The 124,655-nt window shown below is 38.7% G+C and overlaps 2 protein-coding genes across 11 annotated transcripts; both read right to left on the bottom strand.

Annotated features, from left to right (window-relative positions):
* Positions 1 to 29,653: 29,653 nt before the first annotated feature.
* On the bottom strand, positions 29,654 to 123,623 carry TAB2 (TGF-beta activated kinase 1 (MAP3K7) binding protein 2). 10 transcript variants are annotated; one of them, XM_054556920.2, is made up of 10 exons: positions 123,142 to 123,262; positions 98,248 to 98,396; positions 93,727 to 93,813; positions 89,298 to 89,378; positions 70,873 to 71,063; positions 61,931 to 63,431; positions 43,438 to 43,598; positions 43,140 to 43,233; positions 42,008 to 42,088; positions 29,654 to 31,694 (listed from the first exon to the last, which is right to left on the bottom strand). In XM_054556920.2, exons 5-10 carry the CDS (start codon positions 70,972 to 70,974, stop codon positions 31,552 to 31,554), a joined length of 2,082 nt encoding a protein of 693 aa, XP_054412895.1. In that variant the 5' UTR covers positions 70,975 to 71,063; positions 89,298 to 89,378; positions 93,727 to 93,813; positions 98,248 to 98,396; positions 123,142 to 123,262; the 3' UTR covers positions 29,654 to 31,551.
* SUMO4 (small ubiquitin like modifier 4) lies at positions 33,461 to 42,001 on the bottom strand. Its single transcript, XM_054558286.2, is given in 2 exon segments — positions 33,461 to 40,796; positions 40,799 to 42,001. Coding segments are annotated over 2 exon segments (288 nt in total). The 5' UTR covers positions 40,817 to 42,001; the 3' UTR covers positions 33,461 to 40,526.
* Positions 123,624 to 124,655: the final 1,032 nt, after the last annotated feature.

Genomic DNA, 124,655 nt, shown 5'->3' with positions numbered 1-124,655 from the left:
AGGCGGGCGGATCACCTGAGGTCAGGAGTTCGAGACCAGCATGACCAACATGGAGAAACCACATCTCTACTAAAAATACAAAATTAGCTGGGCGTGGTGGCACATACCTGTAATCCCAGCTACTGCAGAGTCTGAGGCAGGAGAATCGCTTGAACCGGGGAGGCAGAGGTTGCAGTGAGCCAAGGTCGTGCCATTGCACTCCAGCCTGGGCAACAAGATCAAAACTATGTCTCAAAACAACAACAACAACAAAAAAACAAAAACAAAAAAACAAAACCAAACAAAACCTAGGAATATACTTAACCAAGGAGATGAAAGTTCTCTACAAAGAGACCTATGAAAGAAGGTAGATGAAAGAAATCATAGATGACATAATCAAATGGAAAAACATCCCATGCTCATGGATTAGAAGAATCAATATTGTGAAAATGATCATACTGCCCAAAGCAATCTCTAGATTCAGTGCAATTCCTATCAAAATACTAAGGTCATTTTCCACAGAATTAGAAAAGCCCTCAACCCAAAATTCACACGGAACCAAAAAGAGCCCATATAGCCAAAGCAATCCTAAGCAAAAAGAACAAATCTGGAACAAAAGAGCAATCCTAAGCAAAAAGAACAAATCTGGAACAAAAGAGCAATCCTAAGCAAAAGGAACAAATCATTACCCAAGTTCAAATTATATATTACAAGACTATAGTAGCTAAAACAGCATGGTACTGATACAGAAACAGACACATAGACCAATGCAACAGAATAGAGAACCCAGAAATAAAGCCAAATACTTACATCCAACTAATCTTCAAAAAGCACAGAAAAACACACACTGGGGAAAGGATATTCTATTCAATAAATGCTGCTGGGAAAATTGGATTGCTACCTGTAGAAGAATGAAACTGGATCCCCATCTCTCACTGTAACAGAAATCAACTCAAGATAGATAAAATACTTAAATCTAAAACCTGCAACCATAAAAATTCTAGAAGAAAACCTAGGAAAAACTCTTCTGGACAGGCCTAGGCAAATAATTTATGACTAAGACCCCAAAAGCAAATGCAGCAACAACAACAAAAATAAATGGGACATAATTAAACTAAAAAGCTGCACAACAAAAGAAATTATCAACAGAGTAAACAGACAACCTACAGAATGGGAGAAAATGTTTGCAAACTATGCCTCTGATAAAGCACTAATATCCAGAATCTACAAGGAACTAAAATAAATCAGCAAGAAAAAAACCCAAATAATCACATTACAAAAGTAGGCAAATGGCATGAACAGACATTTCTCAAAAAAGATCTGCAAATGACCAACAAATGTATGAAAAAAATGTTCAATATCACTAATCATCAGGGAAATGCAAATTAAAACCACAATGTAATACCACTTTACCCCAGCCAGAATAGCCACTACCAAAAAGTCAAAAAACGATAGATGTTGGCACTAATGTGGTAGAAAAAGAATACCCATACACTGCTGGTGGGAATGTAAATTAACACAACCTCTAAGGAAAGCAGTATAGAGATTTCTCAAAGAACTAAAAGAAAATCTACCATTCAATCCAGCAATTCCACTCCTGGGTATCTACCCAAAGGAAATTCAGTCATTAAACACTAATAAAAAGAAGACATCTGCACGCATATGTTTATTGCAGCACAATTTACAATTGCAGACATATGGAGTCAACCTAAGTGCACATCAACTGATGAGTGGACAAAAAAAATGTGGTGTCTGGCCAGAAGTGGTAGCTCAGCGGTGGCTCACACCTGTAATCCCAGCACTTTGGGAGGCTGAGGTGGGTGGATCACTTGTAGAGGCCTTGTAGAGGTCAGAAGTTCAAGATTAGCCTGGGCAACATGGTGAAATCCCGTCTCTACTAAAAATGCAAAAATTAGCTGGGCATGGTAGTACTGGGCATGATGTGATAACAGCACTGTCCTTGGCTATGGGAGCTCTGTGACCCCGGGCCCCAGCACCTCAGGGCTGTGATTAAGCTCCTCGCAGAGTGAGTCGAGGGGGCACAGTTGTCCCACCTACAGAGGGCACTTCGCTGGCACTAATCTCAGTGTGGCTGTGAGTCCAGGCAGGCTTGTGGCTCTTTTCAGCCCATGCTGGGGGTTGTGGCCCACGACAGTGCTGTTATCACCTCAAAGGCTGTGACAGTGGCTGCCAAACACCCATCGCTCTTGCCCCATGGAGAAAATATCAGGGATCCAAAGTTGCAGCTGACCCAGCCACAAAGCCACTGGGCCATGAGGCCACTGAACACCTTTGTGGGTACAGGACGGACACGGTCTCCAAATGGAGGGAGACAAAGAGCCCGGAGCCACTTGCAATCCTGGGGATCCTTGGTGACCCGTTACCTCAGCTTGCCCAGGACCATCCCAGTGTTAGCACTGAAAGTCCTGCATCCTGGGGGACCCCTCAGTCCCAGGCAAACTGGATGAGGGTCACCCTGATTCCTCACAAGCCCATGACCCCTGAAGGCAAATGGCTGGGCAGCTCTGAGCACTGGCTCTCACCCTTCTCTGCTCAAGCGTCTGCAGAGACAGGAACATCTGGAGGAGCGGGGAGGACGGTCTTGCTGTGAGCCTCAGAATAGAAATCACAAGAAGCCAGATGGCAGAGCTTTGGGCCTGGGATGGCGCAGCTAGCTGCACCAAGGTCTTGGGAAGAGTCCACAGCACAGGCCAGCCGCTGGCCCAGCCGCCACCGGTCTCCCTGACCCCTGTTGTCACCCTCTCGGGGGTTGACTGTCACTGCTGAATCTATGGTCTCCCTGCTCTAGTCACGTTACGAACTTCAGAATCAGGTAAGTTGTCAATAAGTTACCACTAGCCCAGGGTAAGAGACTGATATGGGACAATCACTTAGGGCCCTTGGTTGACCCCATTCTCTCTCCACCGTCCTCCTTCATGTCCTTGTCAAATCCTACTCTCAATAAAGACAGCGTAGGAGGCATGATCTGGGCGGAAGAAGACCTTCTCTGGGCCCACACCCGGGAGTGAGGAGGCAGCTCTGTCTTCTCTGTCTCCATTTCCTGGGGCTAAAATCGGAGTGCCTCGTGGGCTTCCCATCCTGCGTCACGGGACCTTCTCCCACGTCCAGAGAACCCTCAGCAGCCCCAGTCATAATGACAACAAGAGGCTGGGCATGGTGGCTCACGCCTGTAATCCCTGCACTTTGGGAGGCCAAGGTGGGTGGATCACCTGAGGTCAGGAGTTCGACACCAGCCTGGCCAACATGGTGAAACCCTGTCTCTACCAAAAATACAAAAAAAAAAAAAAAAAAAAAAAAATTAGCCGGGCATGGTGGCAGCTGTAGTCTCAGCTACTCGGCAGGCTGAGGCAGGAGAATCACTTGAACCTAGGAGGTGGAGGTTGCAGTGAGCCGAGATTGCACCACTGCCCTCCAGCCTTGGTAACAGAGTGAGACTCCATCTCAAAACAAACAAAAACCAAAAAAACAAAAATCACACAAGAATACATGTCTTGCTTTTATTTTATACTATGTCAGTTACAAAAATTATATCTGTTATTTCATCTGCCAGATATTTCATCTGTCAGTTTCCTCACACCTCACTTTCCATACTCACATCCTCTTAGTGGACCAATATCATCATTTTATTCATTAATGGATCTACTTAATTTTTTCTTAAAATTTTACAAAAAAAGACTATTGAATGTTAATGGGAAAAATAGGAAATAAACACCCAAATCTTTTCCATTAATTCCCACATCTTAATCTAGCTCCACATCATGGCACCCATTCAAAATGGCTCATAAAATTGAGAGTTAGGACACATCTTTTTTTTTTTAACATTATGTTTGGTAAAAATGAGTTAAGAATGACTTTTTTTTTTTTTTGAGACGGAGTTTCACTCTTGTTGCCCAGGCTGGAGTGCAATGGTGCGATCTCGGCTCACTACAACCTCCACCTCCCAGGTTCAAGTGATTCTCCTGCCTCAGCCTCCCAAGTAGCTGGGATTACAGGCACGTGCCACCACGCCTGGCTAATTTTGTATTTTTCGTAGAGGTGGGTTTCTCCATGTTGGTCAGGCTGGTCTTGAACTCCTGACCTCAGGCGATCCACCCGCCTCAGTCTCCCAAAGTGCTAGGATTACAGGCATAAGCTGCATTTTTTATTTTTATTTTTTGTAGAAATAGGGTCTCACTATGTTGCCCAGGCTGGTCTCAAACTCCTGGACTGAAGCCGTCCTCCTACCTCGGCTTCCCAAAGTGCTGGGATTACAGGTGTGAGCTACTGCGCCCAGCCTATTGTTTACATCATTACGTCTATGTATACCTATGGTTTCACTCCCACTTGTAAGTGGTTTTCTGTTTCTGTGATAATTCACTTAGGATAATGGTCTGCAGCTGCATCCATATTGCCAAAGGGAAGCCCCATTTTCTTTATCCAGTCCTCCACTGATGGGCACCTAGGTGGAGTCCATGGCTTTGCTGTTGTGGACAGTGCTGCAATAAACATGCGAATGCAGGTGTCTTTTTGGTAGAACAATGTATTTTCCTTTGGGTACATACCCAGGAATGGGATTGCTGGGGTGAATGGTAGTTGTATTTTTAGTTCTTTGAGAAATCTCCAAACTGCTTTCCACAGGGGCTGAATAATTTACATTCCCACCAACAGTGTATGAGCATTCTCTTTTCTCTGCAACATTGCCAACATCTTTTATTTTTTGACTTTTAAATAGTAGCCAAGAATGACTGACTGGTTAGATGATCACACAGTGTGCACACAAACATTTCATAAGATCATAAATAAGGAACATTTCAGAAGCTTTGCTGAGTAAGGATAGTCATTGCAAAAAACAAGCTTCCAAAAATGGTTAACTAAAACTAGGAGGGAAATATACTGTAATACAGACAACTTACATTTGTGTGACATGTTGGCATTCATCAAGCAAATTTCCATGTACTGTATTATGTACTTTTCATATTAATTCATGACGCTGTGAGGTAGGTTATAAGTCCCATTTTATGGATAAACTGAGGCTCACGGGGTGACTTGTCTGAAATCCTTCAGCTGATAAGTATTGGGTTCCAACTATGAAGGACAGGGACCAATCCAGGGATCCGTTACACCTGTGAGCAGTGGTGGGACAGGGCTTCTTTGCTACCTGCTGCTTTGTGGCTAAGAAAGCCCGCCTTGGCCTCAGGCAGCCTAGCTGCTGATCTCAGCTCTACCTCCTACCACCTGCTGTGTGTCCTTAGGAAAGCATCTTAGCTTCTCTGAACCTCAATTTTTTCATCAGTAAAAAGGGTGCAAAGAGTATATGACATATTGGATCATCAAGAAGACTAAATGAGCTACTGTAAATACAGCCCCAAGTGCAGTGCTTGACAGAATTACTGCACAAAATGCTGGCAATTTTCATTACATTGTTATCCAAGTACATCATAAAACTAATTGAAGGAAGTGACTAGGGGATGCTCTGCTGCCTCTGCGACACAACTGTTGCTCCATGAAGATACAGATTTTCAGTAATTTATTTTAATGTTTATTATTTTATTATTTATTTTATTTTATTTTGAGACAGAATCTCACTCTGTCGCCCAGGCTGGAGTGCAGTGGCATCATCTTGGCTCACTGCAACCTCTGTCTTCCAGGTTCAAGTGATTCTCCTGCCTCAGCCTCCCGAGTATCTGAGATTACAAGCATGCGCCACCACGCCTGGCTAATTTTTGTATTTTTAGTAGAGATGAGGTTTCGCCATGTTGCCCAGGCTTGTCTCAAACTCCTGACCTCAGGTGATCCTCCCACCTCGGCCTCCCAAAGTGCTGGCATAATAGGTTGGAGCCACTGTGCCTGTTCTGATTTTCAGTAATTTTGAAGCACAAAGTACTCAGGCTGTTGATGATTTCACTGTCAATACAAGTAAGCAGTCAGCTTCGTTAGTGGTCTGTTGTTGTGCAGATGTAGAGAATTGATAAACGGCGTGGAAGGAGAAAGGTGCGCCTCATCGCATGGTGTGGGAACACGTGTGTGTAGTGCTAGAAATACTAGTATTTAGCATTTTAGTATATTTAGTAAAATTTAGTAATTTTAGTATATAGTATTATTGGGTCAATTTTGTTCTTAGTTTCACACGTACATTCTTGGACATTTCGACATTCAAATGCCTTGTGGGGAATTAGTAACATATCTCTAAAGTCTTGTCCAGCCCTAACATTCCATGATTTCTAAAAACCACCCCAACACATTTATATAGCATCACTGACCAACTTGCTTTGAAATGGAAAAAAGTATGTTCCCATTCCATGCGGTTTTTTCCTATCCGACTACAGAAATAGTTCTCCCCCTCAAATCTCACTTCAAATGTGGGTTTGAGGCATGATTTTTAAAGGGCTTCAAACATTGCGATAGTGTTGGCAAGGATGCCGGGAGGGAGCCCTCCAGAACATAGGACTCCACTCCCTTAACTTCTGGAAGGCGGAGGGGAAAAGCCCAATCGAAATTCTCTGGAGGGGAAGGCGTTGGTCTGCTTCAGCTAACTGAGAAAGGAGCTGATCAACTGTAATCTGCACCAGTCCTGAATCCTTTATTCTCTTTACACAGAGTGGCTAGAAACACGCTGCCCAACACAACTGGTGGTGTCCCTTCAGACCGAAGGACGCATGTCAGAACCAGCACCGACCATTAGGTGGCGCCATTGTAGCACAACAAGCATTGACCTGGGTTGGCGACAAATCTGACCTCGCTCCCGGTGGAACTGCTACTGGTTCTCTCCCCTGTCATGGGGTTCCCACAAGCCTAGCAGCTCGGAGCCCCAGGCCAGTAACCAGTGAACAGCTGAGGATGATGATGATAAAACACAGGAAAAAACACCTGCACTTGCACCGTGGCAGTTACAGCTCTTTGTGATGGAAGATGTAACAGCTAAGGCAAATTAAATATATTTTCATTTAAAATTCATAATAAACTATTTTGAACATACATAAAATTATGTGTATGTATGACTATTGTAACAAATGCCTGATTTTTTTTTTGTTTTTTTTTTTGAGACGGAGTCTTACTCTGCTGCCCAGGCTGGAGTGCTGTGGCACAATCTTGGCTCACTGCAGCCTCCGTTTTCTAGGTTCAAGTGATTCTCCTGCTCAGCTTCCCGAGTAGCTGGGACCACAGGTGCGCACCACCACACCTGGCTATTTTTTTTGTATTTTTGGCCATGTTGCCCAGGACTGTCTCAAACTCCTGAGCTCAAGTGATCCTCCTGCCTCGGCCTCCCAAAGTGGCTGCCTGACTTGAATTTTAACACCTTGCCATGTTTGCATTAATGTTTTATTTCTTTTAATAATGATTTGTAATTTTCTCTACAAATGTATGGGTGCATACTTTATTAAAATTATTTCTGAGTACCATGTAGATTTCTACCACTATTGTTATTATGAATGGGTTCTTTTTTCTTCACAGTCTGTTATTGGTGTATTTTTTTGTGTGTGAATAAACTTTGAATTCCCTGAATGCTTTATCTACATCTATTGAGATCATTACATTTTTCTCTTTCATCTTTGCATATGGGATAAACCAGTTAATTTTCTCCTTTAGCACTGACGAAAAAAATTCTGTTTTTAAAAATAATATTATGGCCGGGCGTGGTGGCTCACCCCTGTAATCCAGCACTTTGGGAGGCTGAGGCGGGTGGATCACTTGAGGTCAGGAGTTCGACCCCAGCCTAGGCAACATGGCAAAACCCCCTCTCTACTAAAAATACAAAAATTAGCTGGGCATGGTGGTGGGGGCCTATAATCCCAGGTACTTGGGAGGCTGAGGCAGGAGAATCACTTGAACTCGGTGGGGGGCGGAGGTTGCAGTGAGCCGAGATCGCACCACTTCACTCCAGCCTGGGCAAAAGAGTGAAACTCTGTCTCTTTACAATAACATGAGCACTTCCTCATCTTATTATAAACTCTGTAAGGATGATCTGTGGGAACTACATTTTCCCCAGTGGAGAGACTAAACTTATTGCACATTATGTCTCTTTTTTTTGCTATTATAAATAAAAATACTTTTGGCATAAATTGACCCAATTAGATGCAAGCAAAGTATGTGATATTTTAAGGCCTCTGATGCCTGTTCCCAAGCTGCTTTCTTGAAAGCCGTGCAATTGTATACCATCACCATCACCATCACCAGCAATGCAAGTCATCACTTCTTCACCAGCAAGACCATTAAAAACAATCCCCCAAACCACTGTCATCAGCACCACACCAGCAACATGATAGGTGAAAAGCTTCAAGTTCATTTCTTTAACTTTTTTTCCCCCAGAGGATTGTTAACACGTTTAATTCCTCTTTGGTGAATCATCTATTCAAGTATTTTACCTACTTGGTGATCAGAATCTTGGTGTTTTTAATTTATTCATGGTAAGAACACTGTACCTATTCAGAACAGCAGTCTTTCATCTGTTTTATTTGTTGTGAACGTTTTCCTCTGTTTGCTTTTCAAAATTCGGCTGTTTTGATGTAGCGATGCTTCCAATTCTTCCTTTTCCAGCGCTTTCTCCTGCTCTGCCTGGCTGTGAGTGCTGGTGCGGCTCTTCTTGTCTCGCTCCCTCCCATTGGCCATTTTACTCTGTGCTTGAACCATCATTGACAGGTGGTCGCCTCTCCCTGGGAACACACCTCAGGGGCCCGCTGCCCCCGATGGCTCTAATGGATGTCCCCCTGGCATCGCGCTGCTCCCGTGTATCCGCTGCTCTCTGTGTTCTCTAAATCCACGAATGCCACAGCCATCCACCTGGCCACCCTCACCAGTCGCGGGCAACACCCCCAATGCCCCCCTGTCCACTTTCTCACCAAATCTCCTGGTCGTTCTGCCCTCACCTGCCCGTGGCTTTGTCCCCACCATGAGTTCTCCTGTGAAATTCCCTCTGGATTATGTAAATTGTCTTTTTGCCCCCCAAACTTTCTTTAAAAAAGTTTTTAAGTGTATAAAATTGCAGAAAATGTCATAACATATACCTATGCATCTACTACTCAGATTTTATAAATGCTACCATTAGCCATTACATGCTTCGAATTTTTAAAAGAATGAGACTCCTATAGATGTCACCGAAGCCCTCTTTACAGCTTTCTGGATCCTGACAAGAAGAGTGAGGATGATGGAAAATCAGGAAGAGGGTTTCTTAGCAAACGCGTGATATGGTAATGAGCAGTGAGGCCGAGGCTTGTTTGCATTAGGGAGGATGAGGAGGGAGGAGCCCAGAGCCAACTCCCTCTCTGCTGCTGTTTGAGTGCTCCCCCATCACAGTCACTGTGCTGGTGACTTCCATATATTACCATTTCATCCTCGCAGCCAATCAGAAAGTGGGGTTTAAGATGAGAACACGAAGGCGGGCAGGGGTAAATGGCTTGCCCAAAACTCTCTTCTTTTCAGACATCACGGCTGCTCTTACAGCTTGCTCTGGCTCCGGAACATTCCTAGGAATAGCCATCCAGCCAATGCTATCCTGTGCCCTTATGAAGCCCTCTCTTCCTACTGCCAGGCAGAATACAGTTTGGGCCATGCTCAGGCTATGGAGATATCCGAAAGACATGGGGGGCTCAGCGGCTGCAGGGAGAGTGGAGTTGCTGTGACTGTTGAGCTGTATTGAGCCCTTGGGAGGGGTAATAGAGCAATTGAGCAGTTTGAGGCTGGGTATGAGAGCCACGGGGCCTCTCTGTAGCTTCCGAGGAGGCTTTTGTCTCCTGCAGTGGAAGAGCTGACATAGCTGACCAGTGGATTGAAGATCTGATAGTCACAGGACTTTGGGGATGTTTAAATACTCAGTCAAGGCAGCTCTGTTGTGCTGAGGTCATTCATCTGGCTGGGAAAACACAGCCTACAAGCATGGGATGGGAGCGTATACATGGATGCCTCCAAGGACGTGGGCTCTGCAGACCCCCAGAGCGCTTGGAGCTTGCAGAGTTGGCCCACTCTTCCCTAGTGAGAGGTGCCCTGTGCTGGGAGAGACTGCAGAGGCCTCTGCCCAGCCACAGGTGCCTGTTCAGGAGCTGCAGTCACCTCCTCTCCTGGCTGCCAAGCTGCAGACAGGCTTCAATCCCAGCACACACCCGCACCTGCCCAGGGAGGACAGCAATTGTCCTCTAAAGGATCTGAAGGTTGGCCAGCATGTGCCTGCAGGAGCCAGGAGAGCACCTCTGAGATTGCATTTTGAGGGGGCTTGATCAAGGAGGCCAGAATATAAGATTGGATAAGCAAGAATCCATCAATTTGGGGATGTATTTGGGGGACACAGGATTTAACACCCTGGCAAGGACTCCAGAGGATGGGGAAAACTCCTGCTATGTGCTGTTGGAAGCCTGGAAGTGTGACAGCCAACACAGAGCAAAGTGACAATGCCCACGGGCTCTAACAGATGGACGCGAAGGAATAAAGAGCCTGAGCAGGGGCTCACACCTGTAATCCCAGCACTTAGGGAGGCTGAGGAGGGAGGATTGCTTGAGCCTGGGAATTTGAGGCTGCAGTGAGCTATGATTGCGCCATGGGACTACAGCCTGGGTGATAGAGTGAGGCAGAATTAAAAAAAAAGAGCCTTAGGGGAGTGGTCATGCGGGAAATCATCTCACTGAGGCCAGAAGACCCTTAGTTGTGTTCCAGAGAGGGCCCTGGGGCACACGGAGGGCGTCAGGAATGCCCCGATGAGAGGGACACTGACGTCACTGGGGTGATCTGTAGTGGCTTCCTCTGCAGCCCAGGGTTGGTGGTGGAAGGGATGGTTGCAGAGCTGTGCGCATTCACGGTCCTGCCCCACTCCACGGTGTAAAGGAGCTGTGGCGGCCCAACACCAGGTTGCAGTGACCCTGGTGAGCAGCAAGACGGGAGTGGTGGAGGTGGTTATCAGAGCATGGCGACTCTAGAGGCCACATGGACGGGTGGCCAGTGGGATGCTACTTAACACCTACAACCAGAAAAAGGCAAGAGTGGAAGAGCAGAAAGCCCAGAGCAGCTGCAGCTGCCCATATAAAGTCATGAGCCTTTCCTTGGTCATGGACCAGTGTCTATTTTCGGATCTGCGACCAGTTAACTGAGGAGGTGGCCACATTCCTAGGAAGGAGGATCTCATAACACTGTGTCACATGTAACCCGTACTGACCCCCCCAGTCCTCCCACAAAGGGACCCGTGGCCATTGACTCAGGTGGCTGGACGCTGGGAAGGAGCAATGCCCAGACATTTTGAGGACTGGTGGACACAGGGTCTGCACTGACGCTGACATGCATGGCCCTGAGTATCTCTGGGACCCCACTGTTGGAGGGGTGACTTACTGGGGTTGGGGTAATAGATGGAATCCCAGCTACAGTTTGGCTCTCAGTAGTCCGCTGAGTCCGCGGTCCCACCTGTGACCATTTCTGCAGGTCCTGCCCCACACTGTGCAGGGCAGTGTGGGACAGGATCTGCGACACTTCCGTGAGTGCGCATTTGGAATTGATGTATTTGGCAGCTGGTGTCGCCACTACCTGGGGTCCTCGGCCTGTGGGACTCTCTATCCCCACTCTCCCCAACCCCCACCCCCTGCCAAAAACATCCATCAAAAACACCATTGCACCCCAGGAGAAATGGTGGAGATTAGTAACCCCAGGAAAGATGTAAAGGGTAAAGAGGTGGTGGCCCCATCCTATCTCCCTCCATTTCACTGACCGGCCTGGCCCCTGTGGAAACTGGACAGATCCCGGAGAGGCAGCATGGACTACTGCAGGCTCAACCCAATAAAAGCTCTGATGTCAACTGCAGCGTCAGGTACTGGATTGTTAAAGCAAAATAAGAAGGTCTGAGGGACATGGTATGTAGCCTTTGAGTTGGCAAATGTATCCTTTCCTATTCTAACTGGAAGAGAGGATCAGAAAGTTTGCATTCATGTGGGTGGACAACAATATTCATTTACAGTTTACCTCAGGGCTATGTCAATTCTCCTGCCCTCCCTCATAATCTAAGCCAGCGCAGTCTGAACTGCCTGGCTTTCCCACAGAACAGCGTAGGGCCCAGTGCATTGATGACTTCACGCGTGCCCATCAGGTAGGAAGAGCTAAAGGTGGTGGGTGAGCAAAGCCCAGGTAAGACGCAGGCCCACTAGCAGGTGGGAGGCAAACCCTGTGAAGATTCAAGGACCTGCCACTTGAGTGAGCTGTTCGGAGGTCCAGCAGTCAGGGGCATGCCCACATATCTGCTCCCCAAATTTAAAGACAAATTGCTGTATCTTGCACCAATGATCACACAGAAGAAAACAAAGTGCCTGGTAGGCCTCTTTGGGTTCTGGAGGCAACATATTCCACACCTAGGAACACTTCTGCAGCCGCACATACCAGGTGACATGAAAAGCTGTCAGCTTCTCGTGGGCTTAGGAGCAGAAGGGGGCTCCTTCGCAGGTCCAGGCTCCCACTAAGCAGCCCTGCTGCTTGGACTGTAAGGCCCAGCCAACCTCATGGTGCTGAAGGTGCAGGTGGTAGAAAGAGATGCTGGGTAGAGCTTACAGCAAGCTCAGTGGGAGAATCCCAGCACAGATCTCGGAACTTTGGAGAAGGCGGTGCTATCCACAGCCAAGAATTAGCCTGCTTTTGAAAAGTAGCTCCTGGCCTGTCACGGGCCGTTGATCACAGGGTACCAAGTGGCCAGGCATCCAGAAGTGTCTACTATGAGCTGGGTTCTGCCAGATTCACAAGTCGTAAAGTTGAATGGCCCCACCATCAGTCCATTTCAGGGGGGGCATGGTACAGGCAGGATCAGGCTCAGCAGAATCAGATCACACAAGGCTGCATGAGCGAGGGGGCCCCGACCCCCTGTCACTCCCAGCATCCCTTCCTCAGCTCACACTTATGGCCGTCAGGAGGGTCCTATAGAACCAGTTAAGGAGGGGGACAGAGCCCAAACTTGGTTTAAGGGTGGGTCAGCTCAGCATGGGTGTGCAAGCTGAAAATGCATGGTGACTACCTTCCAGTGACATGGGGTGGCCGTGAGTGTCAGTGGAGGGAAAACCTTCTCTCTGGGTGGAACAATGAGCAGTGTCTCTGGCCATCCACTTTGAGTGGAAAGAGAAGTGGCTCAAGGCAAGACTATATATGGATCCCTGGGCAGATGGCTTGGCTGTCTGGTCAGGGGTCGGAAATAAATGGCCTGGCAGATGGAAGACGAGGAGGTGTCGGGTAGGGGCATGTCATGGGCACATGGGAGTGGGCACGAATATGCCTATCAGAAAGCGTCCAGCATGGAAAGCACAGAACAGCCAAGCTGGCAAAATGCCTTGGCCACTTGACATTTGTCACACTATGCTACTGACCCCCTGGAACTGGCATGAAGGATGGTGTGGCCCTGGGGGCAATGATGGAGGTGACATCTATGCCCAGCATGGACCCTCACCAAGGCCAAAAGAGCTGCTCCTGCCTCTGACTTCCCAGCCTGCCAGCACCAATGCCAAGCCTCTTGGTGGGATGGCTCTGCGAGGACAGCCACCCACGACTCCATTCAGTCCAGTCTACTTATGCACCACCTCCTGCGACTGCTAAGCTGGGCAAACTGTGCCCGTAGAAGCCCCTTCTGTACTCGATCTCTGCTGCTGGGCAGTGAGGGTGTCTGTGCCTGTGGGTAGGGCACACAGCGCCATGTCTGTGCCCAGAATTCCTGCAGGCTGCTTCCAGCCACGGACCAGCACAGTGGGTGCTGATGCAGGTCACCCACGAAGATGCTGGTCTCCTCTGACAGACAGCTGCGGTTCGAGGGCTCCCATAGCCCTTTCTCAGCCTGGCACAGCAGCCAGGAGTCTGTCCGTCTAGTCTTTCCTTCTCCCACTCCCCATGTACCCCTTCTCTCTGTGTCTCTAACCAGGCCTCACTGGCTGCTGCAGCTGAGCTGTTTTTCGGATGTAAAAGATCCATTGCCGGCCCATTTCTCAAGGGGTGTGGGTCTATAACAAAATTTGAAAATGTTCAAATAAAAGGCAGCCTTAAAAAATCAATTTAGCTGGCTGGGCGTGGTGGCTCATGCCTGCAATCCCAGTATTTTGGGAGGCTCAGGCGGGCGGATTACCTGAGATCAGGAGTTCGAGACCAGCCTGGCCAACATGGCAAAACCCTGTCTCTACTAAAAAAAAAAAAATTAGCCTGGTGTGGTAGCACATGCCTGTAATCCCAGCTACTCAGGAGGCTGAGGCAGGAGACTCGCTTGAACCTGGGAGGCGGAGGTTGCAGTGAGCTGAGATTGTGCCACTGCACTCCAGTCTGGGTGACAAAAGTGAAACTCCACCTCGAAAAAAAAAAAAAAAAAAAAGAAAAAAGAAAATCAATTTAGCTTTGTGAGGATTCAGTATATTTTTCTTTTTTTAATTATTATTTTTGCTACAAATCACTGAAAAAAAAAATCAGTTCTGGATTGGGGATGATTTGAAGTCTGGCCTCTGAGAACTGCAGGTATAAAATGCCCTGGGCACTCGTGGTTTCCCCAGCACAGATGGAAATTTGCACTTTTATGGTGGTAGTTGATGCATATTTTTCCATGTCTGCTTTGTAGATGGGCACACTTAAGTGTAAATGCCCTAACGCAGCAAATGGAGGTGGTGGGGAGGTGCCTATTGTAGGCAGAACTTCTTTCTCATGCAGCAAATGTGATGGCTTCACTCTGATTTTCAAACAGCCTCTTCTGAGACAGCGTTGGGAGAGGACAGCAGGAGGGCTTGGACTCCGACTGCTCCCTGCAGCCCAGAAGCCCCCACAGTGAAGCTGTTGCTTCCTCTGCTTGGCGCTCATGTCCTATGATCAACAATCAGGTGCTTTGAAGTTGGCTGGACCTCGTTTGTGCTGTCTTTTGGAATTAATTGAAACCTTAATCCTCTGCTCTAATAGTTTCTTTTGAACTATGGAAATAGCAGCCCTGTAAGAAAATATTTCTGAAGGGAATGCTGAAAATAGCTTAAACTTTGCTCTGTAAAGTTTTTCCCGGTGAGCAATGTTTTCAACTGAAAATGTTCCCTTGTAATTATGCCTCTGTCTGTATTTGTGCTTTTCTTTTGCTTGACTTCCATTCTGTTTATTCAGCAGTTAAGGGCCATGCCACAGTGATCAGCTGACCGAAGGACAGCCTCGTGATGTGCTTAGAAAGCAAGAAAGTGGAGCCCAAATAAAGAAACCAGACGCGCGGCTTCCCTCCCAACACAGCAGTTAACGTGGAGAGGAATGATCTTTTTGAGATGCCCTCCACTCTCCCTTGCCTGTTAAAGATGGGAGAGAGGGAGAGAGAGAGAGAGAGATCAGATGATCAGATTTAGTAATCCATCCAACCTAAAAAAAAGAAAAAAGAAATCATCAGATGCGGCTGAGGTACCACAATTGCAAGACGCTGCTAGTGCAGTATCTGGAGCAGAAGCCACCGGCCTTCAGGGAGTCGTGGCCCAAAGCTGTTACTTCCCATTTCCCTTTCCACCCCACCTCAACAACAGTGGCAACATCACAGGCAAAATCAGTACTGAGTGCTTAAAAGCTAATTTTTTTTTTTTTTTTTTTTTTTTTTTTTAGCATTTAGCAACATCCCTTGACTAATGAGTTTATTATATCACAAAAAGCAGAAGCCAGGAAACCATTAAGGTTTTAGGTTTATAGTTTTTTAGTAACGTTCCCTTGCATTTATTATTCGTTTGTTATTGAGACAGGGTCTCAGTCTATCACTCAGGCTGGAGTGCAGTGGCAAGATCATGGCTCACTGCAGCCTCAAACTCCCAGGCTCAAGGGATCGTCCCACGTTCGGCCTCCTGAGCAGCTGGGATGACAGGTGCACCACCACACCTGGCTAATTAAAATTTTTTTTTTTTTTTGTACAGATGGGATGCTGCCCACGCTGGTCTCAAACTCCTGGCCTCAAGCGATCCTCCCTCCTTGGCCTCTCAGTGTTGCGGTTATAGGCATGAGCCAACACACCTGCCTCCCTCTCATTTCAGAATTTTATTTATTCTTCTGGATTTGAGCACATGCTACTAAAGAGGGAATCTACAATGAAAATAAAGCAAGACCACTCTCAAAGCACATGGCAGCATATGGAGCAGGGTCTTCAGTGCACAGAGGGCCTCACAGCTAGTCCAGGCCCGGGGAGCCAGGACGGTAGGTGAACACATGGGTCTTTGTGTCTTGTTCACTGCGGTATCCCCAGAAACCAGGCCATGCTTGGCACATGGGACAGCGCTCTGAGTGAAGCAAATAAAAATAAGATTTCTAAATCAAGGCTGAACTCTGGAAAGCAGAGGTGTTTGATAGTTGTCTGGGATTTGTTAGGCAGCATAAGATGCTACATAGTGAATGTGACCAGAGTTAGTTTTATATGAAAGAGAATCACTGGACATACAGTCAGTCATCCCTCTGGATCTGCGGGTTCTGCATCTGTGGATCAAACATATTAGGAAAAAAATACAATAATAGAAAAAAAGCCGGGTGTGGTGACTCATGCCTGTAATTCCAGCACTTTGCGAGAGGCTGAGGTGGGAGGATTGCTTGAGGCCAGGAGTTCGAGATCAGCCAGGGCAGCACAGGGAGACTGCACCACTGCAAAAAATAAAAAAAATTAGCTCGTGTGGTAGCGTGCACCTGTGGTCCCAGCTACTTGGGAGGCTGAGGTGGGAGGATCACTTGAGCTGGGGAAATGGAAGCTGCAGGGAGCCATGATCATGCTACTGCACTGCAGCCCGGGTGACGGAGCAAGACCCCATCTCACAAAACAAAACAAATAAAGACCAATACAGTATAACAACTATTTACAGAGCATTTCCATTGTATTAGGTATTCTAGATAGTCTAGAGCTGATTTAAAGCGCAGGGGAGGATGGACATAGGTTATATGCAAATACACCACCATTTATATCAGGAACTTGAGCATCTGAGGGTTTGGTATCCATGGAGGTCCTGGAGTAAAACCTCTGTGGATTCCGAGGGATGAGTGAATCTTTTAATGGAAAACATACTTGAAAATAGAACTAGAGGTGGGCAGCTCCCTGGAGAACATCTCTTTAATCCAAGCTGTGAGGAGGCCAGAGGCCATGCCTGCAGGATGTCCATCCCTGACGCTGGTGTCCCTTTATTGACCATCAAATGGTGGTTGCATGGGAGTGTGGGCACCGTTAGGACAAGGCAGCTCTTTCCTACCTCAAAAGAGTGATCCTCAGCAAGGACCGGAAGACCAAAGTACCAGGATAGCATGGATCTTGGTGTACATATGGCAACATTCACTTGGACACTGTCAGTGGGTCACACTGAGCGCCCTGAAAGAAAATGATGACAGCACAATGCTCCTAACACAGGGTGACCACAAGCAGTTATCTTTCTTAGCATTAATTCAGTAGTGTTATGGTTGGAGAAGAAAACCATGCAGATACGTGGTGATATATTATAGAGGAATTGGCATATATATTACTAGTATGAAGTGAGTTTTAAATAAAATCGAAGTTAGTAACAGTATGGGTAATGGAAACTATCACACAGGAGGGCGTCTCGTAGCTTTGGCTTTAGATATGACATGGTTCTGTTTCACATCTGATCATTACTAAGGGAGTACCTCGTGGGTAGCTTGTTTTGTGTTCTGCTTTTCCCCTTGTTTGTCTTTCTCATGGATGTAAACACAGTAAATGTTTCTTCTAAATATTTTTAAAAACATTATTTTTATTAATTTTTTTGAGACAGGGTCTCACTCTGTCACCCAGACTGGAGTGCAAAGGTGCAATCTCAGCTCACTGCAGCCTTGACCTCCCCGTTCTTAAGCAATCCTCCTGCCTAAGCCTCCTGAGTAGCTGGGACTACCGGTGTACAGGTACACCATGCCTGGCTAATTTTTTTTTCTTTTTTTTTGTAGAGATGAGGTCCCACTGTATGGCCCCGGCTGGTATTTGTTCCTTTTTACTGCTGCGTAGTATTCCAGTCTGTAGACACACCAGCATCTGTTTCTCCATCCACTATTGATGAACATTCGGGTGGTTTCCAGTTTTTGGCCACTATGAATAAAGCTTCTCTCAATATTTAAGTCTTTATATGGACTTATTTCTTCATTCCTCTTGGGGAGATTATCCCCAAACTTTTCATGGCTAATTTTTGCCCATTTCATTAAGTACACTCTTACTTGTCCTCCACAGAATGTATGTTTTCCATCTTATCTTCTCCAGCTTTTAGCCAAACAAGGTTACCTGCAGATCCCTATACCACCCCTAGAGTTTCTAAACTCCAGCATGGCTCACACTGTTTCTGTGTCTGGAATGTTTCCCCCTCTGTCAGAGTCTCACCCACCATTTCAGTCTCATCTCAAAAGCCACCTTTTCATTAATTGTCCCTGACTCAACCATGGAAGTTGTCTCTCTTCACTGAACTTTGTAGCTTTTTGTACAGCACCTGTCCACAGTTAATCTCATTATTAATAAGTGGTAGTTACATTCTATAAAGTCTCCACAAACACTGATTTAGCAAAGAGTGAACAGTGACTTGCTCCTAGGGGAAATGCAGGGTTAGGTTCCCATGAGCCTCTGCCCACGATATTTTCACCAGCCCATCAATACATGAGCTTGTTTTACGTGTTTCTGTTTAAAGACACTTTATTCATGAACATTGAACTCATAACCAACAGGGCTACAACTTGTGCATGAACAAAGCTCTCTAACACATGCATTTTCTCGCTAAGGCCCATCCTGGCATTCTTGGGCTTAGAACACTCGACAGCATTTCAGCACAATGTTGAGGGCATTTTAAACGGCAAAATCACCAATACAAATGCAAAATACATATCCCTAAATAGACTGCAGAAAGGACACTTGGTTCACAGTACAGGAGCTGACACAAGAGGCAGACCATTGTGTGGCTTGACCTGAGATGGGAATATGAGCATTGGGTGACTCAAGTTTGTCACTGTTCTACCCATATGTGCAAAGGACTATGAAAGTGCCATGACCATTTTTAGTGAATAGGGAAATTCACAAACGAATCCACAGATAATGATTGACTGTACTTGCATGCTTATTTCTCCTTTATAAGCTCTAAGGTGGTGACTGTCTCTCATGTCATCGAACACACTGCCTGACCTATGGCAGGAATGTGATACTGAAAAGCATTTGGGGAAAATCATAGAAAAATTAAGCTAGACCCTGTCATCAAATTTATAATGTAACATAAAATTTGTTGCCCACCTACTATGTGCCAGACCTAAGCTGGAAGCAGAGTATAGAGCAGTGAAGAAAATGAGAGAATGTGGCTAAGATTAGAATGACTAGCAAAAGGAGGAAGTAGCAAAGTCAAAATGTGAGATTTTTGAAATATAAAGATGATTCTGCAGATTGAGAACTGATAAATTACTATCGCTACCTTAGAACAAACTGGAATCAAAAGGACAAAATGACAGTTGGCCTAAGGTTTTCAGTGAGTACTACTTATTCTTTACTTGTTTCCAAATTTGGGAGCCCCTTGTTTCTTGTAATGTGAAGCCAGTAGTTACCCGTTAACTGTTAGCATATTAATAATAAACAGTAGAGGTCGGGCGCAGTGGCTCACGCCTGTAATCCCAGCACTTTGGGAGGCCGAGGCGGGCGGATCCCTTAAGGTCGGGTGTCCAAGATCAGCCTGGCCAACATGGTGAAACCCCGTCTCTACTAAAATACAAAAATTAGCTGGGCATGACGGCAGGTGCCTGTAATCCCAGCTACTCGAGAGGCTGAGACGGGAGAATCGCTTGAACCTAGAAGACAGTGGTTGCAGTGAGCTGAGATTGTGCCACTGCACTCCAGTCTGGGTGGCTGAGCTAGACCCTGTCTCAAAACAAAACATAATAAACAGTAGAAAAGAAAGAGGTCCTTCATGTCCCTTGTAAGTTGGATTCCTAAGTATTTTATTCTCTTTGAAGCAATTGTGAATGGGAGTTCACTCATGATTTGGGTCTCTGTTTGTCTGTTATTGGTGAATAAGAATGCTTGTGATTTTTGTACATTGATTTTGTATCCTGAGACTTTGCTGAAGTTGCTTATCAGCTTAAGGAGATTTTGGGCTGAGACAATGGGGTTTTCTAGATATACAATCATGTCGTCTGCAAACAGGGACAATTTGACTTCCTGTTTTCCTAATTGAATACCCTTTATTTCCTTCTCCTGCCTAATTGCCCTGGCCAGAACTTCCAACACTATGTTGAATAGGAGTGGTGAGAGAGGGCATCCCTGTCTCGTGCCAGTTTTCAAAGGGAATGCTTCCAGATTTTGCCCATTCATTATGATATTGGCTGTGGGTTTGTCATAGATAGCTCTTATTATTTTGAGATACGTCCCATCAATACCTAATTTATTGAGAGTTTTTAGCATGAAGTGTTGCTGAATTTTGTCAAAAGCCTTTTCTGCATCTATTGAGATAATCATGTGGTTTTTGTCATTGGTTCTGTTTATATGCTAGATTACATTTATTGATTTGCGTATATTGAACCAGCCTTGCATCCCAGGGATGAAGCCCACTTGATCATGGTGGATAAGCTTTTTGATGTGCTGCTGGATTCAGTTTGCCAGTATTTTATTGAGGATTTTTGCATCAATGTTCATCAAGGATATTGGTCTAAAATTCTCTTTTTTGGTTGTGTCTCTGCCCGGCTTTGGTATCAGGATGATGCTGGCCTCATAAAATGAGTTAGGGAGGATTCCCTTAACCACTGCTCAATGAAATAAAAGAGGATACAAACAAATGGAAGAACATTCCATGCTCATGGGTAGGAAGAATCAATATCGTGAAAATGGCCATACTGCCCAAGGTAATTTATAGATTCAATGCCATCTCCATCAAGCTACCAGTGACTTTCTTCACAGAATTGGAAAAAACTACTTTAAAGTTCATATGGAACCAAAAAAGAGCCTGCATCGCCAAGTCAATCCTAAGCCAAAAGAACAAAGCTGGAGGCATCACACTACCTGACTTCAAACTATACTACAAGGCTACAGTAACCAAAATAGTATGGTACTGGTACCAAAACAGAGATATAGATCAATGGAACAGAACAGAGCCCTCAGAAATAATGCCGCATATCTACACCTATCTGATCTTTGACAAACCTGACAAAAACAAGCAATGGGGAAAGGATTCCCTATTTAATAAATGGTGCTGGGAAAACTGGCTAGCCATATGTAGAAAGCTGAAACTGGGTCCCTTCCTTACACCTTATAAAAAATTAATTCAAGATGGATTAAAGACTTAAATGTTAGACCTAAAACCATAAAAACCCTAGAAGAAAACCTAGGCATTACCATTCAGGACATAGGCATGGGCAAGGACTTCATGTCTAAAACACCAAAAGCAATGGCAACAAGCCAAAATTGACAAATGGGATCTAATTAAACTAAAGAGCTTCTGCACAGCAAAAGAAACTACTATCAGAGTGAACAGGCAACCTACAAAGTGGGAGAAAATTTTCGCAACTTACTCATCTGACAAAGCGCTAATATCCAGAATCTACAATGAACTCCAACAAATTTACAAGAAAAAAACAAACAACCCCATCAAAAAGTGGGCAAAGGATATGAACAGACACTTCTCAAAAGAAGACATTTATGCAGCCAAAAGACACATGAAAAAATGCTCATCATCACTGGCCATCAGAGAAATGCAAATCAAAACCACAATGAGATAGCATCTCACACCAGTTAGAAGGGCAATCATTAAAAAGTCAGGAAACAAGAGGTGCTGGAGAGGATGTGGAGAAATAGGAACACTTTTACACTGTTGGTGGGACTGTAAACTAGTTCAACCATTGTGGAAGTCAGTGTGGCGATTCCTCAGAGATCTAGAACTAGAAATACCATTTGACCCAGCCATCCCATTACTGGGTATATACCCAAAGGACTATAAATCATGCTGCTATAAAGACACATGCACACATATGTTTATTGCAGCACTATTCACAATAGCAAAGACTTGGAACCAACCCAAATGTCCAACAATGATAGACTGGATTAAGAAAACGTGGCACATATACACCATGGAATACTATGCAGCCATAAAAAATGATGAGTTCATGTCCTTTGTAGGGACATGGATGAAATTGGAAATCATCATTCTCAGTAAACTATCGCAAGGACAAAAAAACAAACACCGCATGTTCTCACTCATAGATGGGAATTGAACAATGAGAACACATGGACACAGGAAGGGGAACGTCACACTCTGGGGACTGCTGTGGGATGGGGGGAGGGGGGAGGGATAGCATTAGGAGATATACCTAATGCTAAATGACGAGTTAATGGGTGCAGCACACAAGTATCCACATGTATACATATGTAACTAACCTGCACATTGTGCACATGTACCCTAAAACTTAAAGTATAATAATAATAATAAAAAAAAAAGAAAAAGAGATTGTGGTTAATAGAGAGAGCAAATACAGGTGGAAGTTTAAAAATCTTTGCTGTGTGTTTTTATCATTCGATATTGAATATAATCATGTTTTGAGATACTTCATAACAAAAATCACCTATTATCACTCACTGGAATGGAAATTGTATATATTGCTTCTCATTCATTACCTTAGCAGAGCTTGGTTGTCTGGGTTAGCAAATTGGTGTTCTAAGATGTGTATGCTGTTTTATTACAAAAAGAATTTGGCAGTTCAGCAAAAGGGCATGTGAAAGACTTCTGTTAAAAACCAAAAGGTAGTAGTTAAGACTTCAATTCAGATTAATAAAATGTGGGCTTGTTTCATGTCACTCTCTCAGGCAATGTGTTGGCTATCAGACCCAATGGAGTTTAACCAGTGAGAGTCCCTGCTCTCCACTGCTCATCCTTTAGTCAGAAGCCTGTCTCTTCACCTTTCTTGGGAAAGAAGACAGGATTTTTACATACTTTGCATTTAATTTTCTTCTTACTTTCCTTTTCTCTTGACCAGTGTTCTCCAGAAAAATATTCTCCCGTGTCCCTCTGCTTCAATTTTGAAGAAAAAAAAAAGGACATTCATTATGTCTAAGAAGAAGCCACTCAAACACTTAGGTCCATGAAAAAGCAAACTTTAAAATTTGAAGTAAAGTTAGACGTAACAGAGGCCTCAAGTTGAAATGCCAATTTCTGAATTTTCCAGAATATCCACAAAGATCTCTACTTCTTTCTCCCCCTCTGGCACCACACAGAAGATACCAGAAACATTATTTTTGAGTTTCATTGTTACATTTATCTATCCCAATAGTATGACTGTGCCTTATTTCAGTTTTCCAAATGCAAAGCATTCCAGCTAATTAGTGGGCTGGCTTGGGAACCTACTGCTTCTAATACTAGTTCTAGGGGAAAATACATACGACATTCAAAATGGCTGTACCCATTCGTTAACTTGAATAAATATTAGAAATTAACTTGGCCTTCATGTTAAGAGTTGTTATCATCAAGTCCGGGTGCGGTGGGGCACGTCTGTAGTCCCAGCTACTTGGGAGGCTGAGGTGGGAGAATAGCTTGAGCCTAGGAGTTCAAGTCCAGGATGGGCAACATAGTGATACCCTATCTTAAATAAAAAAAGAATCATCAACTACTGACCTTTTGCCATGTATGAAGGTATTTGCTACGGGGACACAAAGACACACCTGTCCTGACAGTCATACCTTGGAGATATTGCAGGTTTGGTTCCAGAGCACCATAATAAGGTGAGTATCACAATACAGTCAGTCACATGAATTTTTTGGTTTCCCAGTGCACATAAAATTGTTTACACTATTCTGCAGCCTATTAAGTGTGCAATAGCATTATGTCTAAAACCAAAATGTACATTCCTTAATTAAAAATACTTTATTGCTAAGAAATGTTAACAATCATCTGAGCCTTCAGCAAGTCATAATCTTCTTGCTGTGGAGGGTCTTGATGGCTGCTGACCGATCAGGGTGGTGGCTGCTGAACGATGGGGTGACTGGGGCAATTTCTTAAAATAAGACAACAATGAAGCTTGCTGCATCGACTGTTTCTTTCATGAAAGATTTCTCTAGAATGTGACGCTGTTTGGTAGCATTTTACCCATAGTAACGTGGAGTCAATCCTCTCAAACCCTGTGGCTGCTTATCAACTAAGTTTATGTAATATCCTATATCCTTTGTTGTCATTTCAATAATGTTCACAGCATCTTCGCCAGGAAGAGATTCCATCTCAAGATACCACTTTTTCTCGTCCATAAACAGCAACTCCTTATTTGTTCCAGTTTGATCATGAGAGTGCAGCAATTCAGTCCCATCTTCATGCTCCACTGTTAACTCTAGTTCTCTTGCTATTTCCACATCTGTGGTGACTTCCTCCACTGAAGTCTTGAACCCCTCAAAGTCATCCACGAGGGTTGAAATCAACTTCTTTCAAACTCCTATTAATCATGAATGTTCTTAATGTCATCTAAAATGGTGAATTCTTCCCAGGTTTTCAGTTTACTCTACCCAGATCCATTAGAGGAATCACCATCAATGGCAGCTATAGCCTTATGAAATGTATTTCTTAAGTGATAAGACTTCAAAGTCTAAATTATTCCTTCATCTACAGGCTGCAAAGTGGATATATTAGCAGGCATGAAAACAGAAATCTCCTTGTACAACTCCATCAGAGCTCTTGGGTGACCAAGTGCATTGTCAATGAACACTAATATTTTGAAAGAAATCTTTTTTTTTTTTTTTTTCTGAGCAGTAAATCTCAACAGTGGGCTTAAAATATTCAGTAAACCAGGCTATAAACAGATGTGCTGCCATCCAGGCTCTGTTGTTCCATTTCTAGAGCACAGACAGCGTATATTTAGCATAACTCTTAAGAGCCCTAGGATTTTTGGAATGGTCAATGTGCATTGGCTTCAACTTCAAGTCACCAGCTGCATTAGCCCCTAACAAGAGAGTCAGCCTGTCCTTTGAAGCCAGGCATTGATCTCTCTTCTCTATCTATGAAAGTCCTAGAGGGCATCTCGACACCTTCTTCCACTTGAAGGCTGTTTCATCTACATAGAAAATCTGTTTCATGTAGCCACATTATCTTAGTTTGATCTTCTGGATAACTTGATGCAGCTTCTATATTGGCAGTTACTGCTTCACCTGGCACTTTTATGTTATGAAGATGGCTTCTGTCTGTAAATTTCATGAACCAACTTCTGTTATTGTCAAACTTTTCTTCTGCACCTTCCTCACTTCTCTCACAGAATTGAAGAGAGTTAGGGCCTTCCTCTGGATTAAGCCTTGGCCTAAGGGAATGTTGTGGCTGGTTTGACTTTCTTTTCAGATGATTAAAACTCTTCGTATCAGCAATAGGCTGCTTCACTTTCTTATCACTTGTGTTCACTGAAGTAGCACTACTAATTTCCTTTGAGAACTTTTCCTTTGTATTCACAACATGGCTGTTCGGTGTAAGAGGCCTAGCTTTCAGGCTATCTTGGCTTTCAACATGCCTTCCTCACTAAGCTTAACCATTTCTGGTTTTTGATTTAATGTGAGAAATGTGTGACTTTTCCTTTCACTTAAGGTTAGAAGCCATTGTAGGGTTATTAATTGACCTAATTTCAATATTGTTGTGTCTCAGGGAATACGAGGCCCAAGAAGAGGGAGAAAGACAGGGGAATGACTGGTTGGTGAACAGTCAGAACACACACATTGGCTGGGTGCGGTGGCTCACACCTGTAATCCCAGCACTTTGGGAGGCTGAGGCAGGCAGATCATGAGGTCAGGAGATCGAGACCATCCTGGCTAACACGGTGAAACTCTGTCTCTACTAAAAATACAAAAACTTAGCTGGGCGTAGTGGCACATGCTCGTAATCCCAGCTATTTGGGAGGCCAAGGCAGGAGAGTCACTTGAACTCAGGAGGCTGAGGTTGCAGTGCTCCGAGATTGCACCACTGCACTCCAGCCTGGCAACAGAGTGAGACTCCATCCCAAAAACAAACAAACAAAACCACACACACACACACACACACACACCAAAAAAACCACATATTATCAAGTATCGGTTAAGTCTCACACAGACATGGTTCAAACATCACTTAAGCCTTAGATGGATATGCTTCATGGTGCCCCAAAACAATTACAATATCAAAGATCACGGATCATAAATCATAACGAATATAACAGTAATGAGAGTTTGAAATATTGTGAGACTCATCAAAACATAATACAAAAGACACAGAGGTAAATGCTGTTGAAAAAATGGCACCAATACATTTGCTCAATGCAGGGTTACCACAAACCTTCAATCTGTAAAAAACACATCTGTGAGGTGCAATAAAGTGACACACAATAAAACAATGTATGTCTGTATTTAAGTGGAGAAGTCAAAGTAGCAATGAATGCCAAGTAGGCAGAAAATATAGCAAGTGCTATGAGAAAAGGTGCAGTTTGGAAAGGTCTCACGATGGTGATCCTTGATCAGATCGCTGGAAAGTTAAATTTAAGTACAGAGACAAGGCAAATGGCATGGACAAAAGTACACTGGTGGGGATGTGCAAAGCCTATTAAGGGAAGTGATTAGACCAATTTAGTTGTAAGAGGACTCTGTTGGAAAGTAATGATCCTGAAGAGATGGGTAAGGAACAAACAAGTCTTACAAGTAAGCCCAATGAACAATGGGGAAATAATAAAGATTTCTGAACAGGACTGTGTGGGCATAGTGTTATTTCTGTAATATACTGTAATCTAGCTGCAGTGTGCAAGGAAAGAGTAAGAACTTGGAATCAATTAGGTCACAGTGTGAAAGGGACGAAACCTATCAACAATCCGTGGATAAGTTCAAAGGTGAAAATAAAAAAATATATATATCTATCTGGAGCCAGGTGCAGTGGCATGCATCTGTAGTCCCAGCTACTCGGAAGGCCAAGGTGGGAGGATAGCTTGAACTCAGGAAGAGGCCAGCCCAGGTAACACAGCAAGACCTTGTCTCTAAAGAACAAAACCAAAAACCACTGGAAAGGATTTCCATGGTGAAGATATCGCAGTCTTTGTTCATGGCTATGAGGCTCAATAAACACTTCTGGAATAAGATCAGTAAGCTGTATTGGTTCTGCATCACGTCAGAGGAAGGCTGCCCTCAGAAGAGGAAGAACGGAGTAAAGAAGGGAATCCGTAAAGAGGGAGGCACTAGAGAGAAGTGTACTTTGGGTCCATTTTAGGCCTAAACAAATATGCAGACATGCAAACACTAGAGTAAGTTCTTTAAGTGTTTTTCCTGGAGAAATAATTTGTTATACTCCATCATAAAATGTACATTCTTTAGACAGCTGAACATATAATAGAAATATAAACATACCTGATCTTCAGGTCAGCCTTCCAAAGTTTTATAATCTTTGCAAAGCTACCAACCTTTGACATTAAGAGGGAAAAATTCAATCTCAGTGATTGAAACATCAAATTCTGATCCATTGAGATGTCCCTAGACCGATTCAGATAAATAGCAAACTTACCTGTTAATACCGTTGAGAGAAAAATACTTCAAAACCCATTTATGTAAAAACATGACCCACTTTTAGGACAATGCAGTTCCTAGTCAGAGAGAAGGGGTTGGCTCAGATAATAGTTTCACATTAATCCTTACAACACCCCTGTGAGGTGGGTTTAGCATTAATCTAATTACCTTCGTTCGACAAGGAGAGGCAATACAAGCAAGGAACTGTTCCAGGATTACTGAGTAAATCTAATGAAGACATCTGAAGTCACAGCATTTTGGGAGGCTGTGAGCCGATCACTTGAGGTTGGGAGTTCGAGGCCAGCCTGGCCAACATGGTGAAACCCTGTCTCTATTAAAAATACAAAAAAAATTAGCCAGGCGTGATGGCATGTGCCCATAAACTCAGCTACTGGGGAGGCTGAGGCAGGAGAATCACTTGAACCTGGGAGGTGGAGGTTGCAGTGAGCTGAGATTGCTCCACTGGACTACAGCCTGGGTGATAAGAGTGAGACTCTGTCTCACATACACACACCAAAAAAAAAAAAAAAAAAAAAAAAGAGTTGAGAGGTCATAACAAATACAAAAACTACACTACAAAATGGTTTTCTTAGGCCTTTTCTCTCGGTTGTCTAATTTATTTTCAGATGGAAGCAATACAAATTAAAACGCAGCTGAGCCATTTCAAGTAAAATGGATATAAATTGTGGCACCAAAAAAGCTGAAGCCAAAAATATATTCATTTGCCATACAAGAATAGAAGTACTTTGTGATGTTATATGGGAAGCTATGCCGATATCCAGCATATAGATATTAAATCTGGAGTAGTCTCTGGCACCACTACATTATTTTCTAGGGCAATATGGCCAACTTCCATTACTCATGGGCTGAATATTTTATCTTTTGTTTTTTTTTTTGAGACGAGAGTCATGCTCTGTTGCCCAGGTTGGAGTGCAGTGGTGCGATCTTGGCTCACTGCAACCTCTACCTCCTGGGTTCAAGTGATTCTCATGGCTCAGCCTCCGGAGGATCTGGGACTACAGGCATGTGCTGCCATGCCCGGCTAATTTTTGTATTTTTAGTTGATGGGGTTTCCCCATGTTGGCCAGGCTGGTCTCAAACTCCTGGCCTCAAGCGATCCACCCATCTTGGCCTCCCAAAGTGCTGGGATTACAGGTGTGAGCCACTGTGCCCAGTCTGAATATTTTATCTTATACTGTTTACCTCTTAAATCTATCCCTGCTCACTAGAATTGCCTGTCAACATTACATTGGGATAGAGAAAACTGGTGACACGTCAGCTAGTTTTGCTATTTATAGCTGCTTTGATTAAATAGGTTTAAAGCTAACAATTAGTTTTGGACTACCTGTGGAGCTGATTTTCTGCATAATTTCCCCAATATAAAGTTAATTAATATTAGACCAAAGATGACACAGGTTAAACAAGATTTTAAAAGAAAAATAAAATTTCAATTTTTTTTCCCACAAATGTCTGCAATGTAACACACATCTTTGTCTAATGTATTAGTTGTCACAGGAGACATTTGGCTGACAATTTGTTAATATAAAAATTTTCCTGAGAAGTCTAGTTTACATGAACTGCCAATTCCTCTACCCCCGAACCCCTTTAAACATACAGATAAAGGATAATTTGTGTCAAAAAATACTTAGAAGTCCATCTTTCGATTGGAGGTTCTTACCCTTGTAATTCTGTTTCAGGGCAATAAAGTTCCCAAAAGTGGTCTCCAGATGCCCAACATGTCCAGTCCTCATATTCACTGGCAGAGTATTTCCTTTCTACTAAGTTTAAAAGACCATTCAAGGCAGACCTTTCTACAACTGCATCATGGGGAGATCAGCAAATACTACTTTGTTCTTTTCAGGCTGAGAAAAACAGACCTGAGTTTTCATAATTTTTTGAACACTGTAAATATAAAAGTTCTCTTCAAGAGAAGCACCACCATCCTCATGACCTGCATTACACATCAAGGGACAGAACAAATATTAACTAAATGTTTACTTCAGGTTAAATGGTCCAATAAATCACGTTTGTCTTTGACAATGGGGTAAATTTTGAAAAATCCAAAGGAAAAAAAGGGAAAACTATCACAAACTATGAAAAAAGAAGTCTAGGGAAATTGATAAAAACAGTCCAAGAAATGCAGCTGAATGTCATAATGTCACAAGGAGACTCTAGAGAAGAAGTTTTCCCTGATTTCCATTAATGCTTAAATGATCTGCTGATGTATAAATTATCTCCTGTCCCACAAACTGAAAACAAGTCACAAAATCCACATTAGAATATAAGTTTTTTAATTTTTATAAATAACTTATCTGTTACAAAGATAGTTTACCCAGCTAAATCACAAAACCATCAACTCAAGATATCCAAATTACGTTTTATTAATAAAACAAGTAAAAACTGATTTACCAATCTTCACATAGAACTGCAGATGAAGCCGAAAAACAAGGCCTATTTTAAAAATAAATTGCATCAAACGTAAGGGCTTTGGGTTTATGGTTTAATTACCTAGGATTGTCATACTTCTTCCCATATACAAAATGCAAAGCCTGAAAGTTAAGGCTCTGACATTCATAGAGATCAACTGTAATAATCCCATTTAAAACACAGCCACTTGCAAACATTTACAGTGGGTGATAGTCTACATTATCTTCCATCCTTTGCTCTATTTCAGCACTTCCCTTAGCCCCATTCTAAGCACTCATATAATTTCATAATTCTCTTTTTAAATGCACACTGTTATTTCTTTTTCTTGATTTCATTTAGTTATATACATTCCTGAACATCTGAATACTTATTTTCCTTACAAAAATATATCATCAAAATAAAGAGATGCTTGAGGTTGCTTCAGTGTTCAAGTTTGCTTGTTTTTCTTTTTTTCCAGCTTTTCTTCAGTTGTCCTAAATATGGCTAGCCTTGTTTTATAAATACACATGATACTGTCACCAAGTCAGGATTAGAAATGGACTGCCCCAACAGTAAAGCATTTAAACTTCTGTCCAAAAAAAGGGCTGTAGGTACTGCTGCTGTTGCTGGTTTTGAGACTGTACTTTCCCCATAACAATTGCTTGTGCAAGTTCTGTGGGACACCAAGCAGATGACGCTTAACCTTGTTGTTCTGTCAGTGGGTTAAAAATATCTTTTGTTTTAAGCTTCCCTGTGGAAGACAAAACACTGTGTTGTGTCACCCACTGCTCAAGTCAGTATTTAATGTGACCTACAGACATCACTTCTGTAATATCATCTGCAATTCACTGTGCAGCATCTGCCTGTCTTCACACAACATTGGAACTCATGAGGGCAAAGTACAGAATAAGTAGAGGAAAGTTATTCTGTGCATAGTTTTATCTCATTAATGCTTTTTTATTTTAAGGCATTGTTCCTCTCAGGTAAGGCTTAAAAAGGGACATGATCGTGCTTAATTACTAAAAGGAAAAAGAAAATTAGTTAACAAAAGGCTATTACACTATACATATAGAAATATAAGAAAATAATCAAGAAGAAATCACTTAAAGCAGACTCGAGAGATCTGTACAGTAGGAAAAGCTTTGGGGTATTTCACTGCACATTTGTACAGACAATGCATGCTGCTTTCCTTTGCATCTTTAGCCCCTAGATGCTGGCTTCACAGAGTGGAGACATGTTCAGGGAAGACAAAGACAAGGCCAAGAGTACCACAGATTTCTGAAGTTCTTCCCCTATCCAATGGCACTATGCGGCAGCAAACAGTTCTTAAATAGTTAAACCTTGTTCCTTTTCTTTGTGTATGTAGTGTTTCACTGAAAGCTTTACAAATAAAACAAGCTATCATTCTGTTCCTTCCTCCTGTCAAAATTCAGTAGTGACATGAGAGGAAAAAGGTATTGGGAACACCTAGGTGTTAACATATTGAGAATTATCCATAATGGGACACTGGTAACACTGTACACAGTTAGGCAGTGGGCAACCAAGTCTTTCAGCAGATTACTTTTCATGTGATGAATTTCAACTGCTCATGACATTATACTGAGGTATTATTAGCTCTGTGGGCTGACATTTAACATTAGCACAACACCATCTTGTCACACCTTCAATTTGACAAAATCCTATGTAGCAGTGAAACTTTTTCCCGATGACAGACTAGTTTCTTGAACTTTAGATGTGGTTTTAGAGAAGATACAGGGCCATTTGGCTCAGAAATGCCTTGGCATCTCACACTGTTCACAGCGAATTAAGGCTGGATGGTTCAAAAAAGTACAGGCAGTACAATTCCACTGAGCTCCCTCATCATCTTCTGTGTCTTGAGTCTTTGGTGTTTTGATGATGGACCTTTGATCTGTAAGAAAGAAAAAAAATTATTTTATAAGTAAAAAATCACAAAGTCTAAAAATTACAGGCAACTTTAAACACCATTTGTAGTGCACAGCCTGAAGCAGCTTGCTCCCCAAATGCAGCATCTAGTTGAGACTGACACACGTTTGATCACTACCAACCTCTATCTAGCTGGCACTTCTCCCTCTGGGAAATACAACATGAACATGATGTAATTACCTCCAATCTCCTTAAAGGAGAAAACAGCATCATTACCTACAATTTATAGTAGAATAAAGGATATCTAATAGCAAAGATTCCCATAATACCACTCAAGATTGTAAAAAGCTGTCCCACTGCAAAACAATACTGTCAGTGTACGTTAAGTCTCATTAAAGTTAGAGTTTCATGGGAACACTGCAGTAGTATTTATATTTGTTTTCTACCAGAAAGGGCAGTTTTTTTGTTAATTCATGTTCTCTATCTGCCAAAAATGTTAGCCTTGGATGACACAAATAAAATATAAACTAGTATCTAACGTCTTATCCACAGACTCTGGAGAAGTAAATCTATGTGAAAATTTTACCATACTTTATTTTTAAAAATCACATTTGGTATGGTAGAGTAGAAAGAACACTAGAATTGAGAGTTGTGAGAATGGAGTTCTGTTCCAGGCTCTGCTACTAATTCCTGAATATTTTGCTCTGTGATCTCAGATAAATCATATACATTCTAGGTCTCTTTGTTTCTTATAAAATAAAGGTCACTGGAACTCTAAGAGACCAATGTTCTAGAATGTTTATATGGATAGTGGTATCTTAAATACAGAGAATAATTATATTCTTCAAACGTTATCTCTAACAAGCGATTACATTTATAAAACTACTTTAAAAAATTTGGGTCCCATAATGAAATTAGAACAGTATTCCTACAAATTAATTTTGGGAGGTTTAAAGTAAAAGGAGCATGCATTGTTGAATTTTTCCTGTCAAAGTTATTAATTTGAAGAATCAAACCTATGCTAAAACAATGTATATTAATATGCAAATTCCACCTACCCTACTGATAACTTTTCTATTTTAAAAGAGAGACTATTGTAACAAGTAAATAAAAATATGGAAGTCAAATATTATGACAAATTTTAAATAATTAAGTGATATTTGGTATTTTGTACCCCTTTAGCAGCACCTTTCTTACTCATTATACAGAAATTTTCTTGCTAAGTCCTCAACTTTAGGTGTTGGCTTTCCATTGTCACAATTTTTGCCACATGCACAACCAACTTGAATGGTGTTTATACCGTATTTTCCCCAAACTGAATAATTTTAAAACAAACATCCAATTAAGTCTTATCCTAAGTAAAAATATCTAAAAAAATCAAGGGTCTGACAATACCAGTTACTGTGCCCTGAAACAACTGAAAAGAAATACAGTTTAAAAAACTTTGACTTTTTACCACGTAAAATCATTTCACATTCCACATCTGGGAAACATTTTATAGAATAATTGTTTTAATCTGGGGATCCATCCTACTTACTAGAATTTTGGTCTCAGGCATTAGAAAACATTTTCACCTGACACGTTTTTAGTAAAACCTTGTTGATTCTGTTTAACTGCAAAGGTTAAAATTTTAGGAAGAGTGACCATAAGAAAGTACCTTTTTACACTTCAATGTATTATTAAATGCCAGCATCTTTTTGATTATTTAAGTAATATCTAAGGCAATCAATAAGGGATCTATAAAATTTTTTTTTTTAATGAAAAATCTCCAGTGGTTTTCTTATAATCTCACTTGGTACTTAGAATTATGATTTTTTTTTTTTTTAATTAGAGGTGTTCGGAAACTAAATAACCAAAATAGGAAAAAAGAGGAAATTAGATCACAAAGAATGGTCTAAACACATTTAATTTTAGCTGTTAAAAAAATCTCTACATTGTGAAGCAGAACTGACTTCAAGGACTAAATTTCTATTCATGAAGTTAATGTGTATTTTAGCCTTATTGCAAAAAATTATTTATTCCTTATTTCTCCCAAAACAGCCGGCATACAAACTTCTATCTTTCATGTAAAAACTTCTAAGTAATGGATGTTTTTATTGGACCTTTCTTACTTATTATGGAAAATTTCAAACATATATAAAAGTAGAGAGGACAGCAAAATGAACATTCATGTACTCATCCCGCTTCAACAACTGTCAAGACCAATTTTATTTCACTTATGTAAAATAACAGATTATTATTATTCTGAAGTTAAATTATGTTGAAGCAAAAGAGGAACCTTTTCATAAGAAAAAATTCTTATTTTTCAAGAGTAGGAAGATTATATTAAGGAAACTCATTCAGTGTCTGAAAAACACATCTTGCATATTTTAAAGAGTTAGTGCTTATACCGCTGTCATCTCTATTGCTTTATTCAATTAACATCCAAATAGCATCTAGTCTCTGAACATTTGCTTACTGTGTCAAATGCCCTAATCTCACTCTGATCCTCTGTAATAACTTTTCATTGTATTCCAGCTATATTTAAAAACATTTAAATAAAATATGAGGACAGAGCTACGCCTAATTATATATAAAAATGGAGGCTGGGCGCGGTGGCTCACGCCTGTAATCCCAGCACTTTGGGAGGCCGAGGCGGGTGGATCACCTTAGGTCAGGAGTTTGAGATCAGCTTGACCAACATGGAGAAACCCCGTCTGCACTAAAAATACAAAATTAGCTGGGCATGGTGGCGCATGCCTGTAATCCATCTAACTCAGGAAGCTGAGGCAGGAGAATGGCTTGAACCTGGGAGGCAGAGGTTGCGGTGAGCCGAGATCGCGCCATTGCACTCCAGCCTGGGCAACAACAGCAAAACTCTGTCTCAAAAAAAAAAAAAAAAAAAATAAACAAACAAACAAACAAAAATGAAGTAGAGCACAAAAATTAGAATGTGAAAGGAGAATGTGAAAAATTCTTGTAACAAACTAAAGACCAGTAATACACTAGTTCTTCCTTGTTCCCATTTCTTTTTCTTTTCCTGCAATAAAACTTTATTGACAAAAACAGATGGCAGGCTGGATTTGGTCCATGGGTCACTGTTTGCCAGCCACTTGTCTAAAACCCAATTTAACATGGTATTCCTACCAGTATGTAAACATGTGAACAACTGCCTGATTCATAACATGTTTTAATTTTTTCTCAACGTCTCCTTTTCCTCCCCTACGTAAGACACTGAATTTCTCAATGACAGTAACCATACATTTTTTTAGGGTGTCCTGTTCAGCTTCACAGGAAAAACGTACATTTTCCTATCCATAATTCATACTTTCCTAGTCCTACAAACCTTAATGTTTCTTATGAAGGAAGAAGTAACACAAATAATTTTTATCTCTGAAGACATTTGAAAATACAAACATATAGGGAACAAATTGTAAGTCTGGAGTATTTGTTGCAGCACACTAGTGAGGATGATGTAACACTATGAGTGCTGACCTGATTCACCACGTGTTTGCTGACTTCCAGAATTTGTGTGAATGAAAACTTGTTTTGCTGTCTTTGTTTCCCCCACAACTTTACTGATGTATAGTTGACAGTTAAAAGTTATAAGCTGTACAACTTGATGATTTATGTATATACTGTGAAAAACATTACAATCAAGTTAATTAACATATTCAGCACCTCATATAGCTTATCTCCCCACCCCCCACCGTGGTGAGAACACTTAAGATCTCCTTTAGCAAATTTCAGTTATATAATAAACTACTGTTAACTACAGTCACATTGTTGTACACTAGATCTCCAGAGTTTATTTATCTTATATAGCTGAAACTCTGTAACCCTTCGACCACAACCTTCCCATACCCTCTTCTCCCAGCCCCTGGTAACCACCGTTCAGCTCTCTGTTTCCAGGAGTTTGACATTTTTGAATTCTACATATAGGTGAGATCACGCAGTATTTGTCTTTCTCTGGCTTATGTCACTTAGCATGACATCCTCCAGGTTCACCCATGTTATCACAAATGACAGGATTTCCTTCTTTCTTAAGGCTGAATAATATTCCACTGTCTGTGTGTACCTCTTACGTTTTCTTTATCCATATACAGACATTTATGTTGTTTTCATATTTTGGCTATTGTGAATATTACTGAAAGGAAAATGAGTGCAGATACCTCTTTGAGATACTTACTGCATTTCCTTTGGATATATGCTCAGTAGTGGGATTGCAAAATAATACAATTTTAAAGTTTTTGAACCTGCACACCGTTTTTCATAATAGCTGCACCAACTTACATTCCCATGAAAGTGTACAAGGGTTCTCTTTTCTCTATGTCCTCATCAATGCTTGTAATCTTTCACCTTTCTCACAGTAACCATTCCAATAAGTTTGTAAGGTAGTATCTCACTGGGTTTTAATTTGCATTTCCCTGATGATTAGTGAGGTTGAGTACCTTTCAATATACCTGTTGGCTATCTGTATACTTTCTTTTGAGAAATATCTATTCTGGTCCTTTGCCCATTTTAAAATCTGGTTATTGGTTTCTATTACTATTGATTTGCATGAGTTCCTTATACATTTTGAATATAAACCCTTTAGGAGTTATATAGTTTGTAAATATTTTCTCCCTTTCTGAAGGTTGCCTTTTCACTGCTGCTGATTTCCTTTGCCGTGTAGATGCATTTTAGTTTAATGTAATCCCACTTGCCTATTTTTGATTTTGTTACCTGTGCTGTTGGTGTCATATCCAAACTATCACTGCCCAGACCAGGTCAAGAAGCTTTTCACCTATTTTTTCTTCTAGGAGTTTTATGGTTTCAGGTCTTATGTTTATATTTTTAATCCATTTTGAGTTTATTTTTGTATACAGTGTGAGGTAATGGTTCAATTTCATTCATCTGCATGTGAATATCCATTTACTGAAGAGACTATCCTTTCCCCATTGTGTTCTTGGCACCCTTGTCAAAGATAAGTTGACCATAGATGCACAGATTTATTTCTGGGCTCTCTATTCTGTTCCATTGGTCAATATGTCTGTTTTTATGTCAGTACCACACTGTTTTACTATAACTTTGTAATATTTTTAAAAATCAGGGAATGTGATGTCTCCAGCTCTGTTGTTCTTACTCAAGATTGCTTTGGCTATTCAGGGTCTTTTCTGGTTCCGTATAATTTTAGGATTTTTTTCTGTTTCTGTAAAGAACGTCACTGGTATTTTGATAGGGATTACATTGAATCTGTAGACTAATTTGGGTAGTAAGGATGTTTTAATATTAATTCTTCCAATCCATAAACACAGGCTATGTTTCCATTTATCTGTGTCTTCTTTAATTTCCTTCATCAATCTTTTATAATTTTCAGTGTATTCCTAAGTATTCTTCTTGCTATTGTGAATGGGACTGTTTTCTTGATCTCCTTTTTTGATAGTTCCTTGTGTATAGAAACACAATTGACTTTTGTACATTGTTTTTGTGTCTTGCAATTTTACTAAATTCATTTATCACTTTTAACAGTTTTTGGTGGAGTCTTCAGGGTTTTCAACATGTATGATCATGTCACCTGCAAACAGAGATAATTTTACTTCCTCCTTTCTGATTTGGATATCTTTATTTTTCTTGTCTAATTGCTCTGGCTAGGTGATATAGTTTGGATGTTTGTCCTCTCCAAATCTTATATTGAAATGTAATCCCCAGTGTTAGAAGTGGGGCTTGGTGGGAGGTGTTTGGGTCCTGGGGGTGGATCCTTCATGAATACCTTGGTGCAGGTTTCTCAATAATGAGTGAGATATTGCTCTGAGTTCATGCAAGATCTGGCTGTTTAAAAGGTGTGGCACCTCCCACCGTCTCGCTCACCATGTGACATGCCTCTGTTTGCTTGCTTCACTTTCTACCATGAATAAAAGTTCCCTGAAGCCTCTCCAGAAACTGAGCAGATGTCAGTGACATGCCTCCTGTACAGAAAGCATGTGGATATCGGTGACATGCTTTCTGCAGAACTGTGAGCCAATTAAACCTTTTTTCTTTGTAAATTACCAAGCCTCAGGTATTCCTTTACAGCAACACAAAAATGGATACTACATTAGAACTTCCTGTACTACGTTGAAAATAAGTGGCAAGAATGGTACCCTTGCTTGTGCCAGATCTTAGTGGGAAAGCTTTCGGTTTTCTCCGTTGATTATATTACCTATGGGGTTTTTATATATGGCCTTTATTGTGTTAAGTTCCTTCTATATGTGTATGTGTGTGTATACATACATACATATATATATATATTTTTTTTTTCTAAGACAAGAGTTTCACTCCTGTTGCCCAGGCTGGAGTGCAATGGCGTGATCTTGGCTTACCGCAACCTCTGCCTCCCGGATTCAAGCGATTCTCCTGCCTCAGCCTCCTGAGTACCTGAGATTACAGGCATGGACTGCCAAGCCAGGCTAATTTTGTATTTTTGGTGGAGATGGGGTTTCTCCATGTTGGTCAGGCTGGTCTCAAACTCCCAACCTCAGGTGATCCACCCGCCTCAGCCTCTCAAAGTGCTAGGATTACAGGTGTGAGCCAGTGTGCCCAGCCTGAGAGTTTTAATTATGAATAAATGCTGAACTTTTTCAAATGCTTTTTAGCATCTATTAAGATGACTACATGGTTATTCCTTTCATTTTACTTCAATGTGTGTGCTGTATCACATTAACTGATTTGTGTATGTTGAACCATCCTCAAGTCCCAGAGATAAACCCCACTTGGTCATGGTGTATGGTCCTTTTAATGTGCTCAGTTTGGTTTGCCAGTATTTTACTGAGGACTTTTTGTGTCTATGTTCATCAGTAATATTGGTCTGTAGTTTTCTTTAGTTGTAGTGTCTTTGTCTGGTTTTGGTACCAGGGTGAGGCTGGCCTCAGAATGAGTTTGGAAGTGTTCCCCCTTCTCATTTTTGGAAGAGCTTAATAAGGGCTGGTATTAATTCTTGTTTGAGTGTTTGACAGAATTCACTCATGAAGCCATCCAGTTCTGGACTTTTCTTTGTTGGGAATTTTTTTTTAAATTTCTAAATCCATGCTGGATATTTGTTGGGAGATTTTTGATTACTGATTCAATCTCCTTATTTGTTATTGGCCTATTCAGGCTTTCTAATTCTTCTTGATTCAGCTTTAATAGGTGGTATCAATTTTTTTTGGATAGGAATGTATCTATTTTTTTCTAGGTTATCTAGTCTGTTGGCATAAAATTGTTCCTAATATTCCCTTATGATCCTTTTATTTCTGAGGCATCTGTTGTCTTCATTTTCATTTCTGACTGTGTCTTCTTTTTTTCTCAATTTATCTAGCTAAGGGTTTGTCAATCTTGTTGATTTTTAAAAAAACCTCTTAGTTTTACTATTTCTTTTTCTGTTGTTTTTAAATTCTCTATTTTTGCTCTAATCCTTATTATTTTCTTCATTATGCTAACATTAGGCTTAGCTTGTTGTTCTTCTACTGGTTCCCTGAGGTATAATTGAGATCTTTCTCTTTTTTAATGTACGTATTGTTTATCTCTAGAAACTTACTTCTTAGTACTGCTTTTGCTTCATCCCATAGGTTCTAGTATGCTATGTTTTCATTTTTGTCTGAAGATACTGTTAAGATTCCCTTTTGATTTCCTTCTTGACTCAATGACTATTCAAGAATGTGTTTAATTTTCCACAAATTTTATGGTTTTTTTGCTGTTACTGACTTCTAGTTTTATTCCACTGTGGTTAGAAAAAATACATGGAATGATTCCTATCTTAGGTTTGCTTAAACTCGTTTTGTGAACTAACATATGATCTACCCTACAGAATGTTCCGTGTGTGCCTGGGAAGAATGTATATTTTTTTGCTGTTGACAGAGAGTTCTGTGTTTGCTATATCCACTTGGTTTAACATTTTGTTCAAATCAGCTGTTTCTTTATTCATTTTCTGCCTGGATATTCTATTATTGTAAGGGGGGTATTGAAGTCTCCTACTATTGCTGTCAATTTCTGTCTTCAGATCTGTCAATATTTGCTTTACATACTAATGTAATCTGATGTGGGGTGTGTATATATTTATAATTTTTATATTTTTCTGTGGAATTGATCCTTTTACCATCCAAAAAATCTATTGTTTCTGATATAATTATAGCCACTTTTGATTTCTTTTAGCTACCATTTATATAAAATCTTTTTCCATCCCTTCACTTTCTGCCTATGTGTGTCTTTAAATATGAGTCTCTTGTAGATAGTATATTATTGGATCCTGTTTTTATTTTTCTTATTTCATTTTAAACAAAAAGTTTATTTAAATAAGAAGCCTGACTTGAAGGGAAAACTTTCTAGGATTCTTTCTTTTTTTGAGTAATTTATTTAAAGATTTTCTTTATTTTAGAGTAATTTACTTAAAGACAGATTGCCCTACATGTAACAGCTATGTACACAAAAGTTATAAAATTGTCCTTGGTTTTACAATGATAAATGAAAAACATGAAAATCCTCCAACGGAACAAGGTATGTGAGAATTTTTTTTTTTTGTTAAAACAGTGAGAGCAAAATAACTTACTAGAATATGAAGATAAGAGCTGAATGAGCATGCCACTAATGGAGAAAGGGGGTATTTTCACAGAATCAGTATTTTTTCCCATCCTGTCTCCACTTGATGTCAATCAAAACACACCATTGGCTGTTTGGTTTGAAGAAAAAAGCAATATGCTTGTGCACATATACCAGTTACTTCATGTATAATAAAGGAATGTGGAAGGGCGAAACAAAAGAATAGAGAAAACTATACTGTAGTAGTCAGAATGTGGTGGAACCAAATTGCAGTTTTCTAATTGAGAATGTAATAATCTTGGTCTTTAAAGAACAGCGTTCTGGAGTAAAGAAGCAGGTTCCCTTTTCAGTAGACACCTCCGGTAGGCTGTTGAAACACATCAATTGTATCTTCATCTTCCATTTCCAACTGTGCAGGTGTGTCTGTTCCACTGATTGGTTCCCCATCAAATCAGAATCTGATCTGCTTCACTGACAATCCCCGTCATTCACAATAGGCTTTCATTAGTTTACTAAGTGGTGTCTGCCTCTTAATCTTAAACTGCACCACAGAATCATCCTGTCCTGCCACCTTCAAATTAATATGATTCTTGTTCTCAGTCTTGACTCCTTCTGTGTGGGCTTTTCGTCGGCCATGGCAAGCACCAGAGTCTCCTCAGCTGCTGCTTCACAAAAGAGGTGGCGGGTCCGCACCTAACGAACGAGTACACAAGCAGAAGGAGGAGCAGCAGGAGGTGACGGCGGATGAGGGAGAGGGTGCGTGCACAGCATGGGCTCCCTACCCTCCCGCTGTGTGCACCAGCACGAGCTGTTGGGGCCTCCCATTGGCTGCTGCCAGATCCTGTTTTTAAAATCCATTCATACAACTCCTTGTGAGTGGTGAGTTTAATCCACTTACAGTTAAGGTAATTACTAATAAGTGAGGACTTACTATTGCCAGTTTGTTGCTTCCTGTCTATTTGACAACTGTTTTGCTCCTCTTTTCCTCTTATTGTCTTTCTTTGTTATTCGATGACGTTTAATCATAATTTACTTTGATTATATTTGGTTATACTCTTCTATTTTAAGGTGATAACAACTTAACTTCATTTGCATACAAAAATACTACTGCATCTTTACAACCTCCACCCTCCCACACTTTTGTGCTCTTGCAGTTTTCTTCTTTTAATATTATGTATCCATTAACACATTTTTACCTTTTAACTTTCTTATTAGAGTTGAAAGTAAATTATATACCACGCTTAAGTGTTAATCTGTAAATATGTCTATATTTTTACCTTCAGCAGTGATATTTATGTACCTGTTTCCATTTCTACACACATTTTAATGCCTGGATCAAAACACACAGATATACTTTGACATGTCTTAGTTTGGTGTGCATATATTCTGAGAATATCAATGATGTAAAATGATAGAAGGTAGAAAACTACTCATCTGGAATTTTGATTAAAGTTATATATAAATTAAACTAAATATTCATGGAAGGGGAACTTCCCTAAGGTATCTTCCTTATCATTTTGTCTAAAGTTTTAAATGATACAAATTTTTCTACTTAGTAATTGTTTTTTAACCAAGACTTGCTATTACTGGTTGGGAATAGTGATTCCTAAGCTTGTGCATATTACTTTTAAAAAGCTAAGAATATTACATCTTTGCATCCTTCCCAACCCCAAGCATGTAAATGAAAACAAACATCTTCTTAATGAATTCATTTAAGAATGCCAAAGTTTGAAGCAATTCTAGAGAGGAAGGTTGCTGAACAGGAAAAATTTTCTAAAATTTTGCTTTTCAAAAGTAACAGTTTTCACATTTAATGGATACACTAACCTTTGGGTTTTGGTGGCACAGGACCTACAAATCCAATATTGTCATAAAAGTTATGAATAGCGCTGGGATTAAAATGTGGTCCTGAAATATATAAAAAGTAAATATATCAATGCTTATAGCTCAAAAACAACTTTACTTTTTAAAACAAGTCTTTCTTAAAAAAAAAAAAAAAAACGCTATAAGAAATGCTTTTCATTTGTTTTGTCCCTCTAATCTCGAATTATATGTAAGATTTCAAAACATATTTCAAATATATTATCTTAGGTATAATGTAGTACTCATAAACACGGGTAAGTGGTAAATTGTGAAAGAAGTCAAATTAATGCTGGTAAGACATTAACAGAAGTAGAAGTAGACCCCTGTTCTATGTGGCAAGTTAAAATAACTTAAAATTTCACAATTTAAAACGTAATTTTAAATGATCAAACATGGACTTAAGCAACTAAACAGCTTTACCTCAAGTAAATATAAAAACCTTGCACTAATGTAATAGAATGGTTAAAATTTTACACAAAAAGAGTAAGTTCAAGGATTGTAGTTTCTAGAACAGCACCAACTTTTTCTCTTTAGAGTTAAATTATGGTATTTTTCTATGAATGTTTAAAGATAAATAGCTTAATCAACATTTAAAAAGAATAAAAATAAAAATAATCATCTTCCAGTTGAACAGATTCTAGAACACAGTCCCAAGTGTGATTAAAGACTTCTCTTTTGGTTAGATTCCTTCCCCTTCCTGTCTTTTCCATTTTATATCTTTTTATTATTTATCCAACTTCAGAATTAGGTTTAAGTGATAACATTTCCTTTTAAGTTCTCTATGGAACTGAATTAAATTGTAAACATTATTTACTATAAGAAATCATTGCTTGTCATTAATAGCTCAAGTATAAGAAACTGTCATTGTCTAAAGAATGTATAAACCTTATTTTTATTATCTTCTATATTTTATCAGTTAAGATAGTGCCATTGAGATGGGGTGACTTTTTAAATATATTCTTAAAAGTCTATCTGGCTCCAAAGCCACATGTTCTGAGACAGTAAGATTATGATTGACAAGTCTGTTTTTAGCCACAGGAAAACTGCTGGTGAATTAAATATGATGAGTTTCAGCTACAAATACACTGAACTTTACCTCGGGCTTGAAAAAGATCAATTTCTTTGGTTAAGCAGTCAATGTCAATCTGGAGTTGTCTATTACAACTTCTCAACTGCTGCATTTCTTCAAGCTGAAAAATAATTCTATGTAAGTAAGATTTGCACTGAATTCTTAGTCATTAGTTAATAAAGAATGGAGTTTGGCAGGAGAAAGTAAGGACAGAAAAACAAGCGTTAAGAACATCTGAAGAAAACTAGGTAGAGATATTATGCTTATGTTAGATGGCCTACTCTCATGTTCAAGCACAGAGATCACAAGTTACATAAAGACTTACGGAAGGTATCTGGGATATAGAATTTGATCTTTTCAGGCGCCTTCGAGTCAGATTATTTTCCATTTCATTAACCTCAGATTTTAATTTATCCAGCTTTTTCTTTTGAATCTCAAGTTCTCTTTGAAGTCGTTCCATTCTGGCCTTCTGGTGTACCAAAAGAGCTGCAACACATATTAGGAAACATGAGGACCCACCCAACTTTAATCAATTAACCTCTAAGCAGACTTAGAAAAACAAACAACAATTTGTCAAAAATCCCAAAGCTACATTAAAACAAAATATTGTAAGTTTAGGCATTTAAAATTTCAATTTTTTTTTTTTTTTGACACGGAGTTTTATTCTTGTTGCCCAGGCTGGAGTGCAATGGCGCGATCTCGGCTCATTGCAACCTCTGCTTCCTGGGTTCAAGTGATTCTCCTGCCTCAGCCTCCCAAGTAGCTGGGATTATGGGCAACTGCCACCACACCCCACTAATTTTGTATTTTTAGTAGAGACGAGGTTTCACCATGTTGGTCAGGCTGGTCTCGAACTCTCGACCCCAGGTGATCCGCCTGCCTTGGCCTACCAAAGTGCTGGGATTAGAGGCTTGTGCCACTGTGCCTGGCCAAATTCCAAAAATTTTAACAGCAAAATTGTTTTAGTTATTTAAACAAATGCCACTTTTTAAATGTTTTCTAGGATTTGGAGAAATTCACTTTATGAATGAAGACAACATTTTTAGGTTACAGCTTCTCTAAAGGTTTTCGTCTTTTTAATTAACCTACTTACTGTATCTAATTCACATCTACCCTTGGAAAGGACAAGCTCTCTTACTTCAGAGTTTGTCATGTTTGGTCTATGAATGAAGCATTCTAATATGAAAATGTTATAGATATTTTAGAAGGGAATGTAGAATGGGTTGAATCCATTTTGATGTATGCAACAAATAAAACAGGCAGATTGATTTCACTCCACATAAATGTTAACATTAAATTATCCCAATTGCCACTTATATTTTTGTATATTCAGATTATATTTTGTGAAAACATCTTCCAAGATCTTTAAAGAAACAAAATAAGCAATCAATCCTGCAGCATGAATGAACTACTTGGGAAACCATAATAAACTACAAATACTGGTGTATGTTTTTGTGATCTATCTCTGGACGTGAATCTCATCCTTTAGGATACTGGACTGGAAGTGAAGATACTTGAATCTACTTTTTATAAAGAAACAACACGGGATGATTCTATCTTGAGAAAAATAAGGCAGATTTGGAAAAGAACTTTAAACAACCTCTAGAAATAAAAGTCACTGAAATGAAAAAGCCAAACAGATTACAGTAGATTACATACAAAGACAGTTGGTGACCTGTCAGATAGATGTAAGAATGTTACCCAGAATGCACAGATAATGTGACAGAAAACATGAAAGAAGAGTTGAAAGGTCTCACATACATCTAAGAAAAAAATTCCAGGCTGGGTGCGGTGGCTCACACCTGTAACCCCAGCTTTGGGGAGGCCAAGAAGGGTGGATCACCTGAGGTCAGGAGTTCGAGACCAGACTGGCCAACATGGTGAAACCTTGTTTCTACTAAAAATACAAAAAGTAGCCAGGCCTGGTGGTGGATGCCTGTAATCCCAGCTACTTGGGAGGCTGAGGCAGAAGAATTGCTTGAACTTGGGAGGCAGAGGTTGCGGTAAGCCGAGATCACACCACTGCACTCCAGCCTGGATGACAGAGTGAGACTCCATCTCGGGGGCGGGTAGGCGGAGACAGAGAGAGAAAAGAATTCCAGAAGGAGACAATAGAGAGAATAGACAAGCGGCAAGATGTGAAGAGATATTGGCTGAAAATGTTTCAAAATTGAAGGGAAAAAAGTAACAAATTTTAGAAGATAAAATAATTTGTTCACCTAATTAAATTATCCAAGAATACAAATGAATAAAGGTATTTCCAGAAAGTCTGGGGAAATTCAACAATCACAGATAGCTGCTGAAATAACTGCTAAATATATGTTTTGATAAGAAGGAAATTAAATACAAAAGAATGGAATAAGATGAGTAAATCTAAAAAAAAAAACTCTGACAATAAAACAAAGGAAAAGACTATGGCAGGGCTGGGGAGCAGCAGACATTGTCTAAAACAAAGTGAAAATAAAATATTGGAAAAGAATAACAAGACACTGGAAGTGCAAAAATCAGAGGTGAAATATTCTAAGGTCTTGAAGGTATTTAAGAAGAATACACTTAAATGTTGCTAAGCCAAATATACATGTTCAGTATTTAGGGATCTGTACTAAAGGAAGTTAAAACAGAATGTGCAGTTTCTAAGTTAAAAGACAGAACCTAAGGAGAAATGAGGGAAATTTAATTAAACCTAGATAGCAGGAAAGGAGGGGATAAAGGAAAGAAATACAAAACAAAAACCCGACAGGGATAATTCCAAATATACTAGAAATCACAATGAATGCAACCTAATTAAACATATCTGTTGAGATGAGATCAGTAGACTGAATTGTAAAACCTCACCTATATGCTGCTTATAAAAAACACTCAAAACATAATTAACTTATCTATTATTTTAATAAGTTGAGGGTCTATGTGTCAGATGTTGTTGTAGGCATTTTGGAAGTCCATGAACAAAATAGGAAAAAATCCTTGCCCTTGCAGAACTCACATTACCATGGTAGCAGAGATTGGGGCCAGCGAGCAGGGCAAGAGAAAGACTCTAAACAAAGGGTAAACAGGTAGGCAAACTATGGCCATGGGCCAAATCTAGCCCACTGCCTGTTTCACCATTAAAGTTTTACTGGATACAGCCTTGCTCATTTGTTTACCTGTTGTCTATGGCTGTTTCCATTTTACAACAGCAGAATCAAATAGTTGTGACAGAGATTATGTGGCCTACAAAATCCTAAATGATTTACTATGTGGCCCTCTACCAGATCATGTAGAGCCTTGCTGACCATATTAAGAACTCTGAATAAAATGCAGATCTATCATAGCACAGACGGGTTCAAAATAAAAGGACTCAAGTAAAATAAATATCTTGCACTTCAGGCACTACTCTAAGAAGCATAAAGTAATAGCAGTCAATTGCTGGAAGTATCTGAAGACTGTGGTGCACTGAAGGCAACAACAAAACCCAAACCCAGCTCCACTCCTGACTAAACTGATGCAATGCCTCATAATAACCTGAAAGAAAAAGAGATGTCCTCATTTCTGGGTGCAAATACCATTTACTTTAGTCTCCTCTGTTCCTTTACACACAGTGTGTGGCATTCAATAAAAAATTATGAGACAAGCAGGAGAAAAATGGAATTCATCATCAAGAGATAAAGTGATGAATAGAACTATACTCAAAGATGATGCAGCTGGAATTACCTGACAGAAAACTTAAAGATTTAACTATGATTAATATGTTAAAGGATCTAGTTTAAAAGGTGGACAGCATGCAAAAAAAAAGATTCACAATTTGAGGAGAGAGGTGGAAACCATGAAAGGGTCAAATGCTAGAAATAAAAAATATGGCTAGAAATAAAAAATTCTTATCAGAGATAAAGAATTCCTTGGACAGACTTAGTACACTGGACACAGAAGAATCAGTGAACTTGACGACAGAAATTACCCAAACTGAACACACCAAGAAACAAGTGAAAAAAAGAACAAAAAAACCTTAAGAGTTGCAGAATAGTATCAAACAGTCTATGTGTAATTGGCAAAAGAGGAGAAAAAAAGGCAGGAGAAATATCTGAGGTGATAAAGACCAAAAATTTTCCAACATTAATGAAATACAACAAATCACAGATCTAAGAAGCCCATAGATCACCAAATAATGCTAAAACACCTAGACACATCACAGTCAAAGTGCTGAAAACCAAAGAAAGAAAATTTTGAGGGCAGCTAGAAAAATTTCATATAATTATTTCAGAAAAAAATCTGACTTTAGGGCAAAACATATGAGATAAAGATGTTCTTTACTTAATGATAAAAGGAAAAAATGCTAGTATACAACTCTGCATGGAAAATCATAAAAATAATCTAATTTATTTTCCAACGAATACATCATAAAGTATACATTCCAGGATAAGGTTGAGCATTCTCAGTCACAGCTCCACCAGCAATCCCCAATCCCATATTCCTAATGTTTCTATCAAAACAAGAAAGTAAATCATAGAGTTTAAGAGATACACAGAAGGCCAATATTAGTAGGAGACAGACTTTAACAGCAGGCAGAAATCTGAATCAATGATGATTTAGGAGACTTGAAAGAGCCACAGTTGCTACACATGGTTGTGAGGTGTTTTGAGGTTAAAGAGTAAATTCTTCAGTATATTTCTGTATAAGTATTGCATCCTTAGAAATTCACAAAGGGGTTTTTGCAATGGCTGAGGATGTGGCTTACCTTTGGGAGTAAAGGCAAAGTATCTCTTATGATCAGTCTGAAACTCTAAAGTAAAATATTGCAAATCCATTTACAATTACTTACAACTTATTTATGAGGCATTTCTTTCCACTTTAAACAAAATTTTAGTTATAATGACTATATTACTTAGAAATGACATACCTAGTTGGTTGTCTAGGTATGGCTGTTATAAACAAGCTAAAAATGCTATGAATGTACTAGGAAAGTGGTTCTCTATTTCTTAGCAATTTTTTCTTCTAAGTGGCTGAATTTTTATGTTTAGTTCACTTTTCATTTGTGGTTTGAGATTTTTAGACAGGAATCTGAGAAAGATGAATTACAGGGAAAAAAAGGGGTCAAAGTGAATTTCTAAAAATCATTGTAAAAATTCAGCTAAAGTCGAAACTCTTCTCTAGCTGTGAGTTTTGTCTGCAAGTTTAACCTTGAGTATACAAAATAATACCCAATATTTGTCCATTATGAAACAATGTGATTAGACTCATTATGAAACAATGTTAGTAGATAATTAAACAGCAGAGACACTTTTGCTCTAATTAGCCTCCACTAAATGAAAAAATCTTCTATCTCCTGAAACCCCATAAAAATGAGGTATGAATGAAAAAGGTACAATCCACCAACAATTAAGAAAAAGAAGGCAATTAATTCACAACAGAAGTCAATAAGTTTCTGGAAGGCTAGAAGCAGATGAAATGACAGCCGAATGAAGGAGTGGAGAAAGCTGAAGTCTCATGGACAAGGAGGGTGCTGTAGACAAAATGGCACCTCATCTGCCCTGCAGAAACCTTGACTTCGGAAAATGTAGGTAACAACAGAAGGCAGGAGTTAGGAAAGGGCCAGAACACAGAGGCTTAATTAGCTATCTGTATACGGAATAGTCAACCTCTCCCCATCCTAAAGGGAAGGTAGCTGTAGGTTTAAGGATTACCTCATAGTTAAAGAAAATCTGATATGAAGGCAGGTGGATCATTTGAGGTCAGGAGTTCAAGACCAGCCTGGCCAACATGGTGAAACCCCATCTCTACTAAAAATACAAAAATCAGCCAGGTGGTAGTGGCGTGTGCCTGTAATCTCAGCTACTCAGAAGGCTGAGGCAGGAGAATTGTTTGAACCTGGGAGGCGGATGGAGCAGTGAGCTGACATTGCGCCACTGCACTCTAGTCTGGGCGACAAAGTGAGACCCTGTCCACCCCCGCACCCCCCTGTCAAAAAAAAAGAAAATCTGATATGAATGTGAAAGGTCTGCATAAACAAAGAAAAAAACTAAATCCAGATTAAGTGAAGACAACATAGCAGAGAGACAAGAACTTAAATTCTGATTAATATCATTAAGAGATTTAAGACACTATTTTACCCATAAAACAACAATCTTCCTCGAAAAGGAATCAGAGAACTAGCTCTCGGAAATTAAAAACATCACTGCCAAAATGAAAATTTCATATGTGAGTTGGAAAAAAATTTAAGGAAATCTCCTAAAATACAGAATGGAAAGACAAGGAGGGGCCGGGTATGATGGCTCAAGCCTGTAATCCCAGCACTTTCGGAGGCCTAGGAGGGACAGTCATTTCAGCCAAGGAGTTTCACCAGCCTGGGCAACAAATGGAGATGCTGTTTCTACAAAAAAATTAAAAAATTAGCCAGGCATGGTGGCGCACGCCTGTAGTCTCGGCTACTCGAGACGCTGAGGCGGGAGGATCACTTGAGCCTGGGAGGTCGAGGCTACAGTGAGCTGAGATAGCACCACTGTACTCCACAGCCTGGGCAACCGTGACACCCTGCCCCTGACACTGACACCCCCAAGAAAGACAAAGACGTGAAATATACTGAAGATGTAACGAGAAACAGATAGAAAGCTCGTTCCGGACATTAAATAGCTGAACAAGAGGAGGTCTAGAGACAATGGAGAAACCATAGTGGGGATCAGAAAAGAATTTCCCAGGGCTGAAGGGACACACTAGCCTCTAAAATGGAGGAGTCCACTAAATGTGGGACAGGATGATTAAAAAAAAAACCCTATACACCATTGTAAAATTTCAGACTACTAAAGACAAAGAAAGATCTTAAAAATTTCCAGAAAGAAAAAAAGTAGATTACATACAAAGGTACAAGAATCATACTGACATCAGATTTCCTCAGTGATAAGGAAATCACTATATTTTTCTCTGCAGAAATGATATTCAACCAAGAATTCTATGTCCAGCTAAAAATATGAGGGGATTTCCAGATATTTAAGGACTTAAGAGAATTTACCTCCCAAGTCTCATTAGGAAAATACTTAAAGACATGTTCTAGCAAATTGAAGGCATAAACCAAGAAGGAAGATAATATAAGATCCAAGAATGGTGACTAATTTATAACAGGGAAGAGAAGACTCCAGGAAAAATGAACTGATGGTATCTTGGAGATGCTGAAAGGATATGATAAAGGCAGAGAACAACAGCAACAACAATTAAAAATTCCAAGGAAAACAGATAAATGACTGGGCTTTGCAGTGAACAGATGATGAAGGAATTACAGGTAAAGAAAAAAATATTCAGTATCTTTTAAATCCTCTTTCAAAGTTAAATTTTAATGGATAAAGGTAATTTAAGCATGCAACTCTCTCTTGTGGTTGTTGTTAAAAACAAGTGAGTACTAAGTGAATTCAAGCACCAGGGCTCTTAAACCACTGCTATAAGCATTCTAAATGATTTATACAGAAAGCTCAGTACTTACCCAACTTTTGTCAGCTCATGAACAATGGAGAAAATTTCTTCGTTACTCAATTTTATTTGAAATTTAAAAAACACACTTGAAGTTCCAGATAGTGTTAGTTTTATTAATTTTAGTTATTTTTTTACTGTAAATAATGTCAAATTTCTCCAGAAGTTTAAAAACAAAAACACGAGAGTTTGCTTACTGAAAAAAGACATATGTCATTGGAAAATATACTAGGGACTTGCAGATACAAAGATTTTAGGCTTGTTTAAACGAAAAAAGAAAAATTTTGCTATTGAAAAACCTAATAGGTACTTACTTCTGGTATCTTTTTGTTTTTTGTCTGTAATGACAATTTTACATGTCTAAATCAGGAACAAGCCTAAGTCATACTTAAGTCATTGTACCTAGGAAAGTACAATGTCAGCTTCTAGAATAAATCAAGATTTTTCTAGGCTGTAACTTTGTTGACAACAGGAATCACATCTGTTTTATACATCACTGTATTACCATAGTCACTTATTTGGTGACTGAGTCATAAAAGATTCAAAGATGGCAATTATAACTTTAAAGCAAACTTTTAATCTATTTTGTCATTTTTAAAGGCAATTTGAAATCAGATCTTGTAACAGTGCTGCAATTGGGCCCATAATTTGGGCAATAGATGTAAAACAAAAGTATGAGGAATGATGCTTAATCTCTATAATTATTTTTAAGAACTTACTAAGAGATGAATTTTAGTCATTTTAACATAACTGGTGAGACATCTTGCTAGATAATAATTTGCTGGCCTTTATTTTACATAATTAAGATTCTGCATGTAATGTTACAGCACTAAGATATAATCTAAAACTTTTATTTTAGACAGAATGAAAACAGGCCTAGAGGCACCAAAAGAGCCTCAAAACAATATAACTGGATGAATCATTATGCGACGCGGGAGCGTTTATGGCTTAGAAAGGTTTATACCTTTTTTTTTTTTTTTTTGACACAGAGTTTCACTCTCGTTGCCCAGGCTGGAGTGCAATGGCGTGATCTTGGCTCACCGCAACCTCCGCCTCCCAGGTTCAAGCGATTCTCCTGCCTCAGCCTCCCCAGTAGCTGGGATTACAGGTATGTGCCACCACGCCCAGCTAATTTTGTATTTTTAGTACAGACGGGGTTTCTCCATGTTGGTCAGGCTGGTCTCTAACTCCCAACCTCAGGTGATCTACCCGCCTCGGGCTCCCAAAGTGCTGGGATTACAGGCATGAGCCACCATGCCTGGCCAGGTTTACACTTTAAAAGAGGATATGTTCAAGTTTTGAAGGGATGCCATGAGACCAGTTCAATATGGTTTCAAGGTAATACTAAAGAGAAAATATACCATAAGATTTCTGGGGCTGAGTGCAGTGGCTCACAGCTGTAATCCTAGCACTTTGGGAGGCTGAGGCAGGTGGATTACGAGGTCAAGAGATTGAGACCATCCTGGCCAACGTGATGAAACCCCGTCTCTACTAAAAATACAAAAATTAGCTGGCCGTGGTGGCGCATGCCTGTAGTCCCAGCTATTGGGGAGGCCGAGGAGGCAGGGGAATTGTTTGAACCTGGGAGGCAGAGGTTGCAGTGAGCCGAGATTGCACCACTGCACTCCAGCCTGGGTGACAGAGCGAGACTCGATCTCAAAAAAAAAAAAAAAAAAAAGATTTCCGTTATTCTTTTTTCAAAATCTTGGAATACAGAAAGGCTTTCTAAATAAGACACAAAACCCAGAAGCCATAAGAGTAAATTCTGAGAAGTCTGAATATGTAAAAGTAAAAAATTAATAAGGCAGAAAAATTTTATTGACTAAGTAAAAGGTAGTAACAAAGTAGAAAGAATAGACTAGGCATTTTACAGAAATAGGCAAGTTCATAAGATGAGAAATACAAATGGCTGGAAAAAGAACACATGAAAAGATGTTCAACCTCAATCGCATTTAAATATGCAAATTAAGCTCCCAAGAAAAAGATGAAAATTTAAATAACCCAAAGCAACAATATATTTTTACCTATTAAACTGACTAGATATAGTTTTTTCAACCACCTACAAAATATGATGAGTGGGGAAGGGAAGGAGGAAAGAATATTCTTATAAATGTTACCAAAAATGTTCCCCATTTATAAGTATGGGAGTATAAACTGGTAAAATCTCTTTAGAGAGAGCCTCAAAATTGAAATTGGCAACATTTATTGGCAGTCATTAGTGTCCTTCCCCACATTCTTCTGGCTCTCTGTCTCCCAGGTATGTGGTAGAACTGTGCCTCCCTGTTCCTGCTGAATTAGGTGTGGCTGTGTGCTTTGTTTCAGCTACAGAGTAACATGTGTTGAGGCAGAGGCTTAAGGAGCCACTGCTCACTCACTATGTTTCCTTGGTCACAGAAGCACAGAGATGGAGCTTCCCTTAACCTGGGTCCCTTGGTGAGGGTGATGGAGAACAGAGGCCACCAGCTAATCTATATGGGACAGGAAATGTGAGCTAGAAATAAATCTTTGTTGTTTTTAAGACATGGTTTGTTACTGCAACATAACCAAGCCTACATGATACATCTATCAAAATTAAAAACACATATATCCTTGGACACAGCAGTTTCACTCCTAGTAATCTCACAGTCTGCCAAGATACTTGGACATGGGTACAACTATGTGAACACAAGGATTTTTATTGCAGCACTGTTCATAAAAACAAGATTAGCAACCACTTAAGGTCTATCAAGAATGGACTGGTTAGATAGCATGGTACGCAATACTATGCAGCCATTTCTTAAAAAGCAGACCCTGCTGACATGGAATTCTCTCAAAGAGATAAAGACAAAAAAAAAGAGACATAATTCTAGAAGAATACAAAATGAACTGTTTGAGAAACTAGTTATCTCTAGTGAGGGGAATTTTTCATTATATACCCTTTAGTTCTGTTTTCAGTTTTTTAAAAAATCAAGTGTGTAGGAAAATATTTTAATGCAATTCCTATCAGAATTCCAGTTGACTTCTATGTAGAAATTGACAAACTGATTCTAAAATTTACTTAGAATTTCAAGAGACTCTAAATAGTGAAGCCTATCTTGAAAAAGAACCAAGCAGGAGAACTCACATGTCCCAATTTAATAATAAAATAATTATAGTAATTAAGACCATATGGTATTGGCATAAAGAACATATAGAACAATGGAAAAGAATTGAGAGTCCAGAAATGAACCCACACGTTTATGGTCAACTGTTTTTTTTTTTTGAGATGGAGTCTGGCTCTGTCGCCCAGGCTGGAGTGCAATGGCACGATCTCGGCTCACTGCAAGCTCCGCCTCCTGGGTTGACGCCATTCTCCTGCCTCAGCCTCCCAAGTAGGTGGGACTACAGGAGCCCACCACGATGCCCAGCTAATTTTTTTATGTTTTTAGTAGAGATGGGGTTTCACCGTGTTAGCCAGATTGTCTCGATCTCCTGACCTGGTGATCCACCCGCCTCAGCCTCCCAAAGTGCTGGGATTACAGGCGTGAGCCACCGCGCCCGGCCGGTCAACTGGTTTTTTACAGGGGTGCCAAAATCACTCAGTGAGGAGAAAAAGTCTTTTCAACAAATGGTGCTGGGATACTTGGATAGCCACATGCAAAAGAATGAAGTTGGATCCTTACTTCATGCCATGATATAGAAATTGCATCAGAATGGATGAAAGATCAAAGACTAGAATATAAGAACTAATATTATATAACTCTTAGGAGAAAAAATAGGGGTAAATCTTCATGACCTCACCTCAGAGTTAGAAACTGTTTCTTAGGACACCAAAAGCAAGAGCAATAAAAGAAAAAATACATAGAGTTTGGACTTCAGCCAAATAAAAAACTTGTGCTTAAAAGACACCATCAAGAAAGTGAAAAGACAATACACAGAATGGGAGAAAATTGCAAATCATGGAAGGGACTTATTTCTACAATATACAGAGAACTCATACAACTTAACAATAAAGATGAATAACCTAATTTAAAAGTAGGCAAAGGATATGAATAGGCATTTCTCCAAAGAAAATATGCAAATGGCCAGCAAGCACATGAAATGATGCTTGACATCATTAGCCAATAGGGAAATGCAAATTAAAATCACAATGAAATACTTCGCAGCCACTAGGATGGCAAGTAACACAAAGTCAGATAAAAGCGTTGTTGAAAATGGGGAGAAATGAAAACCCTCACACACAGCTGGTGAGAATACAAATCACTTTGGAAAACAGTATGGCAACAATTCCACTGCTGGAAAGGTGGAAAAAAACAAAATGTCTATTAACTGATGAATGAATAAATGAAATGCAGTGTATTTATATAATGGCGTATTTGGCCATAAAAAGGAAAGAACATGTTGCTACACCATAGATGAGTCATGAAAGATCAGATTCCATTTTTTATCAGGTGTCCAGAATATGTAAATTTATCAAGAAAGAAAGTAGATTAGTGGTTGCCTAGTGCTGAGGGTGGGGGGTAATGGGATAGGGAGGTGATAGCTTACATGATATGAGGTTTCCTGTAGAGGAGATAAAAGTGTTCTACTGGCTGGGTGATGGTTGCACATATCAGTGAATAAACTAAAAACTGACGTATATTATAAGTCAACTGCACTGTATATTAACTATATCTCAATAAAGCTGTTAAAATAATGACTAAACATTTAAAAAATTTGAAGAATAATAGATTTACGTAACAATATATTTTAAAAAAGTGTACTGTTCTCACATTTAGTGAATGTCAGACATATTGCAGAGTATGTACATATTATATAATCCCACGTGTTCACAGACCCATGTGTATAGTGTGTTCCTGCTTTAAGAACAGTGTGTATATACACATATATACACACGTATGTGTATGTGAATATAAAGGGAATGAATATAATGGGAAGGGGAATATAATGGGAAGGGGATTGAGTGAATATAATGGGAAGGGGATAAGTAACTGCTAATAGAGAATACCTCTCACAGTTAAATAAGGGAAAAGCTGGAGGAAGTGATAGGTCAAAGGTTGAAAGGAGACACATTTTTATTGCATTTCTGTTCTTTAAAATTTCTTTTACTGTGTTATTTTCATAATACTTTTTAAAGGTATTAATTTAATGTAAGAAATAACCAGCTAGTAGGTAGAGCTCTCCAAAACCAGAATATGCTGCCTTAGGAGGCAGTTTGTGTCTCATAAGAATTTAAAGTACAGAATGGATTTACACTTGATAGGCTGGATGGGTACGTGGACTGGATAACCTTTGGAGTAGAATTCTTCATGCCCTTTAAAGTCTCTTCCAATTCTGACATTTACCCCAAATTAAAAAGGTATTTAGTCTTAAGACTGGGAGGAACCTACAAGTAGTAGGGCTAATTTGAAAAAAATATTCTGTAAGTGGTCCAATGCCAACTAATCTTATTTACTGAGTTTATTATTGTTATTTTAGAGACAAAGTCTTGCTACATTGCCCTGGCTGGTCTTGAACTCCTACACTCAAGCAGTCTTCCTGCCTCAGACTCCCAAGTAGCTGGAACTACAGGCACATGCTACTGCACTAGGCTTTTATTTAATAATGTGATTTCAATGTCAACAAAGAACAACAAAAAGGCATTTCCAATCAACAGATACATAAAGTTAAACAAAGTACAAGTTTTAGAATCTGAACTAAGTAAAATTATATTTCCTTTTGAAAAGAGTATCTTGCTCACTGAATTTGTGCCACAATAAACATTTTTAATTAAATCTTATTAAAAAGAAACGTGTGGTGATTTGGATAGATGTACTAGTGAAAAATGGTAAGGAATGAGAAACACAAAGTCCAAGAAGCTAATTTTCAACTCATAATTTTTCTTACTTGTATTTCTATTTTAGGTTCAAAGTCAAGGCTACTGCTTAGCACTATGGTAGGACTTTAAACATAACTGACGAAAAACCATATTAAAGCATCATTAAAAATATTTATGATTTTATACATGTAATTTTTTTTCTTTAAATAATAAAAACAGTTTACCAGCTAAGTCAATACCACAGATGGAGTTCTGTGGAAATTGTATCTGGCAGCAATGTTAGTTTTTTAAGAGTTTCTGGCTTCTGTAACAAAATAAGAAAGTAGGCCTTTTTCTCTCCACCATGAAAATTTGTTGGAATGCTTTGTCCTCCATACCTATAAAAGTTGCCAGTGTTATAACAGGTATACCACTATGAAGACACTAGAATGTCTCAGAATATGCTGAATGGTAGTTTTCAACATTTTTTGGAAGCTAGAGTTGGGTGGTATGACTTAAGGAGAAAAAAATGTAGCTATATGTGACCACTGACTACCAGTAAGAAAATTTCACTTCTGTATTTATTCTTAATGGGTAAAATAAGAATTTTCTTCATACCTATAAACTTTAAACTGAAAATTTCTCTCCAACCTTAATTTGTTCTTTCCACTTTCGTCTCTGATTCCTGTAGTACTTTAAGGAATCAAGTTTAATTTATTTCCTTTAGGAAGGATGGTGGTGCTGACAGACTTAGTGCTGAGATGAGTGGGGTCTTGATGTTTCATTAATTTACTTCTTTTGCTTCTGATCACTCTATAGTAGAGGGTGTATCAAACAATATACCTTTCATAAACAGAAATTTTCACTTTTGACAGTTTTTATCACAGTATTTTAGATTTCAAATGGTAGATTAAAAGAAAAAAGAAAAAAATGCATTTTGGTTACCAAATTTATATATGTATGTATGTTCCCTTCTCAATTTGGAAAAAATATTTTCCTATGATTCTAGTGCCTGGCTCCACTTATTTTTCTACTCTAAAACAGTATTTCCAGGAGCATTAGAAAAATCAGTTTCACTGCAGAAGACAGAGATATTTCTTTTCTTTTTCTTACCCACACCACTCAGAGTTTAGAAAAGATCCTTGCTTAAAGATCAGGATTACTCAGGCCACCCCGTTTAGTAACTGCAGAGAGTGTCTGTGAACTATGTAGGGTAAAAGCAGAAAAGATGCATTTTCCAGCAAAGGCCTCCTTTGTCTTGAATTAAGTGAATGAAACACTAGATCAAGATTGTGTCACTGAGCCAGGCACAGTGGCTCATGTCTGTAACCCCGGCACTTTGGGAGGCTGAGGCGGGCGGATCGCCTGAGGTCAGGAGTTCGAGACCAGCCTGGCCAACAAGGTGAAACCACGTCTCTACTAAAAATACAAAAACTAGCTGGGCGTGGTGGCATGCGCCTGTAATCCCGCTACCCATGAGGCTGAGGCAGGAGAATTGCTTGAATCCGGGAGGTGAAGGTTGCAGCGAGCCGAGATCGTGCTACTGTACTCCAGCCTGGATAACAGTGAGATTCCATCTCAGAAAAAAAAGACTGTGTCACTGGGTGATAGGTCAATCTGGATCAATACCAGTTCCATAGTAAACAGAAACAAGGAGAAGAAAAGTTGGAGAACAGTACCAACCCCCAAACAGTGTGCACACACAGATAATGCAAAACTATGTAGTCAAATGTTATAAAATTCTGTATGTATGTAGGTATGTTTAAAGGAGATGATTATCAAGGTTGTTAGAGCTGTCTGAAGGCTGTTAAGCAATTTGAGTGGCAGATTCTGGAGAAACCTGCTTTCTTGGCAGGCTTTAATTTAAGCTCTCAAAAACCAGAGACTTCTCTCATCAGAAAGTTTTTTTATTTTTACTTTCAGGTGTCCTCCGAAAGTGCTCTCTACTTCTATCCAGGGTGTTACTTTATTGTTTAGAGTTCTTTCTTTCTTTTTCTTTTTCTTTTTTTTTTTTGAGGCAGAGTCTCACTCTGTTGCCAGGCTGAAGTGCAGTGGTGCGAACTTGGCTCACAGCAACCACTGCCTCCCAGGTTCAAGCAATTCTCCTGCCTCAGCCTCCTGAGTAGCTAGGACTACAGGTGCATGCCACCACACCCAGCTAATTTTTGTATTTTTAGTACAGACCATGTTGTTTCACCATGTTGGCCAGGATGGTCTTGATCTTTTGACCTTGTGATCCACCCGTCTCGGTCTTCCAAAGTGCTGGAATTTCAGGCATGAGCCACCATGCCCAGCCTTAAGTTATTTCTACTTGTTATTACCTATTTACTGTGTTATCTTTCCCTATGGTTGCCTTTTTTTTAAAATTAATGGTTTTTTAGCTACATCCCTCTCAAATTGAGGCACATGTGGCCCCCACAGCGTTGTACCATGGGCTATAAGTGAAGCTACAAGATACACTTGAAATATCTTTCCAGAGGGTTTATTATGAAAATCTGGAAAGAAAGACATCATATTGTAGTGGTTAAGATTGTGGGCTTCGCTAACTTCCTAGTTAGAATTTTCTTTTTTCCTTTAGACAAAGTCTTGCTGTCGCCCAGACTGGAGTGCAATGGCGTGATCTCGGCTCACTGCAACCTCTGCCTCCCGGGCTCAAGTGATTCTCCTGCCTCAGCCTCTCGAGCAGCTAGGATTACAGGCGTCCGCCACCACGCCCTGCTAATTTTTGTATTTTTAGTAGAGATGGGGTTTCACCCTGTTGGCCAGGCTGGTCTCAAACTCCTGACCTTGTGATCCACCCACCTCGGCCTCCCAAAGTGCTGGGACTACAGGCGTGAGTCACCGCGCCCAGCCTCTAGTTAGAATTTTGACTCTGCCACTTGTCCTTTGACAAGTTACTTAACCTATCTGTTCTTCAATGTTTTCATCTAAAAAATAATACTAGTGCAAGTAAAAGGGCCCTAAGGTTTGCCTTCTATGTTTAAGGAAGAGAGTAAGAAGGCCAGGAGGGCTGGAACACAGTGAGCAGGTGGTAAGCAAAAGGGAAAGAGCTGGGGGGAGAAGCTGCTCATCCTGTAGGGCTTCATAGCTTTTACTCTGAGTGCAATAGACAGTGATCATGTGCAGAGAAGTGATATGATCTGATGCATGTTTTTAACAGTATCTCCCTGGATGCTGAGTTGAAAGAAGACTGCAAGGAGGCAAGGATGAGAATGGGTAGGTCACTGCAATAATCCATTTGAAAGGTGATGATTGCTGAGACCATAGTAGTGATGATGGGGGAAGTAAGAAGTCACAGGCCAGGTGTGGAGGTCACGTCTGTAATCCTAGCACTTTGGGAAACTGAGACAGGCAGATCTCTTGAGCCCAGGGGTTCAAGACCAGCCTGGGCAACACAGGGAGACCTTGTCTGCAAAAAAATACAAAAAGTTAGCTGGATGTGGTGGTGTGTACGTGTAGTCCAGCTACTAGGGAGGTTTAAGTGGGAGGACCACTTGAGCCCAGGAGGCTGAGGCTGAAGTGAGCCGTGAACATGCCACTGCACTCCAATTTGGACGAAAGAGCGAGACCCTGTCTCAAAAAAAAAAAAAAGAATAGGAGGAGGGGAATTGAAGATAGCAAGTTTAAGAAACACTTTATTTTCACATTCTAGTTAAACATGAATATCTTTTTAATATCACTAAATATGAACGCCTACTTTACTTGAAAATTTCCCTTATCAAATTATCTTCATAAAAAATTTGCTACTTAAGAATCAGCAACTATCCAACCATAGGAAACCTGATGTTTTGAAGGAAGGACAGGAAGAGAAGATGACTTTGGGAGAAGAGGAGAAATAAGTTATAAGTGGAAAAAATAATAGTATATAACATTTATAAACTGCTGAAACTAAACAAAAATGTTTGTAGTTAATCACAGATATATGGAAAACAGAAGTTTTAACACAATTTCTAGGGCAATTGAAATCACTCATGTACCCCTAAAATGCACACACACAAATACATGCACACGCATACCTAGGATTCACTTAAGTTTGGGCAGAGCCCTGGGTACTTTATTTTTGAGATAGGGGTCTTGATATGTTGCCCACGCTGGAGTGCAGTGGTGCCCTGCAACCTCAAACTTCTGGGCTCAAGCAGTCTTCCCACTTTAGCTTCTGAGAAGCTGGGACTACAGGCGGGTGCCACTGTGCCCAGCTGATTTTTTAAAGCTCCATGAATGATAATGGAATTCGAAAGGACCACAACCCAGCTTGGATTAAGAATCACTAGTGTAGCTGTTTAAAACATAAAATAAGGCAAAGCAATTAGGACCCCCTAAGAGACTCAGCAGTAAAATCACTATATCAGAAATGTAAAAAAGGATGAGGATATTAGTGATAGTAGGGGCTGCATGCTGCCTGAGGGTGATGTTATAGTATTTTCCAACCTACAGCTGATACATGAAATGATTCACTGCAGATACATATATGACTAAGATATGCCCTTAAAGACTCAGTTCATCTACAAACTGGCATAAATATTCAAGAAAATGAATAACCTCCACCTTCTTATCTAAATGAATTTATTTAACAGTCTTACTGAAAATTACATAACTTTAGAGGTTAGATAAAACATATGACAGAAATTTCTCTATCTGAATTAATATAGACATAATGTAGTATGCCAATATCAAATAGTCTATTTCAGAAAAGGATAATCAATTGAAATAGATTTGAAAGTAATGTCCTTATAATTCCATATAAAAAGAAATATATTAACCAACATTTAAGGGAGAATGAAAGGGCCAAATATCAGGAACAAGATTCAAACTTCTCTTTGAGGTAAATTATTCTAATACTTATGCAGCAATAGACTTAATATAAAATAAGACTAAAATGTTGTATTAGAAAAATGAAGAATTTCCCCCCACCCCAGAGAAGGGTCTCACTGTTGCCCAGGCTGGGGCAGAGTGGTATGGTCATAGCTCACTGTAACCTTTGAACTCCTGGGCTCAAGCAATCCTCCTACCTCAGTCTACCGAGTAACTGGGACTACAGGTGTGTGGCCACCATGCCTGCATAATTTCAAAACCTTTTGTAGAGACGGAGTCTCCCTATGTTGCCCCAGCTGGTCTCAAACTCCTGGGCTCAAATGATCCTCCCATCTTGGCCTCCCAAAGCACTGGAATTACAGGCGTGAGCCACCATGCCCGGCCAAGAACTACTTATTCTTCAAATATCTGGTCAAAGAAGGCAAATTTACCATATTAGTCAAGAGAGTCAACTAGTTGCTTATTAAAACGTATTTCTAGGAATTTTTATTTACAGAAAATTTAAAGAGAAAGTCAGCATCACCACAGGTATAAGATTAACTGAAAAGAAAGTGTTATAAACATCAACAAACCAACTGACCAGATTTGGTTACTCTGAAGAGCTGATAACCCAATTACTCAAATTTCCAGTTTTATAATAATAAAATAAAATTAAAATTAAAATGTATTTATATAATACTCTCAAATGTTACAATAACATCATTTGGGGTAATATTTAAACAATGAAATAATAATGCTAACATCCATTTCTGTTGTGAAATCAAATGTACACCAACAAGCCCAGCATGGAAAACCATCCCACCTTTAGTATTCATATTACCTTGTGTGTAGGCAGCATCATCAGATCCCATACTCAGTTTCCGTGTTTCACTTATTCTATCCACATGTGCTAACGTAGGGTCCGTGAGGTGCTGAATATTCTCGGTTTCTACATAATGATCAGGATGATTAAGAAGATTTGTAAGTTCAAAGGTAGGGGACACCACCCCTGGTGAAACTGCAGGGGGCTTATTGGGAGAAACTGTAATTTTGAAAGTGTATTTCGTATTGGGCTGAGTGACTACCACTCGAGGAGAGGTTGCAGAGTTATTGCCTATTGCTCGACTTTTGGGAGGATGGTGATGAATAAAGGCAGGACCCATGCTCACTTGCCCAGACATGTTCCTGGAGGCAGCAGATGCTCCAGAGTTTGTGGATATGAAGAGTGTGGGCTGATTCCGCATGACCTGTTCATCTCCTGTGGTGGCATTAGCTGAAATATAGACCTTAGGTTGACTACGGGACATCAGCTCATCCGTATTTGGGGGGCTGGCAGCTATGTAAACAGTGGGCTGATTTCTGTTTAAGGTCTGGCTGTTGACTGAAGAGGAAGTGCTGGAGGTTCGAGGTCCAGAAGAACGCAGTTTTGAAGAATTATTTCTTTGTGGGGGTTCAAGTTTGATTTCAATCTGGTTTTTTCGAGGTCCTGTTGAAATATTCTGAATGTTATATTGGCTATGGGCAGAAGACTGTGAGCTACCAGATGAATGAATGGTTGGTGGTTGTGAAGTAGTAGGTGAACTGATTGGCATGTAGACATGAGAGGTCTGGTGGCCTTGCTGATTTGGCTGTTGAGATGAGGTATGTGACAGAGGATTAGATGCAGGACAAGTAGTCCAGGGACCAGGCTGTGAAGGCTGATAAACTTGCTGAGGGTTCATGGGATTAAACTGAGATACCCAGCCAGAATGCTGTTGTGTCTGTCGAGTTGTACCACCAGGAGTTGTAATGTAAGGCCTAATATAGATAGAATTTCCCTGTGGACTGTTAAGTACAGGTGGAGGTACACCATGTATGTGCAAAGATGTAGGAGTATTACGACCAGTCTGGATATTTGGGGCTAAAGTTACCATAATGGGATTAAATCTGGGAGTTTGTTGAGAAAGGCTAGATGTTCCTTTGCTGCCTAAGTGAAATCCAAGATGCGGTGCTGAATTTGAAGCACCAGAAGAACTGGACATTCCAAAAACATTAAAGCCTTGAGGAACTTGAGCTGGTGCTGTCTGTGGCTCCTGCTGAAATAGTTCGCTATTGGACTGGCCACCTTGAAGTTGTCCATCACTAATGCTGTGCGTTAGAGTCCTACTTCCATTCACCCTACTTCCTTCTCTTCCATGGTGGTAAATGTTCTGTGATTGCAAGTCCAAGTTGAGAGAAGTCATGTGATTGCGTAGACCAGAAATTCCAGAATCATCTGAGAAATTCAAGTCTCCTTCACCATAAAGATATCTTGTACTCTCCTGAGAGAGAACAGCACAGCAGGCATCCAGGTTATTATTATTCTATGAAAACAAAATAAATTGATTGATGTTAACAATCAGAAGCTAATGCTTATATTTGCATCTCTACAAATACATGATTAACAAGTGACTGGCTAATACAATTATAACATATATTTGGATATTTAAATTTGAGAAGTATTTTTATCCAAATGATTGAATTAAAAATCCTCACTACTAATGTAATGGAAAAGCTCTCTCTGACTAACAAAGTGAATCAAATCATTGTTCCACTTTAGCAGCTACAATGGATAAAAGGAGTAAAATGGATTCAGACAGATATAGTAAAATTATAACCTAATTAAAAAGGCAATTTTAATGTTGAACAAAATATAATCATTCAACTTAAGTATATAATACTGTATAATCAAACATTTTTTAAAAAGCTAAATGGAAAAATATTCTATCAATATTTGATAAATAGCACAATGTATCAAGTGCTATACACATTTGTTTAAACTAATAAATGTTTAAAAAGTTACATTTGTAGCATTTAAAGTTCTGAAATTCATACCAGTCATCTCAATCCTTCACATGCTTCCTCTTAACTTGTGTAATCTCTCTCTCTCTCTCTCTCTCTCTGGAGGCTCAAGGTCGCCTCCAGAAGAACTAGTTCCTATCTCTGCCTTTAGGTAACATCATAAAAATCTACTCCAGAGCAGGGGGGAAAGAAAAAATCCTCAGATTGTTTTTAAAGAATTCTCAAAAGACACTGACTAACCAGTAGTCATAAATCATCCACGAAAATGTTTGCCAAACACATACTATATGCATAGCACTGTGAGCCTGTGGAAGAATCAAAGACATATAAAACCAAACTTTTCCCCTAGAAAGGGAGACAAACCACAGATTTCTGAAAAGGTAACATGAGTACATGCCAAATATTAAGTGGTAATGAAGTTCAACAGAGAATTAATATTGTAGGCTACTGAAGAAAGGACTGGGTTAATGAGGAAGGTATGGCCTGATGGTTTTCATAGAATATGTAGAACTTGAACAACAACAACGACAACAACAACAACAATTCTTGGTGAAGAGAATGGCACAAGTAAGGAAGAACATAAAGGTGAGAGTTAAGTAAAAGCATGTTCCAAACAAGATGGCTGGAACAGATCTGGCTAGAGCTAAAGATTGGTATTGAAAATGTTGTTGAACAAATTGTTGCAAAAGCAGATTGGAATTAAATAACGAAGGAGTTTTGAAAAATGAGTCACGCTAGAGTTTGACTGTATTATAAGCAATGAGGAGAGCTACTGAAAGTGGATGAACAGAGAAGACACAAAGGGTATTCAGGGAAGAGAAGTCTATTGATACTTAAGATGAATAAAAAGATGAAAAACCTTTGGCAAGATGACCAGTTAGAAGACATAAAGTAACGAGAGTTTGATAATGGAAATAAATTTTAAAATAATATAAATTGTCAACACAATTTGGCCACAAGAAACAATTCAAATAAGCCTGGAAGATTAAGACCTGACAGAAAGGAGAGTTTTAGACTTAAGAAAAATGAATAACCAAGTTAAAATGTCCACAGGCAGTTTGATATGAGATAAAATCATATTAAGAAAGAAGTGGACTAAAAAGGTATCTTGATGCCTTGTTAAGGAAATGACAGTTCACATTGTTTCAACAGGTAATATAAAAGGATAGTGAGCAAGGTTTGACTTCCCCCTTCCTAAAACCAACAACTTAAATCTCTCATGGTAGAAGAATCCTTTTATCCTATTAATAACTCTGAATTGATACATACTAATTTTTAAAATAAAGCTGAAAAACTGATCACAATCTTTATCAACGATACCTATTATAATTAGATCTTATCTTTTGTCAAACCTGACTGGCGCTTTTTGCTTTAAGTTAAATTTATTGCCATTCCAAGTAAATTCTTCTTCCTTCTAAGCCAAAGCCCGGAGACTTTATCTTCCTCTCACCTCCTCTCTGTCATCATTCTCAATTTCAAATTTACATTCCCTACCAAATCCAATTCCACATTTCCTTTGTAAAAGCTTGATACTCATATTTAGCTGTCCTCTTTAATTCTCTTGAGCACTCAAAAATTCCTTTAATCCTTTGTAATCTCTGTAATTATTCAATATGTTCATATTAAAAAGCAATATTCTAGCTCAGCTATGCCATAATTTATGTGCACTCAAATTATTTACACTCTAAAGACATTACTCTCTTAACAGCAAAACATAAAAGAACTTACAGGGGTTTTATAAGGTTACATTAGGACAAAAGGAAATGTACTTTTTATTAAAATTTTTATTTTAGAAAATTTTAAACATATATAAAAGAGGAAATATGATAAACTCCCACATACTTATCACCCATCTTTGTTTGTTTGATATATATGCCTCAGCTACTCCCTCTACCAAACTAGATGAAGTCTCAGACATTATCTCGTTTTCATTTGTAAATACTTCAATATGTACTGTAAGAGACAGGACTTAAAAACATAACCACAATGCCATGATCATACCTTAAAATAATCAATAATTCTTAGCATCGCCTAATATTCAAATAGCACTAAATTAAAGCATAAAAATGTCTTTGTACAGTTAGTTTAAATCAGGATCTAAATAAGGCCTATATGTTTCATTTGGCTGATAAGCCTTTTAGGTTTCTTCTAATAACCAGCCCCCCCTACTCTTTTAAAATTTTTTCTAGCCATTTGTTTGTTGAGAAAACTTGGTATTTGTGTAGTAGAATTTCCCCTATTCTGGACTGCACCCCGTGGTCAATCAATTTCCCCTGCATTTCATTGTAAACTAGTAGTTATATCTAGGGATGTGATCAAGTCCATGTTTGAATTTTTGGTGACCATCATAGACATCCACTGTCAAATCATACAAGGAGACACAGCAATGTTTGCCTGTCTTTTTGTGATTTTAAAATGGACTGGTAGATTCAGATGTTGTCAGCTTGATCCAACTAATGATTTTTAGCAGCTATTGATGATCACTGCTTAGAAACACTATTTCATTAGGGGTGCTAAACAGTAATACTGGAATGTCCCAATTATAAGATTTTGGCCAGGCGCAGTGGCTCACACCTGTAATCCCAGCGTTTTGGGAGGCCAAGGCGGGATGATCGCTGGGTCCAGGAGTTTGACACCAGTCTGGGCAACATAGCGAGACCCTGTCTCTAAAAAAAAATCTTGTTTTTAATTAGCCAGGTATAGTAGTACACCTGCAGCCCCAGCTACTCAGAAGGCTGCAGTAGCAGGATCACTTGAACCCAGGAGGTTGAGGCTGCAGTGAGCCATGATCATCCCACTACTGCATTCCAGCCTGGGTGAGAGCAAGACCCAGTCTCCAAAAAACATAAAAAGGATTTCATCTTCATTCTTAGCAGCAATTCTTCCTTGAATGCTTGCTCTCTTCAACTATTTGGTTACATTCTGCACAGAAGAGGCAAGATAAAAAAATTCTTTTCACCAGTTTTCAGAATAATAAATTTGGTCCCTAGCAACCTCCAAAGGTGACTATGATTTATTTTTAGTATCATTATAAACTCATGTATCTTTAATATTTTGATGTGTTTCAATCAGTTTTGGTCATCATATCCCCTCTTCAAGTTACTGGGAACAGCTTCAAGTTGGCTCCTCAGTATATGACATGAATCAAGTAGTTTTTCAAAGCTTCTCTGCTTTCTGATATGACAAGATGTTCCAGCTTATCATGTACATCTACTCCAGACTTGCAATCAGCCATTTCTCAAAGCAGCCCTGGTTACTTTTAGTGAGAAAGGGTAGAGGACTCTCTTGAAGTGTATCAAAAGGGGTGGGATGTGAGTTTTTATAAGGTGGAAAATCACTGCTTTTTGGTATACAGCCACAAATCTGCATTCTCCTCAAAGCTATAAAAAGGTCCGAATCATTAATTTCAGTTCCTCTTTCATTTTTCCCCAAACTCCTGCACAGACACAGAAATTACAGATAGTATCAAAGTATATATACCCTATGGCATTCATTCACTCCTTTAACCAACATTTACTGAGCATCCATTAGGCAAGGAGAAAGGAATATGATCGCTGATCGCAAGAATCTCACAGTCTAGTGGAGGAGAATAATGTGAACACAAATGAAATGCAGTATGGTAGGTGTTATCATAGAAATATGGATAAGGACAATGGGTGAAGGTCATCTGAGAAGGTTCCACTAAGTACATGGCACTTAAATATTAAGTGTTGCATATACTGAATGAACAATACTTAATGCAGTACTTTGAAAAGAAATACCAATTTTAAACTTACAGATTCAATCGTCATGTTAAGAGAATTTAAAAAGTCAAAAATTAAGTTAAAAAACCAAAGTGAAAACTATGCAATATTTTCATATTCTTCTAAGTTTTAAGATTTAATTACCAAATATAAAAATCAACTTTAAAGATACAAATTACACCTGCTGGTTGTAAGTTATCTTACAGAATTCACAGCAGAAGGAAAAGATATGAGTAGTTCCAAAAAGAGGGAACTATGCAACAGATAAACTTAAGAGAACAACAGAGGATAGACACTTTTGTTCTCTCCCTGACAAGCAAGATGTTTAAAAAGAACATGTACACAGAACTGGTAGCATGGCATGATCCTTTACTAATTTTAAAAAGTTCTGAATCAGTATACTGCAGGAAGGATCTGTCAAAAGAACAGAAACCCACCCATCTGAGAAAGGAAGAGCAGCCCCAAAAGAGACGCTGTCATTTAGAGGTAGCTTAATTTGCCCGTTTAAAAATATTGCTCTAAATTTGGGAAAACTTGCACCCAAGTTGAAACCACAGAAGAAGGAGCTCTTCCTATTCCTTTCTTGTCAGATTTCTTGTTATATCAGCTAAAAAGTACATTATCTGGATACCCTAAATTATTATCAACTCACTTTTAAAAAGTGTGGTCTGTTTCAGGCAAGCAAAATATTTCATTTTAGTTAACACCAGGTGTTGGGAAGCATGCTAAGTAGAGGAGTTTGCTTTTGTAAAGCCAGGTTAACATAGGGAAGGTGATATTACTAGATGCCCAAAGGAAATGGAAAACCATTCATTTTTTATTTTTGGGTTAAAGCTTAATTATTTTATTTTTAAATAGGTAATTTATTGACACAGATTAAAACAATAAAAAAAAGATACCTGTTGAGAAGTCTGAGTCCTAACTCTGTCCCATCAGGCCTGTTCCCTCTGGCCTACCATGGATAACCATCTTTTATTAATTTTGTTTTTAATTCTTCCAGTATTTCTTTATGCAAACAGGGACAAATACATGGATGTGTAAATATTTATTTGTCTTGCTCTGTCTATATACTCTGCTCTGCATCTTGTTTTTCTTAACACATACTGGAGATTATACTGTAAGAGTACATAGAGTGCTCTATTTTTTTTTGAAAATATTTTAAAGTAATTCTACAAAAGGCTCTATGTTTTACTCCTAGTTAAGGTATTTCAAAATCTCTATACCTGTACTATATGTAGGGAAATGCTCTGGACAGTTCTTTCAATACGAAGTCTACAGAAATTTATCAAAGAACTTACAGTATCTGTTAGTTTTTTAGTAACCTACTGAACAGCATAGCTTTATTTTACCACAAAATTCTCTTTTATTTGAAAAGTTAGGGAGAAGTTACTTGGGTTCTAGGGGGGAGACTATTTTTCCCCACTATCTCTGCTCCTTTCCCACACTTTCTTTTAACTTCTGACTCCATCTTTATTACATGTTTTTATTCTCTCATTTTTTTTCACATTCTATATTAACAAATGTAAACTACTGATTCATTTACCAAATACACCTTATGGGCTTTCTGCTGTTGTTATTCCTTTTAGTATTGGCTGCTAACATTTACTGAATACTCATTATGAATCAGTTACCCTATTGGTTGTTTTATCTACATTGTCAAATTTAACTCTCTGTGTAGTTTTTTTATTCCCACTGTACAGTGGAGGAAATGACAGTCAGAAAATGAGGGTCAGAGAAGTTAATTAAGTTACTGCTAGTAACTGTCAAAACTTGAACTCAGTTTGGTTTATCACCAAAAGATATGCTCTTAACCATTATACTATAAGAAAAGGCACTGCTGGTGGGAGAATTCCATGCAGCTCCAGATGACTAGAGCATAGGGTATGAACAGGAAGGACTGGACAAAGATCAGGGTGTAGAAACAGCTAGGATTCCAGATCACAGACCTTGTATGCCCTAGTCAAGCTATATGAGCTTCATTCAGAAGGGCACAGGGAACAATCAACAGGTTTTAAGTGTGTGAACAGCTCTGCACTCTGGCAGAAAAGGATAGATTGGAGAGACCAAAACTGGGTTAGGTAAAGGCAGGTAGACCAATGAAAAGGTGATAATGGTGATAACGGTGTGAACAAAATGTAGTCATTATTATAAATTATAGATTTGATAAAAATTTCATATAATTTCAAACTTTAAAAATCACTTCAAGAGTAAATATGCTTGACTGAGCCCCAGATACTTTTTTTTTTTTTGAGATAGGGTCTCTCTCTGTTTCCCAGGCTGGAGTGTAGCGGCACGATCCCAGCTCACTGCAACCTCTGCCTCCTGGGTTCAAGCAATTCTCGTGCTTCAGTCTCCTGAGTAGCTGGGACCACAGGTGTGGGCTGCCACACCTGGCTAATTTTGGTATTTTCAGTAGAGACAGGGTTTTGCCATGTTGGCCAGGCTGCTCTTGAACTCCTGGCCTTAAGCAATCCACCCGCCTCAACCTCCCAAAGTGCTGGGATTATAGGAGTGAGCCACAGCACATGGCCCCAAATACATTTCTGATACAAAGATTTCCAGTTTAATAAAATAGAAAGGCACAACTATCACTCAATATTTGGAACTGTGAATTTCTCAAATTGTGTATACTAAGAACAATGTACAAATCAGAGGGTTAGTGATACTAACTGGAAAACTTACAAATTAAATTTAAAAATATAAAAACAGACTTTTTTCCCCCCTTTGGAATTGGGACCTTAGGCGTTGTCTAGTCAAACTCTTTTATTTTACAGATTAAAAAAACCTAAAGCACAGAGGGCACATTCTTTATCAGATATGCTTGGGGTGCCCATTTAGGATTATAACCCAAGTTTCCTGACTCCTTAATCATTTTTCTCACTTTCATACTAAGATCTGAAATTAGCTCTCCTGGCAGAACAGGTGGGAGAAAAGTTAAGAAAGCTCATATCTAATAAGTACAGATATTATCAATGCTTTACATTCAGATCTCATTTAACTCTCACATCTACTCTACAAGTCAAGTATTATCCATACTACAGATGGGTACAGAAAGCTCCATCTTGCTAAAGGCCACATGACTATCAGACACCAAAGCTTATCTCTTTTCATCATAATACACTACCACCAACGAGAAGATAACCTAAAAGAGTTTTTCTTCCAAAGTTTAAAAAAAATACCAGGTTTGTATTAACAAATTCAGAAATCATTGAACACTGACCTGTAACATGCACCTGGATACAACAACTTCAGGTACTTCAGGGAATTTTTGTCGCAGGTCATGTAAAACCTGAAAATCAATTTGGTGGCTTCCTTGGGCCATTCGTATATTGCCTGATCAGGACTATTTGTACAGTAGGCAATTCTAGGCCTTAGTGGAAATAGTACTCATCTCTTCTGTCCAAGCATTTTCTGTGAAAGAAAGAAAAAAAATTTTAATGAGAACTGATTACAGAAGGAATATTGTTGTGGATTTAAAATTTCAGTACAAAAGAATATGTGCTTTAGCACTTAACATTATAAACTATAAAAATATTTAGATCTAAAATGCTTTCCATATAGTTATACTATCTTTTTAGTATAAACTCTGATGGTAAACTTTTATACTGTCTAACTCCTATGTATTTATATGCTCTATAATGGCTGAGCCAAAAAGCATTCAAGTAAGAAATTACTGTCAAGGTTGTCTTCTCAGATTCTTTTAAAAAGGGAGAAGAAATAGTATCACTGATTTTTTTCTTAATGATTACCCCAAGGTGAGTAATCTAAATTCTTAAAGTTTCGACACTGAAAAAATTTGGTACTACAAATGACTCTGTTTTGTCTAAAACTTAATGATTCAAAACCCAATGCATTCAATATTTTGCTTTATGTTTCAAATATACTTAGTCCTTAAATGCACAATCAATTCATTCTCAGGAGCTTAATAGCATTTTATTCCCTCTGCTTCTACTAAATCAGTATTTTTAAAATACTAATATTTCCCAAGTGGTTTGATTTAATGGCTGAGGAGTGAGCAGCCTGGGCATATGGAGTTTTATAAGATCCCAAGGTGATTCTAATGCGTGGTCGAAGTTGAAAACTACCCACCTTATTTTTATTCCTATTGTTTCTAATGTAAACCATGTTTAATGATGAAAAATCTTTTGGGGATATAAATAGGAGATAAGTACATTAACCTAAATAAAATATTGAGACATTTAAAATCATGCTATTTGAAAATACCTTTCATTAGGACAAATTTCTTAAGAAGACAGTCTCTTTAAAACTAATTTCTTATTTGTGGTATTTCTCTTTTTAACCTCATTAACATAAGCCTAAAAATACAGGTCTATATATTCCATGAATGTAGAAATTGGGTCTCTTTTATTATTGTGTATCTAGCATTTTATAAACAGTCTTCAGCATAAGAGTAGATATTTAAAATAGTTTTGAGTAGATTTATAGAACTCCTCATTGCTCAATAAAATAAGTGCTCACTTAAATAGTAATAAGCCTTTTAGTTTTTTATCATCACTTGATTAAATTGTACTTAATTATTTTGTCTATGTGGCTTTAGCTTAGTTACATTTCATGGATAAAATCACTGCCACATCAAGTTATTTGCATTGTAGATTTTCCAAAAGTATTTCTATGTAAACACACACACACACACACAAATTTTCGCATTCAAAAGTAGTGTTTCTATAAATGGGTTGCAGGAGAGAAAGTACTAGAAATTAGTAAAGGACATTTTAAATAATTTAAGTGGCGACAATCATGCTATAGAACTGCTCATTTTAAGGAAGCCTTCCTTGACTCCTCTCTATCAGCTCATTTCTCCCCCTTCTCCCAATTTTGGGCTAAAACTCCTGGAAAGGGTTGTTTATATGTAAGTGTCTTCACTTCCTCCCTCCCTTCTAATCTCTTTTAACCTACCCCAGTCAGGCTTTCATAGTTTTTTTCCACTGAAACTACACTTATCAAAGCCACTATACACTTTCAGTTTATGAAACCCAACGGTGAGTTCTCAGTCCTCAACTTACTAAATCTCTCTGTAGCTCAGGACCCATTCAACCACTACTCCCTCATTCTTTAAACAATTTCTTCATGTGGCTTCTGAGGTTTATACTCTTCTGGCTTTCCTTCTACTTACTGGCAGATTCTTCTCAGTTTACTTTGCTGGATCCTTTTCCTTTTCTGGACATCTGAATGTTGGTGGCTGGTAGAGTTCAGATCTATGGTTTCAACTATATCTACATTCGTCTTCAAGGTAATTTCATTCAAATATATTGCTTTAAATAATATCTATATACTGGTGCTTGGCAAATTATTATCTCCAACTCCAATCTCTTCCTTGAGACTAACACATCCAACTGGCTAAATGACATCTCCTTTTGTGTATCAACTTATTTCAAGCTCAGTATGTCCAAAATCAAACTCTTAATTCCTCCCCCGTCCAAATCAATCCTTTCCCAGTCTTTTCCATGTCAGTAAATGGTACCACCATTCATCCAGTTGGTCTTTCTCTCATCCCACATCTAATCTACCATCAAGACTTCTTGGCTTATATACAAAAAGTATTCTGAATCTAACCAATTTTTCCGACTGGTTACTGCTCTTGTCCAAGCCACCATCATAATTCATCTAGACTACTACTGCAAAGGCCTCAGCAGGTCTCCCCACCTTCATTCTTTTTGCCAACATACCACTTCTTCCCCTGTCCCCAGTATTTTCTTTACTGAGCAGCGTGATCTTTGTGAAAAGTAAATCAGAGTCATCACTTTCCCTGTTCAAAATGCAACGTAACAAAGCCCCACGCTCTCTACCACCCCTCTAACTTCATCTTCTACCTTCTCCTTGTTCCCTCAATTCAAAATGGCAGTCTGGTGATTTCTCAAAGAAGCCACTCTCGTTCTTCCCTTAGGGCTATCGGATTTGCTGCTCCTTTACTACTGGAACAGTTTTCCCTTAGATCCACCTGCATGGTTCCCTTCTCTTATGTCATTAAGAACATTGATCAAATGTCACTTCTTCAGAGACAGTTCCCCTGACCAATCTCTCTATCTAAATAATGCCATAACTCTTCCCCATCTCCCACCATTGCACCCTCATACTACTTTTACTTTATAACATGTATCAATACCTGAGATATATTTTATTATCTCTCCATCCCCAGAACATTAGCCCCACGGGATCAAGGACTCTGAAGTTCACTGTTCTATCTCCAGGATCTAGATCATTCCTGGCTCACAGAAGATGCAACACATTTGTTGAATAAAATGAATATTTTATTATAAGGTTTCTTTATAGTTTCCTTCTATAAGGCTTCCAAAACATATTTCAAATGATCTAGGTTTGAAAAAAAAAATTTATACACAATTTGAGGGAGAGGCAAATAGTCTGATTGAGACACATTTTTATTATTCAAAGGAGGATGAACCATGAAAACAAATTTCAACATATTTCATTATTAAAACATATACTGAAATTTCTCACCATACTTGCCTGCTTTTCTAATAAAGACTATCATCTACACAAATGATAACAGTCTTCAATTGTACAATTTTATTTTATGGGTTCTACTTCCTGTAATGGCTGAGTAACGCCTACCAGACCAAATCTTTCATGAATAACAACTATAAACACTAGAAATGCATTAAAAACTACCTGAAGGCAGAAACAAATTGCGGGGGGGGGGGGGGGGGGGGGGAAGAAAAAGGGGTCAGCACTTGGAAGAAGGAAACAGCAAGGGTAACTTTCCATTTTTTAATGGCTTTTACTCAGAGAGCAGGTCCCAGTTAGTTTGGGTAGCTGAAACTCAGATAAAAAAACCTGCAGTCTTACTTGATGAACCAAAGGACAAATGATGGCATGATCACAACAGCTGAAAGCTTAGTGAGTAAATCACAGGAAGGAGAGAACCACAGAGAGGAAGCCCTAAATTCTGTGTATAAACTCTGTATTTATCTTTGATCTCCAAACTATACATATGTGCGACAGATTCCATTTAAGCAGCAAGGCTAAGGTTAAAATAACTGAACTGAGATTTCAGAGCTTATACTTTAAGTGTAGTCAAGTTATCTGGCTTGAAACAGATAACAAACCAAATATCAATACTCACTGGAGGAATACAGAATCCAGAGTCTCTACATGGCATTCATAATGTCCTAAATAAAATCCAAAATTGTTACACGTAAACAGAAAAAAACTGACCCATACTCAAGAGAAAAGGCAACCAGTGGAGACCAAGCCCAAGATGAGCCAGCTGCTAGAATTAGCACATAAGTATTTTAAAGCAGCTATTTTAACTATGCTGAAGGATTTAAGTGCAAATATGCTTGGAACTCTCAGCAAAGAAATGGAAATTATACATATATAAAGCAAATAAAAATTTAAGAACTAAAACATAAAATAACTGAAAAAAATTCACTGGGTAGACTTAACCGTGGATGGGAAATGACAGAATAAGTGAACTTGAAGACAAAGCAATAGAAATTATCCAATCTGAAGGATGAACAGAAAAGTGACTGTGGGCAAGGGGGAGGAGAGAAATAAAACCTTAGGGACCTGTGGCAAGGTATCATAACATACTTGTAATTGGAGATTCAGAAGGAAAGGGGAGAAAGAATGAGGTAGAAAAAAATATTTGAAGAAATTATGGCTAAAAATTTTGTTAGTAAAATATATAAATTTACAGATTTAAAATATCAGCAAAACCCGAATAGAAAAAAACAAAGACTACACACAGGCACAAGATAGTCAAACTGCTGAAAACCGAAAAGAAAATCTTGAAAACAGCCAAAGAAACAGAATGACAATAATTTAAATGATGACTTCTCATCAGAAACAATAGAAGCATCAGAAGACAGTGAAATGACATAAGTGCTGAAACAGGAAAAAACCAAACTGTCAATCAACCCACATACTATATCCAGCAAAAGTAAACTTTAAGAGTGAAAGCAATATAACTATTTGAAAATGTAGCCTTTGTGGAGCAGTAAGTCATTTGTAAGGACAACCCAAACACATTACTGAAACAACTGGTATTTACTTAATTTCAAAACAAAAACCAAGAAATACCTTATAAATTTACTCTGTAAAATTATTTCTCATAATAAACAGAGACACATTTCCTATGTTAAGATGCAAAATAAACCCTCTCCTGAGAAAAAGAATAAAGAAATCATACTTTATGAAATATTTGCAGCAATAGGTATAAAGTTCCGGCATCTAAACTTACACCAGCTAAAATGATCTAGGAGGGTTAATTCCTTCTAAATAGTAGCAGAGTATATACAGTACTACAAAACATAAGTAAACATATTGGAAAGGTTTATAAAATGTGCCATATTCTTTCCTTTCTTAAAGATTATGTAAACAATTTTTGATTTCTTAGTAACTATTACAGTGAAGAGTACTAGGCACTGGTTAATGGCTCACTCAGACTGCAAGTTATGCTTCATATTCAGTGCAGTTTACCATAGTGGATGTTTCTAGGACTATAAGAGTATACAAAAGCTAACTGTTTAACAAGAGACCACATCTCCAGATTAAAAAAACAAACAAACAAAAACAAAGAATGCAACTGGATATATAGGTCTTATGAAAATCTGGGCATTTACGAGGCAACCAGATAAGAGTATTTAAAACTGGGACTATCATCATCTATTTATCTACCAACCATACATTTAATGAGTGCCTAGTATGCAGGAGATACCATGCTGGAGATAGTACAAGTATTAGAGTCAATGTCCTTGCCCTGCAGATCGCAGAAATTGCTAGGTTAAAGGCACATAAATACATGTTTATAATTTAGATAACTATTTTAACTTGCTCATTATTTTATCTTCTGTCTACCTTCTTCTGCACTGGGTCTGCTGCCTGCCATCTCTCTTGTGGCTATCACAGCCACTGTTTTTATCTCTTTCACACCATTCCAAAGCAGAGCATGGGAGCATGGTACATTAGAAAAAACTGTAGAGAGCAAAGATCAAGCAAAATAGGTAGGGCCCAAATCATGAAGTGCCTTATAGGCCATTAAAATTTGGGGATTTTATCTTAAGAACAATGGGAAGCCACTGAAGGATTTAAAGCTCAGAGGCAGGAAAGGTGACATGATCAAGAAATCGTGTGTGTATAAAAAACGGCTATTGTATGGAAAAAGGGTAAAAGAATATATGAGAAGACCAGTCAGAAAACCACCGCTGTAGTTCAGCCAGGAGATGGTAATAGCCTGTACTGTGGATGGCAATGGAGACTAGGTAGAGAGAAATGGAAGACCTTAAGGGATATTTAGGAAGTAAAAATGTATAGAAATTTGGTGATGGATTAGAAATTGGAGCAAAAGCGAAGGAGGTGTCAAAGTTGATTTCTGATTTGCTCAACTGGATAGTGGTCTCATCTCTGAATTAGAAAACAATGGGAAAAATCAAAGAGTACAAACAAAGAGAAGGATTACAGGTTTGTTTCTGAACCTGTGGAATCTAGGGTACCTTTAAAACATCCAAATAGAGATACCATACAGGGAGTTGTGATATAAGGGTCTTGCGCTCAAATGACAGATCTGACCTGCAGAGAAAAATGTGAGGGGCATCTGTGGTACTGGCGTTAATTAAAACCTGAGTGTGAATGAGATAATGTACCACATAATTTAAATATATCATTAGTTATATTATGGATATAACATTATATAGTAATTATTAATTTTTTCACAATGGTCAACATTCTTTCTATCCTCAAAAAAACTGAAGAGCATGTTTAAAGATGGATTTTCAAACATCTTAATGAATTTTTTGTTCAGAAAATATTTTGCTGTGGCATTATCCTGTAATGAAACTTTAAAAAATGTTTAAGAAAAAAACATGTAAACAGTTTAAAAAGCCAGCAAGTGCTATGAAGCTCATTAGGGAAACTTTCCCTGCCTCATGCCTCTACACCTTTGATTCCTACTCTGTAGAGGTAACCATGGTCAAGACTGAGCTGTTTCTCCACATTCCTACCTATTGTTGGAGGTGGGGCCTGGTGGTGAATGAATCATGGGGGCGAATTTCTCATAAATGGTTTAGTGCCATTTATGAGAAAATAAAGATTTAGCTTTAGAACTCAGTGCCTACCCCATATATATATATATATATATATATATATATATATATATATATATATAGCATACTTCTCCACTGCTATATTCCTCTGCCCAGTTACTTATTTTATAATTTTTGTTTAATCAATATGCAATGTTTATATTACATTTCCCCCCTAAAAATACTGTTAGCCTAGATACTTAGTCAATAATGAAGGATGGACTAAATCTCCAAGGTCCCTTCCTGTAGTGGTATTTAGGGAAGAAAAGTATAATTTTAATTTAAAAAACTGTAGAATATTAATCATATGTGACCAAAGCTGGTATTCAACCAAGTCTGATAATAACAAAGCTCTTGCAATTCTAACACTAGGAAAAATGGGGAGAAATGGGAGGCAGGGGACAAGGGAGAAACATTACTATTGTACTTAAGTTATAGATTTAGATTAGATGAATTATTTTCTAGAAAACAAGCTGCCTTGATATTAAAAACAAAACCTCAAAACAATGACTATAAAAATATGGCAAAGTCTGTCAAAGATTGAAGTTAACTGCTCTTGACTAGTCTCCCCTTCCCCAGTACACCAAACCAGATGGGATAGTTTTCTAAAACTTTCCAAAAAAAGGTAATTTTTGTGTAATTTAAATTGTTCCAAAGTCCAGATAAATTTCAGTTTTCAATTTACTTTAAAAGGTTATAATATAGTTAGGGTATTATCTCCTCTAAATCTCATTCTGAACTGTGATCCCCAGTGTTGGAGGTAGGGCCTGATGGTGAATGAATCATGGAGAAGGATTTCTCATAAGTGGTTTAGTGCCATCCCCTTAGCGCTGTCCTCACGATAGTGAGTTCTTGTGAGATATGGCTGTTCAAAAGTGTGTGGCACCTCCTGTCTCTTGCACACGCTCTATGTGATATCCAGGTTCCCCCTTTGCCTTCCACCATAGCTGTAAGCTTCCTGAGGTCCCGCCAGAAGCGAAGCAGATGCCCAGCACCATGCTTCCTGCACAGCCTGCAGAACCATGAGCCAATTAAACCTCTTTTCTTTCTGAATTACCTAATCTCGGGTATGTCTTTACAGCAATGCAAGAATGGTCTAACACAGAAAACTGGTACTGGGAATGGGGCACTACTGTAAAGATACTTGAAAATGTGGAAGCAACTTGGGAAATGGGTAACAGGCAGAGGTTAGAAGAGTTTGCAGGACTCAGGAAGACAGGAAGATGAAGGAAAATCTGAAAATTCTTAGAGACTGGTTAAATGGTTATAATCAAAATCTTGATAGTGATACGGACAGGGAAGGCCAAGGTGATAAAAACTAAGATGGAAATGAAGAACTTATAGGAACCAGAGCAAAGTCAACCTTGTTATGCCTTAGCAAAGAGCTTGGCTGTATTGTGTTCATGCCCTAGGGATCTGTGAAGTTTCAACTTAAGAGTGATGATTTAGGGCATCTGACAGAAGAAATTTCTGATGTGGATGGATGTTTCTAACAACCTATACTCAGATGTTGGAGCAAAGAAATGACTTAATGTTGGAAGTTATATTTAAAGGGGAAGTAGAACTATAAAAGTTTGGAAAACATGCAGTCTGGCCATGTGGCAGAGAAAGAAAAGGCTTTTTCGGGAGAGGAATTCAAGCAGGCTATGGACTAACCACTTGCTAGAGATTGGCCCAACTAAAAAGGAGCCAAGTGTGAACAGCCAAGACAATGGGAAAAAGGCCTCGAAGACATTTCAGAGATCTTTGCAGCAGCCCCTCCCATCACAGGCTCAGAAACCAGGAGGAAATAACAGTTCAGGTGGCCAGGCCCAGCCCTGCACAGCTCGGGACACTGCTCCCTGAATCCAGGCTGCTCCAGCTATGGCTCAAAGGGCCCCCAAACAACTCGGGCTGCTGCTGCTTTGGAGAATGTATGCCACCTTAAACCTTGGCAGCGTCTATGGAGTTAAGCCCACAGGTGTGCACAGTGCAAAAGAGTGAAGGAGCTTGGCAGCCTCCACCTAGATTTCAGAGGATGTATGAGAAAGTCTGGGTGGCCAGGCAGAAGCCTGCTGCAGGGGCAGAGCCCTCACAAAAAAACCTCCACTAGGGCTGTATGGGGGGAAAATGTGGAGTTGGAGGCCCCACAGAGTCTCCATGGGGGCACTGCCTAGTGGGGCTGGGGAAAGGGATCCCCGTCCTCCAGACCCTAGAATGTTAGGTCTACCAGCAGCTTACACCTTGTGCTAGAAAAAGCTGCAGACACTCAACTCCAACCCATGAGAACACCTGCGGTGGCTGAACCCTGCAGACACAGGCAGGGCTGCTCAAGGGCCTGGATGCGGGACATGGAATCAAAGGAGATTATTTTGGAGCTTTAAGATTTAATGACTGCCCTACTGGGTTTTAAACATGTATGAAGCCTGTAGCCCCTTTCTTTTGGCCAATTTCTCCCTTTTGGAATGGGAATGTTTACCCCATGCCTGTACCCCCATTGTATCTTGAAAGTGAATAACTTGTTTTGATTTTACAGACTCATAGGTAAAGGGGACTTGGCTTATCTCAGATGATACTTTGGACTTTTGAGCGAGGCTGAAATGAGCTGAAACTTTTGGAGGACTATTAGGAAGGAATGATTATATTTTGAAATGTGAGAAGAACATGAGATTTTGAAAGGCAGGGGCGGAATAATATAGTTTGGATGCTGTCTTCTCTAAATCTCATGTTGAATTATGATCCCCAGTGTTGGAGATGGGACCTGGTGGGAGGCGACTGGACCATGAGGGTGGATTTCTTATGAATGGTTTAGTGCCACCTGCCTTGGCACTGTTCTCACGATTGAGTTGTCATGAGATCTGGCTGTTTAAAACTTCCTCCTCCCTTGCTTCCGCTCTTGCCATGTGACACACTGGCTTCCCCTGTGCCTTCGGCCATGATTGTGAGCTTCCTGAAGTCTTGCCAAAAGGCGAGCAGATGCTTGGCAACATACTTCCTGTACAGCCTGCAGAACTAGGGCCAATTAAACCCTTATTCTTTCTAAATTACCCAGTCTTGGGTATTTCTTTATAGCAATGCAAGAACAAACACAGGCTAACATAAAAAAAAAATCCAGAAAAAAAAGGCTATCATTTTCTGATGTAAAAATCTAACATGCAAATAAAGCAAACAAAATACCTATATATCAAGAGCATTTACTTTAAAAAAACTGGCACAAAAATTTTGAATAAAAGATTAGGAAACGGAGTATACAAACTATAGAGCTGTATTTATTACTGGGATCTCAGTTTAAAATAAACTTATTAATGTACTTCCATTATATTAATAGTTAATGGAGACTACTTATACTATTATCTCAATAGATACCAAAAGCACATTTAGGAAAATTTAAGTCTTACTTTTGGAGAAAAAAACTTGGCTTCAGTTCCAGAATGATAGTGTACTGAGCTAGTTCAGAACCTCTTCTGTTATGAAAAACCAGAAATAATGAAAAAATGATTGATTTTGTTTTGTAACAGCAGAGCTTGCAAGAAAAAAATTCCCTGGTGCCAGAAACAAAGACAGAATTAAAAGCCACTATAATAAGTGTTTAAGTTAAAATACTGTGGTGATATGTGGGGGAAAAGAGTTTGGAAGCAGAGAGATATAGTTATCAGAACTAGACATACTGGAGCTGGGGTTTTAATGCTATGTGGAAAGAAGACACATTATAGGACCACACCAGAAAGACATTTTATTTAAATGAAATAGTTGCATAAAGCCTAGACTCTGGAAGGTCCTTCCTTACTAGAAAAAAGCAGCTAAACCTCTATCCATTGCCACATAGAACCCATAAGAACTGAAATTCACTAGAACCACAGTGGGAAGGAAACATCTCCCTTACAAAATTAAAGACACGAGCCTGCACCATGCATAGGTGTGGAATCCAAATTTACACTACAGGTGTAGAAAAGAAACTTAAAATAGAAATTAACAAAAAAATTGGTCTGAGGCTGGTGATACCATAGGATTCCTGGCAGAAACAAAAGCAAAACTGCTATGGAATCTTATTTCTTTAACCCAGGAAGCAAAGGATTTCTAGAGGTAAAAAATGGAAAACAAATAACATCACGTTGAAAATAAGCTCATATTAAATAAAATTCAAAAGCACAAAGAAATAATCCACCATGAGTAAAGATCAGGAACATTAATCAGATGATTAATATCTAAGAATGTAAGAGAACAGAACCTGAAAGAAGCTATAAAATAAAAATATTTAAAATGACTGTGGAGATAAAAGGAAATCATAAGAATAAGATATAAAGCCAAAAGGCAAAATTTGAAAAAAGAATCAATTAAGACTTCTAGAAAATATATCATCATAAAATGTAACAATCAATGAATAGGTTAAACAGCAGAAGGTACTTGAGACCACAGAGAAAGGTGAACTGGAAGATGGATAAGAGAATAGCAACCAGAAAGCAGCAGAGCTTATAAAGCAATGGAATATATGGAAGAGAAAATGAGAAACAGAATGAAAATACATACTGCATCTAATAGAGGACTTGGGATGTCAAAGAATAAGGGAAAGGCAAAATTCAAAGAGATAATGGTTGAGACGCTGACAATATGTTTCTTTATAATATACTGAAAACACACACACACACACACACACACACACACACAGAGTTCTGAAGAGAAAAATAAAAAGAAATCCGCACTTAGACATATTGTAGTGAAACTGCAGAGTACCAAAGACAAAGATTTTATCTTTAAAACAATCAGAGAGAAAAGAGCCATAATCTACAAAGGAATAACTAGATTGATGAACTTCTAATTAGTCACAGTAGATGCCAGAAGACAGAATAATACAAGTTGAGCATCCCTAATCTGAAGATATGAAATACTCCAAAACTGGAAACTTTTTGAGTTCAACAGGATGCCATGAGTGGAAAATTTCACATAAGTACTTAAGACAAACTTGCTTCATGTGCAGAATAATGTAAAATACTGTATAAAATTACCTTCAGGCTATGTGTATTAAGATGGATGTGAAATATAAATCAATATTGTGTTTAGACGTGGGTCTCATCCTGAAGATATTATATATATACAAATATCCCCAAATCTGAAAAAATCCAAAATCCGAAACACTTTTGGTCCCAAGCATTTCTAATAAGGGATACTCAACTTACATATACACATTTCTGAGAGAACACAACTGCAGATCTAATTTAATTTGCAGACCCTATGACCCATCAATTTCACTTCTAGGAACTTACTTGAGAAAACAGACAATCATGTAAAGATATATATGAAAAGGCCGGGCGTGGTGGCTCACGCCTGTAATCCTAGCACTTTGGGAGGCCAAGGCAGGTGGATCACTTGAGGTCAGGAGTTCGAAACCAGCCTGGCCAACATGGTGAAACCTCGTCTCTACTAAAGATACAAAAACCAGGCGTAGGGGTGGACACCTGTAATCCTAGCTACTTGGGAGGCTGAGACAGGAGAATTGCTTGAACCCAGGAGATGGAGGTTGCAGTGAGCCAAGATTGCACCATTGCACTCCAGCCTGGGTGACACAGTGAGACTCTGTCTCAAAAAAAAAAGAAAAAAAAAGATACATACGAAAAGATGTTTATTAGAGTATAATTTATAACATGACAAATTTCGAAAACAAGTTAAATGTTGTAAAGTATTAAGTTCATCTAAATGTACTGACATGGACAGATGTTCATTAACACCGTTCAAGGGGGCAGAAGCATATGACTGAACAATGTATAATGTAATCCATTTACATATTGATAAAGAGTCTTTACTATTACTTTATACCCATCAAGGCTAAAACGTGTGTGTGTGTGTGTGTTTTTTTTTTTTTTTCTTGAGACAGAGTCTCCCTCTACTGCCCAGGCTGGAGTGTAGTGGCACAATCTTGGCTCACTGCAACCTCTGCCCTCCTGGGTTCAAGTGATTCTCCTGTCTCAGCCTCCTGAGTAGCTGGGACTACAGGTGCGCACCACCACGCCCGATTAGTTTTTGTATTTTTAGTAGGGATGGGGCTTCACCATATTGGCCAGGCTGCTCTCGAACTCCTGACCTCATGATCTGCCTGCCTCAGCCTCCCAAAGTGCTGGGATTACAGGCATGAGCCACTGCACCCGGCTAAAATGTTTTACACTGAAAACACACTACTTTTAAAAAGTAAAAATAACTTAAAAGTAAATAATAAAGACGTGGTTATTTCAGTTTTCAGCCACTAGACTGTTAAAATGTCATAATGCTGGTGAATGAAATAATTGAATAGTCAAGGTATCTGTAAAAAATACAATATGCTCTTTTGAAATGATAGGTGCATTTTTATAAATTACTGTAAAAAAATTCTATGGATAGGTGAAAGTCTGTTTGTAGCAAATTAATCATATAAGAGATTTTAATGCTGGAATTCATTTCAAACCAAACAAAAACAAACTCCTAAATTCCACACTACAAGAGTGAATACTCAACATCCGATGTCAAGATCTACAGATGAAGTCTGGGAAGATTTTTATGCTTTAGATCCATCCTCACCTGCTATGGTGTGAATGGTCAGGTCCTCTCAAAATTCATATGTGACATCCTATCCCCCAAGATGATAGTATTGGGAGGTGATCAGGTTTGAGTGTGGAACCTACATGAATGGGATTAGTGGCCTTATAAAAGAGGCCCGAGGGAGCTGAGCTGCCCCTTCTACCATGCGAGGACATAGCTAAAAGGTGCCACCTACGAACCAGAGAGTGGGAACTTACCAGACATTCAGTCTGCTGGTGCCTTGATCTTGGACTTCCTAGCCTCCAGAACTACAAGAAATAAACTTCTGTTGTTTATAAGCTACCTAGTTTATGGTATTTTGTTACAGCAGCCTGAATAAACTAAGATTATCATCTTATTTCTGTAACCTTGTTTAATGGTTGCTCATTTTGACAATCCACATCTACGTGTATAAAATGAAGTTGAGTCTCACTTTCAGTTAACCCCCAATTTTAGTCACAGAAGCACTGTGAAATCTTGCCTTTAATAAGGCCATACTAAGTTTTCTAAAATACCTGTTGAATGGCAGTCTCCTACATTTCTATGTGCTAAAGTAGAACTACCATTACCTTTAGTTAGAAGGAAATAAGCATTTGGAATTCTCTAGGACATTAGGAAGTATGATTAAATTAGGAGGTATCAGAACAGATTCAATAATTCAAATTTTAAGAAATCTATTTGAAAACCCAATATATCACTTTGTCATTTATCACTTCTCAAAGAGCTTTTCAATAGCATTCGTTAAGTGTTGCATGGAAAAAAAAGTTTTTTTTTTTTGGGGGGGGCAATACGTTTGAAAAATGCTGTTACTTAAAGTTAAGGAGGTTTCTTTATTTCTGGACTTTAATATGCACTGTGAATCTTTGGGTAGCGGCAGCAGATGCAATATTTCTCAAATTTAGTTGGGCATGATCCTATTTACCCATAAGCATCTTGAGGTAGGAAGCACACAGGTAAACAGTGTCACGTAAGTAAGGTAATCAAAAGACAGCAGTACCTTTCTCTCTTAGGAATTTATGCTAAGGAAGTAACTCAACGTAAGTTTAACATTTTTTTTTTTTTTTTTTTGGAGATGGAGTTTCGCTCTTGTCACCCAGGATGGAGTGCAATGGTGTGATCTCGACTCATTGCAACCTCCACCTCCTGGTTTCAAGTGATTCTCCTGTCTGAGCCTCCTGTGAAGCTAGGATTACATGTCCCTGCCACCACATCCGGCTAATTTTCGCATTTTTAGTAGAGACGGGGGTTTCTCCATGTTGGCCAGGCTGGTCTCGAACTCCTGACCTCAGGTGATCCACCCACCTCGGCCTCCCAAAGTGCTGGGATTACAGGTGTTAGCCACCACACCTGGCCTAAGTTTAAAATAGTTTTCTAACCATAAAAACCAAAAGAGAACCAAACAGCTTAACTTTTGGAAAGCAGCTTTTCAAACTGTAATTTATTAATACTTGACTATTATGCAGACATTAAAACTTATTAAAACCTCAGAAAATGCAAGGAAATAGTCATGTAATATTTGGCAAAAACAGGAAGACATTATCATGTAAATAATTTTCACTGGGGAAAATTTTAAATTGGAGACCAAACAAAAAAGTATAGGGGTGGCGCATCATGGGAGCTTTAATTTATTAAAAAATAATTATCTTTAATTAACATCCAAATGTCTGTTAACACATCACTTGGTGAGGGGAATCCTCACCTCAGAGTGCAGTCTCTATAGATGTCAATTTGGCAATGTCTATCAAAATTAAAACTGCATTTATTTTTTGACTTCACAATTCTATTTTTATGAATCTGTTTGCAGATACAGTCACACAGAAAACTATATATATTTACCAAAGCATGTTTCTAATGATAAACAACCAAAAACTACTTAAGTATCTGTTAATAGTGATGTGTAAAATAGGGTCATTCCCAAGAGTATAATGTACTATATAGCCATTAAAAAGAATGAGATGCTAATATGGAATAATCCCCAAGATACAATACTCAGTTAAAAAACTACCACCACTAAGTGCAGAACAGTGTTCTGTATTCTCTTACATACAAGAACACACACGCTTTTACGTGCACAGAGTATCTTTGGAAGGATACACAAGAACTGGTAACACTGGCTGCCTCTAGGGAATGCAATTAAGGGAGATTTATTCTTCATTATACACCTTCTTGATCTAATAAAAAACACACAAATAAATTAAAAAAAAACAACCTATTTTATTTAATATATTGTTTCTGCAATAAAAAATATTCAATAAAAAGTGAAAATAATGTGTTTTATATTTCATCTTACAATTTAGACTTGGGGAAATGAAGATGCTTCAAAGTGTTACGTAGTCCGAGACTACCTGAAGTTCTAAAATTGAGATTACATTTTATGACATGATTTTGTGACACGATCTACCTTTCTAACATATTAAGTACTTATTTAATCAAAAGTTTTGAGATTTGCACAATCCAAAATGAGTCTATAGAGTGTTTGTTTACCTACTTCTCTTTCGATTTCAGGATCAAATAAACTGATGTGGTAACATAAGAAGGCATACAGATGTACTAATTAAGGTAAGCAGGTGTTCGTGTTCAAAGGGCATGATTCCACTTTGGATAGCAGAAGCTGGGACCAATTAGATGCACATAATTGAGGTTTTGATGAATGTTATAAAGAAACCAATATCCAGTAAAGGACATTGTAGAGAAATTTAGTTAAATTTTATCTAGACATCTGTCAACACTGAGAAGCAAGCAAACAGAGAAGTAGGATTTAACTTTTATGCATAAATGTAATTTGGACTCCAAAGTTTTAGTGGGTTAAAAATTTTGGGGTTAAAAAACATATACGTGTCTGTATGTCTCTTTACATATGTATACACACACAAATATATAAATATATATATTTAATCTCTCACTCTCTATATATAGAGAAATAAAATATACACCTGAAGAAAAGTTAGAAAATAAGCATTGTTTTAAATGACTGCATAACAGTCCATCAGGTCAATATATTACTATTTAGCCAGTCTTGTAAACAAATAACTAAGTTGTTTCGAATTTTTCTCTAGAAGGCTATGCAAAAAGTTTTTTGTATGTGGACCATTTCCATATTTAAATTATTTCCTCAGAATATGACTTTATATTCACAATGTCAAGGCAACAATATGAAGGTTAGCCTTTAGATTTTATCTTTATTTTACAAAGACTTAAAGGGGTCGTTCCCCACTTGATTTTTTCCTAATGCCTATGTAATATCCTGCTTGCTAGCACCAAGTTAGTGTTTCTCCATTCTGGATGCACATCTAAATCACTTGGGGAAGAAACTGATAACAAGGATTAACTGAGGAAGAAGAGGGAATCTGGGAGAATAGGGGCTGGGGAGGAAGACTTAAGAGACTTTCTCTTCACTGTACACCTTTTTGTGCTTGTTGAATTCTGTATTATATTCCTGTGTTACCTAGTAAAAGAGGGAAGTAAGGGGAAGGAGTAAGGTGGAGAAAGCATCAGCAGCAGCAAAAGCAACCCAGCAGCAGCAGCAGCACCTACAGAGCTTTGAAACGCACAAAGTTGGGGAGGTAACTCAAACCTGATAATGAGTTTTAGAATTTCTGGATGTAGGGCCTACACACGCATCTCTGTTACTCAAAGAAAAAACAAGATACTCCACCAGTAACTGTGATGGGAAGTCAAGGTAGAGAACCATGGAATCAATAATTCCATTTTACAAGGCTGATAATGTTCAAAACAGGTAAATCTTAGAGCAAACAAAGTTGAGTGTGTAAGCAGGAGGGAAAAAAGGTGCCAAAACCTTAAAAGCTCCTTAAGATTTAAGATATGGTACAAAAACGGCAACTTTCCTCATCAAGAAACACATCAAGGGTGTGTTTCCTAGACTGGCATTTTTTAGTTTGGTCTGTGGACCACCTGAAACAAAACCACTGGGCTTCATCCTGGACCTACTGAATCAAAGTCCCTAAGTATAAAGCCCAAGTACGTTCACTGATTCATCTTTGAATCCACTGTGATGAGCCCTCTCATGACAACTGCTTATCTGAATGTTTCTTCAACTAAAGTTTACTCCAGTTCCTACAAGACTTCTAGTTGATAACACAGTAAATGAAAGGCAGGGAAGGGACTAATCAAAAACCAAGATGACTATGGTCAAAGGATCACATATAAGAGGTGCTTATAGTAAAGTATTGATTTAAGGAAGGAAAATAGAGATGGAAAGGGGTGTGGAATTTCATGAGTTTAAAAAACTGGGTGAAAGGCAATGAAATAAAAAGATTATTAAAATGAAGTCAATTACCAACAAGCCTATAACAGGAATGGTTAGAAACTTATATGTAACTTGATTCAATGGGAAAGAAATAACTGGGGGAAGAAAAAATTACCTCTATTAAGTATACACAAACAGGTTCTGCAGCTACTATACATTTAAGAGTGTAGGAAAATGAAGTTGTACAATAAACACATATGGATCACCATAGGTCAGCTAAAAATGAAGTTTATTATAAAACAAAAGCTGTTTTTGGGCAGGTAAACTTCTGAAAAATCTTTTACTATCAATAAGGTGCCATACAAAGTAAATGGTGGCGCAAAGCTAAATTCCCAGAGATCTAACTTTTAAAAATAAAAGGAATAACTAGTAATGTATCTCACATAAACTACTCAATTTACATAATTTAAACTTGACAAAGTATTGGCCTTCACTATTAAAATCTTAACAAAGAAAAGGAACCAATGAATAAATAAAATGTTACTCTGAGACAGGCATAAACTTTCCTGAAGAGCAGTTTCTTCAGAGTAGAACTAAAAGAACCAGTATTCTACCTTAGCCATGCATGCTTCTAAAATTTTCTGGTGAAACAACATGTTAATAGTTTAAAACAGAGATAACCTAATGTTGCTAAATATTTCAACCTCAGTTCCATAAGTGCACACTGTCTAACTAGATGAGACAATTATGATATAATGTATATAAAATGGTATTTGATACATAGTGATAGATGGTTAAGTATAAATTCTAGGATTCCATGGGTTCATTTATGAAGTTTAATATGCTACTTACTTGCAGTAACTTCTTGGGTAAATCATTTAATTTCTGTGCCTCAGTTTCCTCATCTATAAAATGGTGATGATAGAGTAGCTACTTCATAGGTTACGAGAATTAAATGAGTAATCCATGCAAGATAATAAAAAGAGCACATAGTAAGTACACATGTAAATAAAATATCAATATTATCATTTCATTCTTCGTAAAATGGAGAAAACAACTCAAAGAGCTTCAAGGATTAGTGACAACATAATTAAAGCCAATTGCATTATATCTGTCCTGCCTACAGCAAGTACAAACTAGTAGTAATTATTTATTCTAAATATCATGAACTTCCACGAAGTGCAAAGGAATAAAACCTTACAGGGCTGCATATTATCCTGGTTGCAGAATATTGTAGGAGTGGACTGAGCCTTTAAGGCCTTCTTTTTCAATGTATATGGGACAAAAAACTTCCAGTTGGGGAAATCTGACAAAGCTACATGACAAACTCAACAGTACTAGGTTGTGCAAAGTGCTAGATAAGTGGCATAAACTGTGTTATAATAGGTGTTTAAAAGGATCTCTCTGGGCTGAGGAGGAAGTGGGAAAGTATTGAAGCATAGGAACTTAAAGTATAAAAGAAGTAAGACAGATTCTGGGGATTGTGTCACCTGTCTTGCAGGAGGAAGAAAGGAGGGACAAAGAGGAAAGAAGGGGATTATGAAGAAGGTACTCAGGATGGGGGGTAGTTACAGGAGAAGACGAGAAGATGAATGAAGGTTTCAAGGTATAGTGGTCTTTATCCGAGAAGACCTTGAGATACGCTAATGCTAATAAGGTTTTAATATATGTCAAACTATATATATACATCATTTTGTCTTTGCCCTGTTCTTACATAATTATGAGTTCCGCTGGAACAAATTTAATTATGTTAACAAAGTAAGCTGGGCATGGTGGCACATGCCTGTAGTCCCAGCTACTCAGGAGGCTAAAGAAGGAGGATCCATTGAGCCCAGGAGTTCAAGGATGCAGTGAGCTATGATTGTGCCAGTGCACTCCAGCCTGGGTGACTGAGATCTTTAAAAAAAAAAAAAAAAGACATAAAATATGGTTCATGCCGAATATCAAACAGTAGTAGGAAGAAATACATAAAGTTCACTTCTCAACCGCACTAGGATTCTTCCTTAGCTTGTGTACAAGAATGTAAGAGAAGATTTTTCCATTTCAACATACGCTAAAAGCAAATTCCAGTTTCCAAAGTAACCACTAGAGGTAATAATTTTTTCTGTAAATCATAAAATCCTGAACTGGACAGAATTCTAGGAAGTTATCTTGTAAAAGTATAATTTAAGAGATCTGAAAAATGCCTTGTTGCCCAGTCGTCTCCTTGTTAGACTTCCTCTTCTCCCAGTCAATCCTATTTACCTCTTAAAAACAAGCCTTCGTCACAAAGAAAATTCTTCACGTGAGAAATATTAGTTCCCAGCTGGGCGCAGTGGCTTACGCCTGTAATCCTAGCACTTTGGGAGGCCGAGGCGGGTGGATCACCTGAGGTCAGGGGTTTGAGACCAGCCTGGCCAACCTGGTGAAACCCTGTCTCTACTAAAAATACAAAAATTAGCCAGGTGTGGTGGCAGGCGCCTGTAATCCCAGCTACTTGGGAGGCTGAGGCAAGAGAATCGCTCGAACCCAGGAGGTGGAGGTTGCAGTGAGCTGAGATTGAGCCACTGCACTCTTTCCTGGATGACAGAGTGACTCCACCTCTGAATGAATGAATGAATGAATGCATGCATGTATGTTAGTTCCCATGCAGAGAGACTATTTTTCACTGGTGTATCCTAACTACTCAGTGTATGTCAAGTGGATGCTCAGTAAATATTTGTTGCCATAAGTCTCTAAATAAATATCAGAATACATATAGCTTTTAAAGACTACTGTAAAAAGTGGTTATCTATCTCCCCAAACTCAAGCGTTTCCCTTAACCTCAGATATGTCAGTGCTGCTATATCTGTTTGGAAAATGTAAATATGTTCCATCACGATTGATATGAGAGAACAATTTGAACATTAAGTGAATTTTGCTGTAATTTCATTTGTAAGAAACACTAGGTGAACACGGAAAGCCATATTGAGCTAAAATAAGCAGCATATGAATATACAAAAAGTAAACAGGAACACACCTGAAACATTTACCAGCTATCTCAGCTTAACAGATCTGCATGTCATTAATCACACCCAGTCACATTACTGATTTCAAAAAACTCTTTCTTGACTACTTTTTTTTTTTTTTTTTTTTTTGAGATGGAGTGTCGCTCTGTTGCCCAGGCTGGAGTGCAGTGGCACGATCTCGGCTCACTGCAACCTCCGCCTCCTGGGTTCAAGCGATTCTCCTGCCTCAGCCTCCTGAGTAGCTAGGATTACAGGTGCGTGCCACCATGCCTGGCTAAGTTTTTGTATTTTTAGTAGAGATGGGGTTTCACTGTGTTAGCCAGGATCATCTCAATCTCCTGGCCTCGTGATCAACCCGCCTCGGTCTCCCAAAGCATTGGGATTACAGGCGTGAGACATGGTGCCCGGCCTCGACTTTACAATAACTCACAAGCTGCAATTCTTCCTGTGCTCCCTTCCATAAGCAAACTTTAGGTCTCATTCAGGGAAAAGTCCAATATTCATTGTAGTATTTACATATTTCTTATTTTACATATTTCTTAATTTATTTAACATGAATAAAATTGTTATCTTTAAGATTTTTTTATTTTTTGAGATGGAGTTTTGCTCTTGCTGCCCAGGCTGGAGTGCAATGGTGCGATCTCGGCTCACCGCAACCTCCGCCTCCCGGATTGAAGCGATTCTCCTGCCTCAGCCTCCTGAGTAAGCTGGGATTACAGGTGCCTGCCACCACCCCCAGCTAGTTTTTTGGTATTTTTAGTAGAGACAGGGTTTCATCATGTTGGCTAGGCTGGTCTCGAACTCCTGACCTCAGGTGATCCACCTGCCTCGTCCTTCCAAAGTGCTGGGATTACAAGCATGAGCCACCGTGCCCGGCCTTAACTTTTTTTTAATGTTCACAGGTGATGTTTCCAAGCGTTACAGCCATAATTCCTTTTTTTTCCCATAAGCCCTGTGTTTTTTTGCGTGACTTTGCATAGCATGGTGATATTTAGGAACACGCCTCTGGCTCAACAACTATTAATATTAACCTCTCCAGGATGCCAAATGGGACAGCAGAATGTTTCGACCTATCTATTTAGTTGTCAATATGATGCTAACAGTTTCTTTTTCTTTCTTTCTTTCCTTCTTTCTCCTACTCCTTCCTTCCCTCTCTTTCTGAAACAGGGTCTTGTTCTATCACCCAGGTTGGAGTGCAATGGCACAATCATGGCTCATTGCAGCCTCAATCTCCTGGGCTCAAAGGATCTTCCCTCCTCAGCTTCCTGAGTAGCAGAGACTACTGGTGTGCAACCCCACAACTGGCTAATTATTATATTTTTTTGGTAGAATATCCTATATTGCCAAGGCTTGTCTTGAACTCCTGGACTCAAGTGATCCTCCCACCTTGGCCTCCCAAAGTGCTGGGATTACAGGTGTGAGCCACTGTGCCTGGCCCAGATTCTTATTAGTAATTACAATTTCTCTCTTCTGTGAATTGGCTGACATTATCACACTGCCATGAATTACTCTTAAATAGTATCTTTACCACAGAAAGAAGTGTTGATAATGCAGTCAGAATAGCTGGATGATGCTATAATTTTTTAAATTAAAGCAAATTTTAAAACTTTTTGACCTCAATGAACATTTCAAAATTAAACATAAAATAAGAATCATATAACCTAAGTACATACACTATTTAAATACCTTTTACATTATTGACATATTATACAAGTATCATATCATATACCAGTTAGTTAATACTTGGTGCACTTCAGATTTAATTAACTTTAAAAGAATTGATAAATGTTAATTTAACATGAAGTTTTAAAATTTACTTTTTATAGTAAATTATTGGAATTATATTTCTTGGAGCATGATGTTACAATTCTATCAAGGCAAAGCAAACTTTACTTAATCTCCATTTAAGATAAAAATGAGATAACTATAATCAATCTTTACCATAAACTTTATCACAAAACAGTTATAATACTAAATCATTTCACACAGATAATCAGTTATCTGCAAAAATAATATAATCCAAATGCTACTTATTTTAAGTTAGCTATTATGTTCAGATTTAGAGTGATTTAAAATTTAAAGGGAGCAAATGATTATGTTACTAAAAACTAGATTTCTTAATTTTACAAGCCTACAATAATTTACTTTCTAAAGAATAACAATAAACATTAATAAATAAAGTAGCATAATAATCCACACTACTTCCTCTTAAAGGGAAAATTTCTTATTTTGTCATTTAATGCACTGCCTCAAGGCCATGAATGCTGACAATTTCTGATGGTTAACAGGCTTACCAGTTATAAGTTCTTCTAAAAGGAATGTGCAAGTCGGCCACACTTGGCAATTTATGTACTGTGGTTTTGTGGTAGGTACTACATTTTCTAAGGATCAAGAAAAGTGCAATAAATCTAAGATGGAATGGTTATACTTCATCAAAACATATTATATAACTGACTACCTTTTGTGCATTTGATAATTCATACCTCATTATTGTTTTGCAATACATTATCATTCACTGCCCTCTTTCACTCTAATTTTTGGATAATCTATCCTGTGCATAAATATCATCTATAAAAGAAAACAGGAGCTAAGTACGATAATAAGTTCCTATTTATGGGTAAAAGGGAAAGAGGAGAAAAGAGAATAAAAGCACTTGAAGGAACCAATTTTCATCTTACACCAACCATAAACATTTATAACAAATCAATTCACTGAATGATGTGTAGAAATTTTAATAAGTTGGTTAAATGTTAATTTAAAATGGCACCTTAATATTCAGAGAAAGTTATAAGAAGTATCACCGGCTGGGCACGGTGGCTTACGCCTGTAATCCCAACACTTTGGGAGGTCGAGGCGGGTGAATCACCTGAGGTCAGGAGTTCAAGACCAGCCCGACCAATATGGTGAAACCCCATCTCTACTAAAAATACAAAAATTAGCTGGGCGTGGTGGCAGGCACCTGTAATTCCAGCTATTTGAGGGGGTGAGGCAGGAGAATTGCTTGAACTCGGGAGGCGGAGGTTGCAGTGAGCTGAGATTGCACCATTGCACTCCAGCTTGGGCAACAAGAGCGAAACTCTGTCTCAAAAAAAAAAAAAAGTTTCACCAACTGATCTGATCCCTATGCAGTTTCAATCCCTTACTTGGTCCCATGGTTTTTCCTGTTCATCTCATATAACTCTGCTCATTTTCTTTCTAATGTCATGGCCCTCAGCTGACTTTTTCCCATAGTGGACTCCTGGCCAGCTGCTAAGGGAGAAGAGAGAGAGAGAGAGAGTGAGAGAGAGAGAGAGACAGAGAGAGAGAGAGAGAGAGAGAGAGAGAGAGAGAGAGAGAGAGAGTGTGTGTGTGTGTGTGCGTGTGTGTGAGTGCGCGTGCACACGCGCGCGGCGGCCGTGTGCACAATAGCACTAGGAGTATAATAATTAAGTTCACAAGTTAGATAAAGTGTACATGGATATTTGCTACTACTAATAAAGTACCAGAGTTCTAGCTTTCTATCCATCCACCCATCCACCCCTTCCTCCCTCTCTTCATCTATCCAGCTATATGAATTAAAGCATCTAATCTAGAAAAAACACACGTGTTTAAAGTGGTGTAAACAAGAATGGTCATCCTAGTGTGTGCTTCTAAAAACAACCTCAATGGCCACCTAGGAGGAATAAATAAGTACATTATTGCATAGCCACACTAAGGAACACCATGCAGCTTTTTGTTGTTGTTGTTGTTGTTTAGTGGAATATGATATCCAAATAATTATATGGACAAATATATCCAAATAATTATATAGGCCTATAAGACCTTATTGATTGAAAAATATCAAGATGCAGATTCCATGTATAACACCTTTTGTGTAAAAATAGACACACAAAAGATGCATTCTATTAAAAAGCTGTTAAAAAATGTTTTGTCCTTTCCTATGATGCTGAAAATAGATGTATTTTAAACAGATATTTTTATATGATTGTATAGGAAAGATTCTGAAAGTATACACACACTAATTATTCTGGAGAGGGGGCTGAGTAGAAGGACACATGGATGGAAGGTATTCCAAGGAGGTTTAGTCATCTATCCCAATTTTTATAATAACACATATTCATGCATTACTATAAAGTTATTCCTTATATATTTCTCCATAACATTACTTGTATTCTGATATGTAGACAGAGTAAGAATAGAACAGAATGAGTTATTTTAAAGTACCTGTATTAGCCAACCACAGGTACTTTCAAATAACTCAAAGCCTGTGTTGTCTATGCGGAAACTGTTATGGATGTGCAGTTTACAGCTGCAGCACTGACCAATTATCAGGATGCCTGATAGATGAGATTTACAGTTACTTTCTAACTTAAATGTTACTTATGAATTTATATATGTAGGTCCATCCATGATTAACCATGTCTAAGCTTAGTGTCATAATTTGTAATCCTTGGTTAAAACAAAGAAGCCAGGTGACTTTTTTTTTTTACCTAAAGGCTAACTCAAGGTAAACTATTTATTACTCAAGCACTCAAACTGACTAAGTATTACACATCTACCAATGAGACGGTTTAATTAATTAAAGGAAAGAGGTAAGGGGTGGTAGAAAAAGAAGTAGGCTTATTGTTACTATTAAATGTAAGAGTCTCCCAATAAACACAATACCTTTATGGAAAGTTATTGTACTATCACACACAAAGGTGGACAAGACACACTGTTTTCTCTGAGTCTAGAGTATAATCACTTTGGTTCTACACTTACTATGAGCCAAGTCCTGTGCTAAATGCCTTAAACATGTATTATTTCAGTTACTTTTTACAATATTCCTGTAGTGAGGATTAAGGGAGAAACTGCAGGTAAAACTCTTTACACAATGCCTGACAGAGTAAATGTCCCTTATTAGGCATTACTACTGCCTAACCTCTAACTTCATCAATTCAACCCTCACTCTACGGTAGTCAGCTTTTCAAAAGATTCACTGACTTAACACGTACCAGTTCTGAGAAATCTTCAACGGATTCCCATTGCCTACTAACATCCAAACTCCTTCATCTGACATTCAAAAAAACATGACATAGCTCCATCTCCCATCACACCCCTCCCTATCCAACTATTCTCTATGCAAACTGGACTGCTCACAATTTCTATATTAAATACTTTCATCTCCATAACTTAGAAATACTCTTGCTGCTTTCTCTAAAGAATTCTATCTATCCTTCATGGTTCAGCAGAAACATTACCTTCTCCACAAAGCTGATTCTCTCCAGCACTCTTAAGTATGTTGTATGCATCTCTATTATGATACTTTCATATTACTTGTCTGTAAGCTCACTAAAACAAGGTTTATTCATTTCTACATCCCTGCTATGTCTATTTACATTGAATAATGGAGAAAAATTTCACCAATAGCACCACTGAAAATAACTAAGACTTGATATTCATATGTAATTCCTTCTTTAATTTCTATTTCAATTCACCTAACAGTGGTAATGACCCTAACTAGTAGCTCCCTTTCCAGCTCTAATTCAACACTCGGTGACACGTAATTCTTTAAACACCAAACAAATAATGTGGCACATAATCAGTGACCTAATGCTGACTAAATTGCCAGACATTAAATTCATTATGCATTAATACTGCAAGAAGGGATGTAAGGAAGGAGTTAAGCACATGCTAGAATATTAGGATTGCCTTTTAAATTCACAATTGGGATACAAAATTCCTCTTCAGTTTTGGGTAATCTCTAACCTAGATGAACTGAACTTTAAAATGAAAAGACATGTATGATTATCTACCCATTTAGTAAATAAACTCATCTTTCAGGGATTCTGTTTCCACATCTATATAAATTGGTAAAAGGAATAAATATCCTTAAAAGCTAATTGATCTTGGCCCTCTAACCATTCATGAGTAGCTTTCTCTTGGTTAAAATCTAAGGCACTAGGAAACCTCAGTTTTTGGTTTTGCTGTTACACTCCAGGATGACTCTGACTATTTGTAACTTCCTTCGCTGGTTTCTTTTGGGTAATCAAGTAAAAAAATTAGCAAATATTAGTTATACACTTAGTTTAAAAATATAACTAAATTCTTCAGGTAAAGTACTATAATACATTGCTCGGTTCTATCCAGAAATAATATGTCTAATTTCCAATTACTGAAGAATATATTAATCTTTTTTTTTTTTTTTTTGAGACGGAGTCTCACTCTGTTGCCCAGGCTGGAGTGCAGTGGCGCAATCTCAGCTCACTGCAACCTCCGACTCCCTGAGTTCAAGTGATTCTCGTGCTTCAGGCTCCCAAGCAGCTGGGACTACAGGCGGACGCCACCATGCCTGCCTAATTTTTTTGCATTTTTAGTAGAGGCAGGGTTTCGCCATGTATGAACATATCAACTTTTTAGGTAAAGGCATTAGTAGTGTAGAACAAACAGTTGAGGATCTCAGGAAGAGGGAAGTAGTTTCATTAATTGAATTCCCTATACTGCTTGTACTCAATGTAAATCTTTTAAAGGAAGGCAGTTTTGTTGTTGTTGATGTTTGTTTTTCAATGTGTTTTTTTTTTGTATGTTTATAGGGCTTCACTCAATAGCATTTCAAATTTATTTTTCTTATGTTTTTGCATTAGTTTGCTACTACCAGCAAACAAGTTAAATTAGAAATATTCAGGCAAACGGTATGTTAAACTCAATACTAGCTGCATGTTACCTAGATGTTAGTGTTACTATACTTTAAAGTAAGATGACTATAAGTTTTGAAAGTCAAGTTTTAGTTACTATAGATTTAATAATAAGGCAGTTACACAGGCTAAGCTTGACTGGTGCCATGGACTTTAGCATACCTGGAAATAGAAAAATTCAAATTGTAGCTGTTCTTGGTTGGCCCATTGCCATTTTTGCAGCTTACAAATTGTTAATTAAGTAACTGCAGTGAGCTCATCTCTACAGGATACTTCTTTTCCAGGGCAGGTCCAGGAACTGGGTCTGGAGCCTTGAAAGCAGAAGAGAAACTAGAGTAAACTAGAGGTAGGCAGAACAAGAAATGTGACCAGATAACATTATGAGATGTAATAGCAGTAAGGTAGTCCCCAAAGTCTCTCACATAAAATATTCTGAAGGGAAAATGGGTCTCTTAAATTCCAAGTAACCAAAGGATGCTGTTTACTTTGGTTAAGTCATTCTTTTAACCTACCCAACACTATTCTGGACTCTCAATTCCAGCAACTCAAAACAGTAGTTTTTATGAAATCTCTAATGGCTTTTAGCAACAGACTGTCCAACAGGAGACCACAGAATAACTCTAACAGAAAGAGAAAAACAACAACAAAATCCAAAATTGGAAATGTAAAGTCCTCATTTTCAGGTCATTTTGCTCTTCCGTTTCACTATCGTATTTCCAATCATCTTCTAAACACTCCCCTAATTTCCTATGATCAATTCCCAGGGGTTTCTTAAGAAATGCTTTAGATATATCCAAGCAATGAACTGAATGTTAAGTTCCAATTTTTAAAAATACTTGGTAATTCTTAAAGAGGGAGGCAAAGAACAGCTCATAAGATGTGGTTCTTAACCACACTGGAAAATCTTTTTTTCCATTACCAAAATAGATTCAATGATTTTTTTTTTTTTAAATTTTTGTTAGGGCCATATAAAACAAAAACCAAAAACAAACTTGTAACTATGAAGGTTACAGAAATAATAGGATATTATGAATGGTAGAATGTTGTACTATTTTGATTACTAAAACCTGGAAATGATGTCCTTATGCTTGGTAGGCTGGTACCCTTAGGAATTTCTCTAAGAAACTAATCCCACAGGAGTCAAAATAAATAGAATTTTCTGCTGCTCTCAAATTATCATAGATATTGTGAAAATTGTAATAGGACAAAAAAAAGTAGTGAAGACGAAGATCCAAAAATTGAATTCCCTGCATTTCCAGTAACTAGCAAGATAAACAGCAAAACAGAGTAAAAGTAGTTTTTGTGAAAAATGTAAATTTTCCATCTATTGTGATGGCACATTGTAGGACAAGGAATTCCGTGAGAGAGAAGTCTAAGTTCAGATCTGACTTCAGTATGGCCTTGAATTTAAACTGCAGAAATCTCCCTTTTATTAAATGGAATATCACTACCCACCCTGCTGTACTGTCCATGAGATTTAGCTAAAGTGTATGTAAAGCACCTAACAGTGTGACACATAAAGGTATTCCATATATTTTTTCTGCATTATTAAAGAATGTAACACATTTTCTTGTTCTAAACACGTGGGTATACTTAAGTTTTCATTTTCACAAATGCTAAATCAACAACTAGGTAGCAGGCTTTCGGTTTAAATAATTCAACTATAATCACATTCTAGGACATGTAACTGATTATCTTCCAGAATAGCCACAAATTGAGTATATGAGAGAGGTCAATTTTGAGAGCTGATGATAAATAAAAATATAACAATTTATATTTAGGATATAAAAAGAATTAGTAGTAAACAAAAAGACGTGTAATTCTTCTCTTTCCAAGTAAAGTATAAAATACTTCTGTCAACAAACATATCTCTTGTTAAAAAGTTATATATAGATCTGGTATAATGCTTTTTAAAAAAACATAAAAGCAATCAATGCATGATATAATTTGATCCTTAAGTTAGGAAATGTTTTATGGGCAAAGAAAAGCCTTATATATGGGCAATAATTTTCCTCTTACTGATAGAACAGTGGGTTCCACACAAAATTATTATTTACCAAATATGGCTCAAAGATCAGATTACACCCTCTCTAAAATTACCAAGTAATAGAGCAAGTATCACAAGCCACAAGGAATTTTAAAAAATGATTTCCTTATAGTCGTTTTAAGTGTATTCTCTGCCACAACTTTATTTTAAAATAGTTTTAAAAAGTTAACATGGAAGTGTCTTATTCAAAATATACTAAAACTTAGATGATAAGACTGAATTACTGTATTCCTAAGAAGGGGAAAAGGTACTTAAGTTTGAGGATTTCCATTCAGTAACCCATATGAATAGGCTTTCAGTTTAAAGACCATCAAATAAAAAAACCACTTCAGATAAACCACTACTTTTTAAATTTTTTAACTAGTCATCATACTGAAATCTCATTACTTATAGTAATATTTCAGTTGATTCTCTTGGCTTTTCCAGGTATACAATGTTATTTACAAATTATAATGAATTTGCTTTTACTCTTTTAAAAAAACATATTAAGTAATTTTCACTCATTATCAAAACTCCAATAAGCAGCAGAGTTAAAACCAGAAATGTATCTGTAGCTGTCTAACCTCATGTCCAAGGTTCCTTCTTTATTGTACTAGCTCGACATTACTAATAATTTTCTTTCTGAAAACTTCTTTTCCGGTCAACACTGCATTCTAGTTTCTTAGAATTCTTATTTCTATGCCTCTTATTAATGTTTGCCAAAAGGATGTAGGTGTGAAGTTATAACATTCATTCTCTCACTTGATCCTCTGGCATCTTATTTACACTCACAGCATAATCTAAGGAGAATCTCCTTTAAATTGTAGTTTAAGCTTTTTATTCTACTTGATGAAACTTAAAAGATTCCGAATCATAGATTTGATATTGAAAGGAGCCTTACAGATTATCTAGTCCAACACCCTTATTTAATAGAAGAAAAACATAAAGTTCAAATAATGTCAGTAGAATCTGAATAAAAGTTTAACACAGAAAAAAATTACCATTATTACCTATGAATCGTAAAGTAAATGCTTACATTTATATACAATAAATATAAACAAAGCAATTAAACAAATTTCAAGAGTAATTATTGAGGCCAGGCATGGTGGCTCAAGAGTAATTATTGAGGCCGGGCATGGTGGCTCACGCCTATAATCCCAGCACTTTGGGAGGTCGAGGCGGGTGGATCACCTGAGGTCAGGAGTTTGAGACCAGCTTGGCCAACATGGTAAAACCCTGTCTCTACTAAAAGTACAAAAATTAGCTCGGCGTGGTGGTGCACACCTGTAGTCCCAGCTACTAGGGAGGCTGAGGCAGGAGAATTGCTTGAACCTGGGAGGTGGAGGTTGCAGTGGGCCGAGATCGCACCACTGCACTCTGGCCTGGGCAACAGAGACTCCATCTCACAAAAAAAAAAAAAAAAAAAAAAAAAAAGATTAATTATTGGGCTGTGCTTCTTTCCTGTTAAAAAATACTCATCCCTATTTCCAAGAGATTTTACTTATGTAACAGTGTCAATATATGAGTCCATTTATTAAAGTGGATTTAAAAATTACAGAATGGCAGACAAAAAAGTTAAAACCTACTTAATCCTACATATTTATGCATTAATTATATCCTAGATTTTCTTTCTTTTTTTCATTTTTTTTTGAAATGGAGTCTCACTCTGTCACCCAGCTGGAGTGCAGTGGTGTGATCTTGGCTCACTGCAACCTCTGCTTCTGCAACCCCGCTTCAAGCGATTCTCCTGCCTCAGCCTCCCAAGTAGCTGGGACTACAGGCGCGTGCCACCACACCCAGCTAAGTTTTGTATTTTTAGTAGAGCCAAGTTTCACCATGTTGGCCAGGATGGTCTTGATTTCCTGATCTCGTGATCCGCCCGTCTCGGCCTCCCAAAGGGCTGAGATTACAGGTGTGAGCCACCGCGCCCGGTCATATCCTAGATTTTCTAACAAAATTATGCTATCTGTGCTTCCCACGTGAGTTGATGTCCTGACCCAGTCCAAAAGACAGAAACAGCATGGACTGCTTGCTACAGCACTTAGAACAGTGCCTGGCACACGGCAGCTCCCATTGCTGCTGAACAATTATTACTCTAAATATATTCACGTTATAATAAATACAGCCATAGGAATGATTCAACCATACAGAAAAGAATCCTGCTACAAGGTGAATTATCTCACTCTACCCCTTTTATTCTGTTTTCCAGGTTTGGTTCCATGAGTAGGATCACAACCCTCACTTATTTAGGCACACCTTTCCAACTGATAATTTCCGTTATCAATTCAGAAACACTTTAAGATCTCAACATCAGTCTGTTAGGCTCCTTGTAGGTTGCTGTTAAGCTCCTTCTAGGTTTCATTTTAAAAGGAAATTTTACACTCCAACAACTTCCAAGCTTTCATGTGAAGCAAAAATATGTTGTTTCTTCTTAGTTGTACTTAGGTTTAAACTTAAACTCTTCTAAAACTAGTTTCCCTCCTCAATTTTCCATTTTTGTCAGAAGTAGCAATTTCTTTTCAGCCTGAAAAGTGAAGTTACCTTAACTCTTCTCTCTTCTCTTTCTTTACCTTTACCCAATTCCTTGAAATCTCATCCATTTTGTAATTAACATTCCTTAAAATACAACTTCTAAGACTCTCCTCAGTGGTTATTACAGTCAATACAGTCCACAATTACTTCCATAGTTCTGAAATAAAATGTTAGGACAAGATTTTTCCATGAAGCTTCATATGGAAACTCATTTGGTGGTGGCAAAAATCTGAGTTGAACTGATGTAAGGTTATTTACAGGCTTGATTTAGCCCACTTACTGTGAATATTTTCACCTTCACTGCAGAGATATTAGTGTCTAGTTACAGGATGATACCTCAGACCTTGCTGGGAGAGTTATGTAATATACAATATACACATTACCTTTCCCAAATCCAAAAATGTTTGAATCCCAAAACACAGCTGGCCTCAGGGTTTCAGATAAGGCATTGTGGACCTGTATAATATTATTCTAGGAATCCTAATTTAGGCACCCTATACTTAACTTTCTTCCTGATACTCTCCCTTACCTGACTCCATGCATCTCAGCTCCCATACCACCAAGTTCTATTATTTTTTCTTTCCAATATCTCCTGCAATTCTACTCTGTCTCTAACTGCTTACCACCCTATCCCTATCATCCAACATATAAATGACCAGACCCACTGCTTAGCTCCCTGCCAGTCTTCCAACCCTCTGTGTAAGTATAGTATAAAAGATTAAGAAAGTTTCCTATATAACCACTTTAAATATTTCACTCAATTGCAGAGGAATTTAATAAACTGAAACAGATAAATAATAAAAGAGGAAGGATAGTGACTGTGGTATTTCAAGACGAGTTTCTGTTATCTTTTTAAACAGTTGATCTACAATTGTGAGCTAAGAAGAGTTTGACCCTTTTTTCTAAACTGGTTGAAACTTTGAAATTTTCTATATTAACATATTTATTCTGTAACTGAAACAAAACAAACAAATGAACAAAATTGGCAAGGCTCCTTTCCTGCTTATCACTTCGGCTAAAACCCCTCAGTGTGGTTTTCAATGCCTTCTCCAGTTTGGTTCCACTAGATCAGGGGTCATGAATACCTCTGGCAGTCTGGAGAAAGCTACAGAGTCCCCCTCAGAGTGGTTTTAAATGCATAAAATACAATACCTAGGATTATAAAGAAAGCCAGTTTTACTAAAATACAGTTAATTGTTTTTGAAAATATGGTTTTAAATGCATAAAATAAAATATACATTACCAAGAAAACCAATTATACTGAAACAGTTATCAAGTGTTTTTAAAAACCTTGTATGTGATATATTCATACATATGCTTCTTTAGTAATAATACAATAAAATCTAGTGGGAGTCTAATAAAAACCATAATTCTGAAGTAGTAATATGCATAAATTATAGAGAATCGACAACTGTAAAGTAATCTGAAAATATCTGTGCTTTTTCTATTAGTAATAAAAGATACAGGTACTGCTAATACTACTGTAGTCTGCTGCTTAAAATCTTATTAAAAGGAAATGCTAAATTTCAGTTCAAAGTTCATAAAAATATAAAGATGTCACTTTTTTTTTTTTTAATCTAAATGCATGCAGCCCTCTAAATTCTATCCCTGGATCCCTTCAGGGTCATGCAGATTAAAACTACTCTATTAAATTCACCTGCTTCTATTTCCCAGCAGTCCCCACACCCTTAGGAATCTGGGCAGGCCTGTCTGAACATGTTCAACCCATACTTTCCTTTCTTTGCTTACTACACTACTGCCCTTGCTTAGAATGTTCTGTCTTCACCTTGAGGCTTATCAAAATCTTAACTACCTCTTCAAAACCAATTCCAATTTCACCTTCTACTTGAATTCTTTTATCCTGCTTCAGCCCACACGGATCTTTTCCTAGAACTACTAATGTAGCTGTAGGTCAATGCTTTATGATTCAACATTTAATTATTCTCTTACATAGTCTACTTCTGTGTCTCTTCATCTAAGTTATAAGATCCCTGGAGACATGTGCTATTGTGCTTACACACAGAACACTACATATACATAATATAGGCACATATAAAGTACTCAGCAAGTGCCCCCAATAAATCAAGCACAGAAGATCATCTGTTTGGCAACTTCGAGTACCAGAAAATACATCAAGATAAGCCAAAAGTTCCACTAAGGAGTTAAAACAGACATAAATTAGGCTTATAGTTCACCTCTATCAGAACCTAGATACTCCTATTTAATTAAGCACCCAGAAGCTTATTTACTAGGCAGCAATGAATTCCAAGTAATAAATCAAGGAAGGAGCACTAAAGTCAGCACAAGACAATGACTCATTCCAAACATATTGGTTAAGCACTACTACACGCCAGGTACTGTTCTAGAGTCTATGATTCAGTTCTCATATAGCAACTTAGTGCCAAGCCTTGGACTAGAACCTGGGGTTCCTGACTCATTCTGAAGCTCTGAAACAAAAAGTTATTTCTATCTTCCAGAAAAGGTTTAGTATGCAGGATAAAAGTGGGGAGGGGAGGAGGTGTTACTATTTCAGAAAGCAGCAAAGTATGTGAAACATTATAAAGAAATAGATTTGGAGGTATGAATATCTATATTTATCTACACACGATATATATAATATATTGTAAAATCTCTATAAAATCTCTAAAATAGATTTAGGAGTAAGTTTCAATCATTTTATGTACTTACTACCTAAGAATACTAGATGAATGAGGTGTTACTCTGCTTATTAATATTTTAGTCACAAACACTCCATAAAATTGTATTTTTCTTCAAAGAGCCCTGCCAAGTTGCTTCACTAATTTGATATAAAAATAAAAAACTAGGCCAGGTATAGTGGCTCATACCTGTAATCCCAGCACTTTGGGAGACCAAAGCAAGAGGATCACTTGAGCCAAGGAGTTCGAGACTAGCCTGTGCAACACAGCAAAATCCTGCCTCTACAAAAAATTAGAAAAAAAATATTAGCCAGGCATGGTGGCTGATGCCTGTAGTCCCAGCTACTTGGGAGGCTAAGGTGGGAGGTTAAGGCTGAGCCCAGGAAGTTAAGGCTGCAGTGAGCTATGACTGTACCACTGCCCTCCAGCCTGGGTGACAGAGTAATACCCTGTCTCAAATATATGTATGTAAATATTATATATATGTTATATATATACACATATATATTTTATATATATATAATACATACATATATACATATCTATATATAAACTTTTCTACCAATTTCCTGGAGGTGAGGTGGTGTGGGGTGGTAGTAATGATGGTAGTAGACATTATTCTAAATAATCTTAATCTTTTTCCCTGGGGAAACAGACCAAAAGAGGATAATGAGAATGTAGGTAGGAAATGGGGAATTGGTCTCCACAAATTTCAAGCTCTACTGCTGACTGTGACTAAAAAAAAAATTACTTTTCCTAAAGGGAAGTTCTTAGACTAATAGCAATGGAATTCAGTGAGTGAGGGAAGGAGGGAGGCGGAAGGGAGGGGTGGGACTGGAACAAGTAAACTAATAGCCTGACAATACCATGCTGGCAACCTAAAGTCACCTTGTCCAAAACTCAACTCACTGCCTCCTACTCACACTAATGTATTTCTCTGTTAATTATAAATGACATGCTTCTGAAGCTAGAAACCTCAGGAGTTCTCAATTCTTTTCCTCTCCACATACAATCAATGGCAAAGTTTCACTGATTACTCTAACAAAAATTTCTCTTTTCCACCACAATGTCCTTGTTCAAGTACGTGTTATCTGGGCAATCACCTAACACCATGACCTCTTGTTTGACTGCTTGTTCTACTCTTAAGGTTTTTTTTTGTTTGTTTGTTTGTTTTTTTTAAGAGACAAGGTCTTGCTCTGTTTTCCAGGCTGGAGTGCTGTCGTGTAATCATAGATATGCAGCCTCGAACTCCTGGGCTCAAGTGATCCTCTCAACTCACCCTCTTGAGTAGGCAGGACTACAGGTGCACTTTACCTGCCCAGCTATTTTTTTATTTTTATTAGAGATGGGGTCTTGCTATGTTGCCCAAGCTGGTCTCAAACTCCTGGCTTCAGCAATCCTCTTGCCTCAACCTCTCAAGGCGCTGGTATTACAGGCCTCATGCCTGGCTAAGCCTTTCTAAACTGTATTTCACAGTGGTAACAAACTTGGCTAGCTTCCTAAAAACTGGCTGAATCATGTCACTTTCCTCCCTAAGTAAGGCAAGAGATTTTGTAGAGATATGCTGTAGTGAGTTTCAGCAGAAGGTGCTGACACTGATGTAGGGGAATAATGAAAAAAAGGCAAGAGAGAGGAGACCTGAGGATGAAGAATTTAGAATAAGTCAGAAAAATCAGGCAGAGAAAATGTTGGGAAGAATGGTATCAAGAAAGCCAAGTGAAGAGTTATAACAAAAATGATTATAAAGTTTAAAGTTTATTATTTTTATAATTTTATAGCAATAAATTTTCTATTAATAGCTTACATTTACTAAGTGCTAGGCACTAGGTCAAATGACTTATAATGCATAAACTCATTTAACGCTCCCAATAATCATGTGAGGCAGGTACCTGTATATGAGACTCAGTTAACTACACAGTTCTGTCCTACTAGACAAAGAATTATTCTATACAGCTCCCTTTCCTTATTCCCTGAGATGCTTAATGCAAAGCACTTAAACATTCTTACTATGTTGGTGTCAACAATACCAGAGATAGACATTCTTCTTACAAACTTTACTAATTTGCCATGGACTAACACAATATATGTATCTGTACACACATACAGACATATAGACATACACACACACACACACACACACACACACACACACACACACTATGGATCTGGAAATAAAAGAATATATGGTTTTAAAAATACCCAATCTCCTAATATTTAAATCTGCATTGGAATAGTAAGGGCTAAGGGTATTTTTGTCTTGTAAAGCTCAAAAGTGGAAAGGCATATAAAAATACTGAAGAGAAACTTGGCCTATACATCTACCATCTACCTGAAAATGGGCAGAAGGACTGCGTAGAAGACAGACAGATTAATGTTCCTTTCTTTTAAAATGTGCACAAGAAATTTCCTAGGAGACATGCTATTATGGACTCAACTCTAAACCTAGCCTACTATTTGCAATGTGTACTCCATTCAACACAAGAAGTCTGGGCCAAAGTTTAGACGAATTTGCAGAAATCCATTACCACTAGGGAAAAGAGAAAAAAGAGAGGCAAAATGTACGCCTCACTAATCTTGGGTTGGTGACGCTGCTATGTATGGGTGCAATCTCTAGGGCTAGAATGCTTGTTTGGAAGCATCAGAAAGACATTCAACCACAACCTGTACTCCAGAATCCCAAAAGCTCATTTACTTTCTAAAACAATCAAGTTTACTAGCTTTAAACTCTAGTAGTCTGTGTCCATTCATTCACAAATATTTACTGAGCACTCAAGTGCCAAGGTATCATACTCATGCTATAAAAACCGACATTTAGTGGGAGAAACTGAAAAGTAAACAGATAATTATAATACAACTTGGTAATCTTGCAATGGGGGTAAATAAAACAAAGTGCTAGAAAGATATAAATTATCAATAAGGAAATATTATTGGAGCTAATATCAGTTACAACAGAAAAAACTTGTGGCATTTAAAAAATTTTCCAAATTACATGAATTTAAAGTAAACATGATCAGAGTGGGACTCAGAAGATATGTCTTTCTACAAATTCTCTGTGACTAAGACTGACCTGCTCCCTTTACTGATGTATTTCTGGCTCTAAGCCTCTCCTTGCTAGCTATTTTACTTCCTGTTTTTCATCTTTATTTTTCATTTATCTCTCTGGCTGTTTTTATCTATAAGATAAATATTGCCACAGAAAGTCATTCGGGCACTTAATAACAATGTCAAACCCTTTCCACAACATGTAGTTACTTCATTTTATAAAGATTTAGGGCAAAGCTCTAAAAATTAGTAAGACACTATTAGATGACCACTGTTAACAGCCATTTACCTATCAAATAAATATGATTAAGTACATATTAAATATCCATCCCCAAATCACCTCCCAATCACAAAATTTCTGTTGCATTTCATGTCACATACACAGCAGAACTAATCCAGATTTTCACAAAGCTCTTTCACATGTAAGAAGAGTCTGGCTTTTTGCTAATAAATCTGAAATTACAGTAACTAGAAAGCAGTCACAGGTATAGTTTTAAACAAATACCACTACAACTTCTTTCACATCAACTCCACTGATACCCAAATTCATATTTCTAGTCTGAATCTCTTGCCTGAATTCTATTATATTGAATGAATTGCCTAGCTGATATCACTGGTTATATGTCTAAAAGGCATTTCAAAGTTAACACGTCCAAAAAAAAAGGCTCCTGATTGCTCAGTCTAAACTTGCTACTTTATCACGCTCCCAAACTGAGTCAATGGCAACTCCATACTTCCAATTGCTTGTGCCAAAAATTTCTTGTCATCCTTGAATTCTTTTATGCCTCAGATCCAATTCATCAGCAATTCCTTCCCACACAGAGTTTGAAACATATCCAAAATCTGATCTGTTCTCACCCTTTCCTGTTACTGTCCTGGTCTCAGCCACCATCATCTCTTTAAGTATGACAATAATTTCTAATATATTTTCCCTGTTTAAATCTTTGCTCTATCTCCAAAGTCTACTCCACACACAGCAGAGTGAGTATTTAAAAAGGTAAGTTACTACTAGCTACCAGCTTAAAGAAGAAAAGCCATATTACCATATCAATTGATGTAGAAAAAGCATTTGACAAAATTGAAGACCTACTCATGATAAAATACTTAACAAACTACAAATAAAAAGGGAACTTTCTCAACTTGATAAACAGCATCTACAAAAAACCTACAGCTAACATATACTTAATGGTGAAAGACTGAATGCTTTTCCACTAAGATCAGAAACAAGCTTGTCAGCTCCCACCACTATTATGAAACAGCATTGCAAGTAGCAGAGCAAGAAAAGGAAATAAAAAGCATACAGATTGGGAAGAAAAAAATGTAAATAACCGTCTCTATGCACAGACACATCAGAAAACCCAATGAATCTACAAAATAAACCTCCTAAAACTGATAGTTTAGCAAAGTCTCAAAATATAAGATCCATTCACAGAAATCAACCAACCATACTGCCACATATTAGACATGAACAATTGGAAATCAGAATTAAAAACACAGTATCACTTACAATTGTTCTAAAAAATATATATCTAGGTATAAATCTAACAAAACATGCACGGGATTTTTATGCTAGAAACTAAAAAATGCTGACAAAAGAAATAGAATTAAATAAGAGACATACCATGTTCATGGATTGAAGACTCAACAAAATAAAAATGTCAATTTCCCCGAAACTGACATTTTTATAGATTCTAAATTTTACATGGAAAGGAACTAGAATAGCTAAAGCAATTCTGAAAAAGGAGAATGAAGTTGGAGGAATTTCACTATCTAATTTTAAGACTTACTATATAGCAATAGTAATCAAACAGTGTGGTAGTGGTGGAGGGACAGGCACAAAGATCAAAGGAACAGAACAGAGAATCCAGAAATAGATCCTCACAATTACAGCTATCTGATTTTTGACAAAGGCACAAAAGCAATTCAATAAAGGAAGGAAAGTCTTTTTTCTTTGGGACCTAAGGTTAGCCAGTGTTCTCAGACTTGACAAGAAAGGCACAATCCATAAAAGAAAAAATGCATAAAATGAACTTCATCAAAGCTAATTTTTTGCTCTGCAAAAGACCCTGTTAAGAGACTATAAAGACATGCCATATACTAGGAGAAAGTATTTGTAAATCATGTATTCAACAAAGGACTTGGATATAGAATTTGTAAAGAACTCTCTAAACTCAACAAGAAAACAAAACAGTTCAATTAGAAAATGAGCAAAAGACTTGAACACATTTCACCACAGTGGATATGTAGACAGCAAAGAAGCACATGAAAATATGTTCAACATCATTAGCCATTAGGGATATGCAAATTAATGGTCACTACATATTATTAGACTGGGTGAAATAAGAAATACTGACAATACTAATGCTGGAGAGGATGAAAGAAACTGTAGGTTTCTCACATATTGCTGGTGGGAATGTAAAATGGTACAGCTACTCTGGCAAAGTCTGGCAGTTTCTTATTTAAACATACATTTATCACGCAACCCAACAACTGCACTGTTGGGAATTTATCCTACAGAGATGAAAACGTATTTTCACATAAAATCCTGTAAAACCTGTTCACAGCAGTTTTATTTTTACAACACAAAGTTGGAAATTCCAAAGTCAAATTGTGGTATATCCATACAATGGTAAACTCTTTAACATTAAAAAGGAATAAACTATTGATAAATCCAACAATTTGGAAGGATCTCAAGGGGATTATACTGGGTGAAAAAAAAAAAGCCCATCTCCAAAGGTAACATCATGTACGATTTCATTTATGTAACATTCTTGAAGTGACAATTATAGTGACAGAGAACACAAGCAGGTAAGTGGTTGCCAGGAAGGATAGGTGAAACTTAAGGGGTAAAACAAGGGAGTCTCTTTATGATGATCAAACAGTTTTATAACCTAATTGTGAAGGTCACATGAATTTATACATATACATAATAATGTTACAGAACCACACATATACAAATGCCAATAAATAAATAATGTTCTAAGAAGTGAGGGGGGAAAATACAAATTAGATTTTATCTTAAAGCCCTTTGGTGACTTCCTACCCCATCCTGAGTAAAATCTAAAGTCCTTATCACAGTCTAAACATAAACACCCTACATGAACAGCATACACAGTTGGATATCATCTACCCTACTTCCACCCCCCAACCCCCCTCAGCTCCAATTATATTGGCTTTCCTGCTCTTAGAAGATGGCAAGCACATCCCACTTAAAGGCCACTGCATTTGTTACTGCCTGTATTTTCATTAATGCACCTGCTCAAATGTTATCTAATCAGACAAGCCTTCTCTATCTCCTCTATATAAAGTGAAGTCTTCCTCTTTCTCCCTCCATAGAACCTTAAAATCAACAAACAGAACTCAAATGTCTTCCTCACCTGTTGCAACCCTGGTCTGTTCTGTACTGGTGAACATCACCATCACAAATATGCACCCAGGGCACGTGTGATCTTCACTGCTTTACGTCACATTCAATATTTCCTTCTTAAACACGTTACCTATTCTTCTTAATTACCCCATTATCAGTGCCTTAATTTGGGTCCTAATCAACTCTCAAATAGATACTTATATGCCTGCCTCTTCCTCCCAAGCCTGGCTCTTTTCTAAAGTATTTTGTGCACTACAACCAGAGAATCTTTCTAGAATGTTAATTTAAGAACCTGTCTTCCATCCATTTGAAGGATGAAGTTAAATCTCCTTTATGGAGTATACAGGTATCTCGATGCTCTGTCTTCTTTCTAATTTTCCACCTCACTTCCAGCTAACCCACCACTGGTACCTAATGCACTGTAGAACTACTCACAGTTACTGTGTACATGTGGATTTTCCTACCTCCATCTTTCATGCATGGTGTTTCTCTCTATCTAAAAAGACCTATCTGCAGCCTGTAACTTTCTTGCCTATCTGATACACACTCAGATTAAGTGTCATCTTTCCTAGGAAGATTTCCCTGTCATATCCTTTCATCCCTTACTGAATAGGAGATACTGCCTAATACTTATCCATAGGAGACACTACCTCCTATGGATTCCTAAAGTATTTTATGTTTAACCCCGTCACAGCATTTGTCACGGTATATCACGTGTTTGTATATATGTCTCTTAAGGACAAGAACTGTATCTTACATATCTGTCCACCCCTTTGACCTAGCAAAGTACAGGCACACAGCAGGAACTCAAAACTATTGGATAAGTAAGGTAGTTTGAATAATAAAGAATGTAGAGGCCGGGTGCGGTGGCTCATGCCTGTAATCCCAGCACTTTGGTAGGCCAAGGCGGGCTGATCACAAGGTCAGGAGATCGAGACCATCCTGGCTAACACGGTGAAACCCTGTCTCTACTAAACATACAAAAAATTAGCCGGGCGTGGTGGCACGCGCCCACAGTCCCAGCTACTTGGGAGGCTGAGGCAGGAGAATTGCTTGGACCTGGGAGGTGGAGGTTGCAGTGAGCTGAGATTGCACCACTGCACTCCAGCCTGGGGGACAGAGCAGACTCTGTCTCAAACAAAACGAACAGAATGTAGAGATGAGACACAATAGAAGAATGAGTAAGGCAAGATTTCTTGGGTTAGCCAGCTATTCTGCACAAGCATGTCATAGAGGACATATGAAATATGCTCTATGGAGTTTCTGTTCTTTCGATCATGTGATATTCTATAAAAGTTGATATACTGATAGATAGCTTGGTTTGGTTAAGATGACCACTTCAATCTTCTACCTAATTACTTCAACTAGGTAATGAACTAACTTGAATTAGGTAATGAACTAATTACCTTCAACAAGAGCACTTCTTGTTCCACTTGCAAAATTACAGCAATGGCTCTGTCATCCTTTAAATGTATGGCAATGTTCATGAGGGGAAAAATCTCATGAAGAGAATGAGTATGTCTCATGCAGGCCAAACAATTATCTTAGCTAAACAAATCTCAAAGGGCATTCAACATGTGTCAATGCACTTTTATACGCAAAAAAGCAGAATCGCCATATGTGGAAGTGGGAATTTTCTTCTGAAATCCCCATTTCCATGTGCTTATTTTTCCATTTCCTATAAAATCATCCTAAGAGTGGCAAGCAGTACTTTAGTCAAGTCCAATTCAGGTACATGCTAATCATGGGGTAAACAGTAACAGTCACTCTCAATGCAAATCATAAAATATCTGTATTTCTAGCAACTTTTATTTGACACGGATCCCTTGGATTGTTCCTTGAGCGCATTTTCTCACAATTCTAGTAACTACTTAACTGTGACACCCACATACATCTGCAACATACAGCTGCTTAACTTTTGAAGAGCAGACGCTCATGTTTATCAGGTCACTAATTGCCTTTTAAAAATTAACCAAGTTGCCAGGCTCAGTGGCATGCCATACATAGTCCTAGCTACTTGGGAAGATGAGGCAAAAGGATGGCTTGGGCCTAGGAATCGAGACCAGCCTAGGTAACATAACGAAATCCCCATTTCTAACTAAATAAATGACAAATCAATAAAATTAACCAAGCAACCATGCTATAATTTGTGCTCAATAATTAAATGGAACATTTAATCTGTCTTAAATTTTTAAAAAACAACCATCTTGCCTGTATTTTATAATGATGACAACCCTAATAGAAACCTACAATCAGGAAACGCTAGTATAAAAGAAAAGCGTAAACGACAATACAGTCCATAGGATATCAAGAATGTGGAAGCAAATATCTATATAATAGGCTTTATACCGCAGATCTGAATATTAATATTTAAAGGCCAGTTTCTCCCACTTAAATTTTTATGCAATTATTAGCTTTGCTGAACATAAGATAAACTCTTGCAAACTACAAAAAAGCAAAATCAATTTGCTGACCTAATTATTACTGATATTAAGTGACCTATCCAAAAGGATTTGAAAATGTTAGGCTTTCTAAATAATGGCATTTGATCAAAACAAAAATCAAATTTCTGTGCATAATACTTCACTCTACATGTTGATTTTTCCAATAGCAAAAGCTAAAAACTGCTTAAAAAAACAAGGCTGAGGATGGGTGGATCACCTGAGGTCAGGAGTTTGGGACCAGCCTGGCCAACATGGTGAAACCCCGTCTTTACCAAAAATACAAAAATTAGCCAGGAAGGGTGGTGGGCGCCTGTAATCCCAGCTACTCAGGAGGCTGAGGCAGGAGAATTGCTTGAACCCAGGAGGCAGAGGTTGCAGTGAGCTGAGATTGCGCCATTGCACTCTAGCCTGGACAACAGAGCAAGACCCTGTCTCAAAAAAAAAAAATGACAAAAACACAAGGCTGAAAAGACCAACATGTACCCTATAATTCTTTCTGCCATGATAACATGTCATTTATCCAATGATTAATGGTTCAATCTCCTATTTGTACTTCTGGTTTTATTTTACAGATTGCACAAAAACTGCACACGTGTAAGATTAAAGTGTATTTATTACCTCTAGGCTAAGAGATTTCATGTATATACACTACAGAATGTTCTAAGCCTATGAACTTAATACAATGCAATGACTTTTTTAAACTCCTTTTTTTTTTTTTTTTTTTTTGAGATGGGGTCTTGCTTTGTCACCCAGGCTAAAAATTTTTGTTTGTCACCCAGGCTAAAAATTTTTGTCTTAATCTACTGAGTAAACCAGTGTAACTGTTGTAGACTATTTTGCTGTAATAATTAGTATTGAATGCTATTTGTATAATCAATATTTTAACATAATAATAACATTTGTTTACTCTTCCTGGTACTATAGCAATACATGTAACTTACTAACGAAATATAAAACCATTGCTACAGCTGCTGTTAAAACAGGCTGGGTGTGGTAGCTCACACCTATAATCCCAACACTTAGGTGGGAGGCCAAGGCAAGATGATTCCTTGAACCTAGGAGCTCAAGACCAGCCTAAACAAAATAGGAAGAACCCTTCTCTACAAAAAATAAAAAGTAAGCTGAGCATTGTGGTGCACATCTGTAATCCCAGCTACTTGGAAGGCTGAGGTGGGAGGATCGCTTGAGCCTGGGAGGTCAAGGCTTCAGTGAGCTGTGGTTGTGCCACTGCATTCCAGCCTGGGCAACATAGCGAGACACTGTCTTAAAACATAAACATAACAGAAAAGTACAAATATCATTTTACACAGATAAAGTGGCACAAGTTGTGTAGTATTATATTAAACCTCATATTTGAGGTGTTTTCAAAATCTTATCCATGCCAATTTTTTAATGCTTTTCCTAAAAAAGAACTATATTATAGATTTGTGGACTAATTTCAAATTGAAAATGCAGCTTTTCTTACAGGAACAGGCAAGAAAAATACAAAGAATTAATAATCTGTATGTTTATTTTGTAGTTAAAAAAATAATGATGATGTTTTGTTTGTTTCATCTTGGTCTAAGGAATTACAGTAAATTAAAAAGTATAGAAATTCTTTTTCATTCTATTTGTTGAGGAAAAATGAAGTGGACAGATACCCTGAAGAAAAAAAACTAACAAAGCAAAATTCCAAAAAAAAATTACTTCCCATTACTTAAGCTACATATCCTAATGTAACTAGAACAAGAATTCACCTGTTCTATATAAAGTAGGTATTACTATATCCATTTTTCTGAAGAAAACTGTTTGGCTCAGAGAGTGTGAATGATGTCTAAAACCACATAGCTATAGTCAGCAACAGAACTCAGATTTGAACTTGGGCTCATCTGGTTTTAAAGCCCAGAACTTTTCTTATTATACTTCATTGACTCCCAACATCGTAAAATTAAGATATTTAGTTAAAGAGGTGGGGGCTGAGAAGCTGAAAAATTAACAAAGAGATCAACTCAAAATCAAAAGCAGTACTTTCCTAGCCTGGGCAACAAAGGCAGATCCTGTCTCTACAAAAAATTTTTAGAAATCAGCTGGATGTAGTTGCGCACACTTGTAGTCCCAGCTATTCAGGAGGCTGAGGTGGGAGGAAGGCTTGTGCCCAGGAGTTTGAGATTGCAGTGAGCTATGATTGTGTCACTGCACTCCAAAAAAAAAAAAAAAAAAGAATATTTTCCACAGTTTAAAACCAGGTAAAGTCTCTTCTACCCCTATGGCCCCAGTTCATATCAGAATTACTGCTTTTGTTGATTTCTCTGACTAAACAAAAGTTGCTTGGCCTGAGGACAATGTTCTGCAAGGTCAAGTTGCTGAGTTCAAGTTTTCATCTGCATTAGCAAGTGTTTTCTCTCATTGATGAGGAATGGAAAGTCACTCCCCTGAACTGCCACTGGCTCTATACTGATGAGCCAAGCAGTATCTCTGGCCTGCTTCACTGGCAAACTGACAGGAAGCAAACTTGTGATGTGCTCAATTTTGCTAACATTAAAAAGGTAAACATTAAGATATTAAAGGTCAAAAATAATTTTCCTTAATATCAATGTGAGAGTAAAACTTTAAGCTAAAATTCAAAATAATATTAATAATATTATTTAATGATTCAGATGATGGTTAATAAACTGGGGAATAAAAATTTATAGATCAAAAATTACTCTTTCCCACACATTTTAATGGATTATTTTAGACAAGTCTATTATTAACAATCGGCATTCACATATTTCTACCAAAATCTCTGCTAAAATCCCCACTCCTATACTCTTGCTGCTTCTCTCTCTCTCTCTGCAGGACCTTTCCAACCTCTACTTTATTAACTGGTTTCTGTGACTTGTACTAGGAGCACTGGTACTAGGCCGCTTTTGTTTTTTTTCTTCTTAAGTGAAACAAGAATTCCATTTTCTTTTAACAAGGCAATTAAAATACTACAAATTCTTATACTGCTCTTGTCTCTTGTACTTGTTTGTAGGTAAATCAGACTTCCTTTCTGAAGCCACTCAAACTGACACCTTGTAGGAATTATTTCTGTCCTGTAGTAGACGGTTATTGTTCAAAACAAGCAAAGAAACAAAAAAATTACAAGAGTATAAAATATTCAGTTGTATGTATTCCTATCTCATTTCTAAAGTAGTACTGTGGCACACCAAATACTAAAATAAAATACTTATCATCCTATTTGTTCATATTTGAATATAAAGCACACGATACATGCTTTGTGGAGAACTTTTTAAAAATCCAAGAAATATTTTGGGTAAATGACTGAAAGCCTCATAACCTGACAGAAGTCTTAAGTTTGGGGAAAGCTAAAATTATTATTCTTTAGGTAGAGGATAACTTACAACAGAACAGGAAAGAGTTGACTGGTACTAAGATTTAGGCATCTGAAGAATGGTTACTGTGAAGATGGGAGGTGGGATGCTGGTGGGATGTTTTCACTTTTCAGTGAAAACACCAGTATTTCCTGTATCACAGAAATGTAAGTAAACGACCAAGCTATTTAATCCATAAAACCAGAACAAATCTACACTTTCATTGAAATTATCTTAAAAAGATAAGGTAAACTTGTTCTTTAAGAGCTAAGAGCAAATAATTATTCATATATTTTCTTCTACTCTTTTAAAAACTGCTATATTACTTTTTCACTTTGATGCCAACAACATCATAGAAATAGGTTAATGAAGACTAATCTAGCTACAAATAACTGATTTCTTCCTCTCAATTTCTAGAATATTTTTTGAACTTTTGGCTAGATTCAAAAAATAGCATTTAAGAGACTTGCATAATGATATCTTATTCAGTGCTTAAAATTAAAAGTAGAGATTCTAGTGCAGTCACCTTTCAGACTCAGGAGTTTACTACAAAAAGAGCTGTAATTTACAGAAAAATGATCATTAAGAACTATTCAACATTTAACACACAGTATTCCTTGTAGTTAAGAACTACAGGCCAACCACTGAAAATAATGTGAAGTAAAGACTGAAAGGAAGACATGTTCTGCCCTTGAGGTGCTGTTTCGTGATCTTCCAGTCCAAAAATGAAAATAAGTATTGCAACTTGCATGGTTATTCCACTTTTCCCTCAAAAATTCCATTCACAATTTGAGTTATTTTATCTTTGCAAAAACTTCCCTTAATAATTTGTACAACAGATTCTTTGAATTAACAAGTAAAATAACGACAAAAAGCAAACATTTACTCTATACTTACTATGTGCCAGGTACTGTACTAAATATTTTTAAAGTATTTACATGAATTGGAATTTTATACACTATTTGTTGTTTCCTCGTTAAAATGCTGAGATCCAGCTCATCAACCTATCCAACAAGATACGACACAATATTCCTTCACCAGAAAAAGAAAGATATCGTATCCATTTTACACAGAAGAAAACAAGCTCAGAGAAGCTAACTAATTGTAACTGGTCCCAAATCTAGTGGCAAAGCTACTAAGTGGCAAAACCAGGATTCAAAACTCCAATTTTCTATCCAGCCATAAAACAGCTTTTTGAAATACTAACAGTAGGAAATCGCTGTTGAAACTCTGTAACTCTGAAGTACAAATACAATTGTGTTCTGAAATTTGAAGTGCATTCTTAAAGGAAAAATTTTATGTATGGGATAGGTTTTGCTTTTTGAAATCAAGGATAATACCCATTACACAGTTTTTAAAAAGATCCATAAGCAATGTTCATTCCCTAACTCCCTTTTCTGTTTTATTTTTCTGTACAGTACTGTTTTGTCCCAGGCATATTACACTGTACTCATTTATTAAGTCTTTTACCACTAAATGTAAACTATATGAAAACAGCTATTTTTGTCTGTTCTTCAATATGGCACCTCCAGCATCTGGAAGAGTCCCTAGCACATAATAAGTGCTCAATAAATATTTCTGAAATGAAGAAAAGCTTGGCACACAGTAGGCATTCAATAAATATTAGTTCCTGTCTCTTTATTATACAGGATATCACTCCCTGGGTACCATATTCTGAACTGGAATACATGATTAGAAATGAAATAAAATTTCTTATTAAAGTTTTACATTACACATAAGTAAGGCAAATCAAAATGTCACATTCAGCAAAGCCTCATTTATGAAGCATAAAGGTAAGGGGGTGTATGTAAATTAAATTTTGAACAAATGCACTTTTAAGTGCCAAAACTTTAATCAATTTTCATAGACATCTTTTATTCATATAAACATACATAATTTTGCTTTGTGATAATTCTGACTTGGATGTCCTGAAACATCACTTGTCAGCTGACACTCCTCACTGTGCTCACTCCTTTTCTAAGGAATAGGAAATAAAGTAAACATATTCTGTAAAATGAGTCAATAAAAATCCAAGTGAAACGCATAACCTCAATGTAGGAGCTGTGCGATCATTATTCTGGCATCTTTTTCTTTTCCTAGGAGGCTGAATGAATGTAGGTTAAGTACCACTTACTAGTAAACAGGCTGTTTTGAGAGATGGAATACTTAGAAAAAGATAGCATCCTCTCAGCAATCTCTAATTCCTTAGTTTTATCAAGATTAGTCAAGTTTAGTGATTAACTAAAGAAAACATAAAAAGTATAACTCCTAAGAGTACTTACTCAGGTTTTTTAGCTTTCTGAGTAAGCAGCGTCCTTGATTTTTTAGGACCAGAATCATAAGAAACAAAATGTTAAAATACTGTTAAGTATTCTGGAAATATGAGCCAGAGGCAAAAACATATGAACATGCATACATTTAAATTCTATATAATTTCAATGTCTCCAAACCCTTATCATTTTAAAAGAGGGTTTTAAATAAGATGACATATATAGAGTGTCAGAACCTATGAAAAGGTTCAGAGACAATCTCCTTCGTACAGTTCAGCATGATCATTTTCCTGTGCTTGGCAGCCACCGCTACCCACATCTCCACATTCCTAGCTGCCTAAAACTTTTCATCTAATTCTCTGCTAGCATCTTATCCTCTGTCTCTCCTCCTCCTTACTACTGTTTTGCCCAATCTTCACATGTGTCTCTGTTATTACCTTATAATCCTTCTATTCTAGAGAGACCCAACGTTAGATCAAATAAAGATGACATAAGTGAAACAAAGGAAAAGTGCTACTAGTGTTCTCTGGGTCATTGGAACCTGGCCAGAGAGAGATATAATGGAATTATAATTTCGATTTTTCAATTACAGTTTAATTTATGAACTTTATATATTGTAAAGATTATCAGGAACTTTTCCCCAAAATATCTATAACAAGGCAAAAATTCTAAAGTATGATGATAAAAAATAAACTTTTAGTCTTGATCTGTTTATATAACTAAAAAAAAAAGCTGTTTTAGAAAATACACATTCCTCAAAGACTTTTGCAAGTAACTCATAGAGTAAAACAGCCTACACTACACTTATTTTTCAAAATGCAGTAGGTTCACAGATACACATATGTACATTTCACTCTAAACAGTATTCTGTGAAAAGAAATTTTCCTTGCTGGGAAAATTACGCATGTAGAATAAACTTCTATTTCTGCCAAGACACAAATGTAATAAGACATTTACCCAAATGTAAGTTGTTAATACTAAAGAAGCAATTCTCAATACTGACCTAAGTGGGGATCTGCCTACATAACTGCGGAGGTTAAAAACCTCATTTCATTAGGCATTTGGGAGGCCGAGGCGGGTGGATCACCTGAGGTCAGGAGTTCGAGACCAGCCAGGCCATCATGGTGAAACCCCATCTCTACTAAAAGTACAAAAATTAGCCGGGCGTGGTGGCGGGTGCCTGTAATCCCAGCTACTGGGGAGGCTGAGGCGGGAGAATCGCTTGAACCCTGGAGGTGGAGGTTGCAATGAGTCAAGATCGCACTACTGCACTCCAGCCTGGGTGACAGAGCGAGACTGTCTCAAAACAAAAAACAAAGGAAAAAAAAACAAAATTTAAAAAAAAAATTGTTTCCCAGTCTTAGCAATACCCTTAGCTGAAGGCAAGCACTTTTTTCCACTAGAGGACCAAGCGTAGGTATGATTTCAATCAAACGGGATTAAGTTAAAATTTATTTTTCAGAAAACATTTATTTGATGAGGTTCTGACCATTTTATCCACTTCTTAATAAGTCACTAAAGCACATGTTCTACTATGAAATAGTTAACTAAAGGGGGTTCAATAGTAGCATTTCATCAGTGTCCTTAAGAGAATACTTTTAAACTCAGGAAAAGTTATTCGATGCACCAAGAGAAAAAAGAAATAATGGAGTATATACAGGGGATAACTTATTCATCTATAACTGACGTATTCAACTTTCAGTTTGATTCTTGAAAGATTTAAAACTTAAGCACCCTCTATTAGAAACTGATTAGACTTATGGGGGAAAAACCCAAACAGAAGTTCTGAATCACTGGAATTTTTGTTCTATTTCCTGTTAACACATTGATAGTACATCACATTCGTTCCATACATGTTTTTTAAAAGCAGCAGAATCCTTAAACTAACTGTACCCTAATTTAGCCTATAGCTCATGTATCTAACAATTCTTCCCATTGTTTCTAATTAAAATGCTCAGCCAAATGCTACAACAAAAGAAAAGCAAGTCTTCCTTTATTACAAACTGCCATGGTTTCAAAATTTAAAGTTTCAAACCGTCAAAGTTTAAAATCGTGATTTCATTGTTACAAAGAATGTAAAGATATTTTTTAAAAGGTGTCAATACTTTGCTACTGTATGAAGAGTGTGGTAAGCAGAAGTGAAAAAACTGAAAGCAAATATTCTATTCCATGCCCACCAAAATTCCCGGCCAAATCTGGAATTGCATAATGATCATCATAATCTTTAGACTATGCTAAAGCGGAAACGAAATTCCTTTTCTAAAATGTGAATCAATCTGACCCCAAAATTAGACACTTTACAAACTTACCTAAAACAGACAAAATGGATGCAAAATTATATTGCCGTACAGTTGCTCTGAATACGATCTTAGCGTTCAAGAACTTTCCAATGAATAAGAGCAATCAACAGTCTGCACTGGGGGCCTGAATTTCGTGAACTACGGAGAAACCCCTGTGAAGCTGCAAATTCCCTCCACTCTCCTGGAAACCCCTCTTATCAGAAACATTTGAAGAATTTATCCACAACAATTAAGCTGACTTGAAGAATGGAAACCTAACATCTCAAATATACTATATATGGAATGAAACACGGCCAAACACATAAATACAAACTCACACGTCTCTGACACTTTGGTGTACAACTCTGCCTGAACATCTCACAGCATCAGCAACAGAAAGATCCACCTGTCACCTGTTCAGCACCGCTAAGAGACCCTTGCAGCCTCCCTGACTCAACCACAATCGTAGGGTCTGAGGTTGATGGGACCGAAAACTAGAAACATCCAGTGAGATCTAAGGGGCCACATATTCATAGCAGGGCTTGCCCCCCACTTCAAAGACGGCTGCAGAAAACCAAGATCGGCAAGGGAACGATGTTCTCCCCCCCGCCCGACCCCCACATAACTGCCCCGTGCCTCTCCCCAAAACCCCCGCCCCTAAGTCATCTTTAACTAGACCTCGGCTCCCCAAAAGGAGATTTTTCCTCCCCCGCCCCCACCTCACACATGCCTGGGGGCGGGTCGGGGGCGCCGACGCAGGGAGGGGCCCTCCCGAGCCCCTTGCGCCCTCCCCCACCCGGGGCTCTCCCAGGCGCTCGATTCCAATGAAGCTCCCCCTCCCCCCCCGCACTGACGCCCCGGAGCCCAGGCCCGGCCCGATGCTCCCCACCCCCACCGGACTGGGGAACTCGGGGGGCCTCCCTCTCCGCCTCGCCACTGGGGGAAGGAAAGAGGCGGAGGGAGGAAGAGTGCGAGTTAGAAGCGGACGCCCCGCACGGGCCTCGCGAGGCGGCAGAGCCCCTTCCAGACGGAGGGGGGTGCGGGGCGATGAAGGGAGAGCCGGGTTGGGGATCCCGCCGAGGCCCCGCAGCGCTGTCCGCTTACCCTTTGCCGCCGCCGCTTCCCCCTCCTCCTCCTCGGCCGCCGCCGCCGCCTCTCCCACTAGGGCAGCCGTCTCCACCGTCGCCGCCTCCGCCACCACGGCCGCCGCCAGCGCCGCCGCCGCCTCCGGTTCCACCCGGCAGGGGGGACACCTCAGCCCTCCCTCCCTCCCCGCTCAGCCCCCTCCGCTCGCCCGCCGCCGCCAACTCCCTCCGGCCGCCGCCGCCGCCACCGCTCCTGGCTGAGGGGGAGGGGAGGGGGTCGGGCTGGGTCGCCCCGCCGGCGGCTGCAGCAGATCAAAAACGACGGCTGGGCGGCGTCGCCGCTCCCCGATCCACGGCTCCGGCTCGCTCGGCCTCCCCACCTCCCTCTGCCCCCACCCCCCTCGCGCTCGCCTGCCCTCCCCCCACCCCCCCAGCTCTCGCTCGCTCTCGCCGCGGCTCCGCCAACCCAGTCCAAATCAAAATACTGTCACACAATATGGCGGCGCGGCGGCCGGCAAACACCGCGAGATCTGCAGCCGCAGCTGAGGCGGCGGCTGTGACGAGGCCTCCCCTAGCCGAACGGCGGGGGAGCAGCCGGCGACGGCGGTGGCGGCGGCCCGGGGATGCTCTTCCTCCGCCCTGTACCCCTCCCCCGACACTCGCAGTCTCTACGCCCGTCTTGCAAGGGCTGGAGGGAGGACGCGGGCCGCAGCTGGGGCCGTGCGAGGGGGGCGCCGGTGCGGGCAGCCCGGGGAGGGCTGGGACCCCCTTTCTCGGCCTGGACCCCCCTTTCTCGGCTTGGGCCCCCCATCCTTGGGGGTAGGGTGCGGGTTCCACCTCCCGCCACGGGGGCCGCTAGCAGTTTGGGCTGAGGGAAGAAAGGAACTGAGCTCGCGTCCCGGCTGCACCTCGCGGAGGGGCTGGCCGGGTCCGGAAGCGGGTGGCGGGACTTGCGGGGCGGCCGGCGGCGCCGCGCGGGTGGGGTCCGAGGGCCCGGCCGGACCCCGGGGCACTGCGGCGCCCGAGAGGAGCAGGTGGGCCCACGGCGGAGGCGGGCGCCGGGTCGCTGCGGGCCGGGACACACCCCCTTGGAGCCCGACCGCACCGAGGCCGCCGGCTAACGGGAGGGACCCGTGCGGAATCGTCCCTGGGGTGTGCGGGAGACGTCTTGGGAGCCTCACAACTGGCAACTTCGAGACTTGAAAGAAGTGTCGGCTTCTGACTTTTCTTGAGCAGTTGAGGGGGAGAAAAGAAATCTAAATGGTGCGAGGGTTTCGTTGTTTAGATTTTATTTTAATTGCACGTTCCTAGAAGTCCTAGAAGCAGAGCCAAAGACTAACTTTGCGGGGGGGGGGGGCCTTCAAGTTTCTATCTCCTTAAATAAATATTTGTTTAGTGTCTCCCTAGGGGGAAAAAAAGCGTGTTTAACACTTAGACGTTTCTCACAATGTAAAATATTTATTTAAAAATTCTAGCGCTTCCATGGTGTCCAAAACACTAGGGCATTTTTCTGCCCCTGTCCAAAATGTCCAT

This window comes from Pongo abelii, chromosome 5 (genome assembly GCF_028885655.2).
Source record: "Pongo abelii isolate AG06213 chromosome 5, NHGRI_mPonAbe1-v2.0_pri, whole genome shotgun sequence".
NCBI classification, from domain to species: Eukaryota; Metazoa; Chordata; class Mammalia; order Primates; family Hominidae; genus Pongo; species Pongo abelii.
Note: the sequence above shows the minus strand (reverse complement) of the source record. Positions and strands in the feature narration are given on the sequence as shown.

Excerpts from the sequence above, each read along its gene's own strand:
- TAB2 (XM_024247947.3), bottom strand. The coding sequence starts at position 70,974 with ATGGCCCAAGGAAGCCACCAAATTGATTTTCAGGTTTTACATGACCTG. Across the intron at positions 63,432-70,872 it reads TATCCAGGTGCATGTTACAG|AATAATAATAACCTGGATGC; the intron begins GTCAGTGTTCAA and ends TTGTTTTCATAG. Across the intron at positions 31,695-42,007 it reads TGTGCCACCAAAACCCAAAG|ATCAAAGGTCCATCATCAAA; the intron begins GTTAGTGTATCC and ends TCTTTCTTACAG.